Below are 144,179 nucleotides of genomic sequence, written 5' to 3' on the forward strand. Positions count from 1 at the left end.
GTATCCCAGCACTCCACTTCTCAAAGCTCTGACTAAATGTACAGCCAGCTCGAGCAAACCCAGAAAGATTTCAGAGTGCGGGTCAGAGTAGAGGTAAGGAGAAACTTTCAAGCTATCTAAAGGTAAATTCACTTTCTGTATCAAACAATCTAAAGTGTTGCACAAAATTAAAGGTCAAATAAATCTGAGACTGCCCTTCCCCAGTTAACACTTGCTAAAGTTAGACTGAAATAAGAGGAATCACATAGGCTTTTCGATTATGAAAAAGCCCTAGATTATTAAGCAATCATTTATTATCTCCAGTCTGTTACTAAAATGTCATAAAGAACATCTGTCAGGTGATCAATTTAAAAGAATCGTAACTGGTATACATTAACACAAAATCAATCTTGATTTTAGACATAATTTATAGAAAATATTATCATCAATTTATTCATCAATAATCCCAAGTACACTTTTCTTATCATTTTTAAGCATCTAATATCAAAGGAAGAGAATCAGAGAGCATGAAAGAAAGTCTCACAATATATACATTTTGGTGACAGATCGCAAGTATCTTCATTTCACATGGATTGCTTTTGAAAGAATATCACAGAGGAGCATAATTTCTTCATAAAGTTTTACAGAAGTACTTTTATTTTTTAATTACTGATACTTTAAACCTAATCTGGTAGAGATCTACATTGCTTCTAGCAAGCAAAGTAGAATTTGACAGTCATAAGGTTTTAGAATGTATACGAGCTGTGTTTTAGACAGTAGTAATTTGCAGGCATAGAGAAGGAAAATGTTTTTTTTCAAGGTATTTCCAAACAATGGGAGAGTTTACAAACGATATTTCTGCATCTCATCTTCATTTGCAAAGTAGCTGGTAGAAGATTGGGTAATCTGAGCGTTCTTGCATCTTCCTGAGAAAATCACAGCAAATGAAAACTTTTGTGAGCAAACTTATACACTAGGTGCTGATAATTTTTGATAAAACTAAATAAAGTAATGCTTTTAATAAATAACAATGTGTTATAGCCACAAATAAAGTGTTTTTAATTAGTTTCCTTCAGAATATTAATCATTTAAAAATTTGTTTATTTTTTATTATTTGAAAGCAAGGTACCAGAAAGAGAAGGAGAGACAGAGAGAGCTAGTCCTTTCATTGACTGGTTCACTTCTTAAACAACCACAACAAATAGGGCTGTACCACACTAAAGGCAGATGCCAGAAACTCCATCCACATTTCTCACAAGGTCGGCAGGGACCCAGTCACTTAGATAGACTATCAGCAGCAACTTCCCATGTGTATTAGCAGGTAGCTGGGTGCAAAGCAAAGAATCCAGGACTAAAACCAGCCCATTGATAAATGCTACCTTAACAATCTGCATCACAAGGTCAGCACCTAAGGTTCTCTCTCTCTCTCTCTCTCTCTTTTAAGGTTTATTTTAGTTGGAAAATCAGATATACAGAGAGGAGGGGAGACAGAGAGGAAGAAAGTCCATCTGCTGATTCACTACCCAACAGCCACAACAGCCACAGCTGCGCCGATCCAAAATCAGGATCCAGGAGCCTCTTCTGAGTCTCCCACATGGGTGCAGGGTCCCAAGAGTTTGGGCTGTCCTCGACTGCTTTCCCAGGCCTCAGTCAGGGAGCTGGATGGGAAGTAGGGCCACAGGGATTAGAACTGGTGCCCATATGAGATCCTGATGCCTGCAAGGTAAGGACTTCTGCCACTAGGCAGAACACCAGGCCCACACCTAAGGTTTTAATGATTGCAGGCAGACATTGTGTCTTCTACCACAGGAATTTCAGAAAACCTGAAAAGCAGTTTACATTACATCCATGATGCCAAGAACTGTTTCCTGCTTCTATAACCAAATCGTTTCCCACCTAAATTCAAATTATTTTCCTTGTCAAGACTTTATGATGCTGGAAGTACACATGGCTATTCAGTAAGATACCTGCTTTAGACTCCATTCAGGAGGACTTTGGTTAAGAGCTCTGAACACAGCTTGGGACATGGACTTCTCATATTGGATCTCCTGAATCTGGGCTTTGCTTCAGTTTCCATTCCCAATTTCTTCATTAAGGACCCTGGGTGGTAACAGGTAATGATTTAAGTATTTTGATCTGTGCCATTTGTGTAGAAGAACCAGACTGAGTTCCAAGCTCCTGCCTTTGGCCTGGCCCAGCTATGGATGTGCTAGGCTTTACAGTATCCAATCAACAAATGGAAGATGTGTGTGTATGTGTGTCTCACTAATTTTCAAATAAAATTAAAATAAGCAAACACACTGCAAGCAGTGAGACAATGATGTCGTTATCTGAATTTCTCTTTTGCCTTACACATTTCACTTCTCCAGAATAGTCTCAGACTGAAATAACCATTTTCCCTAATTTCTACTTGAGCATTCTAAACCAATCAATATTTTTTTATGGAAGTCTCCAAACTACCTTGCAAGCGTATTGATATATTGATTCTTCCAGACTACCAGGAAAGCCCTGGAAGTGCTTGAGATCCAAAACACCTGCCTCTTGCAACTGTTGAAACTGGCAGTGAGCAGCAAAAATTCTAACATTATCTGAGTGTGATGATGAGACCATGATTCGGTGCTATTGCCTTGGAATATCAAGTTCTGGAATCCAAATGCTTAAAGGAGTTACTAGCCTAAAAAAATCAGACAAAAATTTTCTCATACATTTCTTACTGATAAAATCTCTTCAGGGAGGAACATTTTTTGAATTTTGTAAAAAATTGACAAATAATATAGATACAGCAAACATGCAATCTCTCTCTCTCTATATATATATATATATACATTTGCAAATATATTTATACATTCATTTACAGACATTTATAAAGCTATACATCCACCTTGGAAATTAAGATATGTAAGATAGCCAGTGGTTCAGAAGGCTACTTGGTATCACCTTCAGCCAATAACTTCTCCACCTCCAACCCAAGGCAACCACTATTTTCACCTCTATCACCTTGTATTAGTTTTACCTTTTAATTTAACCTAAGAGTACATATCACTCAATATCTACTCTTTTTCATTGTCTATATTCAACATGATATCTGTGAGATTTATTAATGTTATTACTTATTCCTCATTATGGTGTGATAGTCTTTCTGTTTGTTATACTCTATTATTCTTATTTTATGATACAATTCCAAATAGGCCCCAGGATTTCCTTTCCCTGCTCCTGAAGTTCCATCCCACTCACTGATCCCTTCCCCCATATTATTATAGTAGTATAGCCCTTCATAAGCAGTTCTAAGCCCATCAGTACATTGTAGGTATGGACAATGGTAGAGTCCAGCATCTTATTGTGAATACATCTAACAGTTTCATTGGAAGTCCATCTTTGATTTGGTAGTAGAAATGCATACTTCATTGTATCTATGAAATCCAACACTGTTTCATGTGATTGGCTCTTAGTAATACTCCCACAGTTTATTTACCCATGTTGTCATTATTTGACAATATGTTTTTTTACCAAGTTCAATATTCTTTTTTACTTTTATTTTGCAAGTCAGAGAGTGAGAGAGAGAAAGAGAAAGAAGAGGGAAAATACTTCATTCACAGGTTTACTCCGGAAATGGCCACAATGGCCAGGCTCAAAACAGGATTCAAGAACTCCAACTGGATCTTCAACACGGAAAGTGTGGGACAAAGAACCCGAGCCATCCACCACTGCTTTGTCAGATATATTACCAGGGAGGTAGATGAGCAGCATGGCCACTGACAATCAAACCAGAACTGAGGGTCCCATTGGATTCCAGCACAGGTGGCAGTTCACTTCTCACCACAATGTTTTAGCTTTAGTTTTCTGAGGAACCTATAATCTCCATACTGTTTTACATAAACTCAATTTCTCTTTTTTCAAGGTTTATTTTTATTGGACAGTTATACAGAGGAGAGACAGGGAAATATCTTCCATGCACTGATTCACTCCCCAAGTAGCCACCATGGCCAGAGCTGAACCAATCCGAAGCCAGGAACCAGGAGCCAGGAACCTCTTCCAGGTCTCCCACGCAGGTGCAGGCTCCCAAGGCCTTGGGCCGCCCTTGACTGCTGTCCCAGGCCACAAGCAGGGAGCTGAATGGGTAGCGGGGCTCCCAGGAATAGAAGCGGCATCTATATGAGATCCCGGCAAGTGCTAGGAAAGGACTTTAAACACTGGGCTATCATGCCGGGCCTAATATTTTGCTTTTAAAATAATGAATTTTGGGGCCCGGCGCGGTGGCGCAAGTGGTTAAAGGTCCTCGCCTTGCATGCCCAGGATCCTATATGCAAGCTGGTTCTAATCCCAGCGGCACTGCTTTCCATCCAGCTCCCTGCCTGTGGCCTGGGAAAGCAGTCGAAGACGGACCAAAGCTTTGGGACCCTGCACCCGCGTGGGAGACCCGGAAGAGGCTCCTGGCTTCGGATCGGCATAGCATCGGCCATTGTGCTCACTTGGGGAGTGAATCATCGGACGGAAGATCTTCCTCTCTGTCTCTCCTCTCTGTATATCCGCCTTTCCAATAAAAAAATAATAAAAATAAATCTTTAAAAAAATAATGAATTTTGAATTTGATCACTTCTATAATTCCAATAGATTTAAAATTAACTAAGGTTTTATATGTTGCCTCTTTACAAGAGACAAAAGAAATGCATCGCTTTTACTGGAAGCAAATGTATATAAATTCAAGACATTGGCTTATATATGTCTCTCTGACACTAGCATTAGATTTTAACTACCTCAATCCTGGCACCATACAAGCTTTCTAAAAATAATTTTAAGGGACTGCTTCTGTGGTTTAGCACATTCAGCTACTATCTACAACACTGGTATCCTGCCCCAGCACAAGTTAGAGTTCTGAGTCCCAAGTGGTGCATTTCTGACCTAGCACCATGCTAGCACACCTAGGGAAGCAGTGGACAATGACCCAAATTCTCCCTGCACTCACGTGGTAGACCTAGAAGAAGCTACTGTCTACTGGTTTTGTCCCAGATGTTGCAGCCATCTCTCTGACCCCACCCCCACCCCCATCTCTCACTCTCTGAGAAACTTTGTCTTTCAAACAATAACTCTCTAAAAGCCTTAAGTCTAAAAGCCTTAAGCCTGTAATTCAACCTCTCCATTTTACCACACTAGGACTACAATTTCATACCTTATTTTGTTCGTAAGCATTTTTCCTATGGTAAGTCTCCACATGTACAATCCTCTTCTGCCTTTTCTTCATCAATTTATGTCTACAAGGCACTATCTGTCTGCTATTTGAGCAACCTTACTTCATACTTCTCACCTTTTCACTTTGTACTCATCACTTGTATTACCTTTCGTATTCTATCTATATGTACAAATTGTGTTAAAGATTTGATTCTAGGGTCCCGTACAGTAGCCTCACCTTGCAAGTGCTGGGAGCCCATATGTGCTCCGTTTCTAATCCCAGCAGCTCCACTTCCCATCTATCTCCTTGCTTGGGGCCTGGGAAAGCAGTCGAGGACGGCCCAAAGCCTTGGGACCCTGCACCTGCGTGGGAGACCCGGAAGAGGCTCCTGGCTCTTCGTTTCGGATTGACTCAGCTCCAACTGTTGCGGTCACTTGGGGAGTGAACCATTGGATGGAAGATCTTCCTTTTTGTCTCCTCTCTATATTTTTCCGATAAAAATAAATAAATCTTTAAAAGTATTTGATTCTCATTTCCCTAAGTAGATTCAAAATCCTAACTTGAGTTATCAGATGAAAAGTATTGCCTTTACATAAAACAGTATGGAGACTACAGGTTCCTCAGAAGACTAAAAATAAAATTAGCATATCATTCAGCAACCCTAATCCAGGGAATATATCCAATAGATGTGATATGATTAAGAAAGAGAGATATACACTACCATGTTTACAGCAGGTCAACTCACAATAGCAAAGATTAGGAGTCAGCTTAGATGTCCATTATCTGACTATTGGATAAAAATAATGTGTTATATATACACAAAGGACTATTACTCAGCCATATAAAGGATTAAATCGTGACAATTGAAAAACATTAGTGGATTAAATATCATTATTATAAGTGAAATAAGTCAGTTCTAGAATGACAAAGCTTATAACTTCTCTTGTATGTGGAAGTTAATATATAGAGAGTATAAAATGTTAAAATGTCATACTATTTGATACATAGTTGTAAATGTTTTTCACTGAACTATACCTTGTACATGAGACTACACCTTTCTTTCCTCCTCATGATAATCAATATCATGAAGCACTCATTTTGCAATATTAAAATCCCTATTTTCAAGAAAAATAGTATATATGTAGCACGTATATAATAACAACATATAAAGTAAATGTGGCAAAATGTTTTTTAAAAATTATTGAATCTTGGGCCTGGCGCAATGGCGCAGTGGTTACGGTCCTCACCTTGCACACCCGGGATTCCATATGGGCACCGGTTCTAATCCCAGCAGCCCCACTTCCCATCCAGCTCCCTGCCTGTGGCCTGGGAAAGCAGTCGAGGACGGCCCAAAGCTTTGGGACCCTGCACCCGCGTGGGAGACCCAGAAGAGGCTCCTGGCTTCAGATTGGCTCAGCTCCAGCCGTTGCGGCCGCCTGGGGAGTGGATCATTGGACGGAAGATCTTCCTCTCTGTCTCTCCTCTCTGTATATCTGCCTTTCCAATAAAAATAAAATAAATCTTTAAAAAAATAAATTACTGAATCTTAAAATTGAATAATAGTCATATTTGGCTTGGATAGCCTGGTAACCATCAGAGTTATGGAGAGGTTTGACAAGGCATAGTTGACCCAAGGAGTTTTCATTAAAGACATCAAGAGTCATTATGAGCTATAGCCAACTATAGGAGAATTAATACAATGAGTTGAAATTCTAGGCTAAGAAATTCAAGATGGATGTACATCAAGTTAGCGAGAGTATAAAATAGGGAGTTGAAATGGAGCAAACCTAGTTTGGAAAAAAGGAGTGAAACAGAAAGTGGGAAAGGGGAAATGAAGGAATAGAAAAAGGAAGAGGAGATGAACAAACATTTACGAGATTCATTTACTCACAAGTAAATGGATAGCTCACAAGTATATACATACACGAGTGTGTGAGAGAGAGATGTCAAGAGCTTCCTTGGTGCTCTGTAACACTGCTACGCCAGAAAATATTGGTACCATTTAAAAGGACGAGGGAATAAACGAAAATAGGAAGACCTGTTAGCACATTATTTTTGGACAAGTGACAACCAGCAGAGAATGTCCAATGGGTAGTTGAAACCGGACAGAACTAAGTGTTGCGTTCTTGACATACCTTTAACTGTTTTCCAAAACAATGAAGTGATTAAGAAATGGAGATATATTTGTGACTTGTCCAAAGTGACACAAGTAATGGGTTGAAGATCTAAAATGTGAACTCAGGTTTCCTATCATGAAGTTCAATGCCCAGTTCCTTGCATCATTCTGTCTCTCATTTATGCTTTAATAAATCACTCATGATAAGATATTAAATCATGTATTTAGACTGCAAATATAATAATGCCTTATGCAAAAATGTGTAGATTTAGGTGATAACTGAAATCTATTAAGCACAAGTTGACCTTCCCTTTCATCAAAATATTTCTTCATTTATCCCAAGACAGATTCACTTGCTGGAGTGAATGCAGAAGGCAGCATCACCTGCTTTACAAAAGAAGATGCTAAGTAGATTAAAACTCTGTGCCACAAAATAAGATGCAATAGCACAGACAAAAACTCTATCTCACTCAAGAATGTTCCTAAAGTCTCCTGCAAAGAATACATTTCAAAAGTGGACAATGCAAAAACATTGCACAATATTTAAGAAAATTAAGGAAATACTTGAAAATTTTCTGAAGACTGGAAGCTGGGATTTAAAAAAAAGGAAATGAAAAATAATACAAAAAATAATAAAAAATAAAAAATAATACAAAAAACCCAAGAATGTGAAGTAACACAAACTAAAACAAAAAGCTATACATTGAGATGTTTTTCCAAAGTACTCTGGGAAATAAAAGAGAATAAATGATGCACTTATGCTATTTAATTCATATCTTATTTCCTACAAATCTTAGCAGTCCTTGGAGGTCAAAATTCAAGGTTAAATTCAAATATAAGAAATAGCTGCTGCCTTTGAAGAAAGAGGCTGCAGATTGACACTGCAATGGATACAGACACAGATGCAAGAACAATTGCAGCCATTTTTTGTAAGTTTATCATAACTGGTCACGACTAGCTTGAGCTTCGGTCACCTCTCTTCACCTCAGCTTATTCATTTATAAAACCAAATTTAGAGACATTTGCTCCCCATGATTCCATAAACTTTTTTCATTTCTGAAAGTAAAGAACTCTTATAAGGCAATGCTTTCCAGAACAGCTTTTAAGGAAAAATTTTAGGAATTTCAAAGGAAAAAAAAAAATCTATGAACAAATTGGCACTATGTAGTTGCTTGACTAAGTATAAAGCCACTTATTGAAAAAGCAAGTATGCATGGAATGTAGGAATAAGAGGGTATAATAAAATACATTAAGTGACTGAAAGTTAAAATGATTTAAAACTGCCAATTTCACCATACAGCATCACTAATATTAGTCACAGGAACAGAACACTGTATTCTAGGAACTAATCTGCCAATATTCTATTCTAATGACCCAGCTTGGCACTGGATCATAACCAATATTCCACGTTATCAATTTGTTTTCATCAATAATTCAGGTAGTAAAAGTGTCCAATACTAGAATTACTTGGATTGACTCTTAGCATAGTTTAAATTAAGTGGTTAATTGCTTCTTCTCTTATTTCTCCTAGAATGTAAAGATTTAACTGGTTTTGTGAAATGCAAGCTTTAGCCAAACAGATAGTAAGTAAAGGAAATCAGTCACTCAGCAACAGTGTTTCCTCTTTTAGCAGAGAGAAAGTGAGCATACTTTTAGTAAAGAAAAAAATAATAAACTTAGCTTCCGTGTTCTCAGATCACTGGAGGAAAAGTAGTTGAAAGAAAATGTGCAATTGCTCAGAAATGAAATCAACCTATCTGAAAGCTAAATAAATAAATAAAATAAAATAAATTCCATTGGTTTCATTTGCAAATATCTGTATATTTTTCCTTTCTATAGGACATACGCTTAAAATTTCAAAGTACTCGAATCTGGATATTACTTCGATTAGATCTTGTGTCAAGCAAGCTAAAGAAGTTAACTCTAACAACCCCCATCAAGAAAAAAAAAAACACTTGCCTGAATTTAGCACGAATTGAAACAAGATGCTCTACAGTCAGGCCAAAAAGAGGAAATGCTCAGATCTAAATGGAGCCATCACTGTAAGAAAACCATTTCCTTGATATCTGCATGTTCATCAACTTAGCTTGCAGCCCCCAGACAGCTGTCTCTTAGAGATCAGGAAATAAGACACCCTAGAGAAGATCTGAGAAACCAAAGCCCTTGCAGTCTATGCACTGCAGACCAAGGCCGAGCACAGCTATATCTGGGAAGGCTGGTAATTAGAGTGGTCAGTGTGTACATGTGGGTAGGAGTTAGAGAAGCTGATAAACAGATGTAAAGAAGTAACCTACTTAATTAAGACCTTGGCAACCATTGACTTGTTTACTTCCACATATGAATAGCAATCCATACACAAAACTTAGTCTTTTCAAAACAGAATCTCAGGCTGGGAGTATGGTTTTGGGAATTAAGCTGCTGTTTGGAATGTCCAAACTACATATGGGAGTGGTTAGGATCAAGTTCTATAACTCATGTGGGAGATGCAGAGAAAGTGGCTTCTACAACATTGATTCCCTAAGTAACTGATTCTTCTAATTAAAAAGCATGAAAGCCCTTTCTAGGGTCAACACAGTGGGAGCCAGGAGTCACAGAAGAAAACAAACACACGTCATATGGGATGCTGATATTATAGACAGCAGCTTAACCTCCTACGTCACAATACAGAACCATATAGAATTAATTTTATATAAAATCATTGAATGCCTTCCCAGCATTCTTTAGCATGTTGCCTTTACTTAAATTTTCCCATGAGCAGACCATGCATAATAGTCCTCATGATTACTTGGCACCATAAGAAACACCAGTAAGTCAGGGTGTACCAGGGAGCAGCGAGAGAAGCTTAGCTGAACTTGGCTTAAATAATCAACCCTGTTGTGTGAGCTACCTTCTAAAGGCCAATACCCAGTGACCTCAGGAACCCCAGGGCCCACCTCCTATATGGCATCATGAGACCAACAGTCTACCCTTAATTCATTAAATATGAACATTGTTCCATTAATCATGAACATAAGACTTTGGGGTTTAAACATCTGCAAGATTTGGGGTAGACAAATCATGTTCCATTCCAGACTTAGCAAGTCAAGGTGTGTCTGTTCCAATAAAGAGTCAGAGAAGGCAGCCACAGAACCAGAATTATCAGTAGAGACATCAAGAACCAGTGCAAACAGGAGAATCCACAGAAATAGCTGGTGGCAATAAAAAGTGGCCGGTGCTAAAAAACATGTGCTTGGACTGTGCGTTCAGCCTCTTCGGTTATGACCTGTGGAAACTCAAACACGGTCCAACCTCAGTGAACATTTTTCCTTTGTGCTCCAAGTACATAGCCAAGAAAGCAAAGGTTGCCCAAGCCAAGTAGGAGACCAGCTTCTATCTGAATTGTGGAGTGAGAACAGTGCTTCCTTGGTGCTGCTGGAGATCCTGCCTGGACCAATGGCTCCTGGGAACTTGGCCAGCATCCCACTGAGTATGAGCTGAACACCCAAAAGGCAGCATGGCCAGGAGGGCATGAACAGGCTCACTTGGCTACAGTCTCTGACCAGGAGGCTCCAAGTGAGGGCCTCTTGCCAAGAGCTTTGAATGCCTCCTCCCCTCAGAGAAACAGAGGGCCCTTGGATGGACAGAGATTCCTGAGGGATGTGAGATCATTGCCACCCCCAGCCATTCCCTTTTTGTTCTACCTTCTGCTGGAGAGACTGTGACTACACAGGCAGACATTGTGTTGTGTTTCTTAGGCCACACGTTTGAAATGAGGACACAGAAACAAATTTCACAGCCTTCCCGTTTCCTCCCCTGCAGTACCTGTATGCATCTGGCTGAGATGCCTATTCAGGCTGATATTGTTATGGCTCTGGGGTGTGTATATTTTCTTCCGTGATTTCTGGCTCCCACTATGCCGGCCCTAGAAAGGGCTTTCATGTTTTCTAATTAGAAGAATCAGTTACTTAGGGAATCAATGTTGTATTTACCATTCATAGCTAAAGAGCAGCAGCTTCTTTTTCATTAGGTGAAAGTTTCCAGGTGTAACAGTTAATAACATAGGACTGGGCTGACAACCACCTTACAAATTCACTTATAGAAAAGAGAGAATAGCTCTATTTTTATTAAGATTTATTTTTTGTTATTTGAAAGTCAGATGTACAGAGAGGAGGAGAAACAGATAAGTTCTTCCTTCTGTTGATTTACTCCCCAAATGGCTGAATTGGCCACAGCTGAGCCAATCCGAAGTCAGGAACCTGGAGCCTCTTCCCAATGTCCCACGCAGGTGCAGGGTCCCAAGGCTTTAAAGGACAAGCAGTGAGCTTGATGGGAAGTGGGTCTGCCAGAATTAGAACTGTTGCCCTACGGGATCCTGGGGAGAGGAACGGACAAGGAGAACAATGGAATAGCAGAGAAGGGGTACAAAAGCAACAAGACCTACGGGGAGAAAAGCAGCAGAAAGGGCTAGGAAAGCAGCAGAAAGCTAAGACCTACAGGGAAAAAAGCAGCGGAGAAAGTATAAAAGCAGCTTTTTGGCAATAAGGGGTCCGGTTGAGGTTCCTGTCTTCCCAGACCCTCAAGAATGTGCCTCGTAGGTAGTGTCACTGCGGGTCGGTGACACTGGAGCATGCAAGGCAAGGACTTTTGCTGCTAGGCTGCTGTGATGGGCCGGAGAATATCTCTTGCTACAAATGTTTTAGCTTCAGGGGAGGGGACCCATTAAACAAGTTCTAAGTTTCCTCTTGTGTCCCATCTGTTCACTTTGCTTCATCTGCAGATCTCAGTCCCCAATCCTAGACCCTGGTTATTGTCTGTTTGTTTTGGTTTTGATTTGAGGGTTCGATAGGCAGAGTATGTAATATATCCCCAACTGAACAAAAACCTTGAGATTGAAAAGTTGAATTAGGAAGCACCATATATAAATAGCAGAGTTTACTGAGGCAATTTGCCTCTGCTTTACAGATCAAGATGGCAGGTGCTGTGAGCATATCTACAACAAGACATATTCCTCACAAAACCCGTGAGAAGGCAAGGTTATGGTCTTATGTTGTGGAGTAGCAAGTTAAGTTGCCCTTTGCACCAACAGCATCTCATATTAGAGTGCCTATTTGAGTCCCAGCTGCTTCACCTTTAATCCAGCTCCCTGCTAATGCACCTGGGAAACAGGCATTATTTGGATCTCTACCTCCTATGTGAGGGACTAAGGAAGTTACTGGCTTTTGCCTGGCCCCACCTTGGCTGTTGCAGTGATTTGGTGAGTGAATTAGCAGGTGAAATATATGTCTGTGTCTCTCCATCTTGTTCCCAACATTGAAATCAATACATGAATCTTACAAGAGAAAGCAAGGATTTAAAAGCATTTCTTAAGTTAATAGAAAGCAGGAGTTGGAGCTTTGTATTTTAGCATCTCTTCACTATTCTCTAGCTCTAGCCTTTTGGGTCAGAAAACCTGTTGAGAAAGGTTTGTGTCAACACTTAAGCTGCATGCCAGGAAATCAGCAGCAGCTAGGTGGAGGACGAACAATGACGACAGGAAAGACTCAGTATGACAGTACTATGGTTTCCTGTCTCACACTCCTCTTATAGCCTGCTCTGTCAGTATCTACTTCAGCATTTACAGCCATGCTTGAGGAAACAGTGACAATGAGTAATAACTTTGCTATTGGTGTTCAGAACCTGCTGGCCCTATAGGCTAAGATAAACACAGTGGTAGATGTGAGAGCCACCACAGGGCATGGTGAGTGCAGTCTTGAGACAGGGGCTAATCTTATTACGTTTTTCATAGGATCCCTGTAAGTGAAATGGAAACATAAAAGAGAGAAAATCTAAAAGGATTTGGTGTGCTTATAAAATTGGAAATATTTGATGAGTGAATTATCTCATTCATATTAAAGATGGAAAAAATCTATAGAGCCATAGGGGGCAAATGTTCCTCAAATGACTTAGCGCTGCTGGAGGTATTGCAAATAGGTGAGCAAAGCACCTCTGGGACCTCAGAGAATGAACATAAGCTAATAGGAAGCATGAAAACTCAGATACCACAATAAAGCATAGAATACACAAACAACAGCTAGCCATTCAAGTTATTAACTCACAAGGAGTAGTAAGCATGTGGTTATAATTATTTGCATTTTGCTTGTGCCATTTGTTTAGATTCCATTTCTCTGTCAACTTAATTTTCCAAGTATATGTATTGTTGGACTAGAGAAACCACTTTGCAAAATATCTTTGTCATGTTATGATCTTGATAGGTGTACTCTATTTGGGAATTTGGAAGCTTTTTTCTTATCTAAATCCCAAAGTGTGCCGAAAGTATATGTGTCTAAAAGTGGTTTTATGGGTACCATTGAATCAATGGTAATACTGGAAAGATAATTAAAAGAGACTAAATTGTAACTTTGCTATAGATTTAAGAAGGAAATTCAATTAGGTATTTCTATACAAATTGACTTTGGAAACACATTTAAGTCTGTATATTTTTCCTAAAGGGGAAAAAAACTACAAAAAGGGTATGAAATAATTAAGACGGACAATAAGGGAATATATTTTTGCCTACTGGTTAAGCAGTTAACTCACATCCCATATCAGAGTCCCTGGGTTCAAGGCCAGCTCTGGCTTCTGATTCAAATTTCCCACTAAACTAAATTATGGTAGGCAGCAGAGATGACTGCGTTAATTGGGTTGCTGCAAGCCATATAGGAAAAATGAATTCCGGCTCCTTGTTTTGAATTCAACTTCCCTGGCTGATGTGAGCAACTGAGAAGAGAACCAGATTTTGAGAACATACTCATGTGTGAGCGTGTGCTGTATCTCCCTCTGATTTTCAATTAAAGACGAAATGTAATGACAAATCGTTGATAAACCAATAGTGTATTATACTGAATATTTCATGCTGGCGTTCCCCCTTAATATTCAGAGCTAGCAATGTTGGGTAAAAAATGGAGTTTTAAAAAGTTGTTGCAGCTATTAATGATGATCATTAATAATTCTATTTGAGGACAATAAAAAGAGCCTAGCAAACCTGCACATTACTTTTCTTATTCAGGGACAGAAGGAAAAAAGAAAGAAAAGAAAGCAGAGAAAGAGCATGTGTAGGAAGAGAAAAAGGAAGAGGAGTGGGGAGGGGATCAAGCCAGAGAAAAGGAGAGCATTTACTCCTAGACACAGCGGGGCCCCTGGCAACACAAGCAAAATACAAAAAACACAACACGGCGACACAGTGGCACTCCAGGCCGCAGAACCACCCAGGCCTCAGCCTACACCACCCTGAGCTGACAGGCTGTGGTTCCTTGAAGTCAGTTTCAAATTTCCTGTGTTTGGGGCTATTTCAGGCTTCCTCACCACAGATTTTAATCATTATCTACTAGGAATGCTGTATCTGTAACAGCATTCGAATGTGAAGGAAGCAGCTCTCCCACCTCGCTTTGAAAGGCCACAATCCCAGAGAACACTTGCATAACTCTGCATCGGGCTCACTGTGCACACCAATGTCCTCCTCTTGCTGAGATAAATATGCCCACACTCACAATGAAGTCGGAGCTTCTTCTCTCTCTTAAACTACATGCTGTTAGCCTGGGATCAGACCTGAGAGCTTCCTCGAATCTGTGTTTGGTTCTCACTGTGCAAATATGCATTTTTCTTGGTAGGAGATACATTATCTCCTTCAAAACCTGTCTATAATACATTCAATGTAAATGCTTTTGAGGCAAACCAGAGACCTTCAGTGTGGAGCACAAGATGCTTCATGAACTATTTCCAGATGACATCTGCCACCTAGTGTCTCCATCTGCCCCAAACATTTTGTGTCCAACCACACTTGTTTTGGTTTTAGGAATGCACTGGTCTCGAATGTCCTCCAAGCTTTTGCATGGTTCTTCTCCTTCTAAAGACCTTTGGGCACTATTAACATTATTCATTATCTCATTGCATCTCCTCTTTCAATACTCAATTTGGAGGTCAGCTTTTCTACAAAAACTTTTTTTAAATCCCTTCTACATTAGTATGCAGTTCATACCTTACCTCTAGTTTGCCATGGTACCTGGGCATGCATCTATCACATTAAGACAAATGCTATGGTAGTTGGACCTGGCGTGGTAGCCTAGTTGTTGAAGTCCTCACCTGGCACACGCCAGGGTCCCATATGGGCACTGGTTCTAATCCTGGCAGTCTCACTTCCCATCCAGCTCCCTGCTTGTGGCCTGGGAAAGCAGTTGAGGACGGCCCAAAGCCTCCTATGTGGGAGGTTCTGGGGTTCTAGCTTCAGACTGCAAAGCTCTGGTTCTTATGGCCACTTGGGGAATGAATCAACGGATGAAAGCTCTTTGTCTCTCCTTCTCTCTGTGTATCTGACTCTCCAATAAAACATTAAAAAAAAAACCCACTATGGTAGTTATATATGCATACAACAATTCTACACTAAAGAATGAATTCTGGAATATGTAATTTCTGCTTTCTGTTGGCAATTCCAAAGCCCAGAAGCATCAAACATGAGCGGTTTTCACAACCAAAGTTTAACAAGTGAAAGAACAGGCTCAGCTGATCAAGAGGACAGACAGCGTTAATGGAAACAAGAGAACTTCACGGCCAAGTTCAACAAGGGGCAATCATCCCCAGGGCAATCATAATCAACAGTAGTCAATTGGTAGAGCAGATGGCTGGACAAGTATCCCTTTATAAACAGGAATGATGGAAATAGAAAAAATGCTTTAATATTCTCTGAGTGAGATGAGCATTTGGCTTAACTCCATTGAGGATGTCACTGTTCCATATCAGAGAACTTGAATCTCAAACAAGATCAGGCCCCAGTACCTGACTGTGTCTTCCTGCCAATACAAGGCCTGGGAGGGTGCAGTGGTGAACCAAGTGACTGGATTCTTGCCTCCCATTTAGGAGCTCTGGACTGAGTTCCAAGCTCTCAATTTTGGCTTCCCACCACAGTCCAGGATATTACTTTCTGAATTTGAGGAATGAACCAGCAGATAGAAGATCTCTCTGTCTCTGACTTTCAAATGAAGGAAAAAATAGATTCTCTGATCAGCTTCTAAACAGAAGCTGAGAACTGTCTTCTTTTTAGAGCAAACGAAACTCGAAATAAGGAATTGATGTCCAAAACAAAATAGAATTATTGAATAATAGTAATAAACCAAAGGTCTTAGTTCAGCATGCATGGAATGTTAGGAGCCATATATACATGCCATAAATAAATGAACAGCTCAAATATGAGTAAGTAAAACGAAGTATTGGTGAGCTGTTCTTCAGTGAATAGAGCAAAATTCATGGAATTCCTTTAACACATTTGTGAATTCACTTAGTAATGACATGGAGAGGTAAATTCCCCTTATAGCCTTCATCCCAAAAATGAGTCACAGAAAAGCCAGAAGAATATGTTCACATTCTCTATGCCAAGTGAGGGACATGTAAATACCGGATAGACTCAAAATTAGTGTCAGACTCTTCTGATGGCTACTGTGTTGCACATGTCCTCACCCTATCATCCATGAGCAACTCATCTGAGCCTCCTCCTGCTGCAATTTCTCTGCCTGCAAGACTGAAGATCTCAGTTCCAATCCTGAAGTGCTGTTCACAGAAAACTCCATGACTCCCAGGAAGAACGGACCAGAAAGATCCGAGCTCTTTAACCTTATCCTTTATTTTCACAAATAAACAATCACTTGTACAAAGCCAGCCAGCATATTTAGCTTCAGAGTCACAGGGCAACCCCATTTCTTCTGATTATCAGCTCAATACTCTACTCCATGAGAGCATGTTTGTCAGGAGAACAGAAGAAGCCACGGATCCAGGGATCCTGGAAGAAATGCCAGAGAGATGGTAGAGAACAAGAAAAGAGATCCTGGACCTCAAAGACACAGCTCCCTGTTAATTCTGTTAAAACCCCCTCAAATTGGTTCAGGCCAGAAACTTATAAAACATTCTGACTACAGCAGACACTGTTGTAAGGATCTTTAAAATAATGTTTTAGATGAATTGAATTGACAACAAAATATGTTTCCATGTAGATCAGATGTAATAAATCCACTGGAATCCAAGTTCAACAGCTTGCAACTCGAAAGAATAAATAATGCTGAATTACTTTGGTGTCATAATTTGCCTTCAGGAACTCTTGAAGTGGATCCATTTTATTCAGTCTTGTAGTTCAGCATCTAGGATATGGAGTGCAGCATTTGTCAATGTTTTCATTTACTATTTTAGTGTACATGAGTGACCCTTTAACGTCACTGAACATGAGAACTCACTTGGGTGCACAATCCCAAGCAAATTTACTCCACAAGCCTATGGGGGCATTTTAAAGTTTATTTGTTTATTTATTGTTTTATCGGAAAAGAAGACATACGAAGAGGAGATATACGGAGAGACAGAGAAGATGTTCTGTCCTCTGATTCAATTCCCAAGTTGCTGCTGAGCTAATCTGTAGCCAGGAGCCAGGAGCTTTTTCTGCACCTCCCACAAGGGTACAGGGTCCCAAGGCTTTGGGCCGTCCATGACTGCTATCCCAGGCCACAAGCAGGGAGCTGGATGGGAAGTGGGGCTGCAGGGACATGAACCAGCACCATGTAAGATCCCAATGTGTGTAAGATGAGGACTTTTTACTGCGTGGAGCCAATATGGAGCATTTGAAATAATCTCCATATTCTGTGGGAGGCCATCCTACATAATGTTCAAAGCAGAAATGTAAATAGTAAGCCCATATCAGTTTGTCATATTTCCCCTTAACATTTATTAATTCATTTGAAAGGCAGAGTGGGAAGGAGAGACACAGAGAGAACGGGAAAGATTGTCCATCTGCTGACTTACTCTCCAAATGGTCACAATAGCCAGACATGGCAAGGACAAGTCAAGACCCAGGATCCCCAGCTTGGTCTCCCACATGACTGGCAGAGCACAGAGCATTTGGGCCATCCTAGGCTGCCTTCCCAGACTCATTACCAGGGGCTGGATTGCAAGTGGAACAGTCGGGACTCAAACTGTCTTGATATGAACTATCACCCTACAGGTGAGAGCATACTCTATTGAATCACAATGCCACCCTTCCCTATTAATTTAGTCTAAACTGTCCTTTACCGCCACAGATCCCACCGAGATAATTTACACATACTCTCTAACTCATATGCCACAAGGATCATCATTTTCCCCTCTAGGCAGAATTGTAATAACAGCTAGGAGCATTATTCTCATGATGCCAGACTGAATTCCTTTAAAAAAATTTTTTTATTGGAAAGGCAGATATACACAGAGGAGGAGAGACAGAGAGGAGATCTTCAGTCCAATGATTCACTCCCCAACTGCCAGAGCTGAGCTGATCTGAAACCAGAAACCCAGAACCTCTTCCAGGTCGCCCACAAGGTTGCAGGGTGTCAAGGCCTTGGGCCATCCTCTGCTGTTTTCCTGGATCACAAGCAGGGAGCTGGATGGGAAGTGGAGCTGCCGGGATTAGAATCGGCGCCCATATGGGATCGTGGCATGTGCCAGGCGAGGACTTTAGCCACTAGACTACTGCGCTGGATCCACCAGACTGAATCCTGTGATCCTGTTGAGTACTGTTTATTATTGTTTAGGAATTGATTGGCAAGGATGATTTAGGGAAGCATTGAAGGGCTCATTTGGGCATTTTCAGCACCATGCAAGATTTCCAGTCCCCTGGATGATAGAGTTGATTAATATAATATAATCTATCCTTCTGCTGGTTCCCAGGTATTGTAAATTGATATCATGATTAAAGTTGGGTTAATAGCAATCACATAACAATTATTAGCTTTGAATGAAGGCCTCCACCCAAATAATCAGTCTTCTGCAGTTAATATGAGACCTTCTGAAAAGAAAGGACACAGCACATCCCTACAAACAGATTCAGGTCTTCATAGTCAGAGGTCTGCGACGTGCCAGCCTTTACTCTCAAGGTTTCTCGGCTGACACAACAAAAACATGATCACAGCTGGGACTGAAGAAGTCACAGGCTTACACAAAAAAATGCTATCCTTTGCAATTTTCCTCCTTTGGAATCCTTTCGTAATGAAAATGTTTTAATGGTTTCATTATATTCAATAAATAATTGAGAGACTGGATACATAGGAAATACTGTACCAAGAACTAGACAATATAAACTGATCAGTAGAAAAGTGGTATTTCAGATCATGCTATAGACAAAATAACACAGACCACTCTCAGGAATGGAAATAAGTGCCTAAAATGTACAGAACGATAGAATCAAAGCTCTTTAGGTGGATGGGAAAGTGGGGTAATTGAGTATTTACTACTTTCTTTCCACGCTCTAGGTTTTCTATAACATATCTGGCATGATTAGGTCACCTACTGTGTGTGTATTCAGAGAGAATGTCCTTGTGGCTATTTCAAGGAGACGTGTTAAGTCCTGAGAAACGGGAAGAAATAGGAAAAAAAAAAATGAATCTAAGCACAAAGTAATCTAAATTTAACTAAAGATCAAAGGAGCGTGGTACTCACTGGGATGTAAATAAAGCCAATAGTGAACAGATAATTACAGCTACCATCTCATGCTAATGACAAATAAAAGAAAAAACAAAAACTAGGGACTCCCATTCCTTGGGAATTGACAAGCTATGGGTGACGATGAATAAGATAAGTGCATGTGACTTTAAAAAATGTATATCAAACAGACACATAGCAGTATGAAGCTACAAGAATAATTAAAAACTGGATTGAACAGTCATTGCACAGAAATAGGTGGCCCAATTTAATGAAAAAGTATTGAGGAGCTATTTCACAGGATGCCCGTGGAAAATCATGAAGTATGAAACTAAGCAAAACAGAATGGTAAACATCTTTGCATAGTTACATCTACCTCTGGAAGGAAAGAGAGATCACCATAGGACAAGATCAGTGCCATGAGGTACAGGATGGACAAGGAAAGAGGCAGAATCTTTTTACTCAAATTATCTAAGAGTATTTTTACACAGTGACATCATTAAAAGAATGCACATAATTCCTTGTATTCTTACAGGGAAGAAGAAAAAGAAAAAAAAATGAGTTTAGGTCACCTGACTTTTTATAATCAATTAATTGAAAGCATCCAGGGAGGACAAATTTACATTGAAAACCTAAAAAGAAAAAAAAAAAAAAAAAACAGGTCACAATCCTTCATCTGACGCCCAGGAGGTTAGGCAGGAAAAGTGAAAACATCTTGGCCTAAGACCATGTTGCCTGAATAAAACAACAACAACAACAACAACATGAAACTCTTCTTCCATGGAAACCAATAGTGCGTTCCATTTCTGCCAAGGTCACTCTGCGTATACAGATGGCTCAGCATACTTAACTCCTTTGGCAGAAGAACACATGTTTCCCTCACATCCTTCCCTGCTCACTGATATCTGGCCCCCAGCCTTGCCTGATTCTGACACTTCCGAAAAACAAAAATCACTCTTTGTTAATCGGGTGTTCAGATTTGTTGTCTTCCCTAACAACTGTCAATGGCAACAGACAGATGAAGACAACTCAGCATTGTTTGGAAAGGATGAAGCTCTTCTTTTTCTCAGTTATCAGAATTATATGGTTAGGGAAATTCTGTTAGCACAGCTCCTCTTGGCTAGGATTCATTCCAGTGTTTGTAATTTCTCTGAAGACCCATTGAGCAACCTGGCCTGAGTTTGAATTTTTGCAAAAAAAAAAACCACCTTCTAACCAGGTGAGTTGCACATTGTTTCCAGCTCATTAGAGATGTTCTGGACAACTTCTCTAATGAGGTTTGACGTTTGACTATCACTGCACATGTGTCTTCCTCTACCACGGCAGCCCCCCTTCCTGCCCTCTGCTTCCTTTGCTCTTACACAATTTTGTGAGTGAATTATCTGATGCTGTGCCTTATACGATTCTGCTCTTGTTTGATTAATCTCTCTCATCAACCTTCTTTCCTGAATCTTCTGATTAAATCTGGTCTTCTCCCTGCCTGCTTTGTAATACATGAGACCTTTTAGCAGTTATTAATTATTAAAAGAACGTTACTTTCTGTCATATCCGACTTCATCGCTTCAGCTTTCTGTTGACCATGTGTTTTCAACTATTAAAAATCATTGAACATAATTAAGAAAGGCTTGCAAACACAAATCTAAAATCTATATATTTTTTCTGTAACATTGATGAAATTGCCACAATTGGGCAGGAAATAGACGCAATAGGTCTTACCAAAGAAACACATCTTCATCTTATCTTAAATAGCATATGGTACTGACCAACAGATTGAGGAAATGTGATTTAAATCAAATTATCAGCAGGTGACGTAAAAACTTCTAAGGGTCATTCCCAAGGAGTTTTACTAATGCTTGTTTCTGATCTAAGTAGCCAAAATTCTGACAGAATCCTTCATTTGTTAGCCCTTTATCGCATCCTAATTTTTAAATTTTTTTATTTAATAGTCCAGTTAAAAGATTGTTAAAAACTGATATAAAAATTAACCAGTTGTTTAATTCACAAAGATTCAAACTAATCAGACCGATTTTTTTTAACCAGTTTTACTGACTCCACTGGAAGTCAGGTCATCATATAGATGGTTGAATCTGTGTTAAATACTGCTCTCTAATTAATTTTCTCATAGTGATGAATTAGCTGAAACAAGCTGAAATAAGACATGACCTTTACGAGCTGAAAAAGCCTGTGGGTCCAAATAGCATTAAGTAATAATATAATGCCAGGTGCTGCTCACATCAGATAGGTAAGGAAAAATAAAATATCCGGAGAAAGCTATACTCACTTGCCAAAGCCAGACATGAATCTGAGGTCAGAGCTGACCCTACTTTATAACCATGCTTCTTTTTGCTATTGTGCCAGGTTTAATGTGTATTAATAGAAGAAAAGCATACTGGGAACATGAAGCCATTTCCATTAACAATTGCCAAGCAGGATAATACTCAGTTGGTAAGCAAGAGGGTACATACAAGCAAAATGGCTCAGTCCAGCCGACTGGTGCACCTGTTGGGCATTTAAATTTAGCCATGCATTCATGAGCAAAGTTGGAATAAGGGGATATGATGTTGATGTTGATTGAAGGGAAGGATGATCATTGTGAAGCTGACTGAAGATCTGGACTCTAGTCCTGCCCTTACCCCTAATCAGAAGCAACTTCTCTTGGTCCTCTAGTACGACGCAGAAGGACTAAGCAGTATTCACTATTCCATCTCTAAAACTTTCTAAAGAAACTTGTCTCTGGATTTCTCAAAATCAATAGTTTCATATCTAAATTACAATAATGTGTATGGCATCTGTATAAGAGTGTGCCTTAAAATGCCTTGTTCCTGGGTAATTATTAACATTTTACATTACTGCTGTGTGTGTGTGTGTGTGTGTGTGTGTGTGTGTGTGTGTGCTGCATGCCTTCCTGTACCTGTAAAAGCACAAATGAATAAAATTAAAATGTGTCCTTCTCACTAAGCAAATCAAATATGTCTCAGAGACACTGATGTGAAGACACAACTTTACTGTTTTAGTTTAAAATGTTATTTGTATCATGTTAGTGAGATGTGTGTGTGTGTTTGGAAGTAGGTAAAGTTGGGTATGCTAATGGAAACGAGAAAAAGAAAATGCCTAGAGTTAAATTTACAGGAAAACAAACAATCCTCCCTTTGTTTTTGATTCTTTGCAGGGTCATTCTGCATACTCTATTGATGATCCCACACAATTAGAAGGGAGAACATGGAGTACCGATGAAAACACAGATTAGATATGGTCAGAAACTTTGCCACAAATTTTACATCATATGTTATTGTTAGAGTAGGCTAATTTAAACTGTGTAGATTTTTTTTTTAAGGAGAGGAAAAATGCCTATGCAAGATGCTCCTTTCCTTGGTACAGCTCATGTACAAAGTAGCAGTGGTAAGTCTCCTGAGCCTTTCAAAATCCCGATTCAAAGATCTCTTGATTATCTTCCAGGTAATGTCTCCAAGACATGCAGATTAAAGCAGATACGCCAGACTAATTGCTTTTTTATAAGCATATACTTTAGTATATGAATCAATGAGTGAAGTCAGTATGGAGAAAAATTAGTGGATCTCAGGACAGGGCATCTCATTCCTGGATCCTAGACGACAGCCACCATGTGCATGTGGTGACCTGTTACCCGGCCTGCCTGGGCTCTAGGGGCTGCTCCCTTCTGGGTGAGTACACCGAGGGGGGAGGTCTCTGTGACTGGGCAGGTCCAGGACCCATCTGCTGCCTTAATTGGGTGGTGAATGGGATTGGGGAGGGGCGCAACCTTGGGCCTGGGAGTTTAAACTTCCAGCAGCCTCCTGGCTGCTGGTGGGTCTCAGGAAGGGGTGTCTCATGCATGGATCCCAGATGACAGCCACCATGTGCACATGATGACCTGTTCCTGGGCAGCCAGTGCGCCATTTGGTGCCAGGCTCTGCCTACTGGCCGCCTGGCCAGGGAGCTCTGGGGTTTTGGTTCTTTGAGTCACTGCTTAGTTAGCTCCAGGCTGTACCCATTGTGCTTCTAGGACGTGAAGCATTTGTAAAGATTCCCATTGTCAGTAACTCTTCCTTTGTAAAACATGTAATCACTGAACAATGCTGACCACCAAATACCAGTCCATGCAAAAGCTTGGGGCTTGTCCTGCAAAATTATATCATGTTACCTGACATGATGATGGATCAGGAGAAGGGTCACATTAAGCAAGCCAGTACATTAACAAGCACTCAAGAACCATAACTGGGGGTAAATTCTGTGAGGGATGTGTGGGCCACATCCTGTGAAAATTCTAGCCCCACTGGTTATCTCAAGAGTTGGGGTGGTGATGGACTAAGCTAGGTGTGACCAAGGAGCCTGCCATCAATCACAGGTAAAGGAACACCCAGTAGTCTGGACTGGTCAGGCAGCAGCACCCGATTGTGCATCCTGATTATGGTGTGGGGTGGGCCGGGCTGCAATGTTCACCAGCTCATACAAGGCCAAATAGAAGGCCAGACTGCACCAGGCTCTGGCCTAAACCCAATGGCATGTATGAGAACTGGGTCAGGGAGTGGATTAAGTGGAGGAACTTGGGAAACTCCCCTGGTGAGTCATAGCTCCTGCTGGTGAACATGTGGTTCAGACCTGGGGGTCGGACAAGCTGGGAAAAGTAGCTCCAACAGCTGGCAAATGTGCCAATTGGTAATGGAACAGGGTAGATCAGGCAGGACTGAGCAAACCTTAGCCCACAAGCAAAACTAAAGACCAGGAGGGAGCACAGGTCATGCCGAGCTAGGCTCTTGGACCTACTGGTATGCATGAGCCAGGAACGCTAAGCCACACTGTCTAAGGCAGAGGTCAGGACAAGTGTGGGGCTGTGCCAAGCTGAGTCAGAGCAACCACTGGCATGCATGTGATTTATGGCTGGAAACAGGCCCGGTTGGAGAGCTAAGGGCCAACCCTAGCTGGGTTGAGGTTCCCAACAAGGGGCGTGTGACCTGGAATGGGGGCTGTGTTCTGATCTGGAAACAGTTGTAGTCTCCCTTGGCACAAGTGTGGACTGGGATTGGATGCACCGAACTGGGTCAGACCCCAACACCCTCTGGTGTCCTAAAGGACCGGGATAGATGTACGATGGACTAGGCAAGGTCTCAACTCCTACTGAGCCATGTGTGAACCATATGTGGGTACGGACAAACCATGGCTGGGCTGAATTATCCAACAGCAAGGACCAGTTTGGGTTGAAGGCCAGTCAGGAAAAGCCACTGTTCCTGCTATGACAGGAGGTAGACTGAGTAGGGCTGGCTCATGGACCCACTGGTAAGTGTGAAACCTGGCATTGGGAGAGGTTCTGATGGAGGAGCCTGGGCAACTCCTCTGGCAGGACACAGACCTGGCAGGTAAGCGCAAGAAACATGATAGGAAACAGCCCAGAACAAGCCATGGAAAGTTATTCACTGGCATACAATTGGCATGGGTTGGGGGAAGACCAGGTTGAATCTGTCCACGTCATCCACTGGCAAATCCAAGCACCAGAACAGTGTGGGTCGAGCCAGGTTCGGTCACAACAAAGACTAGTGAACAATATGGAATGCCAAGGTGAGATAACCTGTACCGGAAGGGACTGCAGCGGCCAACCAGCATGAGGACAAGGAAGGGAGGGGGCAGAGCTGGCATGGGAATAGGGAGGGTTCCTTTGCTGGACAGCTACTTCTCGCTGGAGAGCGTGGGCTGGGATGGGGGCAGACCAGCCTAGGCAGGGCTATGACACCTGTATGCCTCCTGTGGACTAGGTCAGGGAAAAGCCAGGCTGCGCTGATTATTCCTACTGGTGCAAACAAAAATAGAGTTGGTGAGGGTTGTTTGGGCTTAGCCACAGCATCAGCTGGCAGAAGCTGGCACTAGGGCTAGTTCTGTCAAGTCAAACCACATCTGGAGAGTGCATAATCTGGGAGTGGAAGAGGCATGGGAGGGAAATAGTGGGCTCCTCCCTTTTGGGTTACCACTTCCACGGGAGTGCATAAAACCAGGACAGCGGCTGGGGTGGAATGGGGTGTGAGACAGACTGGACTACTGCTACACATACTGGCAAACCAGGATAGGGGGCGGGCCTGGTGGGGGTTATTGCAGGTTGCTCCAACCTAGGCTGCAGCTCCCACTGGTTTATGCAAGGGCCGAGTATGTGCTGGGCAGAACCAGGCTGGACTGCAACACCCATTGGTTCCAGTAGAAGTTGGGAGTGAAAACAGAACCAACCCAGCAATTGCAACTAACAGCTGAACTGGGCGATGGACTATGCCGGGCCCTGAACTTGCTAGCACATACAAGAATCTGGTTTGAGAACACCTCAGACAAGGTTTCTTTGGAGATCTCCCCAATCAAACTGTTGGACTCAGAATTCTAACCAAGAAAAGAGAGAAGACAGAACAGGTCAACCAACCATCTCAGCTATATCTTGGCAGCGAAATATGGGGCAAACAGAGACTCTATGATGGACTATGTCAATCAGTGGATTCTTCAAGGACTTCATAGTGCTTGGAGTGGCAAGATTGGCAGCGATTCATAACTGTTGAAATATCAAATCCACTTGAGCAAGAACCTCAGAGCATACCTTACATCTGGGACCTGGGGAGGGTGGGAAATTGGGTGGGCCTTCTCCCTTAATACCCCCCTTTAAACATAAAGAAAACAATATGGAAAAAAATAAAAGTCTTATCCACAAAAAAAAGAAAGAAAAATTATACAGCATAAATTTGGCAAGCACACTGACATATAACGTATACACAAATACAAAAATGTGTATCTTGATGTAATGAGGAAAACCAAATAGAAAGAAACAACATCATCTCAGGTTAGTGAAAATGCAAATTTCCTTGAGATTTTTTTTTTTCTTTTAAGATTAGAAGAGGTGACAGCAGGTTTGGCTAAGATATTTTCCGCTTAAGTACAAAGAAGAACTGAACATGGGGAATTTACTTAACAAGAAAAGTCACATTATTGAGATTAGGCATCTCTTTCTCAAGGTGCTTCTGGGTGATAATGGCTCACACACCTATAATTCAGTGTAGGCACTGGCTTTGTGTGGTAACATAAAAATGAATCCAGAGACAGTTAACACCTTCATCTCTATATAGCCCATAATTATTTTAAGAACAACTATAAAATTTATCTTTTACATTACTCTCATTTCTATACTTTTCTTTCAGCTAGTAACTCAATATGCTAATACCTCCCAATATAGTCAATTATAATATAATTGAAAGATATAAAGTATTAAATATGCTATATATTCCATGAATGAATAACTTACAATACCACTCTAACTGATAAGTACAATCAAGGCAGGGAAATATGAACACATATTGTGAATTGGGCAGGAGAGTTACAAAATGCTTTTTCACTTTTATAGTTAAGAAATCTGTGTTCTGTTAAAATGAATTTTAAAATAAGGTAGCAAATGATTTTAGCATTTATTTTGATCACACTTTATGTATCTATTCATCCAAGGGAGAATGAGAGGAACAGACATAGAACATATTCACATAATCTTTAAATAAACCATGACTTCATCAGCAAAATTAGCATTTCCACTCAAAAGTAACTTATTGTAGTTTCTTCTTTGACTTAGGATTTTAAAGATTTATGTTATTTTTATGAGAAAGGCAGATATATAGAGAGGACAAGAGACAGAGAGGAAGATCTTTCGTCCACAGATTCACTCCCAACAAGGCACGAGGACACAAACTGGTGCCCATATGGGATCCCAGCAGATGCAAGGCAAGGACTTCAGCCACTAGGCTATCACGTCGGGCTCTGTTTTAGGATTTTAATCAGATTTAAATTTCCACATCTGATCTCTCCATGGGCAGGGACCTGTTATAAACATTTTGCCACTGACTCCAGTATGTGGCGCCTCACACTTAATCCAGTACGGCACCTGTTCAACGTGCCAGAGCACAGCCTATGTGTCCAAGTTGACACATTGAGCAGGTATGTTCAAAGTCTACCCCTTCAGAAAAACTCAATTCTCATTCCATTTACTTCAAAAATTCGACAGATTTCCCTGGCTCAGAAGGTGTTGCTGCTGAGTTCTTCAGATTCCCTGAATTTAAAAATTACTTGCTTTTGAAATCTATCAAATTATACCATACACTGTTCAGTGCGTTTACATCTCAATTTTATAATTATCATTCTGATTCTAACAATTACCATAGATCTCTTCTTAGTGTTTCATTATGGTTATTAGGCTAATTCTACATTGGAGTGAGACACAAGAGTTAAACTTCTTGCCTGTGACTACACAAACACCGTACATTAGATCAGAATTGAATTATATGTGTATAGAACGCAGAGATGACTGATGATATTCTTATATATCCTCTTGACTACTTGTACATTATTTTGCAAAAGTAGATTATATTTTTCTCACTGATTTTGAGCACAAGCTTAAAACTGTCCAGATTATCAGAAATACTGTTTCCTGTCATGAGCCAAAACTGATATTTAATGTTTGTTTAAAAAGACAGTGAATATGTTGGGTGCTAGGCCAGTTCAATCAGCGATGATCAGATATAATACATGTGGATGAAAACAAATCCTTGAATGAGTGATTGATCATGTACATATACTTTAGACATACGCAGTGCACTAGACCAAGACAACCTTTGTTGAAAATGAGGTAGTGTGCGTACAAATAACTGCTAAGGACATTGAGAGAATATGATGACAAAATTTTCAAATGTTCAAGGGTAAAATTTGTGCACATTTTTAAAAGTATTTAATAAATATGGTTATGTAAAGAGGACAATAGTGAAAATGCACAGCAATTGGAAGAGCAATTGGAAGAGCATGGGCTTATCTCCATCAGAACAAACAGAATAAGCATTCAGAGTGAACACCCAGCATGCATAACTTATCTGGCCCTCCTAGTGCACACTGGCTTGGAATTTGTCCTGGCTACCAATTACATATTGGCTAAGACCTTAATAATACCTCTAATCTCTCAGCCTGCTTCGACAGCACTCCACTACCATCACCTTCTCCTTGGAACTATTGGATTCTGCAGCTTCACCATCTCGTGCATCAAGATTCATTCACCTATTGCTTATCAATGGTCTACTCTGTTAGTTGCACTGTATAATTCAATAGACAAAGACAGATGAAACACCAGTATTGCCACGGTTTGCACAATTTTACTGACTCTTCACCAAGGTTATCTCTAGTCTGTTGCAGTTCTGAGAAATATTTCACCATGAGAAGATAAAGACAGCATGCCTAAGATCTCTGCACTTGAACTCAGTTCTCTCCAAGAACAGAACCTGGAATAAGGATTAAATGTATAGTTATCTGTGCTTGACCAATAAGTGTTATAGACTACTTACATCCCTCCCCCCCCAAAAAAAATCCTCTGTTAAAGTCTAACTCAATATTATAGTAATGAAAGTGGGTACTTTGTAGTGAAAGTAAGTCTTAATCCGTTTGACTCAAGCCACAGATACAAGGAAAAGTGAGCAGCCTGCGATATGCAGTGCACAAACTGGCCTTCATAGGAATCTAGCTGTGCTGATATCCTAGCTTTAGACTTCCCACCTCCAGAACTGTGAAGAAAACATCGTTAGAGTTTAAGTCACCAAATCTCTGGTGTTTTGTTATAACATTCTGAACCAAGGTAGTAGGCATCTCTGGTGGCCAGCCAGAGAACCAACAGCAATAATCTAAAAATAAATGTCCTTTTTTTTTTAGATATATGAGGAAAACAAACTTCTTAATTACTTGAAAATACAAAGAATGACTAAATCATGGCAGTTGTCTTGTGTGCCTCAGGCATGTTGTCTTGTTGTGAACACCTTCAACCATTAAAAGGTGTAACTTGGTAAAGGTAGACAGCCAACACTGCCTGCGTTGTTTCATCAGTTACCACACGGGGTTGTTGGCCACGTGTATCAGCCGCTAGTTAAGGCTCAATCATTCCAAAACATGCTATTGTTACTATTTATTATTTTCTACTAAAATTAAAATTAATAAGGTGTAAGAAGAAACAGATGACACTAAATTTTTCTATTGTAGCCTTTCATTCTTGTAAAAATAAGACTCCATGTAATTGCTGCCATAAATGCAACTATCATCAAATAACAAATATTGGAGAGCTGTTATTAACAAGACAGTTGGCTAGTAACTGAAAAAGAAGGAATACACAAAGAATATACTTGTCTACATTTATATTCTACATTATTTAACATCAGCCCCCAATATAATATATATTCTGCCCTGAGAGTCCACAGTCTAATCTGATGTGACAAATCACATGCAAGTTGGTATTCCATGAGTACATATGATAATTTATTAGGCAACTAGCAATTTTTGCTTTTAAGCAACATAATTTGATTTGATTTAGAGTGATAAAAAAGCATTTGTCACTTGTTTTGTTTTTAACTCTGGCTCCACAAAAAAATCACCAAAATAAATTAATGATGAAGCCAATTTCTGTTTTTAAGATCTACTACAACAAAGAAAGTAAAAACTTGACAGCATATCATTAGTGTTTCTGAAGCAGTCATCTCATGGGGGATAAATACAAGGTTTTGGGGGGGTTTCAATACAGTCAGTTTTAAAGCAGCACATCAGCAAGACAGGAGACAATTTTGGCATAATTTAGGATAGCAAGGCTTTAGATGTATGGGTTGTTTGAGGCAAGGGTTTGAAAGGAGTTATGCTATACAAGCTATTTGTCTTGATTTTAATTACTTCACAGTGCTTTCTCCCAAGAACAAGTTTCCCTTGGAGCAAATCATGGAGCAATATTTGTTTGTTCCCAGTAGTGCCAAACACAGGCACAGGGAATTGCATTGGCTTGAGTTTCCACTGCATAGTGTAGATGAAGAACGAGTAACGTAGGGAATTAACGGCATTCGCACACAAAGAGCAATGTAATGGCTTCCTCCCTTTGGAGACCATCTTTCATCTCTTGAGTTTCATAGCGTAGGGATCAGAGTCTCCGCAAGGCATCAATAATTGGTTGAGCGTTCAATATATGGCAACACCATGGTCAAGAAAAGCAGAGTCTTGATTTTTACATTCCACAAAAGTCATACGGAAAAATAAAAATAATAATAGTAATAATTTCCCCGTGAAAGAGAAATCAAGCAAACAGCAACAAGATGAATTACAATAAGCAAACTCCCCTCAGATTTTGTTTTCCTCATGAGTATCGAATATCGGTTGCAGCAATTTATTGTTTAATTGAAAATTTTAAATGCATATTTAAGTGCATTCTTATTTTTTCTATCCTCTTATTACCACTGAAGTAAAATCTTGCCAATTTTGTATACATATGACTTTCTACCCAACCTTCCTTTCTAAATTGACAATACCTACCTGAATCTGCTCCTGCAATGGATTTTTCCCAAAATTCCACAAAATCAGAAATCCCTACATGATTTTTTTCTTCCATAGAGCCTTTTGTGTACTTCCAGAGAAATAATATTCTTGAAGCATAGTTGTGAATCTTTTTTTTCCCAGTGTTTCATGAGTCATTCTGTTTCCTATTACAGAAGTGTCACATGATTTGGTCTCAGGCTAAAGGCCAGTTACAACTGCTACCCGTTGTAACCATATTATGGTTGTAGCACATACAACAATTACCAGTTGTAATTCTTCCTGGCATTTTCTTTAACCAAGCATGTGGTAACATTCCAATGATACTCTTCATGATTTCCTAACTCCAAATTCCTTGGAAATATAATGTATGTCCAATTCAACTTGATAGCCCAAATAACAGAGTTCCTTAGGTTGTAATCAATTAAAAATCACTACAATTAAAAATGGCTGTCTTAAGTGTTACCTTGGAAAAGATCATGAATTAAGTTCAGAATGACAGGAAATCAATTATATGATGGATTAACAATCTCTCTCATAGGCAACTTGCAGAGCACAATGTCAGTATTTGTCCATGGAATTTCCCACCAATTAGTCGATGTTCAGTAAATACATTTTGAATGAAATTTCCCAAGACTTTAGAATGGGAAAATCCCATTAGTGGCCTCTCAGTCTCCTTTGGTTTCAATAATGAGAACACCCCTGTTCACAAAACCTAAGAATGGCTTGTGCAAAATGAAACCAATTCCATTAATGTGATTTAAATTTCTGTTACAAGAAATGCTTGTTACAAGAAGGTAAGGTAATGAATCAATAACTGAACTTGTTGTCTGGTTGGAAAACATTCTTACAAAGATATCAAAACAAATACTTTTCTTTCCTGTCAGTACAAAAGATGGCTCACCTGAGCAAACAACTCATTTCTCAAACTTGAGTTTTTTAAAGTTCACTTCAAGACCCTCTAATGTTTAGTCTGTGGATGGAAAAGTATTATGTCATTAGTACTTTCATGATTGGACTTAGTCACATCTCCACCTTAAGTCACGTGACCCAAGATCCACTTAAGCCCAGAAACCAAGTCATTTGAACACTTTCATGACACTTTTTATGAAAGGAGGTAAGTTTGGGGACCTGGTGCAGTATCTTAGCAGCTAACGTCCTCGATTTGAATGCATGCGGATCCCATATGGACATTGGTTCATATTGCAGCAGTTCCACTTCCCACCCAGCTCCCTGATTGTGGCCTGGAAAAAACAGTTGAAGAAGGCCCAAGGTCTTGGATCCTGCACTTGCATGGGACACCTGGAAGTGGCTGTTGAATCCTTCAGCCATTGGGGAATGAAGCAGAGGACAGAAGATCTTCCTCTTTATCTCTCCTCCTCTCTCTATATCTGACTTTCCAATAAAAACAAAATAAATCTTAAAAAAAAAAAAAGCAAAAAGAAAGGAGGTAATTCTGGCTTTTCTCTAGCAGATAAACTGGTTTTTTTGAAAACATATTCTGTTTTCTGGTTTTTCTTTTTCTCATTTCTTTCTTCTATTTTGTATATTTGACACTTGATAGATCAAGAATTACCACAAGGCAAAATAGAAACAAATGCATGAAATTGAGGAAGTTTCTGCAAAAGATAAGATCTTCACAATTTTAATTATTTCTTTCCTTCTACAAATTTTGATTTAGTTTGGTACTTTAGTTATAGGTCTTGAAATTTATTGTTAGATCATTTATTTTATGCTTTTCCAATTTCTTCATGTAGTACTATTTGCTTAAAAAAAAAAAAGTCATACTTAGCACATTAGCACAGCTTTTTCCATATCCCAAAGGACTCGATACATTGTGTTGCCACCTCCATCCATTTCCTGGAATTACTTTCCCTTTTGATTATTTGTTGACCTGCTGCTCATTCAGGACTATATTGTTCAATCTCCTTTTGTTTGCACATTTCATAGAGATTCTCCAGCCTCATTCCATTCTGTTCAGAAAAGATACACAGTATAATTTTAATTTCTCTGGATTTTTTGAGGCTTGTTGTATGGCTCAGTATATAATCTATCCTCAAGAAATTTCCATACACTAATGTAAAGAATGTGTATTCTGCAACTATGGGTTGGAAAACTCTATAGATGTCAATTAAGTTCATTTAATCCACAGTGCAGATTAACTATATCATTTTTCTGTTGATTTTGCTTGGTCTAGATTGTCCATTGAAGAAAAAGGGCTATTGAAGTTTCTCTTATTTTTTTCATTTTTTTGTTTTTATTTTGATAATCTTACATAGTTGATTAGGACACAAAGAATCAAGGATTACAGGAAAGTGCGTAAGACCATTGTTTCCACACTAATATATATATTTTCCTATATCTAGGGTCAGGAGAAAAACAAAGAGAGCAGCCCCACCCAACCTCCCACCCATCCCAGATCCCTGATACGAGGCATGCTCCGAGAGTCCTGCTCAAGCAGTTTTGATAGTTCAGCAGTTCTGAATTGCTGCCAAACTTGCTGCTCCAAGCACAATGAAGTCTATTCAGAATCCACTGGCTGACAATCTCTTCATGGTTGGGGTTCTGAGATCAGCAGTTCAGTTGGAGGGATCCCCAAAGAAACTTCATCCAAGGTGACCCCAGATCTGATTCTTGTGTGTACTTGCCAGTACAGAGTCTGGCACCGTTCGTCGCCCCATCAGCTTATGCACATGCTGGTCGTTGCAATTGCTGGGTCAGTTCGGTTTCCAGCCACTATTTTCCTACTAGACCACTCCCACTCCTTGATCATACACTCTCTAGGTGGTTCTAGAGTTTGACTTGACAGATTTAACTCCTGGTGCCAACCTCTGCCAGCTGATGCTGCAGCAAAGCCCATCCAACATTCACCAATTCTAATTTTTACTTGCACCAGTAGTAACAGTCAGCCCAGCCTGGCTTTTCCCTCATTTAGCTCACATGAGGTCCACAGGTGTTGTAGCCCTGCCTGGTCTGAAGTTTCCTTTATTATTATAGTGGATTCAATGTCTCCCTAAGACCCATTCACATTTGTTTTAAATAGTCAAGTGTCTGGGACTAGTGTATGTATGTTTACATAGGATATGAAGGATCTCTGCTTGAAAATGACAAGATTTTAAAGAAAGAAATAGAAGACACAAAAATGGGGAAGCCTTCATTAATTTGAAAATTAATATTATCAAAATTTCCATGCTACCCAATGCAATGTACAAATTTAATGCAACCCCAATCAAAATGCCAAAGACATTCTTAGATGAAGAAAACACAATGTCAAAATCATATGGAAACCCAAAGGATTCTGAATAGCTAAAAGCAAACTTACAGACAAAAAAGGTAAAAGAATTGTAACACCAGATTTAAAAATATATTACCGAAAAATAGTAAAGGTAGATTGTAGGCCAATGTAACAGAAACCACAAAAAATACTTCATGTAAATAGAGCCAATCAATTTTTGACAAATGAGCTCAAATCAGTCCCTAGAGAAAGGATAGTTTCTTCAGTACACGGTTTGGAAACAATTGCATCTTCATATACAGAAGTATGAAACACACCACATACTTTATTCCTTATTCAAAAATCAACTCAGAATGGATCAAGGCTTACAGCCTTTGTCTATACTGTTGACAAACAATGGCTTTCTTATTTACTACTTATAGGATTCTTTATTTGGGGGAGGGTTAAGCTAATGATTATGAACTGAAAAATGTCACTGTAGAAATTAAAAGAAAAAGTAAGGAAGCAAGACTGAAGGTCAGAGCATGGGTGTGAGGGAGAAAGGGGTGGAAACTATCATTAGGCTCCTAAAACCTTGTCAATGAAATACATGCAATTTGTTCACCTTATACAAATTTAAAAATAATTTAAAAAACAAAATATATGATTTCTACCAATACTGACTTATTGGTAGCATACAAAACATAAATTTCAACATTGCGTGACATTCATGAAGATCTGTGAGGAAAATGTAATACATGTGCAAAGTATTAATTGGATCTCTGTTAACTAATTTATCGTATGGTTGCAGTTAAAAATAACTTATCCTTTACCATAAGAAGCTTTGCATTTTCATAATAAATTAAGATAAATTAATCCTCTCTCCATCCATCTTCCAGTTAGGCACACACTAAAGTGGAGAGTAAAGATAGGGAATAAAGTGAGAGGGGATTGTAGGTGACATAAAATAAACACTTCCTGTTTGAGAATTTGTCTAAGGCCAACACTCTGGGCCCTGTTTGAACTCGGTTCTTAAAAGCAGCTGTTTCAGAAAAACTATTAGAAATAGTGAAAAAGTTCCAGGAACATTGTCATCTATGACATATACTTTTTTTTTTTTTTGCAAAAGCCAATGCCTTATGAAAGTTGCCCCAAGAAATCTCCCCAAAAAAGTAAAAAAAAAAAAGACAAGAAAATATTTATACATCAGATAGTACCTTTCTTCTAAAGCAGCAAAATTTTAAACTCTCTTGGTTGAGATTTTTATTGTGAAGCTTAATGATCGCAGACTTTTCTAAAAGCATACCCTGTTTTATTTATTCAGCAGGAATTGTACCCATCAACATGCAGAACAACCTTTTTTTGCACCATCGTTGGATTTGGTGATTGGTGTGGAAAAAAAAAAAAACTTTCTACCATTCACAATATATAAACTAGATAAGTTGTTAATGCCTTAAAACTCTCTAGGCTATGTGAATAATGGAGATTTCTGTATTATCCCTGATAAAGTTAAGTATACAGAAAGCAGTTCTAATCCTCTTTGTATACTCTGCCTCTGCCTGTTGAAAAAGTGCAGTCAGTTGCTATACAGCAGGGAACAGAGCATCAGGCTTCCTTTTGAAAGCTAGGAGAGACTACATAGTCACATATTTTTAATCTATTTAAAATGTAAAAATAACTTAGGGTGGGTATATGGAACAGTACTTAAGATAACTTGTTTGGAAGTTTGCATTCTGCATTACAGTGCTGGGTGCCTGCCCCACCTCTACTCCCTGTTCCAGTTCTCTGCTAATGCATAGCCCAAGAAGCAACATATCATGGTTCAAACAGTTGGGTTCCCAATATTTAAAAAAAAAAAAAAAACAGGATTTAGTTATCAGCTCCCAGTCCGAGCCCTAACTCTATCTCAGCTATTGCATGCATGTGGAGAATGAATCTACCATTCTCTCTCTCATAAATAAACACTGTACAAGAACTGGTTTTGTTTGCTTTTTTTTTTTTTTAGGATTTATTTTCTTTTATTGGAAAGGTGAATATACAGAGAGGAGGAGAGACAGAGAAGAAGATCTTCTGTCCAATGATTCACTCCCCAAGTGACCGCAACAGCTGGAGCTGAGCCAATCTGAAGCCAGGAGCCAGGAGCTCTTCCGGGTCTCCCATGCGAGCTCAGGGTCCTAAGGCTTTGGGCTGTCCTCAACTGCTTTCCCAGGCCACAAGCAGGGAGCTGGATGAGAAGTGCAGCTGCTGGGATTAGAACTGGCGCCCATATGGGGTCCCGGCACGTGCAAAGGGAGGACTTTAACCACTACAGTACCGCTCCGGGCCCAGAAGAACTGGTTTTTAAAATAATGATAATAAAATAGCTAAACTGACCTAGATAAACTAATCGCACTAAACAATTAATAATTTGTTTTAAAGATAAACTCAGGCCAAACACAATTTCCATTTAGTTGCAATGTTGCTGTCCAAAGTGTCACCATTTAGTAAAATCTTGATCATTTCTTACACAAGAAAGGACCGTGACAAATATAGTCCAAGCCAATTTTTAATTGTACCTTAAGTGTTCTGTCATCCATAGCTAATGTATTTGCTTCAGTTCTCTGACTTGAATTAAATTATCCAGATGCATTTTTTTATAATTACAATCAGAATGTACATACATATGAAGTGGAAAATGTGAGCAATTATTTAGAGTGTTCCTAACTAGAAGCAAATTTAAAAACATACAAGAAACTAAAGCTGAAAGATGTATTTTTAGGTGAGATCTCTGTATCATCCCATTTCTCCACTTCACTTTTGTGAACAGTCTCTTTTCACCTTCAATTTCTTTTATATCTGATCCACTCCCCAAATGGTCACAACAGGCCAATCTAATGCCAGAAGCCAAGAACCTTCCCCCGCCCCCAACCAGGGCCTCCCATTTGAGCATAGGACCCCACACGTTTGCTCCATCTTCTACTGCAGGGAGCTGGATAGGAAGCAGAGCAGCCAGGAATACAAACAGTGCTCATATGGAACACAGTGTCCATATGGAATACAGGTGCCACAGGTAGCAGCCTAGCTTTCCATGTCAATGTGCTGGCCCTCCCATCAATTTCTTGAAGTTTTGGATTTGTAGAGCTGGTGGCAGATAATCTTGAGGTCATTAAGATGGCACTGTTGTTTACAAATATAACAAGATTATCTGTGTCTTTAGAGACCTAATCTCAGAGGTGTTTAGGTTTATGTGAAAACATAGCAAATGTTCCTTAAGTTACTTGTTGCAAGCATTCACAGAAAAAAAAAAATATTGTAAGGAGCTACTTTCTCTTCCCTATGCAGATGAATGGCACTCAAACTAAATCTTTTTGTCCCACCCATTAAATAACCTGCGTCTTATCCTTACAGATGCCTGGGTTAATTCCTCTGCCATTTGCTTGATTCCTAATTTCTCGACATTTTTGTTTCAATCCAATGTTTATAATACATTTCACCTAGGACTTATTAGGAATAAAGTTTTGGGTGATGTCTAAAACCTACTGAATTAATAATACCTTCCACGTTTTTTTGTGAAGATGTTAAACATTTGAGAACATCCAAGTCAGATCTCAGTTAGCCATATAATCTGTCTGCCCTCTGATTCAAAGGCAGTCAGATAAATTGGAATTCAGCAATGATATACTTCTATAATTTTAGAAGAGACCTCACCTTATCATTCCTCATCCTCAGTTATGTCTTATGAGTGTAGGAGCACCTCCCATGCCTTTGGCCAACACAAGCAATTTCTAACCTGAAATGCATAGCTGTCCCACAATGACAAGACTTTTAAGACTGTTAAACACAAGAGAGGGTAAGAACAGAGATGGCTTGTTAATTATACTTAAATTACACCACAGAGGCAATAACAAGGCTAGCTTTGTGTGAATAATGTCTCATTTATGTGTGCATCCCTTATAGGGGAAATAAACTAATCATAGCAAATTCAATTCTTTCTTGTGATTGAGGAATTCTCACTGTGCCTTTCATGGGCTCTGTGAGGGTGTCAGTGAAAAGCGATTTGGGATTCTCCATGTGTGATGGTTCTGAAATTCTCCCTAGCATCATCTTTTGGAATCTTTAATATAATTTTGATGCTCAGAAGACTCTTGGATTTTTTATTTTATGAACATGGCAGATGATTAATCATTGATTAAAATGATTTTACCAAAAAAATAATTTTACCAAGAGCAATTGACTGTCCAAATTCAATGATTATAGGAAACCAAACAATTCTTACTTTTTTAAAACCTACTTTCTGGCAATATTTTCTTCTTATTTTGTTAAAGGGAAAGTCATTCCATTTAAAAACCAGTTAAGCAGAGTCTATTGAGATCATATTGCGGGCAGTGTAGTGACCACTACAGAGGTTTTGCTGTGACAGTAAACAAAGTAGTATTAATGCCAAACACAAAACAGTAATGTTTACGGTCAACAAGTAGGGTAAAAGGAAGTGAATGGAAAATGACTAAGAAAGAACATAAGACTAAGAGGGAAGTTTTGTCTAGATCAACTTAAGCAAAATTTTTGCTGTTGGTACGTCAGGACCATTGGCTATTACCTAAGAGATAGTGGAAGCTTGATCAAACACAATGGTGACCACCTATCTAGGAAATTTAAACTAATTTCAAATCTCACTAAAATTAGTCTGACTCTGGCTGCAATCCTTCTTTAGTTGTCACACATTCTAAATAATTTTCTGAGCTTTTAAAAGTATCTATGTATATATTAACTTGAAAAGTAGAAAGTATGGTTACAGAGAAAGTAAGAATGAGAGAGGGAGAGGGAGAGAGAGAGAGAGTGTGTGTGTGTGTGTGTGTGCGCGCGTGTGTATGAGAGAGAGAGAGAGCACTCTTGTATTCATTAGTTCACTCTCCTGATATCCACAATGGCTGGCACGAGGCCAAACTGAAGCCAAGAGTTTCATCCAGTTCTCTCAGGCGTGTGGCATGAACCCAAACATTTGGCCTATCTTTGCTGCTTTTCCCATGCCATTATTAGGGAGCTGACTCAGAAACGGAGCAGCCAGGACACAAACTGGTACCAATAAACCTACTATGCCATAGTGCTGCGCCCTTAAAACATACATCTGCAGATAACAGATCCTGCTCATAAGCTTTTTGTGACTCCCACATTGCCTGCTGAGTGACACACAGATTCCTAAATGAGCCATGGAAGAGTTGTTTGGTTCAGAATCCTGCCCTCCTGCTCAGTTTCATGCTCCCTTTTGTATTCTCTCAGCATGAATTTCTGAAACAATTGACTTTGTAAAAATCTCTCACACCCATTTTCTTCATCTGGAATACCCTAAACCGTTTCAACTTCAAGTACTACTCATTGATTAAGTCTCAATTCAAGTATTGAATCCATGAATACATTGTTAGCATGTTAGAAAAATTATCTTTTTATACTTCTATTGTACTTCATCATTCTATAATAACATATGTTAGGTAATTACCAACACACAAGACTATAATCCCCCTGGAGGAAAATCTATTTCTGTTTTTCAATTTCAACTTTTTGGCACATAAAATAATGTAGGAATTCTATGTCTTTTACTAATAAACTTAGTGATTTTAAGCATTGAAGAATTTATAAAGCTTTCATACAGAATTTTGCAGATTGAAGAATGGAGACTGAACTATTAAACATCCCTGTGCCCCTCTGCGTTCAACAAGCATATACCTACGTCTAGTGGGAACTAGAGTCTATACAGCAAACGACATGGAAAATCCTCCGATGGGATCTGTGAATGTAGATCCTCATGAACTATGTCTCAAGTGGGCTTCATATTCCTGTTTTTTCTCAGAAGCATTAAACTGCTACCTGTCTATGAAACTAATTTTATTAGTAATAATCTGAGGTTCAAGGACAAGTCTAACCCTTCCTGGGAATGCATATCTGTTATTTCCAAGCCACGAGAACTCTCAATGAGTTCTTCCGATCTACAGATCACCGTGGAGTAAAGATGCAGCAAAGCAAAACCTGTGCAGTGTTATGCTAGAGTGTTCTGGTTCAACGCTTTCAGGGTTCTTGGGATCTACCCACTTCCAAACATGTGTAATGAAGTGAAAAGATGTTTGATAATATTGGAAGAAAGTGACAGTAGGAATTCTTCAGAAATCAAAGAGGGTTTTGATATGCCTAAATGCTGGAGAAACAACGATCGCTGGATAGTTAACAAGTTTAGTTTGATTGAACATGCTCTTTCCTGGCCTCTGTAGGACAATGCCTTATAAATGTGTATGATTGAATCAATAATCATTATTTTATAAGATGATTAAGAAATGTCAAGATTTAAATATATATATATAAGAAATACTATAATCTATTAGTTATGAAAGAAGGTTTAAGCATTTTTTTTGAAGTGCTCTTGTTAAGCATTCAGTTATTCTATTTTATGTGGGATTTAAAACTTCCAGAAAAGCACACATCTCATAAACTTCCTTTTAATTGAGTGGGATGGCTGGCATTTCGGCAGTATGATTTTTATGTTCTATGTTAGTTGTCTGACACAGTCTAGATGAAGTTTAACATTAAATAATGTTAAGCATGAGAATTTGGGAGATAATTTGCATTTATATATCATATGGTTTGTTACTCAATTAGAACTGAAGGGCTGAAATTTTCTTTTTTTCATATTTGATTGTTATTCATTCCAAAAGCATTTGTTCCATTCCATTGCGACAAGCAGCTTACCTTCTACCTTTGCAAAATTACTGTTAATCATTCTCTAATGCCTGCATGATCCTATTTAAATGTTTCCCCTGTGGTTTTACAATTCCTTCTGTTCTCTGATCCAGGAGGAGGAATGCTGTGTAAACAAGCAAATGTAGAGAAACAAATGGGTCTTTTCCTGGGAATAAGCATTATAAACCTCTTCAGCAGCAGGAGAATCAAGTAAATCCATAGGTGAGAAATCCAGGCAACTGGTCTTGAAATTCTCTGAAGTGATGCTACAAGCTCAGTGTAAGATAGGAAATGCTTTCCTATCTGTGATTCATTCCCATGTTCTGCACCCAGCCTTGATTTTTACTAAAAGACCAACATTCTTAAAATTTCACTGTGGTGAAAGAGTCAGTGGAAACGTGGAAGACTCATAATTAGAGGAGGAGATATGCACTATTCACTTAGATCCTCTCAGTGACCTGTCTGATCTCAGACAACGTCACATGAGCAAATGCATCAAGAAGTATTGTCCCCCCAAATTTGCAGGAAATATAGAAATGCTTTATTATTTAGTTGGATATATCTTAAATATCTGAATATTCCATGCTATGTAAGTGGAATATATAGTTATTTAATTAGAGTTTATCATTATCTCATGTGGCTATTTCATGCTTTATACATAATATGCATACTTCATACCAGATTGAGTATTTTAGATAAGTGTGACTGTGTCTCATTCATGTTTGTGAATTAATGTCACAACTTTTCTGTTTAATAAGCTAAATCGTGATCAAATACACAGTGACCCAGTATGGATTCCAAACCAGTATTAGCCAAATTACATTGGGAAAGAAGCATAACAAGATTACTAGTTAGAGGTGAATTTCATTTGATCCTTTTCTTCCTACCACTTTCTTAGGTATTAAACAGAAAGGTGAAAAGCTAATAAAAATAAGAAGTGGAGTGGACACCAAAGTACTATTACTAAATCTTAAAATATAACAAGTCTCTATCAGTTAATATATAAGAATCTTTTCCATCTCAATGAAGATTACCCTATGCTAGAACCCTAATTTCTCCTTTTCAGCTCTATCTTCCTACAAGTCTTAATGATGTCACTCTAAGATTAAGTTTACATGTGGGTGCATAGGAAGAGAGATTATCACCCCACCACCTTTTCATTGTCTTCTGGGAGGGATGTTGTCACAGAAGGAAGTTAAATATCATCAAATATAACACGCTGTGTCTCTGTCAGCTTATCAGACTATCATCACAGGATAAATTAATCCAAACATAAAATACACACAAGTGTTAATTTTTGCCTTTCCCATGTGTTAAATACAGAAATACAGGAATTAGCATAGACTCAAAATCCCTTCATTTCTAATCTCTTCCTTAATTTGGATGATATTTCTTAACCTGCAGCACCACTTATATAAGCTTATGTTCTTATCTCAACTCTTCTATGATTTACACTTCATTATAAAAATCTAATGTCTTGGCTGTCAAAAAGAAACTGAGTGTAACAAGCTGGGAAGGAGTACTCTGACATCCCAGACGGCATCTCAGCCTGCGGGTGGAACACCCCAAGCAGATAATTAGAATTATAAATGCCACCTACTTTCATTCATAAATAGCAGAAATAATGATGGCCCAGCATGATGACTTGCAAATCATAGTAAAAAAAGTTGCCAAAATAGAACTTAATTTAACAAGTTGATTTATGTTTGAAAATATCAAAATTCACCAGGAGTCTTTTCCCTCCTGTACTGTAAATTAATACCACATTTATCATCTTGGAAAAAAAGAAAGGAGTATTAATGACTTTAAGATAAAATGAAGTCATTCAATTCTCCCCAGAAGGAGGTTCCACTGATTTTCTTAAAATTCTATTCATAATAATGATAAGTTATTTTTGCTATTTGAATTTCAACCTGCTTTTTTGGGCCAGTGTGAAAAGATGTATGGCATAAACACCCAGTTTTTAAGCAAATTATAAATTAAAGTCCCTTAAATCATTTACACACATCTGTATTGTGTGAAAAGAACTAAAAATTAGATTTAAGATCTTCATAAACCATTTTTGCTGCATTAACTATTCATTAGTGAATCCATATTTTCTTCAGAGAATCATTAGATTCTTTTACTCAGTGCCCTTCAATTCCCCTCCCTTCACCCACAACATCTAACACACTGCCTTCATATACTGAGTATATGTCATACCTTTGTGTGTGTGTCTGAGTGTGAGAAGCTGTGAGGTTTCCATCCCCAGAGATCTTCAATAGTGAATAAAATCCCTGGTTTTTTTTCTCTCAGATGTCGTCTTCACCTCAGGAGCTTGTATCACATGACCTCTTAAAGCATCATTTGATCTTTAACTCGGCGATCAGTGAGCCAGCTTGAGGTCAGCGTGTAATCTTCAGTATGTAGCACCGTTGCCCAAGAATACTAAATGGTGCCCTTAGGCCCTGAAAAATTAGTGTACAACCTTCAGAGTTCAAATAATCACCAAGGAGTGATTTACATGTGAGAAATAAATTCCATTCACATTTAGTTAATCCACATAGAATAAATAATAAAATGGATTTTTTAATTCTGTCTTCTACAGACAGAAAGAATAACTGTTAGGCATGCTACTTGTGGAAGATCTTTAATACATTTGAAAATAGTGATAGGACTTCTCTCATTGCTAAACTAGATAAACTCTACTCCTTAATTTGCATATATAAAAGATGCTTTCTTCCTTTAGTCAGTTTCAGTGTTCTGTCTCCATAGTTTATTCATTCTTTTTGAATTTGGTGATTAGTGATATTAATCTAATGAAGGACTAAAATAGAGTTAAGAAATGCCTCTTGCAACTACATCTTTAGATGGTGGCTTAATTTCATGAAAAGATTGGCACCAACTTCATTATTGGCAAATCCAGTTTTTACAATGACTCACTGTAATCATGAATAAACATTTTAGATATTTAAAACAACACCTAAAATTTCTCTGATATATAAACAGATTTTATCAACAAAAATCTATTTAAGGATAAGGTGTTAACAAAGTGTTTCACTTAACCACAAGAAAGTAGAGAGTTTCAAGGGCCAACACTGAGTGACTTACTAGGTCACAAGATAGAAAATTTTCATGCAGGTCTGCCCAGTTCAGAGACCAACTGCTGGTAGCCAATCCTATTGTGAAATGTCAATCCAGTAACTGAATTATACACAGAAGAATGCTTAATATAATACAGAACATGAAATAAAATAAACTTCAAGCTATATTTTATTTGTTCTTTGCATGGTTGTAACCATTTGGTTGTTTTCACTATCACATTTTATTACATGTAACCAATGGAGATTCCTGGAAAGTTACTAATACATTTACAAGTAATCAAAACCAGTGCTCTAAATAGAACAAAAAGCTCCGCAATACACTTTTATATTCAGTTGCCTGACGTTTATTTTGTTGCAAAAGAATATTTTGAAATCCATACATTGATTATTTTTCTAAATACAAACTTTCAATAGCCTTTTGGAGATCTATTGCAACAAAATCTCAAAACCTGTGTTTCTTTTTATTTTTCCATTTGTGCAAATATGACCTCACTGAACTTCAAAGTTGGCAAAAACAGAAGAAAGGGATTCAGTCAATCAACACAACCACAGATGACCCTGTTCCTCTCCACCTTTCACGTTTCTCTGCACCTGCAACAGTACCATCACTAAAATAAACACATTATTGCTGATGTTGAATACATCTACACTTTGATGTACCATCAACTGATGAAAGAGGTAAGCCTGACATTTGCCCTATCCATTAAGCCACTGGTTAAAATGCCTGATTTATGTATCATTGTCAGGAAACTGTGTATGACTTAAGCTCTCTCCCTCTCTCATTACTTTCGAGATTAATCAGAGCTTTACAGAGGGGGTAATAGTATAATCCAACTACATACTATCTAATAAAATCTATTCAAAAACATAGGCATGTTGAAATAATACATATTGTGAAGATCAAACTTTTTACTTTAATTTCATTTTTAGTATTTTTTTCAAAAAGCACAGAGGGAATTCTTTATACCTAGTTGCAACTAGAAAACCATTCAGATGAACACATAAACTACAATCACTGGCAAGAGACTGCCTGGAAGAGAAGCCTACGCCAACAAAACTCAAAAAGGTAGCTGTTTTGCATGTATAAGACAGCTTTCATTCTTTACAGAAATAGCCATAATTTTTGGAAAGATGGTTTTTATCTTCAGGTCTATGGTTGGCTTATGGTTCTACTCTTTTCAACATCTGTCAGCCTTTATCAATAAATACCTGCCTAAGGATTTAGGCGATTAGCATTTGAAAAGCTATAAAATTGTCCACACTGTGAAATTTACCTTCCAAGTTACAATATAACAGCTAGGTTGATAAGTGAAAGCCAAATAAAATTAGCCCTCAGTGAGATGCTGTTCCATTATGGAAATAAAATCCCTAGGACAAGTGACTGCCCCTTGGAGAATTTAAAGCCCTACCTAGAGGGCCACATTGGATACCATATAGTGCAGAGTGCCCAAAGGCCCCAAGCAAAACAGAGTATTTATTATCTCTGTCTTCTCCCTTCCGCCAATGAACCATGATAGAAAATGAAGGATTCTTTCTTTTTTCCTTTTCTTTTTTTTGCAAATATTTACTTATTTGAAAGGCAGATTTTCAGTACACTCCCCAAATGGTGGCAACAGCTGAAGCTGATGCAATCTGAAGCCAGGAGCCAGGAGGCTCCTCTGGGACTCCCATGCAGGTGTGGGGTACCAAGAACTTGAGTCATCCTCCACCGTTGTCTCAGGCCATAAGCAGAGAGCTGCAAGGCATGTGGATCGGGATACAAACCAGCATTCATCTGGGATGCTGGAACCTCACGATGGAGGATTATCCCATTGAGCCACAGTGCTGGCTTACATTAGAATAGAAATAAGATACGACATATAAGCTTTCCATAGCTTTTCTTACTAGAAATACGGGCTTAGAGTTTAATTTCCATGCAACCAGCTTTTTTTTTTCTTTCTTTTCTTTTCCTTTTTTTTTTTTTTTTTTTTGGCTTTCACATTCTTTTCTGTCTTCCAGATTCATCATCTTTACGAAAGACCAAAAGAAATGCAAGCAAAAAATGATTTCCACTTGTCACTTCTCTAGCACCTCGCACTCACTAATGTAAGACATCAGTGATCTCTTGGGGTAGCCAGCACACAGCAGTCACTTGCTCTGCAGAAGCCAACAACACAAAGAGGATTTTTCTCAAGGTCACTCCATGCACAAAGCAAACACCAGCACCTCAAGTCTTTAGTCGAGGCATCTCTCACATTGTAGTTACCTGTCGCCAAAGATAATGCACTACTAGTGATTTCCATCGACTTCTCTATGAAAACATGATCGAATGAGCCTCTTCCCGGGGTTATTTCCACAGCTATAGTATTTATTATATTAATGTTCATCACTTGGATGTCATTTAATGAATGTCAGCAGGGAGGGTAAGGAAGAGAGTGAATGTTCACTGAAGGAAGCTGTGCCATTAATTCAACGGGCAGAGAAGACAAGCATGCGCATTTCCATGGCCGTATGGGGGCTCTTTCAGGGCACTGAGGCACTTCATTTTGTGTTAAAGAAATAAACTTCGATAAAAATGCATCTTTTTTTACTTTGTTAGGAACTGAAATCATAAAGCATGCAAGGCTTCAGAACAAAATGCTCTATTATTCTCCACTCCCCACCGTATCTGAGGGGTATAATGCCCTTAAAATGGCCCACTTTGTGAACTCTTTGCGATTTCAAATATTTCCTCTCTCTTTTAATACCTCATTGCTTTTGCATCAATTACAGCCCGACCTAAAACTGCACTGGAAATGGAAGTGATATATAGTAGGATCCATTTAAATGAATTTCTGATGAAAGAATAAAACTGTTAAAAGAATAAATTTACTGCACACAAATTTATACAAATCCTGTATGTAGTGTGAAATCCCCTGGAATGAAAAACTGATGAAAGATTAAAATGTTAAATGAATTAAAATCCACCATACCAATGAAATATAATGATGATTTGACCTACTAAATGAATGGCCTAAATTAAGATATAAATTTGAAGTGCTCCAGTGTGTGTCAGTTTTAAATGTGAGGTGAGCCAGTGTAACACAAGAAGGTGGCTCTACCTATTAAATGAACACATTCTTTGTGGAACCTCCAATTCACAGAAACATCTGTGTTGATTCTTTGTGTAATGAAAAAGGCAAAAGGCTTATCTCCCACACAAGGTAGCATATATATTAACTTCTCCCTTTTCTCTAATCCTTTCTCTCAATCTCTGAAGATCACATGGCTGAATCTGTTTGCATCTGGAACCTAAGTCAATGCAAAGAACTGGGCCCATCACATGGCAATAGAGCAGGAGCCCTTATCAAAAAACATCTGCATCTTGTTCTTGTAGAATATACACAAGCTAATATTAAGATATAAATTTTCAATAAGACATAAATTTTCAATAAGACATGAAAAGTTAGCCAAGCTAGTCTTACTAAGAATTACGACTCTATCAATTTAATTCTCAATCTAGCATTAGAAAAAACTAAAACTAAATTATAAAGTTCCTAAAAGTTGAAAAACATTTGCGAGCTAAGATCTTGCCAAGAAGAATTATAAATTCCAGCTCAATTTACAGCCCAGGTGAAATATACCTGGCTGGCAACAGCTTAAACCTTGGCTACTTAAATATCATACTCTCTAATTAGGCACAGAAAAACTGCCAGGAAAAACAAAAATGCAACTGCCTCATATCAAGCTTCATTCTGCAGTTCTCTAACCTGTGTTCAGCTTATGGTATTATTATCATTTGCGTCTGCAAGTTGTGATCAGAAAAGGCCATCACCCCCCACTGATACCTTTGGCAGTGCCCAAACGTCTGGGCACATGGCCAAATGCATGTGACCATTAATTCAAATGGATGTACTCACCATCAAATGATATATATCTTGTTGTAAGGGACAAGGGAGGAGTGGCTTCTATGCCTACTAGATTTGCCCAATCCTGAACATATTTCTTGGGAGGAAGAACAAGTTTTTTTCTGAGTGACTCCTCGAATGTTATTAATCCTAGGTATGCATGGGTAGGGAACTAGGCCAAGTTCCAGGAGGAATTCCTGAAGGTAGACCTAATGCTCAGTAGTAACTGACACAATGTAGTCGGTGGTGGCAGCTCGCATACAGTTTAAGGAAAGTTCTTGAAGCCTTGCCTTTTGTTGAATAACGTTGTAATTCTCAGGGGCAGCAGTTATAACGTCAATCCCTGCATAAAGACCTCAAACCAGGGGTTCTTTGTTATCTTGACAATACTTTGTCAACCCATAGCATTCAATATGTGATGAACTAACTGAAATAGGATTGTGAAATGCTACCCTTGCTGAAGTTAGAAGTAGACAAGACTTGGAGATTCAGCAGCCCCTGGGGTTGTCCTATGTCATCTAACCTTAAATTTATTTATTGCTTCTGGAATATTTATTAAACACCTCATGGAGGTGTTGGGTACTAGGAATGGAGTCCCTATCCTTAGGAGCCATACCATCCAGGAAAGATGCTGTTATTGAATCATTATTTATCATGGAACAATTATCACCAGGGCCTGGAAGAGGCACAGAGGAAGAGTAGTAAGCCATATGCAGTTTTAGCCTACACTCAGGTTAAGGGCAAAGAGGCAGTTACAACTGAATCTGAGAAGTGTTCTCAGAAAGGCAAACAGAAAATGAGAAGGAAAAGCGTATCATCTATGTTGAAATTTGAAGCATGAGTAAAAGTTTAAGAGGGCACAAATACCAGTTAGTTGGCACCTTCAAACATTTTATGGAGCCATACATGCTAATGTGGGTTTAAACATAAAGATTATTATTCACAGAAAGCAATACAAATATGTGAAATACTTAGCTTTGTCTTGGATTGCATGGTCAATAATTATCCATTGTGCTTACTCTTACGATTTTTCTCGGTTTATAACTACGAAATGGATCAGATGTAACCATGTTAAATGAAATCCTTATTGGCATTACTATTATGCCTAGTTTCATCTTAGGACTTAAAGACTTCCAACACAGAGAAAGAAAAAATGGTGATTTAACATCACCAAGCTACTATGGGTCAAACTGCTGAGAATAGAAAATACATATTTCTAACTTTTAAATTGAAACTGGAACTAATCATGAACCACATTTTGGTGAATTTAATTGAAAATGAGGTTTTATTTTCATTCAATTTCTATCTACAGCCTTAATAATAATTAGAATTAGAGAGCATGGTTGAAATAAAAATAACGAAATTGTATCTGCGAAGTAGACATGAAAATCAAAAAAGTTCAAAAAGAACTTTTGAATATTTAAAGACTTCCTTTTCTGCAAATTGCTCTTTTTCAATGTATTTTACAATGTTTATTTATTGCTATTTTATTTGAAAATAAAACAAAAAACAGACACAGTAGGATGATGTTTCAGTTAGTTGCATCTCTGCCACCTATATTATAGACCTGGATTGAGTTTATCCTGGCCTTCTCTATCTATGTGTGTCTACCATTCAAACCAAATGGAAGTAAATAAGACTTGGAACTTTTTTGATTTTAATATCTATTTCACATAATTTCATTGTTATTTTAACCATGCTCTCTATAATTATTCAGACTGCAGATGAAAACTGAATGAAAATAAAACCTCATTTTCAATTAACTTCACCAAAAAGTGGTGCATCATTAGTTTGTTTAAAAGTTAGAAATACTTATTTTCTATTGTTTAAAAGTTAGAAATACTTATTTTCTATTCTCAGCCACCTCAGTGGCTCAGACGGAGCAGTGGACAGCATACCCAAATGTACATGAAAAATATGGTCGCACATTGGAGCCTGCATAGGACACATGGTACCACAACAGAGGACAGAACAAATTGATCAACTAGCCCAACCATGTGTTGGCAGTGAAAATCTGGGCCAGTGAAGACTCTAAAGTGGACTGTGTCAGCCAGTGGATTCTGAAGACATTTCATTGTGCTTTGAATGGTGAGATCGGTGGCAATTCAGAACAGTTGAACTATTGAAATCACTTGAGCAGAGCCCTCAGAGCATGCCCCACACTGGGGACTCTGGGATGGTTGGAAAGGTGGATGTGGTTTCTTCCTTTGTCGCTTCCCTTCCCCCAAATACAGGAAGGAAAAAAGGGGGGTGGGAGAAAAGTAGTAGTAGCAGTAGTAGTAAGATTCGCCTGATCAGAAATCTGTCTTAAGTTACTGAGCATGCCAGAGCAGCATAGAAAACAATGAATTTCAATCACCTCTACTTTAAGATCCTGATTGTCTCAAAGGTGTGCAGGTTGTCTGGATCACAACAGATCAGCATCGTCCAGGACTTTTGATCTGATTATTTACAGGTGCAGAAAGAGTGTTCATAAAACCCTTCTGAGATTTCTTTTGAGACTCTAGAAATATACAGTATTAAACACTCAATGAGATTTCAACCTTAATTTCTTTTTTTAAATTTTTAAAAGATTTATTTTTATTGGAAAGGCAGATACACAGAGAGGAGGAAAGACAGAGAGGAAGATCTTTTCTGTCCAGTGGCTGACTCTCCAAGCAGCCGCAATGGCTGAATCTGAGCTAATCCAAAGCCAGGAGTCAGGAGCTTCTTCTTGGTCTCCCTTGTGGGTGTAGGATCCCAAAGCTTTGGGCCTTCCTCACCTGCATTCCCAGGCCACAGGCAGGGGGCTGGATGGGAAGCAGGGCCACCAGGATTAGAACCAGAATGCATATGGGATCCCAGCGTGTTCAAGGCAAGGACTTTAGCCACTACTCTATCCTACCAGGCCCAAGATTTTAACCTTAATTTCTAAAAGTTTCCAGAAAAAAAGAATCTTTAATTGATCTCTTGAAAACAATTCATACTTGCTTTCTAAGTCCAGAATATTAAGCTCCCTAAAAATATCTACCTTATATTTTCATCTGCAAGATATTATTTTAATTAACTTATTTATTTTTATTTGAAGCTAAGAGCCAGACACAATGAGATCTTTTACCCATTAATTCACTCCTCAGATGTTCTAACAGTTGCAAGAAGGCTGTATCAAATCCCAGAAACTGGACATCAATCCGGGTTTTCTACATGGGCGGTAGTTCTCAACTACTTTGAACCATCTACAGTTGCCTCCCATGATGTTCATTAGTAAGAAGTTAGAAAAAGAAGCAGAACTAGCCCAAAATCAGTCACTCCCAACGGGATATGGACCTCCCCAGCAGCATCTAAATAGCTACCCCAAAGGCACATACCGGTATCTTATTAATTTGAGTGAATTATTATAATTGAGTGTATTATTTTCAAAAATGACATTTCAGAAAAGACCTTGGTTGAATAATTGATATATTCAATATCCATTTCATTTTTGATGACTGATATATTTATTTCACTTCATTCAAAGGTAGTCTCCTTTTTATCTGAAGTTTCATTTTCCATGGTTCTAGTTATCTATCATCAGCTGCAGTCTGAAAACGTTAAATAGAAAATTCCAGAAAGAATATATAAAATTTAAATTTGTCCCATTCTGAGTAGTGTAATGAAATGTCCCGCCATTCTCGACAGTCCTTTGTAAGATGTGACTAATCCATCTGGCCGACTTATAAGTCCACATTGCTTGGACCACCTGCTCATTAGTCCCTAGTTCTCCTGGTTAACAGAGTGGAATCACATTCACATCCTTCTATTAATGCATATAATTATAACTACTCTGCGTTGTTATCATACTGTTCTTAATTTGTAAAACAGGGTTTATCATAGGCATGCATATATATGGAAAACCATGCAAAGTCTGATAATAATGTGAGGATTCAGACAAGTTTGCCCAAGGATAAGAAAACAGTGCTATAAATTGAGAACACGTATTCAAACTTCCTTTGTTACCATACAACCATTAAAATGAAAGGTACTTACTAAAGCTTTTAAGTGCCAGAGTAATGAGAGCAAACTATTTCAAAATATTTAATTTCAATTTATGAGAGCAGAGTTTGCTAAATATTTGTGCGTTATGCTAGCTTAAGAAAAGATAGAATTTTGTTATTTTCAGGAGGCAGAAAAATAAAACAGCCTACACAAATTACTGTAATAAAATTTCATCAGTTCATGTAGATCAATTAATACTTATTCTGCTCATCCTTGTGTCACCAGCTTTATGAAGCCAAATATTTTTCAATTAAAAATATTTGTGGAAACCCAAATCCATTCACTGGGGCAGACTGGGAGGAAACAGTTTCTATAAAATCCCACATCATAAATATTCTGGGACTTATGAAACAGATCCTTTCTGTCACAACTATTCAGCTCAGCCATTGCAACAAACAAACAGAAAGCAGCCAGAGGCAATATACAAATAAATGGTCAAGATTCTGTTTCAATAAAACATTATTTACAAAAACAAGCAGTGGTTATTTTGGGAAAGCAGGTCATAGTTTGATGACCCTTGCTGTAAGTAATGTAAGATCAGCTTTGATATGTCAACAGTTTGGAGTGTAGTTATTTTCCTTGAGGCTTGGAAATTCCTCCTTATCACAGACACAAAGTTTTTACAGTGTCTTACAGTGCAGCCTGATTGCAAGCACTGGAGCAAAACAAACTTTGTCTAAGGAGGGACGGGAAGTCATCTCTGCAGTTAATTTATTAGTAGCAACTTCAGTTATGAACATTTAGCAATATTTCTGATATGAACTCACAAGGTCATAAATTATTTCCTTGACATGAGAAACAAAAATCAAAAAATACCCCCCAGAAAAAGTCCCTAAGAGTAATGCTCAAGCCTATTTTTAGAAAACTCATAGATGTTAACTTCATATGTAATATGGATGAAGCTAGTTTTACAGAAAAAAAGATCTTAAAATATAACACCTAGTGATTATTGGTATATTTAAAACACAACAAATGCCAAGTTCAGTAAGTCACGATTCTAGTACAAACTTTTTAAAAATGTCTGGGCCTGGTGTATTGGCTCGATGGCTAAATTCTCACCTTGGAAGAGCCAGGACTCCATACGGGGCACTGGAGTCCAGCTGCTCCACTTCCCATCTAGCTCACTGTGGCCTGGAAAACAACAGAGGATGGACCAAAGTCTTGGGATCCTGCACCCGAATAGGAGATCTGGAACAAGACCCTGGCTCCTGGCTTTGGATCCTCTCATCTCCTGCCATTGTGATCATTTGGGGGATGAACCAGTGGACAGAAGATCTTTCTGTCTCTCCTACTCTCAGTAAAAATGATCTGTCTTCCTCTCAAAAATAAATAAATTTAGAAAAAAAAAAGTTGTGGTTAAGTCTAATGTGTATTTTCAGTACAAAATAATTTTTAGAAGGAATTAGCTTATTATAAGTGTGATGTTTTATTTGTCTACTTCTAAGTCACTAAAACCAAGTCTTAACTGTTTTATGTACCCTGGCAGCAAGCAGGGGACTGTCAGATCACAGATACAGGACTTGATCACTCCCATGACAGCAGGCAGTTACGTAATTACAGTACGTCACAATGTAAAGTAAACTGAGTTCAGGGAAAATTTTCACTTTTCTTACCAACAAGAAAACCTAACATGCCATCAGAAGGAAACTATTTCATTCTTTTTAAGAAAAGACTTATTTTTTTTTAATCAGAAAGTCAGATTTACAGAGAGGAGAGACAGATAGAAGGACTTCCATCTGCTGGTTCACTCCTGAAGTGGCCAAACCACAAGTAGGGAGCTGGAAAGAAAGTGGAGCAGCCAGGATATAAACTGGTACCCATATAGGATCCCAGCGAATGCTAGACAAGGACTTATGCCACTAAGTTTAAAAATAGGGCCCTATTTCATCCTTAAAAGTAACTTGCTAGTGTTTCTGGTGTGATGGTTCGGTGTGTAAATCCTCACCTTGCACACACGAGGATCCCATTTGGGCACTTGTTCATGTCCCAGCTTCACCACTTCCTATCCAGCTTCCTTCTTGTGACCTGGGAAAGCAGTACAGGAAGATCTTTCTCTCTGCATCTCCTTCACATTAACATTAATAGAAAGCATAATTGCAAAAATTAATGGACTGGCACATGGCTCAACAACAGCTCTCTGGTGCACATATATTTTAGCAGATAAACAAAGCTTATGGACATACGCAATACATCTCTCTCTCACACACAAATATATGTCATATTTCCTATTCCTTAAGCATATTTGAAATGGAGAGAGAGATCTTCCATCCATTGGTTCACTCCAAAAATGCCTGAGATGTTAAGGGCTGGGTCAGTATGAAACCAGGATCCAGAACTACAACCAAGCTCCCATTTGGTGGCAGGGAATCAAGTCATCTTGAACCATAGACTGCATGCACTAGCAGGAAGCTGGACTGGAATCTGAGTAACTGGAACTCAGACAGGCATATAGATATATGACATGAGTATCTCTAGTGACAGATTAAACTTTTGTGCCAGAGCCACCACGTACACTATTAACTGGAGAAATACGGGCACAAACATTAATAGAGTCAAAGAGAGAGAACATACAGATGTGAGAATATATAGAAGCCAGCATGGTTGCTCAACAGTTAATTCTCTGCCTGTATCTGCTCAGTGCTGGCTATTGTGACCATTTGGCGAATTTAATCAACGGATAGAATGTCTCACTTTCTTCTTTCCTTCTCTGTCAACCTGCCTTTCAGATAAAAATAAACTTAAAGAAGTTTATTATATATGTGTGTATATATGTATATATATATATATCAGCTTAAAGTTATGACTGTTACTTCCTTATTCTGTATTACTGAAAAATGTTGTAGTATTCAATGAGTATCTATGCAAATTAACCTAATTCTATTAATTTAATTCAATCCAAGACCCTGGAAATTTTCTTCAAGCTGACATGTTATAAAAGGTTGCTGTTAAAATTAAAATGGTATATTAAGTAACTCAGGTTCATAAATTCATTTTTATGACCTTAAATGTTAGGTCTAGTAATATTAGCTTTATTTGATCAATAAAGCTTATAAGTATCTTAAAATAACTAAATAGAACAAATTGCATGCTTATATTTTACTTAACATTGATAGAGAAAGGCATAATTATTTTAAATTATCAACCTAGTATTACCTACCAAACATTAACTTTACCACATAAACTTGAATTCTTAAATCACTTCCAAGTTGACTTGAATAAAAATTATTTAAGCTACATGCATTCAAACTATCAAAGTTTGGTTTTATCTTTTTTCTGGGACTTTTTAAAAATAATTTTTTCTGAGTATTTATTAGTGTATCAAATTAGAAATCCTTTGATTTTACACACTTTGCAATTTGATAACTTGATGTATTGAATAGAGTCTAAACATAGGATGATATTTTATGCTCACAAAGAAATAAAATCTTAAACTCCTGAAGAGCTTCTAGCTTCAGATTTAAGATGTTTAGCCATGGGTCAACTGTAAACGAAAAAACACAAACATTTCATCATTCTGCAGAACAAAAGCTAGATACAAAAGTCCTAAACAATTTGATTATACACAAAACAACACACAAGAAAAATGACAAACCAGACTTCGCCTGGTCTGCACTCACGCAGACTGTATCTCTAGCTCCTATTCAGAGAGATCACTAATATACCATAAATTCAAATTATCAGTGTGCCAACCACAAACCATGAATAAAAACAAAACACAGCATCTTTCCAAATGGAAAAGAATAACAGAAACAGAGACTAGATACATTTCTAGCTCTTTTGCCACTTACCATTTACTTCCACTGGGCAAAAGAGTTGCCTGGGCTAAGGTTAAGGTCCTCTCTTGGGTCTTCCAAAACTGTTCAATGGTTAATTTTAACAACTGAATATAATCATAACTCATTCAAATATAAGATGAATAAAGAGAAAAGTTCTAACTTAAACCATCAGTGAATGATGGAACTTGTACTATGTGAAAGTAAATGCTTTACAGATTAATGAAAGAATCACAAAGGAAAAAAAAGGATGACACCAACACACGAATGCAAAACTGGCTTATGCTTTGAAAGGGAAGATATGGAGAGGCATATGGATCAATTGTGTTTCCACAGGGCAGAATTTTTTTGGGGGGGATGCCTAGAGATCTGAATCATTTGCATTATTTACTGCCTACAGCAGAAAGTGTTGTAAAATCTTTCCAAGACTATACAAGGTGTGGAGAATTCACGAAATCAGAAGAAAATAAGTCTGGTGTGTTTAGACACAATCTTTTTGGTTCATTTAAAAATATTTATTGATTTTTTATGTAAAGTTTACAAAAGTATCACTCATTTCTAGCTTTATATTTTTAAAAAAGTTAGGAACTTTAAATAAAAACATATTTTCAAAGGAGTAGTCTGAATTAAAATAGAACTATTAGTTTTCTGAAAAAGAGGCCTGCCTGAGTCTTGAATTCTTTTTTCAGAAAACTAATAGTTCTATTTTAATTCATACTTCCTTTTCATCAAAAATATGAAAAGCCTGTTTAAATAAAATTTATCTTGTATTCCTGTTAAAATGCATGCACTTACCATATGTTTTGATCACAAGAAGACACTATTAAATTGTACTGACAAAAGTAACCTAAGAACTAATATATAAAATAAACAAAAATAGGAGTTGGGACGAAGTTTTTCTGGCTGCTAACTGCTATAACAATCCCCACCCCCAAGCTCAATATTAGCAAAATAATATTTTTCTTTATTCAAAGAAAGTTGTCGAGCATTGAGCAGTTTCTTGAACGGCTCTTCTTCAAACAATGGCAAGGGGATCTGAATATATTTCATGACATAACTTGGCCCATCTACAGTCTTTTACTCCAGTAAACAAACGCAGGATTCACGGTAGGTTGCAGGCACTAACCCTGGAGTTTTCTTTCAGTACTTGTATTCATACTGGGTTTGTTTCCACTCAGAACATGTCAGTAAACTCAGCTACAAGAACTGCAAGAAATATATCAATCCCATGTGACTCCAAAATGGCAACACGCTGCTGAGCAGCTTGCCTGTCATTTCCCCTTGATCATCTGGATATAATTAGTTGGCAGTTAAAAATGGTTTCTTACATACCATGATAATTGAATTGACTTTCTCTTCAAAATCATTTATCTCTATTCATTCATATCCCTTGGAAATTGCCCAATTCCAAAGATCCAATGTGAAATATTATAAATAGGGCAGTTTTATCAAATTCAGAAAAGGACAAACAAATCCAAATAAATAAGATGAGCTGATGGGCTAACACCATGTCTTTCAATGATCCATACATCATCCACTGTTCATTTTAATATTTTGTATGTCTTCAGCACTTTATCTGACAGCTCCATTTGTTCCCTTTTCCTAGTTCTTTGGGTAAACAACACACATAAAAGTTTTATTTTAGAGCAGCGCATTAATCTTCCCTTGGTACAGGTTGACATGTCCTCGTGCTTATCATTGCACCTCTCTTGTGCCATGACATCATCCCCTCATTTGCTAAGATAAATGTCACACACACACAATCACACAGGCCTCTGAATTTCTATCTCTGTCTACTTAATTCACAACACAGTTTGTAAATATAAGCAGGAAGAGCTCACTGGTCATTACTGAAATTTGCTCACTTTTATATTTTTTGCCAAGATTTACAGTTAATATTGAGGGGGTTGAAGAGGGAGCTTTCCCAGTAGGTTAAATCAAGTGGTGTCAGAGAAGCCTGGCATCTGGGCATCTACCACACAATGAAGCTTCCTTTGCTCCTTGGAAGGCATGAAGGGTGGTCTTCTCAAGCAATAAGCAATATTCTGCAAGTTTTCCTTAAAGAAAATAGAACATGAATATGTTAAATCACTTACAAATAACACATAATCTAGGTCCTATCTAGAAGGTGATGATGAAACACTGCACAGAACAATGTGTGCTTGGAAGCATCGTCCAACCACAGGCAAGGCACTTCTGCTGAGTTCCTCTTCAAACTCCACCTGCACCCCCCATTCCCTTGCAGCAATCCTGAAAATTTCGTCTCTGCTCTAATTCTTAACCTTCCTGTTTTTTTTTTTTTATCTTAGCTTGAAACCCCAGTTTGGAAGCTATAGGGGAAAGTAGTTGAATGTATTATGATACAGGTTCAGTGTAAAGAGGCAATGGAACCTGAAAAGAGAAAAAAAGAGTTAAATAAATGAGTGAACAGAGCTTTGTTCAAAAAGGTATTGTAATGCTGGATTGTGAATCTGGATAAAAGCCATATGATATATTTACAATATTTCACTCACAGGAGATTATAGGTATAAAGACTTTAAGAGTCAAAAATTAGAAAGGGGACTACATGTTAACAATCAGTAGAATGAATAACTCATACTATAGTGAGACAGTGAAATACTACGCAGCAGAGAAGTGTAGCTATCTCCATCACTGTGGAGAACTGCTGTGAAAATAAATATTGAGAAAATAAATAGTCGAACAAGCAATTAATAATTTAGCATATTAACACTTAGATAAACTTCCAAAACACACAGTGCAGTAGTGTGTCGTCATGCCTAGGTATACATTCAGACTGATGCAGTGGAAGCACATGCCAAGAGATAGAAACACCACTGGCTCCCTCTAGAGGCAGGGAGGAAGTGAAACATGATCTGACATGAGCATACGAAGGAGTTGCAAAGCAAACTGATGTGTTTGGCTGGGTGGTAGTCACTTTATGGCTTATATTTCCATATGAATATAAGTATTTTGAAAATAAAACAACAAATTGATGGCAGTGGTGATTCCTGCTTTTAATAACTGAAACACTTAACCATGGAATACAAAAGGAAGATAATAATTACAGCTGTACAAATTCCAAGCCCTTGTCATCTTAAAAGTGTATCTACAAAACACATGAAATCTGTTCCCTTAATATTAATGAGTCTTACTGAAAATATTTCTGGAGTCTTTAGGAACATCTTTTTGTAAAAGAAAGAATGTGTTATTATAAAACAGGCAGACAGGAGCCGAACAGAGACTCAGATTGTGGTATGTGATCTATGTCCATGAAATCATCATGAATACCTTCCTGTTAGAACATGATCTCCATAAAAGTAGAATGATCTGCTATACTCAATGCTGAGTCCCCAATCCCAGGCACGTCATAAGTAATCACCATTTTGAATGACTGGAGAGAAGGAAGAGTGGCGTTCCGGGCAAGGGATAGAGAGAATACACGGACATTCTGAGAAAGTAACATCATTTGCCCATTGATTCTTAACTATAAATAACTGTTTGCCCCAGAAGAAATAGACAACTCTAAGATGCTCGTGGAAGGTGAAATTACCAAGATTTTCATTTTGACACCCAGCATTTTAAAATTATGTAGTTGTCCTATGATACATATTTTTAAGGAACTATCTAAAAAACTTATGCATGGATTTCAAGAAACTTTGCACCAAAATTATTTTATTTTTAAAAGACTTTTATTTATTTATGTGCAAGAGCAATAAAGAAAGAGAGTAAGAAATAGAGATCATTCATTCACTAGATTATTCCACACATGGCCACAACAGCTGGGGCCAAAAAAGGCAGAAATTTATCATTTATATAAAAATAAAAAATGAACATGAATAACAATGGATTTATAGTAGTGCAATCATTAATGTTACAAATACTTGAGTCAATAAACCTCAAATAAGATATATTTTACTGTAGCTTTCACTCCTAAAGCAGAATATAAACAAAACAAAATATATTCTAAATGGCTCTCTGCATTCTAAAGAAAAAAAAGACCACAGAGGCACTGGCTAGCTTCACCTTGCAGAGACAAAGGAAAGCTAGGGGAGCTCAAGAAATTACAAGACTTTTAGGCCAACCCCTGCAAATTCAATGAAAAACCAATTTAGTGGTGGCAGCTCTCTGTTGAGGGACTCTTTTCCATCCTTTCCAAGCTATCACTCTGATACAAAAAGCTCATAGAAAACACCTGCCACTGGATGTGCTTCAGAATTAAAAGACATTAGATGGGGAAGGCATTGGGCCTAACCATCAAAATGCCACTTGGGCTTCCTGTGTCCCACATCAGTGTCAGGGTTGAGTCTTGGTTCCCCTCCTGATTCCAGTTTCTTATTAATGCATGCACCGAAAGGGAGCAGATAATGGCTCAAATGGCAGGTATCCCTGCCTCCAACTTAGGAGACCTGGACTGAGTTGTTATGTTCATCATTTTAGCCTGGTCCCGTCCCAGAAAATGGTACCATTTGGGGAGCTAAAGAGTGGATGGAATATCTGACTCTAGCTAGCTCTTATGTCTGCCTTTTCAATAAAATAAAAATGAGTAAATGAAATTTTTTTAAGAAATTTGATTTAGATAGCATTTAGAACACTGTCCACTGTGTACGAAGATGATGATAAATAGGATCGTATGCTGAAAGCAAGTCTATTAATAACAGAAATACTAGTTATTCAATTTCAAAACTGTCTTTGATTGTACTCATTAAAGCTAGCCACTTCATTACCATCTACCCTTTCACCCAGAATCTCAGTGAGCGGCTTTTGCTTCAGAATGCAATAAGAACAAATAATCCAAAATATGCATGATGGTAATTTCTGTCATGAAGATAAACAGGGCTTATGCATTTTGATTGACACCTAGTTCCTCAGTGTGTACTCTTTGGCCTCAGTTTGTACTACCCTCTCTGGCTCCATTCTATTTATATAATTTTCATCAAATGATAGGCCCGGCTGGAGGCAGAGGGTGAAGGAAAAAAAATGGAATATATGAAACTTACAACTCTGGATTGTAACCTCACATTACCAGTAAGGTGGGTTTTTTTTCCCCAAGATTATACAAAGTAATAAATAGTCTCACATTAATCAGAACATCAAAGGACATGTGTCACTGTCTAGATGACCTTGTGAGTAGTTTCTTAACTTGAATGACTACAATAATAATATGCTTAAATTAAAAAATCTTCGAGACTCCTTACAGTCCTAAGTTTTATGACTAAAGACGGACGATGCACTTTTCAAAATACCAAAAAACTGCTTATAAACAGGACAGGGCAGATATTTCTCCCTTCTCAACACAGTTTATTTTCCAATGTATGCGTTCACTCTCTAATTTCTTAAAGGGGATCCCTCTAGCAAACCTAATGATTCCTCCATTACTTACCATATAGAAAGAGTCATTTTTATTTCATGACCTCAAAGAGTATCTGAATAAATATGTAATATAGTGACATGAGTCCTGAGCCTAGAAGACCTTGGCACAAGCTCTACTTACCATGTTAATCAGGCAGTGGAACTGTAGAAACGACATAGATGTTTTAGCATAAGATGCAGGCTTTGGTTTCATTCGCTGCAGGAGGAAACACACATACAGGTTAGACTGAGGAGATTCTGCAAAAGACATCATGGAGATCTAGTCTAGATTTTGTACCCAACAGCTTTTTAAAAAGATTTGTTATTTTAAAATAAAGAATCTGCCACCCTCTGGTTCATTCCCCCAGTGATTCCAACATGAGAGCTGTGCCAGGTGGAAGCCAGAGCCAAGAGTTTCTTCTAGGTCACCCTCCTACATGGGTAACAGGGAACCAAACACTTGAACCATCTTCCATTACATTGCCTGGGCCATTAAGAAGGTGGATCAAAAGTGGAGCATCTGGAAATGGTAATAACAAATAGTAATAATGAAATACGCTAATGAAATTTGGAGTGCAACTTTAATATACAATCAGATCAAAATGATGCCACTGTGTTTGAAGAAAATAGAAAGCCTTAAAAACTTCCTATGGTGTCTGCCAATCCCATCCAAGCCGCCAAGAGAGTACTAACACTGAGTCTAGAAGTCCTCCACAACCCTTCCTCAAGGTGGACACCAGCATCACCTGGGAGTATGGTGACAACACACAATTTTCAGTCCCCTCCTAGGCTGCTCACCAAGAATCTCACCTGGGAGAATAAGCCTCCCGGGTGGTGAATGCGCAATGTAAACAGAAAGAAAGCTGGTCTACAATACAATTTAAAAACCAACATGCTACCCTAAACTGTTTCTCCTAATTAAAATATGTGGCCTAACTTTTTCAATGCCTACTCCACAATGTTGTTGAAGCCACAAATGTCAATGCATTTTGTAAAGCATACATTTTATAAACAAAAGTACACGTATTAGTTTCAAGTTCCTGAAAGTTTCAGTTATGTTGATATTTGTGTTCTAGCTCAAAAAAAAAACCTGAATTTGCATTAAAAGGAATTCTGTATGCTAAAGCTATTTTCACATCCTCCATACTCCATAGAAAAAGCTATTTTTGATTATAGAATATTGAATAAATAACTTCACGTGAGTTATTTCTCTGATCTCTCCTTATCGAAGTTATTTACTCTGATAGAAGTAGCTGACTGGATACTGTTTTCATTCTCTAATAGATGAGCTGTATTTGATGTGTAAACCAGTGGTCCGTCCAGTAATCCTATTTAAATACCCATACAAATTAACACAGCTCACATCAAGCATCTCCAGCGATGAAACAAATCCATTTTTAAAGTTTATACACAGTGAATAAAATCACCCACAGAATAGTCAAAATGACAAATGCCGCAGTGGTCATTTAGTCTCCTAGGTAATATGTCTGCATCCAGCGCTGGGCTCCTGTCACGCACAGGAGAGACCTGCATTGTGATCCAGCTCCTGGCTTTGTTACTTACCCAGCCCCGAACCCCAACTTTTGCAGGCATTGAGGGAGTGGTGTCATATAAACAGATACAGCTCTCTCTGTGTCTCCTATGTGTGCCAAAGAAGCTGGATTTTAAAATATAATTAACTTACAATAAATATAAAAATCTGAGAAACATCAACATTTAAAGAGTAAATCATGTGAAGGAAGCCCATTTAGGAGGCAAGAAGCACGCCAACAGTGGATAGACAAGACAGGTTGGCAGGTAAACAAACAGAATAGAGCCTCTGATGAATGCCCATTAAATATTCAAAATAACTGTGACGTATATACATGACTAGGAAACTGGGAAGGTCACTGTAGTAACTGAGCAGGAGATGAATTTCTGAAACAACTTGGAATATTTTTGAGTTCAGCTTCACCATTTAATGTACCATTCTCTCAGGGGAGGCATGTAGGGAGGCCGACGTGTCCAAAATAAACAATGTGTTGTATCATAAAACAAAGTAAAAATTTTTAAGCGTAAACAATTTTAAAACCAGTATGCAGAGATCTGAGCATTCCGTCCCATGTAAGTTTGGTTCAACCCTTGATTCCTTCAATGATACATCTGACTTGGAAGACAGTGGGATTTCAAGGGAATAACTGGTCATCGGGAAAGGAGAATGTATGATCATCACAAGCAGAAAACAAACTATGAGATTAACTATAAGGCTGATTTTTTTCTTTGCTCTTTTTAAAAAAGCATTTTTTTATTGCAAAGTCAGATATATGAGAGAAGGAGAGATAGAAAGGAGAGATCTTCCATCCAATGATTCACTCCCCAAGTGGCTGCAATGGCCAGAACTGCGCCAATCCAAAGCGAGCTGCCCATAGCCTCTTACAAGCCTCCCACGCAAGTGCTGGGCCCTTGGACAGTCCTTGACTAACTTCCCAGGCTACAAGCAGAGAGCTGGATAGGAAGTGGGGCCATCAGGATTAGAACTGTTGCCCATATGGAATCCCAGTGAGTGAAAGGTGAGGACATTAGCTGCGAGGCTGCTACACTGGGCCCAATTTTTTGTTGTTTTTTAAGTTACATTACTTTTTAACAGATACATTGTGATTTATAGACATACTTCTAACATCATGAAGTTTAACAAGAAACAAAAAGGTCTCAGCTTAATTGCAAAATCTGTCAACAGCCATAAGGAATAACTGAATGGAAAAATGATCCGTGTATGTGTAAGATTGACTTTTGACACATGTCCTGCAAGTTTCTTGAGCATACAATTCCTTGGATAACTCAGGGTAATGATGAGGCAAGTTGCAGATAACTTACTGGGCTTAATCATCCTTGGTGTGATATCTTTAGCTTATATATTGTACATGAATTATCCTGCATACCTTATCTTTTTCCAAACTTGATTTTGAAAAATTAACAATTTTCCTCTGTAAAATAAACCGAATCATGGAAAGCACTTACAGATTGGTTTTCGTCCAACCATGACTCTATTTGTTGGTATCCTCTTGGAATTAGCAGGGAAAGTACTTACCTCTTCCGTTTTATTATAGAACCCACCTTTCCATTTAATTAAATATGATGCATGCAGCAAGTGTACTCACATTGAAGGGCATACATCAACAAAGACAACACAACATACAACCCTGAGAGGAATAAATAAAAATATAACTGAATAACTCTTGAAATAATCTGAGAAGACTGGAAAGATCATGTCTGGAGGACAAAATGATGGGAAGATAAACAGAAAATGATGAGATCACAAGGTATGACAATGATGAAGACTGCACTTGAAGTCAGCAGACCAAGGGTCATGTTCTATGACTTACCTTATAGTCTAATACAAACAATGTGTCTGGACTGAAATTTCCTGGCTTCTAATTGATCGGGCAGCAGCCATATTAAGCTTCCTAAAATATCAATCACATCACATCAACAACCTGACTACAATCCTTAATATAGTTCTTTTACACAACTGAAAAAAATATATAGCCCCTCCTTCATGGCCTTCAACCTTCTACTTGAACATATCTTCACACTTTCTTCTAGTTCCCTGTTCCTGGTTTGCTCTACATTCCTTAAACTTGTGTCTTGTGTGCAACTTAAATTAGTTGTTTGCCTGGAATACTCCATGCTAGTTCCTCCTGGGTTTCTTCTTTCCAATTATTTAGGTGTCAATCTTGCTTCACCCCTGCCCCTTAAGACAGCTGCAGAGGGAGATGGAGAGAGAACTTCCACTTTTGTTTCTCTGCCCCAACAGCAAGAGTCAAGAGGTAGGCTGATCTGAAGCCAAGAGCCAGGAGTGTCTTCCAGGTCTCCCACATGGGTGCAGGAGCCCAGGTTGTAGGGCCATCTTCTGCTGTTTATCCAGGAGCATTGGCAGTAGAACATCAGGGACTTGAACCAGTGTCCATACAGGGTTTTGGCACTGTAGGCAGCAGTTTCACCGACTACTCCACAGTGCTGGCCCAGGAATGCTTTACTTGTCTTCTTTATAAAAAAAAATCCACCCCCCCATCCAATAATATTTATATAAGCTCAGTTTCATTATAAATAGCTTAGTTTCATAATGAGTACAACATAAAAAGCATTTCATGTAATATGTCGCTATATTTTGCATGTTCCTCTTACAAATATCTCTTATCTTGATCATCATTGAAATCTAAAACTGTCTCTAATGTATGCATCATAGGTATCTGAGAGGGAAGGAAAGAAAGAGCATGTAAAGAAATTGAATTAATAAATGTTTTGGTAAAATTTTAAGAGTGGTAAATCATACTAGCAAAAAATCCAGCCATTATTTAAATACCACATCATCTTTAAACATATTTAAATGCCACATAACTGCTATGATTTAAGGGAACTCCAGTGGTTACTGCTTTCATTCTCCTTATGTATCAGTGAAACCTGAACAAAGCAAGGATTGTTGTGCTTAAGTAGAGGAGAAAGTGTGGATGCCTGTTTTGATTTTCAGGCTTTGTTTTGGGTACAAATGAGGAACGAAGAAACTTAACAAATGCCAGCATTCACAGTCTCATGTGCTACTCCTCCAAATTACACCCCATCCAGCTGGCTTCATTGATTTTCAAGTGGGTAAGGGTAACAGTGCCAGATCACACCCAAACGGTATGAAACTGTGTAAGAACACAATAAAACTGTGATAAACAATACATTTCTTCAGCGGCATATGGCTGATTCAGTCAGGTTAACCTCAAACACAACCTTTGGATTCTTTAAAAATCAGTGAGTAAATAGTAGTATTAGCATGCGAGGCACTGGCTGCAAGCAGAAAGCAATTATTCCACAAAGAAAAGGAGGGTCAGATAAAGGAACAAGAAGAAATACATGGTCATTGAAGAAGATGGATAAAAATGGTTTAATGAGTGAATATACATGACAATCTACCAAGGACAACAGAAAATGCATGAAAACATTCAACAGCGAGAGATGGCAGCAAGTACATGGATTTCAAGGAAAAGACATGGTAAATGTCAGGATAAAGAGGGACAAGGAAGAAAGAGAAAAAAGTAAGTGAAAGTAACGGACATTGTAGCATGGCGGGTAAAGCTGCCACCTTCGACACTACTACCCCATATGGGTTTCAGTTCAAATTTTGTTGCTCCACTTTCAGTTCAGGTCCCTGCTAATGTCCAGGGGAAAGCAGCAGAAGATGGCCAAAGTCTTGGATTTCCTGACATTCTTGTGAGAAAATTGGAGGAAGCTTCTGTCTTCTGGCTTAGGCCTGGCTCAGTCTTGGTGATTGTGGAATCTGGGGAGCAAACCAACTGGTGAAAGATTCTCTCTCTCTTGCTCTCTGTTTCTTTCTCTCAGCCTCTCCCTCTCTGCAACGCTCTCAAGCAAAAACAACAAAAAAATCTTAAGAGAAATGCAAATGAATAAATGAAATAAATCTTCCCCCCTTTCTTGACTACCTGGATATAAAATAACTTTTTTTTTTAAATTAGGATCAAGACAAAAAAAATGATGTTGCATCTTCAAAAGTGATTGGAAGTAAGCTGCTGAAACCACTGCCTCCATTATCAGTAGATAAAAGTCCCCAATTTAGAATGTATCTTCCATACTCACTCATTCCTCACCATTTTCTTCAGGGATAGGGCTACTTAAGAACAATAATCACTGTCCAAATTACCAGCTATAAATCTTTCAAATGAAAAATCCAGGGGCCAGCCTATATTTTAACCTCTTAGTACCACACTTACATGCGTATCTCAGTGTAAATATGATTTCCCATGTATCAGTTGAAATAAAAAATATACTGCAACTACAATAAAGTATTTTCCCAGAATTAGCAAATTCTTGACTCTTCAGTTCCAATGTCTACTACCCACATGATTTCATATGAACATATTGTTAATGGATAGGTAGTGGGACAGCTAATTACCTACATATTGAAATATGTGAAAGCAGCAAGATAGGTGAATGGGAAGTTCCAGCAATCATTCCATGAAAGAAATATCCTTTTAACAATGTATGCAGCCTGAGCACCTGCATGAGACTTCCAGATTCCTACTAACATGTCGCAGTACCTAATGAGCTGAGAGAACAGTTACATTGAAACAGGTAAGAAAAGTAATTGTACTATTCCTGCATCAACCCCTACTTCAAGTACGCATAACTCAGTGCCAAGAGAGACAGACTCAGTCTGTTTCTTCTACATCTGTGACAAAGTGAAGAGTGGAGTTTACCTTCAGTATTCCAGGATTATGGAGAAATAGATTTTGACTTGCCTAAATTGAAACATTGAGGAAACTATAATTTGAATGCTTGGGAGTCACTGGAAGCAGGATGAAGGTATTTAATGACACAATCAAGAGAAAGTGCTGGAGACAGGACATGATTTCATTCTTTTTACAACTAGTAGCATTCCATAGAGTGTGGATGCAAATAGAAACCATTATAGTTAGCAAAATAAGCCATTAAAAAAAAAAGGACAAATACATGTTTCCTTGCTCCATAGTAACTAATGCACAGAATACAAAAGATGTAATCTATTAATGAGATTGAGCCTTTTAAATTTGATTATTTTGTATATTCTTGAGGAAGAATGGGTTTTTTTTCCTACTTCCTATTGGTTGAATTCTTTACCTAGCAGAGTCTTGATCCCTCCTCCTTTTTTGTAATAATGATGTCCCCTCTTCTCTTTTATAGTACAAATAAATTTCTATGCTTTATTTGTGCCTGACATTTGAATGTTTTCTCTATGCGAAATATTTGGAGGTTGGATATACCAGTCATGTTGAGAAACTTCATGTTACAACACAGGAAGTTAGTATTCATCAATTAAAAGTATTGTAGTACAAAATGGAGACAAGGAATAAAGCTTAATTTTACAGCTGATTGGAACTGTGAGAACTTTTCCTATCAAAGATGGAAGTAAAAGACATAGTAATAAGCATGCAACAAGGTGATTCTAGCAAAGCTGTATTGAAATAATAAAGCAACTGTAGCTCCTACACCTGATAGATGAGGTGGAAATCTTGAAAGAGATTGAGGGAGCAGCTTTTATGGACGATAGTTTGGGTCCCTCATTTCTACCCACCTCGCTTTTCTAGGAAACTGCGAGTGGGGATTTCTGGATGTGCAACTCCTCTAAGCAAACCCTTCTCCACAACACTGGTCATCATGATTCCTGTCTATTGGAGCAGCAAATTACTCCTTCATTCCAAGGATTAGACTATTGCACAGTCAGCTGCATCATACCCTCAAATCATTAAATACCTTTTGAGAAGCAACAGACAAGAACACCTTAGACAAAGAGAGAATTAGAGGCTTAGTCCTGCTACCGGGGGTCAATTCTTCATTCCATTAAATGCACAGGGACCCAGCATCATGGCATAGTAGTCTAATTCTTCACCTGCAGCACCAGCATCTCATCTGGATGTCAGTGTGTATTCCAGCTGCTCTGCTTTCAATCCAGTTCCCTGTTTATGAACTGGAAAAGCAGCAAATGCTGGCTCAAGTGTCTGAGTCATAGCATCTAAGAGGGAGACCCAGAAAAGGCTGCTGGTCCCTGAGTACAAATTAGCTCAGTTCCAGCCATTGGCTTACCTCTGCTTGCAATGCTGGCATCTCACATGGGCATCAGTTGGAGTCCTGGATGCTCTACTTCCCATCTTGTTCCCTGAAAATGTGCCTAGGAAGGCACCCACGTAGGAGACTGCAAAGAGGGTCTAGACTCTTGGCTTCAGCCTGGCTCAGCCCTTGCTGCTACTGCCATTGGCAGAGTGAGCAAGTGGATGGAAGATCTTTGTCTCTCTTTCTTTATGTAACTCTGTCTTTCAAACAAAACTGAAAATCATTAACAAAAGAAATCTCATTTTCTTTTACATGCAAAGGCCATAATATCTACCTATCCTTCCTAACACTGTGAGTTCTCTCTGGGCAGTAGGGTACAGACATGGATGACAGGTTGAGTGCTGTGGCTCTTCAGGACATGTGATCAGGAATTACTTGGTGTCTTATCTAAATTGGAGGATTCCTGGACGTGGTATAGTTTGGATGCCTTTGGGCACAAAGAACAAATGTAGCCATCCAGCGTGGTTCAGAAGTGTCAGGAGTGGGTGCACAAGTGACTTCCAGGAAGAAGCTCATCTGGATCCTCTCCCCAAGCTTTCTCGACATTTAGCTCCACCAGCCTTCCGCAATCAGCCATCTCGGATCTCCACAATCAATATTATAGTCAAGATAGAAGAGACTGTCATCAAAATATTTTATCTAAGACATTAAGTTACTGAAAGGAAACATCTAAGGAAGACACTCGACACTCAACAGAACTGGACAATTCAAACAATGCATTTTAAAAAATGAAACGTAAAGAAAAACTGCAATGATGGAAAAGGCATTCAAAATGATAAAAAAATATTTAAATATGTATAATTTTTAAATATAAATCCTTCAGTAACAATAATTACTTTATCACAATTACATTAACATCTCTAATAGAGTAGCTGAAAGGAATTTAATAAAAATACTTAATGTGTGTTGTATAGAGTAGACTCACTTTAGATTTAAAAATACACATGAATTAAGCATTAAATAAAAGGTCCCAGCATGATGGCTCAATTGGCTAAAACCTTGCAAGCCCTGGGATCCCATGTGGGCACTGTTTTGCATCTTAGCTGTTCCACTTCCCATCCTCCTCCCTGCTTATGGCCTGGCAAATCAGCAGAGGATGGTCCAAAGCCTTGGGACCTGGACCCATGTGACAGACCCAGAGGAGGCTCCTGGCTTCCAGCTTCAAATCAGCTTGGCTAGGGCTGTTGTGGCCATTTGGGTAGTGAACCAACAGATGGAAGATCTTCTCTCCATTTTTCCTACTCTGTAAATCTGCCTTTGCAATAAAAAAAATGAGCATGTATCTATATAAAAATTTATTTACTTACTTATTTCAAACCCAGAGTACCAGAAAGAAAATGGAGCGATTTTCCATCTAAGGATTCACTCTAGAAATGGCCATCTGGGCACAAGAATATACTGTCCAAAGGACTTACACCATCTTTTACTGCTTTCCCCAGGCCATTGTCAGGGATATGGAACACAATGGAGCAATCAGGATTCAGACTGGTGCACATAAGAACACCAGAGCTACCAGCAGTGGCTTAACCCACTCTGCCCTAGCACTAGCCCCCACATTATCTCTCAAGAGGTTAAGAATAAACAACACTTAACAAATTTAAGAAAGTCAAAATTGCATCAAGTATGTATTCCAGTAATGATAGAATGAAACCAGAATTTAACAGCTTACTGTAATTCAGTATGTAGAATATTGCTAAATTTACAGTTTAAAAATATACAATCTAAAAGATTCAATGAATTATCAGGCCCGGCGGCATGGCTTTAAGGCTAAAGTCCTCGCCTTGAATGTGCCAGGATACCATATCGGCGCTGGTTCTAATCCCGGCAGCTCCACTTCCCATTCAGTTCCCTGCTTGTGGCCTGGGAAAGCAGTCAAGGATGGCCCAATGCCTTGGGATCCTACACCCATGCGGGAGACCTGGAGCAGGTTCCTGGCTCCTGGTTCCAGATCGGCACAGCACCAACCATTGCACTCACTTGGGTAGTGAATCGTCAAACGGGAGATCTTCCACTCTATCCCTCCTCCTCTGTATGTCTGACTTTGTAACACAAATAAATAAATCTTTAAAAAAAAACAATAGATTAAAAAAAATTTTTTAAATAAATTTAAAATACTTTGAGGAATATGACAATGAAATTTTATAGAAACAATAAAAATAAGTCCTATGAGTGACATTTACACTGATAAATGTCTCCATTAGAAAATAATAAAGAGAACCCGGCACAGTAGCCTGGTGGCTCAAGTCCTCATCTTGCTTGTGCCAGGATCCAATGTGGACACCAGTTGATACCCCAGCTGCTCCACTTCCCATCCAGCTCCCTGCTTGTGGCCTGGGAAAACAGAAGAGGATGGCCCCGAGCCTTGGGACCCTGCACATGCACAGGAAATATGAGGGACGTTCCCGGCTCTTGGCTTCAGATTGATTCAGCTCCGGCTGATGAGGACATTTAAGGAATGAAACGGAGGAAAGATCTTTCTGTCTCTCCTTCTCTCTGCAAATCTGCCTTTGCAATAAAAATAAATAAGCTATAAAAATAATAATAACAAAGATATGAGACAGCCTAGCTTTGAACCTCAAGCACATAACACAAGAGCAAACTAAGCTCACACACAGTGGTAATGAGGCTACAGTTAAGATTTGAGCAGAAATAAAATTCTGAAAAGAAAACACAAAATCTCAATGACACAATTTTGCCACACTGGAAAACATCCTTAAAATTAGGAAGCATTTGGCAGACCAATAAAACAAAAAAGCGAAGCCTCAGATTTAAAACCAGAAATGAAACCGGGTATCTGATAACTGAAGCCATGCGATGTAAAAATATTATTTAAAAATCTTTGAAAAATTGTATGCTAAGAAACTGAATAACTGAGAAGAAATTTCTAGTTGTTAGAAACATAAAGTCTATAATTTGAATGGGGAACAAATAAAAACTTCAACAGTTTAGAAACTGGTCATTAGGCAAAATAAGAGCCAAAACTTGCCAAAAAATAAAAGCCCAGAAGTAGTTATGTTTATACTTTCATTAATGAATTCTGCCCAAACTGAAGTAAGAATACCAATCCTTTTTAAATTCTTACCCCCAAACGTTAAGAGGACAGAATACTTTCAGTCATGACATTAGTTTTAGCATAATTCCAAAGCCAATGACACACACACACACAAAGCAAAACCTTGGCTCAACATTTTGGTGCACTGAATTAAGCTACCATTTGTAAACACAGAATCCCATATCAAAACATTGGATCAAGTGTGCTTCCTAATAGCTTCACACCAATGTGCCTAGACGAGTAGTAAAAGATTTACCAAACACTTGGACCACTGACATACAGGGGGAAGATGTTTATGGACTCCCAAGCTGTACAGGTTTTAGGCCTGGCCCAACTCTGGCTATTGCCAGCATTTGGGGAAAGAACCAGCAGATTGAAGACCTCTCACTGTCTCTCTCTCTCTCTTTCATTACTTTTCACTAAACAATCTTTTTTAAAAAATTTATGGACCTGGCGCAGTGGCCTAGCGGCTAAAGTCCTCATCTCACATGCATCAGGATCCCATATGGGCACCAGTTCTAATCTCAGCAGCCCCACTTCCCATCCAGCTCCCTGCTTGTGGCCTAAGAAAGCAGTCAAGGGTGGCCCAAAGCCTTGGGACCCTGCAGCAGCATGGTAGACCTAGAAGAAGCTCCTGGCTCCTGGTTTCATATTGGCTCGGCTTCAGCCATTGCAATCACTTAGGGAGTGAATCACCGGATGGAAGATCTTCCTCTCTGTCTTTCCTTCCTTCACTATATAAATAATTTTGCAATAAAAATAAACAAAAATTTAAAAAAAAGAAATTAGAAAAGTAAACTATAGACTGATGTTACTAATCAACACAGACACTGGACATTTTATGAACACGTTAACAAACTAAAATCAGTGGCACATTAAAAGACTCATACACCATGAACAAGTTATATTTATCTGTGACTTGCAAGGATGGCTTAACACACACACACACACACACACACACACACACACACACACACACACACACACACACACAAAATCAATCAATCAATTAACGAAATGATACATTAACAGAATAAAGGATAAAAACTACATGATTATTTCAATAGATACAGAAAAGATATCTGGAAAAATGTAACACTCTTTCATCATAAAATCATTTAGCAAACAGGAGGAAACTCTATTAACATATTAATGTACACAACATTGTAAAACTGAAAGTTTTTCCAAGAACAGAACAAAGCAAGGAGCCGCACAGTCATTGATTCTAACTGCCCTATTACTAGAAGTATAAGTGAGAGCAATTAGGCAAGAAAAGAAATAGAAATAAAAGTCATCCAAATCAGAACATCTTCATGTAAAAAGGATTACTGTTTGTAGATAATGTGCTCTTACATGTAGAAAACACTGAATATTGTACACCAGAAAATCACAAATCAATTGGGCATAGCTATAGCACATCAAATCAACATTCAAAGATAATCCAGTACCTAAAGTACAAATGGAAAGACACTCCAGTTCATTTACTAGCAGAAAAAATCATGAGAATTCCCACAATATGTAACATGTCCTGCACATTCAGTTCAATCCCATTCAAAATCCCAGTGGTACTCTTTCATTGGAACAGGAAGTAAAATCATAGAAAACATATGGGACCACAGGATTTTATTGCTATATAGGTAAAAGAATCTTAAGAAAAACAAATCTAAAAATCTCATGTATTACAATTTCAAAACTTAAAACATCAGTAATCAAAATAATATGATTCTGGCATAAAGGCAACCAAGTAAGCACACAGAAAAATTGAATTAAAATTATGTACATGGATCAATAGTCTCAAATTATCTTTGACACTATGCCAGTAATTTGTTGGTCATATATATTTCTTCTTTTGAGAATTGTCTATTTGGTCTTCACCCATATTTTTTATTTCATTTTTTTAAAAATTATTTGCTTGTTTGGAAAGTCAGATCTACAGAGAAGAGGAGAGACGGAGAGGAAGATCTTCCATCCAAAGATTTACTCCCCATTGGATACAATGGCTGAAACTAAGCAAATCCAAAGCCAGGAGCCAGGAGATTTTCCTGCACTTCCCACATAGGTGCAGGGTCCTAAGGTTTTGGGGCATCCTTGACTACTTTCCCAGGCCACAAGCAGGAAGCTGCATGGGAAGTGGAGCCACCAGGATATGACCCTGCATCCATATGGTATCCCAGCACATTCAAGGAGAGGACTTTAGCTTAGGGATGAATCATCGGATGGAAGATCTTCCTCTCTGTCTCTTCTTCTCTCTGTATATCTGACTTTGCAATAAAAATAAATAAATATTTTTAAAATATATTTGCTCATCTCAGTTTCATGCCCTTTAATAAAGATAGAAAATTGTAAATGAATACTCTTAATCTGAATGTGAAACATGAAATTTCAAAGTCATTCTATGCTAACGAGATAAAGGGCAATATGTGCTTAGAGCTAATATTCATGCTTTGTATCCCTGGAGGAACAGTGTCTGCCCTTTATGACAGAGCCATCACAGTGTAAATCATAATATAATGATAATCAGAGATATTCTCATAGATAATGTTGTCCATTGCATTACCCTGCACTGCTGTAGCCTAAAGGAGTGCAGTTGAGAAATATACATATTTATGGATAGATAGATAGATAGACAGATAGATGGATAGATAGATAGATAGATAGATCCATAGTCGATCACTATACTTAAACTGTCAGGTTGATGAAAACTGCAAGTTACAGTTACATAAGTGGAAGAAGTTCTGGTGTTCTATTGCCCACCAAGGTGACTCTAGCAGAAGCTCATACACAGTTCAAGGGACCCTCCAAAATCTAACAGGTTCCATAATAATATTAATAATAGTATTTTCTAAACTAAATACTGGTATAAACAATCAGAATATCACTTATCCCCAGTAAAATTCTTCTAATTAAAAAATTAATGGATAATGTATATTACGCAAAAAGTGCACATGAATTTAAAAACTGTTTTGCACAAAAACAAATATCATTGAATTTTACTTTCATGAAGTGCATGAAGCACTTTCATATTATTCTTTTTAAAAACCCTAAGAGAAATGATATTGAATATTTCCATCATAAAGAAATGCTAAGTGTTTTAAGAGATAGTTATGCTCACCCTGATTCTCAAATTTGGAGAAATAGCCGTGTGCTGTAGTTTGCCATGGTTCTTAATAAAATTAATAAAAGGAATAGGCTGGGAACATCTTTAAAAATTCATGGTTAACATAATGGAAATGTGTATTCATTTTTCTCCAGCGAAACAGGAGAAACATGCCATTCTGAACTTCAGAATTTCTTTAGTGAAGAAATATGCAGCATTTCTTGCTAAAGGATAATTAAGAAAAATGTACATGCTATGACCACATACTAAAATGCTAGCCAAAGAGGTTTTTTTTTTTTTTGTTAATATAGAAGTTTCCATGATGCTGGATATTCCAATTGCTGCCTACTTTTAAGACCTTTATCTAATTATCCACATAAAATTAATTCACACATTTTCTTTTTAAAAGATATTAAGGCTTGGTAGTAAAACACATAATCAAGAATAGTTACTTGATTAGACAATTTTGCCCAAATGACAAGGTTTTCAATAGATTAAAAATGTTATGGCTGCAAGTATGATGCTAACATAGAACCTTGCAGTTCACAGAAAAATAGTGTCTAACACTGCACAACAAGCAAAAGAGGTACTAAGCTTTATTCTGGGGCTACTCTGAACCTTAGTCCTAACATTATCAAATATTCAATAATCACAGCAATTTTCTGTCTATAAATATTCCTTTAGACAATCTCAATAGACGGCCTTCAATATATTATCAGTATTATATGATATTCACATTAAAATAAATAATATTATTTATTATGCATTACAAAATTTGCATTCTTCTTAAATCAGTTATGCTCATCACCTCATTTGCAACAGATTGTCAAGCCTCCTCCCTTACAGAGAAAGTAGCAGCCACTGCTCACCAATTCCAGCTCCTACATCATCTGTTACCCAGCATTCACTACTTCTCCTCTGTTCAAGATATGTCCTTGCACATTTTTATCTGCACTCTTGATTTCATCTCCTCCCCTTTCTTCCTCTCTTTCTATGTTTCTTTAGTCAATCTTTTTAGTCTCAAGATAGTCTAAGACACCAGGTTTTAAAAAGAAGAACAATACCTTTGTCCTCATTGTCTTTCTATTTTATCATGTATTCTAGAAAGTTTAGCCTACCTTCACCACTTTTTCCTTCCAACACATCCTTTCTCAGCGTCTCCTTTCTTGCAGCTTACAAACCTGTTTAACTATCCTCATATGTAAAATGCCTCTATTTGTTCATTCTGTAGTTTCTGCTCTGATACCTGTAATCTCTAGAATCAAACTGGCTTGTATCTACTTTCTCTATTCTTTTCAGTCCCCAGTGAACAAATTGCCTTTTAGCCTTTGAACTTCCCTGAAACACTGTTATGCTCAGGCTTTCAAACAGTCTTCTTTGTTGAATTCTCAAAAATTCTAGGTCAAAATATAGGATGTTCTCTTGACTCTACTTTTTTTTGACTACTGTTGATTTTTTACCTGTATCTAAACACGTGAACAACTCAAAAGTTCCTTGTTGTCTTCGTTTCTTATTCTACACATTCTTCTAGAATCATCCCATCCACATTTACAGTTTCAACTACTACTTTGGGATAATGACATCAAAACTATGCAGATTCAGAACCTCCTGAACTCCTTACCCATATGTTCAAGTATCCTAAAGACAATTTCAGCTAAATTCCCACAAACACATGTTAGAACAATAGTGCATAACATAAACATGAAGTATAAAGAAAATTATCACCAATTGTTGCAATAGAAAACCTTCCAAATCTTAGTAGCTTGATAGTACAGAAGGATTTTTCTGGTTTATACAAGATTCATTTGGAAATACTTGGAGGTAGTATGGTGTAGGAGTTCAGATAGTTCTTGGGACAAATGCATGGTGATTCTGCTTTTTTATTATGTGGCATTCAGTGTCCTCCTGGAGGATGATCCACAGCTCTGATGGGAAGCTTTTCATGCACCTGTTCCAAAAGTGGAATATTTTCATTCAATTCCCAATGATCAGATCTTAGTCACTTTGCTCCACTATATGCAAAGTGATTCAGAATCCATTGCTGAGTAACCATTCCACAACAATTTGTACAGCATGGAAAGGTAATGTGAAGCTTTTGTGCACAGCTCAGTTTATTAGCATAGCTAACAGGAAGCCTTTTCACAGAACTTTGTTTCCAGGCAGCTGATCAAGGATTAAGAATTAAGAAAGTGAAGACTAACCGGTTTCTTCACTTTCTGAAATCACAATGATAACATACAGGTATATATTTAATGTTCATAGAAACAAAATCAACTGTTGTAGAAAAGATAATGCTTAAAAGCAGCTTTATTTATTTTAATTGTCTCATTCAAACATCTTACAAGTATCAAGGTGTTCTATATTTCTCTTTCATTTCTTAAAAAAAATTTACCACAAAGGAACACTCAATAACTTCATACCTTGAGTTAGGACATTCAATAATTTCCTACCAATGATCCAAAGATGTGGTATTGACATATATTGTGCTCTACATGTCTACATGAAAGGATTCCATCTAACGTGACCCATCCTTGATGGAGCTCTGTTTTCTGTCATTAACTCAGTACCACCCTAAAGTCCTACCTCTGTTGCCAAGAGCAGCACAAAGAGGATACTGGGAACACCCTTCCAATGTAGTTATGGATTAGATTCTACACTGAGAAAAAGCACACGATGTATGGAAAATCGTCCTTTTCAAAGTGTGGTTCCAAAATTAAAGAGGACATTATTCCTGAGATAGTTTGAGCAGGTGCTTCGCTGGTCATGAGATTCAAAATGCTTTCTGAGCAAGCTCCTGAGAATCAACTCACAGATGTTCTGTACTCTTGTAGCTTTAACCTTCCAATGAACAGAAGCTTTTAATTCTCCAAAGTAACATTTCAAACTAGCAATATAAAAGGTGACAGATTTTCTTGAAGAAATTTTGACACATGTACCCCCCATTGTTCTATGATGCTCATCCACACTTGATTGCTCACACAATTTTTCTCTCTCTCTCTGTCACACACACACATGCACACACACATACACAATTCTAGCCATCATCAAAATCTAAACCATTGCTTTGTTGCATGCTGCTTTGCCTCTGTGCCATGCCCTTTCCCTGACATTTCTACATGAAAAAAAAAAAACATGTCCTGCTCATCTTTAAGATTCAAATACCACCTTCTATTCAAAGCTCCTCTGATTCCGAGGATTATTGACACATGCTCCTTTGGGAGCCCACAGCAATTTGCTCCTACCTCTCACAGGATGTTCATAACAGCATTTATATGCCCTCTCCTTGCAGATAGAAATCAGGATTAATTAAACTCTGGCTTCCATTACTTCTGCATTGTAAACATTTGACAATTTGGGTTAGACACACGATCCATTTAAAAACAAAATGCCATTATTGTAAATGAACCCTTTCTTTGAAGTATACTGTGAAAATTAGGAAAGTAACCTTGTAGGTTAGGAGTTCATCCCATGAGCGCCTTTTTCCAGAAGGACATAAGCATGAAGGGACAGATAAATAAGGAAAGGAAAGGCACAGGGGTAATGCTATCTCTCCTGTCTTGCTTCTCTCATTCTCCTGTCACTGACACATTAAATTATTCCATATACTAGCATCCTGGGTATGACTTTCATCCAAGTCCTACATTCTGATATCCTCCTACGTTTTTCTTTCTACAGATCAGACACAGAAAAAAGGGTTCCTCCATGTTGTCACATTAATGGCACAGGAAGACTGACCTTCCTACAGGAGATGCCCCAGTTGCCCTGACTAGTGGCACCACCTGCTGTTGCTGCAGCAGCCCTGGGCACAAGGATATGCTCCTGCCACATTTGCGAGCCAGCAGCAGCAAAGCCAGGAGAGGAGCCCCAGCTGTGATGTCAGTTCTCCCTCATTAACATGGGGTCAAAATGACTCTGCTATTTTAAACAGCTCCTCTTTAATTAAATCGATGTCAGCTTCAGAGCCTCATCCTATCTCCGGGACTTCCAGTCCATTATTTAAGACAAAGATAGAGGCAAAAATAAAAATGTAATTAGTCTTCCTGTTTGAGTTTTAACTTCGATGAGTAGATCCATTTAGTTTAAATACTATTAAAGAAAAATCACTGTTAGGAGCCAGCATCCTGCTGTGGTGAGCTAAGCTATTGCCTGTGATGCAGGAGTCCCATGTAAGCACCATGTCTCAAGTTTATCTTCTCTGTTTCCAATCCAGCTCTCTGCTAATGTGCCTAGTAAAGCAATGGAGTTCACCCAACTACCCTAGTAGCTGGGTACCTGCTGCCCACAATGGAGTCCTTGGCTCATGGTTTCAGCCAGGTCCAGCCAAAGCTCTACGGCCAGTTGAAGACTGAATCAGTGCATTCTCTCTTTCTTGCTGCCTCACTCTCATTCTTTCCTTCTCCTGCTCCACTTTTAAATATTTTTAAAAGCCACTCATAAATCACATATTCAATTGATTCCTCAACAGATTGAGCAGTGACATGGCTGTTTTCCTGGAGGCTACAGCAGGCTGGTAGAGAAAATAAATACGGGTACATGTAATGCCAAATATAAGTTAAGAAATAAGGGGTAGGAGAAAATGATGTAGCAAAGTTAAAAGCTTGTAAAAGTCAAAAGGGGTTATATGTGAGACATAATTTGAACTTTTTAAAAAATATTTATTCCCCTAAAAGACAATTATAGCAAAGACAGGAAAGAATGATGCCCCCAAATGGTTCATAACCAAATGGCTGCAATGGGTGGGGCTAGGCCATTGACAAACCAATAGCCAGGAAACTCACCCAGGTCTCCGTCATGATTGTAAGGGCACAAGCACTTTAGCCATCTTCTGTTGCTTCCACAGGTGCATTAGTAGGAAGCTAGATCAGAGAAGGAGCAATCAAGACTTAAACCAGCACCAATATGGGGTGCCAATGCTAGAGATGGTAGTTTAACCCTCTGAGTCAACACCATCAAACATCTATGCCAAGATGAGCAATCATCAGTGTCAAGATTTGAATAAAGGAAAGACTAAGCTTAATTAAGGAAACATCTATTGCAAGAACATACCAGGATCAATGACTAAATCCTCTTCTTGCAAGAGCCATGAACACACATGGATGTCAGATTGTGTCCCAACTACTCCACTTCCCATTCAGCCCCATGTCTGTTGCCTAAGAAAGCAGTAGAGTATGGCTCAAAGCCTTGGAACCCCAAACTTGTAGGACAGACCCAGAAGAAGCATCTGGCTCCTGGCTGTGGATCAGCTCAGTTCGGCTCTGGCCATTTGGGGAGTGAACCAACAGGAAGTATATCTTTCCCTGTGTCTTTCCTTCTCTTCATAGATCTGCCTTTTCAATAAAAAATAAGTAAATCTTTTATTAAAGAAAAAAAAAAGGAACACCATTCTTGGCAAAGGGAATAGGGAGTTCTTAGAGTGACCAGACAACAGCAAGAGTGGACACTGTGAGTTAGACTGAGAAGTAAGAGATGAGCCAATAAGGGCCCGGCGAGGTGGCGCAGTGGTTAAGGTCCTCGCCTTGCACCAGGATCCCATGTGGGGCCGGTTCTATCCTGGCAGCCCCGCTTCCCTTCCAGCTCCCTGCCTGTGGCCCAGGAAAGCAGTTGAGGACGGCCCAAAGCTTTGGGACCCTGCACCCGTGTGGGAGACCCGGAAGAGGCTCCTGGCTTCAGATCGGCATAGCATCGGCAGTTGCACTCACTTGGGGAGTGAATCATCAGACGGAAGATCTTCCTCTCTGTCTCTCCTCTCTGTATATCCGCCTTTCCAATGAAAAAATAATAAAAAATAAATCTTTAAAAAAAAAAAGAGAGATGAGCTGATAGAGCATGGGAGCAGATCTGTTATACTCTGGAAAAGAAAGTTAAGCCATCCAGGCAGGTCTGAGCTACTACGTTGTCTTGATAAGGCATTAGTTACTCCTCCTGAGGAATTAAAATGGGCAATCTAGAATAAGTAAATTTATTATGCTACTTCTTGGCTAAAAGAAACTCCCTTGTTAAAACATCTCATTTATTTCCATCCAAAGGACTTTACATAAACTAAAGTTAAATAGGTGTGAGGGTTTCCCAAACTGGTGAAAATTACTTCTTAGCCCAAAAGTACTGGATAGCATTTTACTAATCTCCTTGCAAAATCCTTTTAAATGTCTAAAAACTCATTTATGTGATCGATACTTTTGACTAAACCTAATACATGGTTCATTTTTTTTCACAAATGTTATTTTTTTCTTATTCAAAAAATATCAGAAACCCAACAAGATTTTGACAGCGGCTCAGAGTGGGTTACAGACCAGATGAATTTATACTTACAATCCATTCACAATCCCTCCCACTATTCTGTGCCTCAGTTTCCCCAAGCTAGTTGTTATTAGAATTACTGTATACACTTTGTGTACTGCCTGGCCGTCACATGTCCTTTAAACTGGTGTTTCTACCAACTTGGCACCAGTTATTCTATTTCATAAGCTGGCGAACAGAACAGTGCTGTGCTTCTTCATTGCAGACTATTGTTCAAGTTCACAACATACTGTCCGCTCCTTTCCCATTTGCTTTTTTTTCTTCATGACCCTTAGAAAATTGTTTTTAAGGGTTTTTTAACTATTATTATTTAAAAGGCAGATCAAAATTTACAGAGAGAAAGAGAAGCAGAAAAACCTTCCCTCTGTTGGTTTACTCCCCAAGTGGCCACAATGGCCAGAACCAAACTGAGCAAAAGTCAGGAAACAGGAGCTTCTTCCAGGTCTCCCACAAAAGATCTGGGTCCCAAGTCTTTGGGCCACCTCCACTGCTTTCCCAGGTCACAAGCATGGGGGTGGATGGGAAACAGAGCGGCCGGCACATGAACTGGCATTCATATGGGATTCCGGCACTTGCAATGTGAAGATTTAGCCAGTGAGCCATCATGCCAGGCCCAGAAATTTAAGTTATAAGAATTCCACTGTAAGAAGTGCCCTCCTTTCTTCTTAACTATAACAACTTTCAAATTTTCCATGAGCCTTATAATTATCTAGAAACTACGTCACATAGCATATATGTCAGAAACAGATCAACCCTAAATGTACGAGGCAGGACTTTAAATATCTGCCCTGTATCTCTATTTCATTTCATGAGTCCACGTGCTGATACACTTAAATTTGAAAGACATTTCCACACATGGAAACCCAAACCCATTCATGAGTCAATCACTTGCTCTCAGAGTATAGTGCATGAATGCTGCTTCCACAATCCATGACAAAACTTTTAAGTAGAATAAAGAAACTATGCAACAATATTCAGCATGTTTCTCCTTTATCTTATGAAACAAGATCCTTTGTAACATGTGGCATTGTTTCAAGCTGCTAAGAGCCACAGTAGCATCGTTTGTGTATACACATCTATGCATGTGTGCATGCAGAGAGTAATACAAGAGCACCCAGAGACACTAATGAAGAATCCACAAAAAATTTAGGATCAGAGGCAAATCCAGGGCTTACAGACTGGTAATTTCACCCATTTGCTTCAAAGTCATTGTCACCACTAGAGAAAAATGACCCATCTTACATAGAACACAGGTCTGTCTGCCAGTCTTCCTGAACTGTCCCCTGCTAACCAAGCCTGACACCAAACTGGTCTGCATATGAACTCCCAGTATTGTCCCTGGATCTATTGTTACAAACTAATGTTATGGATTTATTATCTTTCACTTCATGAAAACTCAAAATATGTTTTTAACATTTTATGTAGTAAAAAATGCATATAGGTTTTAGAAATTGTTATAAAGATCTCAACATGCAAATCCCATTTTCCCTCAGCCCTGGATTCCGGTGACCATTCCTTCTGAACAAGCATGTCGGGTGTCAAGGTGTGGGTGGGACCTCCTTGAGACTCAGATTTCCTGGATTTCAAGAGACTCTGAGCAGACTCTTGAGGGTCTATGTTGACTAAAACAGATTCAAGAATTAAAAAGGCACTACTATGCCATTGGAAAAAAGGCATCCTAACCTTTTTTTTCCAATGAAAATGTCATTTTCCTCTATGTGTTTGATCAGTTTTTCCCTTTCCCCACTGAGACATCCACTGGTTCTTACACTCCTCTTTCTTTAAAACACATGCCTAGTGTACTTTGCATGTAGCCTTGCCACATTCTTCACTCCAGCTAATTGGACAGAGAATATATTCTAAATATTTCCATTACAGTCCCCACCTTGGCTAAAATTGAATATATGAACCATTTCATCATTTACCTTCTTTATATTTAGTGATCATACCATTGATAGGAGTATTGTTATGTGAAAGAAATAATTGTTATCTGCAAGAATCAATATCCTAATTTGTGGTACAATTTCCCTCCTTCACTGTGAAATATTTTCTGGCAATTCCTCTACCATAAAAAGGAGACAGCACACGTTTTAGAATAGAAATAATCCTTTCTAATGTGATAGACAATTACACCACTGGCAAAAGCAGTCTATGGTACTTCATGGGGAACAATTTAACAAACATCTCCTTAGAATATCTATCTCACAGGATGAATAATGATATTTAAATCATTTTTTAAAGTCCTGTGAAGTACTTACCTTTCTTTGACTGATCTATATGTAACTCTCATTTTATAAAATTTAGATAAATCAAGGAATAAAGGATTAGAGACCAATTACAGTACGGCATAACACAAAAAAAGAAATGTCCATTAATTACTGGACTGTTTTCTTGCCACATCTCCATTATTTACACAGTTCAATATGATAAATTTAAAATGAGAGAGAGGAAAGATGGCAGAATACGGTGAGTACACATTAAAATAATTAGCAGAGAGGCAGAGAAAGCACAATCCTGGATAATGGAAATGGGGGCACTGCTGCAGCTACCAGATACCTCAGTGGCGATCAGGGCCCCATGGGCAGACAGGTGGGAAGACTGGCAGGATGAATCAAAACATAGAACCGCAGATTCCACTCTTGCTATTTTTTTTTTAATTTTTTAATCCAATCGCATGCCAAAACCGAGCAATGAAACGCTTGCAAATGGGGGTGGAAGCAGGGTGAAGTTTGCAAGCCATTAGGCATCACTTTTTTAGTATGGTAGCAATGTCCTTGCGGGATAAATGCAGGCTGCATGTGTATTAAGCTCGGGTGAACCCAAATCTGGCTCTGAAGGGTCTCCTGCTACTAAAGTACTATAGTACTGTAATAATGTGGAGAAAAAGGGAGTGGGGAAATGGGAAGGAGGAAGGAGAGATAGAGGGGAGAATCCTTATAGCTACAAAACTGCATTATGGAAATAATCACAATAAAAATAAAATTATGAAATAACTGCAGCAACGCGTTTTCTGTAGGCTTTCCCAAGAAAGTGAAGAAGCAAATTGTGCCTCTTCTGTAAGTTGATAAAATAGCCTAAAATAGTGATTTCCAAATTGTGAATCCTCAATCGATTAACAATCTCAACGAGCCCTTGTAAATAATACAAATATTGAGGCTCCATTTTATGGGTACTGAACAAGAAAATCAAGAAATCAGCCCAGTAATGGGCTGTAACAAGCTCTCCATGTAATTCTGATGCACCCTAAACCATGCATAGTAAATAAAATAAGCCAGTACCAAAAGGCCAAATACTATGTTTTCTCCAACCTAACAATGTGGTACCTAATGCAGAATGCAAAGCAATATTTAGGGATGAAATGGATATCCTTACGTCTGTTCATACTGGAGATCGTTATAGATGCCAAATTCAAGGCCAACATCAAAATCAAAGACTTGTTAACACAATATCCATTAGAAGACTGCAACAAGAGTCCATATATTGTATACCCAATTGCTCCTATTTTTAAGTACTGTAACAACCTAACATTTTACTCATTTGTTTTGCATTTCATATACTTAAAATTTTCTGCAACATCAGTTTGTAGCAGAATGTACCAACAGGCAATATCATAAATTAATGTGGCCTAGCTATAGACTTAAGCCTGATTTCCAGGGGTAACTCAGGACAGAACAGTAGAAGAGAAAATAAACATTTTGTCTGAAATAATAAAAGTTCAGACAGGTGCATCAATTAAAATCAAAATGTCATCATTTTAATGCTATTGCTTGATCCAAAGTAAAATAAAACAATTATTTAAATATGTTAGGGAGGTGTCAGCCAAGGATGTGTTTAATAAGCAAATTCTGGACCCTATAATCTCTGCTCCCAGGTACTCCCAAGAGTATATTAGATTAGATGGCAAAGGGACTTTGATGATCTAATTAAGGTTACTAATAAGCTGACTTTTAAATAGGGAGATTATCCAGGTGAAACTAATCTAATTATGTAAGCCCTTAAAATTGAAGCTCTTCCTCTGGCTAGTAGGAGAAGTTGGACATACAAGGCATTGGAAAAATTTGATTGCTTATTGTTGGCTTGAATATTCAATGGCCTTGTGTCAAGGAAATGTGGATTTCAATCCCATAACTGTATGAATCTGAATCCATAAAACAATCATTGAGGTTGGTAGCAGATTTTTCTCTAGAACCTCCAAGTAAGAGGTTATTTAGCTGAGAGATATTCTAATTACCCCAATTTCAACATTACACAATATATATGTGAAAAATGTGCAGTATTCCATGAATCAGTATAATTATGTGTTAACAAGAAGTAAACAAAATTGTAAAAGACAGCAGGTAGCTTAGATGATACACTGATTTTTGACCTTTGATAAAACTGTTAAACTGAAAGGGGCCAATTGACACTTTATGCAAGAATTCTGATAAATTGGTTATTAAATGACTAAAAAATAACAAATGGGTTTTATTTTAAGTAGCTAAATTTGTGAGAATTTGCTACAGCACCAAAAGTGAATGCTTGAGTGAAAACTTAAAACACAGTCATTCTCAGTTCACTTTGCAATGAACCTGCTGCTCCTGACAGCAAAAGCACCAATTGACAATTTAGCATTCAGAACATGAGGTGTTCACCACAACTTTCAGAATATCTAGACATTTTCTTTGGGTTTCTAAAAGAAAGTACTCCTTCAGTATATTTTTCTTGAGGGCACACTCACTTCCTTGTTGGCTAGACAGCAGCATCTAATATTCATATATCAATCTTTGGAAACCAGGAAAAAAGCCCTTGTCTCTTTTCTTTGTTCTTTTGGTTCACAGAATCTATGTAAAAGAAACATAGTTCACACAGTTCACACAAGAGCCATGAGACAGCTCCATTACTGTATCTTGACAGACTTAAATGTTTGACATATTTTCAGACCTCAGCACTTACAGGAAAATGGAGTCTTTCAAGTGTGGGTTCATTTCAGTAATTTGACTTTATAGAGATGATATTTAATTCCTTCTACATAAGGGAATCTGAGAAGGCTCCTCAAAAGTTCATGATCACTATCCACATCAGAGTCCCCAAGCCCCAGGAGAACTTAATCCAAACAGGGACACGGAAGTCAAGGTGGCAGGTGGTGTAGTTGGCTAGAGAAGCTGTAACATACCAGAGACTGGATGGCCAAAACGGAAATCTGTTTCGCAGAGTTCTAAACCATAGAAGTCCCAGATTAAATTGTCAGCAGCATGGGTTTCGTCTGGAAGTCTTTTTGCCTTTGCTTGCTTTTCTCTGGGCTCAACTCAGTCCCAATATCTTTTATGAGGACACTGATCATACTGGAATAGCAGACATTCCCAAGAAGCTCATTTAACCTTAATTTACTCTTTAAAGATTTTATTTCGACATATGGTTACATTCTAAATTACAGAGGCTAAGACGTCATAACAAATTCAAGGAGAAAATTCTCACATTCCTGCAGGATTCAGTTACTTTGGGCATGTCCTCTCACCTATTCATGACTGCGAGCAGCCCTCCCAGACAAGACACCAGAAACTTTTTCACTGTTATCAAGGAGCCCTTAAAATAATCACTGATATTTGTTCATTAATGTTTTTAAAAGACAGAGAGAATGAGAGACAGAGGGATAGACACGCCAGAAAGCTCCCACCCACTGGTTCACTTCTCAAATGCCTCCAGAACCAGGGATGGGCCAAGCCAAAGGTGAAAGTAGAGACTCAATTTAAGCATTCCACAAGGATGGACAAGAAACCCAACTACCTCAGTCAAAACTTGCTGCCTCCTAGGGTGCACATCAGCAAGAAGCTAGAAGCAGAAGCAGAGCCAGAACTCAAACTGAAGATTCTGATATGAGATGTAGATAACCCAACTGGTGTCTTAACTACTGGACCAAATGCCCCACCCCCAATCCTTGAAATGTATTAAGTTAAAATGTACTGTGTTTTACATACATCCCAAACAAACACATCCTGTACTGTGTGTTTTATACACATCACAAGGAACAAAGAGTAATCCTTTAAACTAAATATCATGATTACCCCCAAGGTTAGAAAAAAAGAAACAAAAGCTTAAAGTGATTCAGTATTTTGTCAAAAGTCACAATTGGTATTTAGTAAAACCAGCTCTACCACCATGCATACCAACTACCTCTGTCATGGTGACTGTCATCAGAATATCACAGGCAAAGCTTTAGGGAATGAAGACAAGCATTAGCATCATACATGCCTCCCATATACAATAAAAATATATACTGACAGGGATCAGCAGGGATAGCAAGCTAAGCCTCTGCCTGCAATGCTGGGATTTCATATGAGCACCAGTTCAAGTTCCACCCATGAAACTCCCTGCTTTAGTGTCTTGGAAGGCAACTGAGCATGGCTCAAGTGTGTGGACCCCTGCACCTAAGTGGAAATCCAGAAGAAATCCCAGCCCAGACATGGTTATTATTGCCATTTATGGAGTGAACCAGCAGATGAAAAAATTTGTACCATTCCTCTTCCCTTTGCAACTTTCCCTTTCATATAAGTAAAAAGTAAATCTAAAAAATAGTAAAATGTGATTTAAATCTGCGAGAAAAAGGAAAATATATATTAGCATGAAGTAACTCACTATACTTTCTTTATTGCTATGGTACATAAACTGTGGCCATCAAATCACTATTATGAAATTTGGGTGCTTTTGTGAATGAAGCACTTTCTGTGCTTTTAACAGTGTGAAGCTTCTGTATATTTCATACTAAATGATAAGACTCTGTAAATAAAGCATCAAATTTTCATACAGAATGAAATTAGTAATAGAATACAACTTTCAAACAAATCACAAAATACTAGGAAACCCAAGTCAAAATCACTATGTCTACAAGTAGGCTATGACCACCTACTACCGAGATATTGCTACAAAGTCAGGTGTGTTATCAGAGAAAAACACATGAGAGAATTTTTAAAAGTTCATGGAAAAGGAATAAAACTTTTTTGGTGCAATTTTGAAATCTTTTAACATGCATTTTATGAACCTTTAGTAGATCCTTCATATGCACAGATACCAAATTTTTGGCATCGAAATTGTTTTAATTTTCAATTCTGCTGTCCACAAATGTTTTCAAGTTCCATTATATGAGCATCAGGAACTGCCTTGGAGAGAGAAAAATATATTTTCCCTTATCCTGAAAGCACACACTTTGACCAATTCTGTCTGGGAACCAAAAAAAAAAAGCTACAATACTTCTCACTGGGAAAAAAAGTCAGTATTTAAACAACACTGCAAATCCCTGATGACCTATTTCAAGTAAACTATTATCAGATCCTAGTAGCATTTTTATTCACTCAACAGGCAGTGGAGAGCAGCTGTTCTTTTCTCTTCTGAGTCTTGAGTTAAAATAACCCACTAGGCAAATTCAGGACCAAGAACAAAACTCTAAGAACCCCAAAGTCTCAAGGAAGTGTCTGCTTTTACCCTCACCCCAGAGTGGTACGGCACACTCTGCTGGTTAAAACACTGGGGCCACATAATAAAAGACTACTCTTCAAAAGTAAGAAAAAGATTTCAGATAATGATGTGCTGCAAAAACTTAGCATCAACAGGTTTGCATTAAAAAATAATAATAGTAGGGCCTGACATGGTGGCACAGTGGCTAAGTCCTTGCCTTGCAAGCGCTGGGATCCCACATGGGCACCAGTTTGTGACCTGGCTGTTCCATTCCCTTCCAGCTGGGAAAGCAGTAGAGGAAGAATGAAAACTTTGGCACTCTGCACCCATGGAAAAGACCCAGAAGAAGCTCTTGGCTCCTGGTTCCTGGCTTTGGATCAGTTCAGCTCCAGCCACTACAGCCACCTGGTGATTGAATTGGAGGATGGAGAAGCTTTGTTTTTGTCTCTCCATTTGTAAATCAAAATTTCCAATAAAAATAATAAATCTTTAATAAAAATAATAAGCCAAAGGAATTTCTGGATGCAGATCCAGATCTGCACAAAGAAATTAAGAGAACAAAATAAGATAAACAGGCAATTTTTTAAAAAGTTTTTGTTCCTTTTTAAATTTCTTAGATGGTAGCTAGTTCTTAGCTTTTGCCCATGTCACAGAGACAGAATGGAAAGACATGCCAGCTACTTCCTAAATACCTCATGGTAAATGTCCAAGCAAGCAAATTCACCCACGTTGAGCACCTGGATGCCAGAGCCGCTTCTAACTCTAGCAAAGAGACTGTTGTTATAAATTATTGTTTCATTGGATAAACTATGTCATGTACTTGTTCCAATATGATTACACACACAAAAACTTTAATGGCGCGGCCTGACAATGAAAATCTTAACAATAAAAAGAGAATCTATTTTCCAGAAATAAGATGCTAACATAAAATGGGAGGATGCTGATGCTGACCGCACTATAGAGTACAATTAAGGTACATTCCAAGGACAGAGAGCAACCATCCATAACACTTCAACTGCAGGCATATTTTTCTGATGCTCCCAACCTCATTCTAACACCTTCATAGTTGTCAGCAACACTTTCTGCCCCCCAGCTACTCTGTCGTTCTGAGAGGTCAGCCTGGATAACTCAGACATCATGGAGAAAGCAGAATCCACATAATCACTGACTCCAGGAGATTGTGAAGAACTTGCCTGGGAAACTGACCTGGAAGAGCAAAGCTGCTCAGAATATACTCCTGCAGATGTTGGTTCTGCTAAGCTTGAGAGCAAGATCAACCCAGAATTGAATAGGGAATTCTCTGACAAATGGCCTCCTGTGTGCCCACTCCTGGTACATCTGCAGAAAGTTTCCAAATATGCTAACATCAGTGAGGTGTAAGCAAGTATCAAATGGCCCCTAACTATATCCTGTGCTAAACAAAGAACCAATTTGTCTCCTGTGACTTTAACAGGGATGCCTACTACTATTCTACCTTTGATATGTAGCTTAATTTGTCAAGCTCATCTCTTGCTATGATGATGAATTTGATGATAATAGCAGTAATCTGATCTAGCTTATGGCCTACATACTACTATGATTCAAGAAGGAACGTTAAAAATAGCTACTTTAGAAAGTCCTCAATAAATGACTAGTCTTGAAAACATGATAAAAATGTATGAACATTTTTCATAACAATAGCTATAAATATTTTTGAAAATGGATACAATATTCCCATTTAGTGTTTTAATGAACACACAGGCTTTTTTAAAGTCTCAAATGTCTGTAAAGGATATTTACTATCCACTGCATAATGAATATTTTCCTATTAATCACATGAACATTTCATTACACTGAAACTTCTAGTCAGTCTACTAAGTACCATTGTAATTATTCTTATCTAACACTTGACAGAAATAACACTAAGACACTGTGCACCTTGTTAAACAATAAGTGGCACACTTGGAAATTGTCATGAGCATCTGAGCCCTAAATCACTTAATCCTGTCACCTCTGAGAAGTCTGCTGGGGTCCGTGTGGTGGGTGTGGAAGACAGGAAGGTGTAAAGAGTATTGTTCCATTGCAGGCAGGGCTGCAAGGAATTTCCCACTGCACAGCATGGCCCAGTGGATGTCTCTACAACCACCTGAATGCAGCTCTACCTCCCTTTGCATGGACACCAGACAACTCCACTGAGAATTCTGTAATCTATTTAAGCATTGTCTGCTACTGTGGAGTTGGTGTTTACTATCAATGTGAGCTTGGAAGTTGATGCCATTTTAGCAAAGGGGTCTTTTATTATTGCTGTCTCAGCTGCCCCCATTGACCATATGCTAATCGAGGGTGTTAAGTCCCCCATTGATCATCTGTTAATCAAGAGTACAGCAGGGACCTATGCTTGCGTTTCTCCAGCCCTCATTGACCATATGCTAATCAAGGATGTTAAGTCCCCAGGTGCAGTGGGTACCTATTCTTCCCTCTCTTCTTGATCTTTAGCTCCCTCCTTCTGTGATGCATTCCCTTCCTCAACTGATTCAAGACCAAGTTGTAGAATGAGGATTGTAGCAGAAATGTGTTACTGACTGATATGTGCCATCTATTGAGAACTTCCTGATCACAGGATTAGGACAGTGGATATCCTGCCTGAAGTAAACATGTTGGCAAAATATCCTTGGGAATGCCTACTTGGCCAGGTGTGAAAAGTCTATGTCAGCCTTTGTGATGGCTTCTGTATAAATAAAGCAAATAGCTTTCTTGCAGCGTCCATTATGATCCTGGAATTGTAGTGGTCTGTTTCATTCCTCTTTGCACCTCATCCACGCACCCTTCTTGAGTTCCGAACTCAGCTGGAGCTGGACTCCGGCAAAAGTCAAAGCTTTTGATTGATTTTTATCTTTTTTCTAAAATTGTTCATATGCTGTGTTTACTCCCGTTCTATACTTCATTCTTTTATGTAGCTCCACATTCAGGCAAGAGATGTTGAAACAAATTATATATGCTGAGTGTCATGTTGGGCCCTAGAAAAATGCCATGCTCGTTATTCTCCAAAACACTCCACACTTTCTAGGCTTCCAAAGTTCATTTTCATTTCATGTCTTTTTCCTGAAATGTTGACCCTCATCCACCACGTTCTCAAGGCCCTTCTACATGACCTATTTCCAAAGATGCTTCCGCTGGAGACAAAATTCTCCCTGGAATGCAGGCAGACCTAATTGTACCTACTATCAATTTGCAATTCAACATAAGCCAACTTTCTTTATCATTTTTGTTTTTATAAGATTACATAGTGAACCCCTGAGAGCAAGCTGTCCTAAAGACCAACTTCAGAATCCAAGAGTTTATACTAATGACAAAAAACATAGCTTAGTTTATTCAAGTGGCTCTTTTTGCTATCAGCTAAAAAAATCAGCTGAATATCTTTAAAGCATTAAAAGAAAGAATAAGAATGTTAAAAAATTATTGGGCTAAAATCAAAGTCAAAACATGGTCCCAAAGAGGCAACCAGGATAAGGATACTCATTTGGCTTTGAACTCAATTAATTCTGATGATCTCATAGGATAAAGAAGTACAAGGCTGAGCTTAATTAAGGTAATTGGTCAAAAAAGCACTCAAACATCAGTCAAGGATATTGAGAAACTGTACCTCCAGATAAAGTGGAATAAAAGCAAAAGCTTTCATACCCAGGAAATAACAAATAAAGCCATTCAGTGACAGAGGAGGTTCTCAGATATGGCAAATCTGAAGCCAGAAACCAACCCAACTATTGGATACTTACTGTTCAAAAACACATGACATGGTGACACTCAAACCCAAACAAGCAGAACTAAAAGTGAGAAATTAGTTTCAAGCTTTCTAAGTTAGTATAAACAAATACAAATATTCTCTGGCAAATATAGCTTCAGCTTGATATGTGAACTCTTCATTAACAGAATTTCAAAGGAAATGAATAAAACAAATTAATTATACACACACCATTGGGAACATAAATCTATAGGGAAAAAAGCAGCAATGAACCTGCAACAATATTTATATAAATGTAATAAGCATTTGTGTTTAAATGACTATGTTAAAAAATAAAAAACAAGTTTTCAAATATCTTTAGAAGTCATGCATCTGGTCTAATGTTCTAGATGCTACCTGAAATACCCTGATCACACACTGGAGTACCTGAGTTCGAGTTTCAGCTCTGACTCCCAAATCCAGTTTCCTATAAGCATGTAGCAATTCAGGAAGCTACAATCCTGTCAGTCATGTGGGAGGCCTAGATTAAGTTCTCAGCTAACGGCACCAGGCTGGCCCAGGCCCAGCAACTGCAGGCAATTTTTGGAATGAGCCAACTGATGAAAGTTCTGCCTTTTGAAGTCACTTGCTCACTCTCAAGTAACAATAATACTAATTACAGGCTCTAGTGAATGAAATTTGTGAGAAACATAAGACTGATTAAAGGTATATAAAATTCACAATAGAGGTTGGGCAATGCTTCACAGAACACAGGAAAAATCTTGTTGATTTTATATGCTCTAACACTTGGATGTTCATTCATTCTATTGTTTCTAAATGCTTTCAAGTTTTTAAAAACGTATTAACCTGGAAAGATCTAAAGTTTTCATTTTTATGTAAAAAATGGGGGTGGGGTAATGATGAAGAAGAAATTCACACAAAATACATGTCAGCATTTTTCCATCCCACATAAGGCCATGATGACCTTAGTGACATTAAAAAAAGAAAAAACACTAAAGATGAAAATATGTAGCTGGCAACATGAGGAAGACAGATGGAGGGCCTAGCCTATCTCCCTTCCGGGAAAACAGTGATGTCATCCATCCCAGAGTCCAACTAAGAGTTTATAGAACTTCAGTGAAGAAAAAAATAAAACTAAGTAGAAATTCAAAGAGGAAAAAAACACTCTCACTTCGCCCACATAACCTTTCCTCTTAAGTAAACTAATTCCTGTTGCCTACAACTTCTCCCATGGAGGAAAGTTCAAGCAAATTAAGTCCCCAGGGTGTCCACACTTAGGAATGCTAACCACCAAGAGCACTGGGGGAACTGGAGCAATCAGGTCACCCAAAGCCAGGTGGAAACAGGAAGATTGGATACCAAGTCACAGAAGCTGGAAACTTGATTTAAATAATCTGGACAGGTCATTCTAACAAACTTCAGGACTCCACAAAGAATATTGCACATGTGCCCCACTGGACAATGAAACTGTCAGCTCCCTCCAATCCATGCCTTCAGCACATTCTGCCCCCGAGGCTAATGTTTTACATCCCCACAAATGGTGCCCTGAATGTCCTTCATTGCAACACTCTGGACTCCAGATGACCACAATGGGTGTGAATATTAATAGTCAGCTCAAAAGGTGAGTTAGAAAAAGATGCATGCCTTGGGCTATTTTCTTCTGCTTTCCCAGACCACAAGCAGGAGTATGGATGGGAAGTGGAGCAACTGGGATTTCGGGGATTAGAACCAGCACCTATATGGGATCCCAGTGCACATAAGGTGAGGACTTTAGCCACTAGATTATCGCCCCAGGCCAATAAGGACAGATTTCTAAAACTTAAAGGTAGAAATGAGCATCTAGCCCCATGAAGCCAAAGTACTCTATTTTTTAATGTATTTTTGCCTAATGCAATCTCTTCTGAGACACATTATTTTCAAATTGCCAAAACAGAGAGAGAGAGAGAATATCAAGAGCAACAAGAATAAAACAACTGTCACATAAAATGGAACAAAGATTATTATAAAAAATTATTGGTAAGTTTCCCAGCAGAATTCACATAAGCCAGGATATAGTCAGAGGATACCAAGTCCATATGATAACCAGAAACACTGCACTTGACAGAAAAGCCTTTGGTGGTCAATGATTATTTGAATTATAAATGCTCTAAATTTGCTAACAAGAAGATGGTGTCTTACGAAATTTTAGAAAACAAATACCAACTATACACCATTTACAAGAGATTAAGAATACACATGGGCTTTTTAAAAACAAAGGTCAAATGAGTCAAACAAAAATCAAATGAGAAAAAAATATTTTGATAAGTTAAAATAAAAGATACAGCAACAAATCCTACAGAATATGGAAAAATTATTTCTGAGAGTTTATTTTGACAAATATCTACAATAGGAAAAAAGAAAAATAGTCTACACCTGAAAAAACTAATAAAAGAAGGAACTGAACCCAAACTTAACAAAGAGAAGAAAATGCTAAATGCTAGAACACAAATAAGTGACATAGAGAATAAAAAAAAAAAGTAATTCACAAAACTGCTGTGGCTTGAATATCCCCTACAAAACTCATGTTGAAATGTAATCATTCTTGTAATAATACTAAGCTAAGACCTTTAAAGGGTTATCGGGTTGTGAGGGCACTGATTTTATGATTAGATCAGGTCTTTATCACAGGAGGGGATTAGCTACACAAAAGTGCTTGTCCCCCTTTCCCTCTCTCTCTTTCAGGCTTTTTTTTTTCCCTGTGTCCTACATCTACCATGCAACGATAAGCCAGAAGGCCCTAACCAGATATACTTCATTGACTTTCCAATCTTAATCCAAATCTACTAGGATTGTTTCTAATTTTTTATCCAAGACATTCTTTCAGAGCCACAGAAACTAGATGAAGATAAAGCTGGTGCTCATGAAAGCCAGGGTGGATGTAGGAAGGGCTAGACTAGGTTTTAGCACCTGCTGAACCACATGAGATCTGTGTCTGACGGTAAACCAGGCATGGCTGTGCTTTAGCACCCAACAGTAAGAGTCAGACTGAATGTGGGCAAGTTGAGCAAAGTTGCTCTTTCTGCCAGGATAGGAGATGGCCCAAGTTAGGTTGGGTCAAGGACTCAACAGTGAGTACAAGATCTGTCACTGGGAAATGAACTGATAGAGAAGCTTGGGGAACTCCTCTGTTGGATGCAGTCCTTGCAGGTAAGTGCAGAAGCAGTCCAGACAAGGTCAGGTCTGGGGTTGGGGGAGACAGGGCCAGTTCATAATACCCACTGGCAGATGTGACAATCAGGACAAGATGCAGGACATGCTAGGTTGGGCTACAATATCAGCCAGTTCAAATTACTGGCTGGGATTGGGGGCTGGCTGAGCTGGGCTAACCTCAAGACCACTCCAGCATAAGCTGGAACTGAAGGCAAGCCACGCCAGGCCAGGCTACAGCATGTGCCAGCAAATGCCAGGTCATGCCAGAATAGGCCAACAACACCCATCAGCGCATGTAAGACTCTGGGGCAGGAGGGCGGTTCTTGTAGTAGGGCAGTGAGGATTCCTCTGCTGGCTTACTGCTCCTGCAGGTGAGTGTGAGAACTAGACCGGTGGCAGACAAGGCTTTAGTAACCATTGGCCTACATATTAACATGGTTGGGGGAGAAACATGGCCAATATCATATTGCATAGGGGAAAGGTGAAAGTATTTCCACTAAGATCCAGAATCAGATAGGATGCTTATTTTCACCACTGGCATTTAATGTAGTTCTGGGAACTTTAGCAAGAGCCAGTAGAGAAAAAAAAAAAAAAATCAAAGGGATACAAATTGAAAGAAACAAGCAAATAAATTATCTCTGTTTGCAGATGACAAGATTCCCATTAAGGGGAGCCAAAATGGTCTAAGATACTACTTATAAAATAATTTGATAAAGTGCCAGATTATAAAATTGTCACACAAAGATCAATAACATTTACATACTCAGACAATTGTATGGCTCAAAAAGAATTAGTAAGATGAGTATCATTCACATTTAAAAATTTTTAAATCTTGGAACAAATTTAATTAAGGGTGTGAGAAAATATGAGTAAATGAAAAATTTTGCAGGATTCTCTTGTTTGTAGCTTGATAGGGTTAATATCATCAAAATGTTGCTACTATTTTAGAGACTTAGAGCATTTCCAGTGAAAATACCTATGACATTCTTCTTGCACCTACGAAAAAATGTTGCTAATATTCATATGGGAGTACAAGAAACTCTAAACAACTAAAGCAATCTTAAACAAGCAGATGACAGAAAAATAAGCTATAGGCACCATGATATCAGATGTTGATGCATTATAGGAAAGTTGTAATCAAAATATCTGGTATTGGCACCAAAAAAAAAAAAAAGACAAACATCAATGGAACAGTAAAGAAATTCCAGAAATTAACTGACACTTCTACAAGCAACTAATTTATTTATTTAAAAAATGTAAATGAACTAATCCAGGGAGAACGGACAGTCCCTCCAACAAATCAACAAACAGTGCAAGGAAAAAGTGAATCTATGTGTATAGAAGTAATGAAACAAAGCTTTATTTACATCTTATTAAAAAAGCATTATGGAGGACATAATAGGACAGATATTCCTGAGATCTGAAAATAGATCACCACCACCCGACTCCTGGGATCTTACCTAATCCAACTGGAATCAGTTTGAGAGAGTTATTGGTATACCCAAGGTTGTTGCAACTGAATTCTCAATAGCCAAGAATGAAATCAACATAGATGCTCATCAACAAATGACTAAATAAAGAAAATATGGTATGTGCACACTATGGAATACTACTCAGCCATAAAAAGAAGAAAACCATGTCATTTGTAAGATTAATGCACTTGGAAAACAATTAGGCTTAATCAAATAAACTAGTCCCCAAAAGAAATCCATCATGTTTTCACTAATCTTTGGTAACTAATACACAGAGTACAAAAAAAAAGGAAATGTATATGAATGAAACCAACATTTTGATATGTGATCACTGATTATAGCCTTTCCCTTTTCCTACTTTCTAGTTGTTGAATTCCTTACCTGATGGAGTGTTAGGCCTGTGATTGTGAAGAAACTGAAAGTATGTCATTGTAAATCTTTTTTAAATAAAGAGGGAAGGAAGAGGGTAGCTGGGGAATGAAGCAGAAAGGAGGACAGTATGGAAGCATCACTATGTTCCTAAATTTGTGCTGTTAAGTGCATGAAATGTATTCACCTTATATAAAAATTTTGTTTAAAAAAATCTGTCAGGGGGTAGGAGTCTGGGGAAGAATCTGTCTGTACAAAATTGTACCACATAATTCAAAAATTCAAAATTATATATACATATAAAGAAAGATCAAAGAAAGTTCCTTAGCAATATTATGACCTAATACACAAATATGGCAGGAGAAATAAAGGTTGATGAATCTGATCAAAATAAGAGCAAACAAAATATATTGATCTCTTTCATAATCACATTTAGAAGGGTAGGCTAGGGCCTGGCACAGTAGCATAGTGGCTGAAGTCCTCGCCTTGCACACGCCAGTTCTAATCCTGGCAGCCCTGCTTCCCATCCAGCTCCCTTTTTGTGGCCTCGGAAAGCAATCAACGACAGCCCAAAACCTTGGACCCTACATCTGCATGGGAGACCTGGAAGAGCATCCGGGCTCCTGGCTTCAGACTGGCGCAACTCTGACCGTTGCAATTACTTGGGGAGTGAATCATCAGACGGAAGATCTTCCTTTCTGTCTCCTCTTCTCTCTGCATATCTGACTTTGCAATAAAAAATTTGCAAATCTTTTTAAAAAATGTAGGGTAGGCTATTATCTAAAGCAGAAGTTTGGAAACTTTTTATTTATACAATGATAGTAAATATATTTGGCTTCCTTGGCTATAAAGACTTTTTTTGTTAATCAAATTTTCAGCTATGCCCTTGTAGCACAAAAGCTGCCATAAACTATACATAAATGACTAAGCACAGGCAATTTTGGTCCAAGGACTTTAGTTTTATGAGATCTGAACTATCTATGGAAATGTTATCAATATATTTAAAAGAATGAGTTAGGAAATTGAACCAATAAGTTTCTAACATTACATATATAATGGTAAATATTAAAGATATATTTTTATTAAGATGTATATTATAGAGCTCAGGAAGGTACTAAAAGTTAATTATTAGTGTGACAATTGTAAGCTTAAAGTTCAAATGGAGTTGTGAGAAAATTTAATCAGAGAAAAATTGAAGGAAAAATACAGGTGCAATAAATTGAAAATAATTAGATTTTAATCAAACCATATAAACTGCTACACTAATGGTAAGCTGCCTAAATACACGAATTAAAATACAGAAGACTACAAAACAATAATCAAATCCATAAATATTCTATGTATAGAAAATCCACTTTCCTATAACAACATCCAAAAATTAAATCATACTAGTAGTGGAAACACGTACAAAATCAAAGGAAACGAGTGAGCAACATGGTGCAATGGTTTAAGACATTTTGAGCAGATCTGCATTGCTGAACTGCAGCACCAGTTAGATTTAGCAACGGTACTATGAATTCAGAGTCCTGTTAAAACACTCTGAGAAGTCAGGAGGTGGTATTTCAAAGGCTTATTCTCTCACTCGTATGGTAGAACAAGATGAGGATTCACTTTCCTAGCTCTGGCCTTGTCCTGTCCCAGCTTTGGGGGGCATTTAGAGTGAACCAAAAGACAGAAGATTTTCTCATATTCTCTCTTTTCCCCCCACTCCTTTCTCTCTCTCTCTCTGTCTCTCTCTGTCTCTCTCTCTCTCTCTGTGTTAAAATCAGCAAATTACTGGGAAAACAAGTAGTAAGTAAATCTCTAATGATCCACAGCCATTGTACTTGAAACACTTTTAAAATAAATCATTTGTGTGGGCATGGTAATACAATGGCTATTCTCTTTCTTAGAATTCCTTTTTTTCTATATTGCAGTAGGGTACAAGTCCTCCACTTTTAACCCTGTTTCCTGCCTTCAAAAAAAGGTACCTTTAGAGGCAGCAAATGATGGCTCAAGTATTGGGGTCCCTGTTCCCAACACAATCTGAACTGAGTTCTGTGTTTCTCACTGCAGCCTGACCCATCGCTGATGGTTAAAGGCATTTGGATAATTAACCAGCAGATAGTAGTACTCTGTCTCTTTCTACCTCTATTTATTTTTCTGTCATTCTGTAAAAAAAAAAAAATGCACAAAAATAATAAAATCTATTAACTTAAAAAATTATCAAATCCTAAAACCAAATTAATTTGTTTTTATTCCTTTGGGATTTAAATCTGTGTTGATAAATTCACAAATTATATCCACTTGGCCTCAGTCCTAGGTCCTTCCTAGACTGGCTCTGTGGATCTTTTCAGTTGTTTTTTTTTTTTGTTTTCTCATAGCTGCTAACACTTTCTCTAATTATTGGCACCGGTATCAAAGATATTTGGCAGGAACATATTTGAAATTCCCAGTTCTACAGGTCCCCATCTCCCCAAATGTATAGCAAAGTCACTACACCAAGCCGGCCACTGACTAGTGGTTCCCCCCCCCCCCTTTTAGATGGCATAGTCGCCTGGGATTCTCAATGAAATGTGAGTGCCTGTGTGACAATGTGCGAAAATGTCAAAGAATGGCTTTCATATGTATCCTAACCACCAAAAGACATTGACAAATAGCACAGGTTTCTATTTCCTGATGACTCAACTACAAATACTGAGAGAATCAGAATGTTGTGGAGCAAACAGTTTAAACCGTCTCAAAGTAGATTCTGAAGTATCTATTGCCAAATTTCCAAACTGTATACACATACACACAGCCCACTGGAACACTGATGAGGATCAATTGCCTATTTTGTGCCTCCCTCCCACCCCCTGCCTATAAACAGGCATCAAAAAGGCATTTCTCTTTGGAAAGCAAAACAGTAGAGAAAAAGTAGGCGATTCAAATGATGATGATCTTGCACTGTGGTTATTGTTGTCAGGTTTCAGACTGAAGGGACTTTGTTGGTTTCCAGAGCCACTAAATGCAATACTTGGGAAAGTCTAAACCCAGAAAACAATGATCCCCAGAAAGAACTCCGTGTGTTCAACCATGCCCCAGCCTTGTCTCTTCACTTTTTTTGATCATTTGCTTACCCAAGATTACACATTACTTAACTATGTTCAAATTTGTTAGAGAACTTCCAATTTTAGTCTGAGTCTCTGGAGGACCCAATAATAACCCCATGGATTTACATCAGGATGTGCTCTCACTGGGAATGAATCTGGCTGATATCTCAGTTTTAATAATTGATTTGACACTCACTCACCAAATAACCATAATGGCCAAAACCAATCCAGGTTAAGTCCAGAGCCATCTCCTACTTTGGCAAGAAGCTGGAAATAGGAGTTGGAGCTGGATATCGAACCTGGGCCCTCTGATTTGGGACACAGGCATCTCACCTGCTAAGTTAAATATGTGTGCCTCATTCATTCTCATTATATTTCTAAAAAGAATAAGGATGTTCTTCATACACTGTTTGAAACACTAATTTCTGGCATGCAATAATCATGCTGCTTCTTATTTCAGCATCTACGATTTCTGAAAAGAAAACTGGGGCATACCAGGGGAGACGCCTAAACCCCTGACATCTGCTGCTTGGTTTTTGATTGGTAATCTTTGTGCCAACTTGTAATCTAAAAGACTAAGAGGATTTAAAAGAATCTTAAAATAGTGAGCAAATGTTCACTAGACTTAACATTAATTTGGAAGGTCAAAGAAAAGGTGGCAACAGCAATCACCTTGCCTGAAAACACTCAAGTGCAATAATCAGTGTCCATGAAAGTATTCTCAACAATGGAAGGGAGGTCCATGTGGGTTGTTAGTGAAGATTCTAAGTTACTGAGTTTGTGAAAATCCAGACAGCAACTGAGTTGAAATATAAATTTGTGCCCTGAATGAAAATGTACAATATAAGACTATTTTAAAATCAACATAATTGAAATGAAAAAGAACTATTCTAAGCATTTTGAATAAGGATACTAGGAACAAATTTGTAACGACAGAGTTAAATAGTACAGGATAGAGTATAACAGAATGGAATCAGGAAGAGAAGATCATAGTGAGTGTTATTTAATAAGTCTGTACTCATTAAATTTTAATTGGGGATGATGAAAAATTCTGGAGATACTTGCACAACAATCGTGGCAATACTTACTCAACAATGTGAATATTAAAGTTACTGAATTAACTATCTAAAATGATTAGTAATGTATAACACAAGGTTCTAAATGCAGATAATTCATATTAGTTCGGCTATTGTGTTCCATGTGCATTCTTAAAAGTATTCTCTAATTATGAATCTTTCTGTACCATTTCTTCTTTTTAAAAGATTTTATGAGATTTATTCCATACATACAATTTGAAGAAGACAATCCCACTTCTCTCACTTCCATGGCGCTTCCCCCTCACCCCTACTCCCTGTGTATCCCTTCTTCCCTTCTCTCTTCAGCCATATTTGCACTGATATAATTTTAATCCACTCTCTATTCGCAGGCTTAATCCTCCATTAACCATTATACTCAGGAAGTAAATGCAGGAAGAGCACATTTCCACAGGAATATAAACAGAAGCTAAAAGTGACAATCATATCCCAAAGTGACCATTTAACTTCATTGCTACACTCTGTGTGTGTCCTCTGTTAGCTGCCACAAATCAGAGCAAACGAATGATAGTCCACCATTTAAAAAAGTGAAATCCGGGGAGCGAAGATGGCCGACGTAGGAGGAAGGCTGTGAGGGAGCGTCTAGTGAGAGAGGGATAGAACGCTACAGAAGCAGCAAAGAGGAACAGCAGGGAACCACAGGGAGAGGTCCGTGAAGCTCCCTGGGACAGTGTGGAGCCAAAAAGATCCACACAACTCGGAAGAACAACGAGAACGGAGCAGGGCAAAGGCAGAGAAACCGACATCCCACTCCAGACCTGCTGAGTCACTTTTGAAAACGGCCTGACGGGAGACGCGGCCAGCTCGGAGGCGGGGAGATCAGGGGGATCGCCCCCCGGCGGGAGGCCCTCAACAGCGGCGGAGGCAGACTGCAGCGGCCGGACGTTTGGTGAGCTGGGGGTTGACGTGGCAGCCTCCGCATTTCTTGCCCCCTGCTGAGGCTCCAGCCTCAGAACGCGGAGCAGACGGCCGAAACTGTTGGGTCTGTGTGGAACTACGCACAGTGGTGTTGTGTTGGTGGCTGAGGGGGCCCCGGGAAGGCGCATCGGATGTTCCTGCGCTGAGGGGACCAGTGCGGCTCGGTGCGCAGAGGTAGCTGGCGAGGGTCTGGAGTCCCCCACATCCTGCCTGGTGAGTGCTTGAAACCACCAGGACTCTGAACGCCGCACCGAGCAGGCTGGGCGCCCCGCCTGCAGCAGCAGCACCTCCGTAGCGCAGGTTTCAGGTGTCAGGAGAACTCCTGCACCAAACTGACACGGTGCGAACCTGCCGCCGTGAAGTCATTATAACAGGGCGCCTGGGCCACTCCTCCGCTAAGGGCCTGTGTGGGGGAGCCACACGGGAGCAGGGGCTCTGAACACCCACACACCACGAGTGGTGGATTCACTGCACAAGAGCCACGCCTGGAAAGTGCCTCACCCACAGTCCCGTGTGTGGGAGACGCACCAGGTGGGCTCTGAAAAACCCTGCAGTCCTGACACGGAGAACGCAGGGAGAAAGCACATAAAACTTTCTACGCCCTGCGGATTCCTGTGAAGGGAGCACACCCAGAGAGCGCCTCCATCCCGCCACGCCCTGGGGTGTCACACCTGTAGAAGAGGTGCCCAGAGTGTGCCTGGAATCCACTGGGCCCCCAAGGTGGTGCTCTACAGCCCCGGGCCCTGAGAACGCACCAACGGTGCCTTGAAAATTACCACGCCCGGCAACACCACGCCTACAGGCTCCAATCTCTACAGGAAAGCACCTGACAGCCCCTCAACACACGGGTCCATTTGCCTCACCAGAATACACCAACGCAATGGGAAAAACCACCAGAAAGAGTTGTGCTCCAGATGAAAGAGCCAGCACCCCACCAAACAAGGGCCAAAAGCCATTATCAATATCGACGATACGAGATGAAGACATGGAAGTGTTACCAACAAAGGAATTGATGAAAATAATGCTAAAATCTCTCAGAGACGTGGACACAAAGCTGGAAGACCTCCAGAACCGCATAATCACCAAAATACAACAAATCAAAACCAAACTGGATGCCCAAGATAATAAGATTGAAAGCCTCATCAACAGAATAAATGCGGCAGAGGAAAGGATCTCTGAAACAGAAGACACACAAAATGAAAGTGCCCAGCGAATTAAACAGCTGGAGACAAACCTCAGCAAAACTAATAAAATGATGCAAGAGATGAAGGATTACCTTAGAAAATTGAATATTCGGATCATCGGCCTCCCCGAGGGAGTAGAAAGAAAATCTGGGATGCAAGCAGTGCTCGATGAAATTATACAGGAAAACTTCCAAAACACTTGGAACACGAATCCACCCCGCATACAGGATGGACAGAGAACTCCCAACAGACATGATCCAAAGAGATCTTCACCCAGACACACGGTGCTCAAGTTCTACTCCAATGAAGACAAAGAAGGAATCCTGAGACAAGTACGAAGTAGAGAAAAGATCACATACAGGGGAAAACCCATCAGAATCACTGCTGACTTCTCCGAAGAGACCCTACAAGCAAGGAGAGAATGGACAAAGATCTTCCAAGTCCTGAAACAAAACAACTGTCAACCAAAAATAATCTACCCAGCAAAGATCTCATTTGTATATGAGAACGAAATCAGATACTTCAATAGCAAAGAAAAACTAGAAGAATATGTCTACACAAAACCAGCTCTGCAAAGTCTCCTTAGAAATGCGCTAGTCCCGGACAAAAAGGAGGCAAATCACAAACAAAGTTGGCAAATAAGAAGGTCTCCAAACTAAAGGCCGCACCAACAAGACAATTACATAGGCAACAACACACACACAACACAATCACATGGCAGGGCAAAATTGCAACCTCTCAATTTTAACTCTCAACACAAATGGTCTAAATTCACCAATCAAAAGACAGAGATTAATAGAATGGATCATCAAACAAGACCCAACCATCTGTTGCCTACAAGAAACGCATCTAACCAGAAAGGATGCAAAGAAACTGAAAGTGAAGGGATGGAAAAAGATATTTCACGCCAATAGACGAGAAAAAAAAGCTGGGGTAGCTATCCTAATTTCAGACGAGATAGATTTCATTCTAACTAACATCAAAAGAGACAGGGAAGGCCATTTTATACTGGTGAAAGGAATGATCCATCAAGAAGCAATCACCATCATTAATGTTTATGCACCGAATCTTAATGCACCTAGTTACGTAAAGCAATTACTTACAGACTTAAGGGAAGACATAGGCACCCGCACAATTCTTGTAGGCGATCTCAACACACCTCTAACAACAATGGACCGGTCTACGAAACAAAAACTCAACAAAGAAACAACAGAGCTCACACAAACAATAGAACAACTGGACTTAGTAGACATATATAGAACTTTTTATCCTAAGGCCACAGACTATACCTTCTTCTCAGCGGTGCATGGCACCTTCTCCAGAATCGACCACATGATAGGACATAAAGCGAATCTAAACAACTTCCAAAACATTAGTATCATACCATGTACCCTCTCAGACCACCATGGGATGAAACTGGAAATCAACAACTCAAAACTCCCCAGGAAGTATAGGCACTCTTGGAAATTGAACAATATGCTATTAAACGAACAATGGGTCAGAGAAGAAATTAAAGATGAGATCAAAAAATTTATGGAAACCAATGAAAACTCTGATACAACATTCCAAAACTTGTGGGACACCGCCAAAGCAGTGCTACGAGGTAGATTCATCACAATCGGAGCCCATGTCAAGGCCCAAGAAAGACGCCAAATACAGGAACTAACCTCACACCTCCAGGATCTGGAAAAACAGCAGCAGAAGAGTCCCACACACAATAGGAAACAAGAAATCATCAAAACAAGGGAGGAGATAAACCAAATAGAAATCAAAAAAACTATACATAAAATCAACAAATCAAAAAGTTGGTTTTTTGAGAAAATAAACAAAATAGACACTCCACTGGCCCGATTGACCAAAAAAAAATAAGAGAAAGTGAGAATCAATAGCATTAAAGATGAAAAAGGCAACATAACAACAGACACTGCAATCATTAAGAAAATAATTAGAAATTACTACAAAGAACTGTACTCCCACAAATTTGAGGACCACCAAGAAATAGTAAAGTTCTTGGACTCCCACCACTTACCAAAACTCAGTCCGGAGGCAACTGCAGAATTAAATAAACCCATAACCGAGGTAGAGATTGAAACAGTCATCAAAGATCTCCCAACGAAAAAAAGCCCAGGCCCAGACGGCTTCACTACAGAATTCTACAAAACATTCCGAACAGAACTAACCCCAATCCTCTACAAGCTCTTCAAAACAATAGAGGAGGAAGCAACCCTCCCAAACTCATTCTATGAAGCTAACATCACCTTAATCCCAAAACCGGACAGAGAACCATCAGAGAAGGAAAACTACAGACCTATTTCTCTGATGAACATTGATGCTAAAATTCTCAACAAAATCCTAGCCAATAGAATTCAAAAAATCATCAGACAGATCATTCATCCGGATCAAGTAGGATTCATCCCTGGAATGCAGGGATGGTTCAACATTCGGAAATCCATAAATGTTATAAACCACATCCAAAAACTGCAAAACAAGAACCACATAATAGTTTCAATAGATGCAGAAAAAGCTTTCGACAAAATCCAACACCTCTTCATGCTAAAAACTCTAGCCAAAGTAGGCATAGATGGGAAAATCCACAACATAATCAAAGCAATTTATGAAAAACCCAATGCCAGTATCATACTGAATGGAGAAAAGCTAGAACCCTTCCCACTGCGATCTGGAACAAGACAAGGGTGCCCGCTATCACCACTGCTATTCAACATAGTCCTAGAGGTACTTGCAGAGGCCATAAGACAAGAAAAAGAAATCAAAGGCATACGTATAGGAAACGAAGAAGTCAAGCTTTCACTATATGCAGATGACATAATCCTGTACATAGAAAAACCAGGAGACTCAATACAGAAACTGCTAGAACTTATACGAGAGTTTGGCAGAGTGGCGGGGTACAAAATTAACGAACGAAAATCAACAGCCATAGTGTACGCAAATAACACCAAGATGGAAGAAGATCTAACCAACAGGATACCATTCAAAATAGCAGAGAGAAGTATGAAGTATTTGGGAATAAATTTAACCAAAAGCGTAGGAGACCTATTCGAAGAAAACTACAAACTATTTAAAAAGGAAATTGAACAAAACCTCAAAAGATGGAATAACATCCCGTGCTCCTGGATAGGCAAAATCAATATCATTAAAATGTCTATACTACCACAAGCAATATACATTTTCAACGCAATTCCAATCAAATTGCCCAAAACATTCTTCACGGAACTGGATACAATGATTCAAGAGTTCATCTGGAAACACAAAAAACCACGAATAGCTAGAACCATCCTGAAAAATAAGAAGTTAGCAGGGGGAATCACAATCCCGGACCTCTGGACATACTATAGAGCAGTGGTTATCAAAACAGCCTGGTACTGGCACAAAGACAGAAAGGAAGATCAATGGAATAGAATAGAAGCACCAAAAGGGAACCCACACAAATACAGCCAATTAATCTTTGACAAAAAGACCAATGACAACTCAAGCAAGTGGGAAGGCCTCTTTAGTAAATGTTGTTGGGACAACTGGCTGATAGCCTGTAGAAACAAAAAGATAGACCCACATCTATCACCATACACTAAGATCCAATCTACATGGATAAAAGACCTAAACCTACATCCAGAAACCTTCAAACTCTTGCAGGAAAATGTAGGAAATACCCTGCAAGACCTAGGAGTAGGTTCCGACTTTCTAAGAAGGACACCAAAAGCAATAGCAGTTGAGAACAGAATAAACAAATGGGACCTCATCAAACTAAGAAGCTTCTGTACAGCAAGGGAAACAATCAACAAAGTAAAAAAGCAACCCACAGAGTGGGAGAAGATCTTTGCACACGATATAGGCGATAGGGGGCTAATTTCCAGGATATACAAAGAACTTCAAAACAACCAAAAAACCAAAACAAACAAACCACTCAAGAAATGGGCACGGGAAATGGGCAAACATTTCACAAAGGAACAAGTCCAAATGGCAAACAAACATATGAAAAAATGTTCCAGCTCCCTAGCAATAAGGGAAATCCAAATTAAAACATCGATGAGGTACCACCTAACACCAGTAAGATTGGCCCACATAAACAAGAACACCAACGACGCTTGCTGGCGAGGATGCGGGGAAAAGGGAACCCTACTCCACTGCTGGTGGAGCTGCAAATTGGTACAGCCTTTATGGAAATCAGTCTGGAGAACACTCAAACAACTCAAAATCTGCATACCATATGACCCAGCAATAGCACTCCTAGGAATATATCCAAAACACCTGTTTTACGACAAACCAACATGCATCCCTATGTTCATTGCAGCACAATCAGTAATTGCAAAAACATGGAAGCAACCGAAATGCCCATCAGCAGAAGATTGGATAAGAAAGCTTTGGTTCATCTACTCCATGGAATACTACTCAGCTATTAAAAAAAACAAAATGCAGTTCTTTGTGGCTAAATGGGCACAACTGGAAACTATAATGCTAAGGGAAATGAGTGAATCCCAAAAGATTAGATACCACATGTTTGCCTTGATTTAACCTGTAATTTTTTGTTTGGTTGTTGGTTATTTTTTGAACCTGTCATTGATACTGTCTCAACCCAGATGTTTCGAAGAATGGAACTTGCATTATTTTTAACATATTGTCTACCCATTACTATGTCAATTAATTCCATAATGTTGTATATTGATACTGAGGCCTTGTTGGGGCTTTTAACTGACCGGATCTTTACTCTGTTAGACCTATCTTCAGACCGTAGAAGGTCTCCCCAAGAGGCCACTGAACTTATCTGGACAATAAGACGCTGAACTTTATGCTAGGCATGTGTTTGCAAGCAATGAATCTCAACTGAACTTGAACTATGGTTATGCAACAAGGTGGAGGAATCCACCATGGGGGGAGGGGTATGGGAGGGGCGGGGGGAATCCCCAGCGCCTATAAAACTGTACTACATAATACAATGTAAGCAACAATAAAAAAAAAATAAATAAATAAAAAAAAAAAAGTGAAATCCTAGTTTTTGCAACAAAATGCAAACTGGAAGATATGCTTAGCAAAATTAGCCAGTTCTAAAGAGATGAATACCTTGTTTCCTATAATGCTCTTCTACCTACAACAAAAATTCATTGCCGGCTACCCTGAAATAAGCAGTATACGTAGTATTTGACAAATTTGACTGTGTAATAGGACTGCCAAGATTGAATTTTTGCTTCACCAGTTCTCAGCTATTGGACAAATTTTCCAGTTCCTCCGCATCTCTTTTTCTTATTAAATGATACTGAAAATAGTAATTACTTCTTGAGATCTCGGTGAGACTGAAATGTGTTGTGCATATCTGTGCGTGCATGCAAACGTATGTAAACAAATGCGAGCAGAATAATTCCTGGCATGTAGCAAACATTCAGGAAATGTCTTCTGCATGTTTTAAAACAGTAGAGCAAAAATGTAAGCTTTACTAATATGCAAAACATTCATTTATATACTGCTAAAGTAGGAATGATTCTTTTGAATAATGTATAAAAATGTTATCAAGAGAAATGGTAAATAAGTTTCAAAATATTTAACTATTACCTTTGTATATATTTAAAATGTTTTTTCATTGCACACAAATTCAACTCGGCACTAACATCTATAAAAGCACGTCCTCTAAATTGTAGGCCATGTAGGATACCAGTCTTTGCTACTTTTCATTAGAAGGGTAAAGGGCAACAATTCTAATTGGTATTTATTTATGTTTAAAATTTAATGAAGATATGATTAATTTTCTCTTAGCTATATATAGAAATGGAATATTAAATTTTAAATGCATCAAGCCATCTCATTTTCTAGCAGCACTCATATATCAAATGGAATTTATCACAGGAAATATTTATTTAAAAATGTGAATGGATGTGAATAATGAATATCTGGAGTATCTATTACCTAGTAAAACCATCATTAATCACAAAGAAGGAAACGCTATCATACCACCGAGTCACTAGAGTCCTTGCCTGATGAAGGTGTACAGTACAATTTCAAACTGTACAGTAGAAATTGGACTTGGAATGAAAATTCTGATGTTTTCCTAGGCTAACGACAAGCAGTGTAAAACACCCCAGCGATGCTAGGCAGCATCCACAAGTTGAGACAGTCAGATCAGCCACCACAAAGGTAAATGCCACATACCCTGCCTTAAGCATCCTGCACAAGCTAGGAAGGTCACTAGGCAAGGGGATTAGAAGTATTTTCAACTCATGGTATGTTCAATTACAAGGGTTTTCAGACTTACTCCTATCATTCAGTCAAGAACCACCTGCCTTCCTTTTTCCATAAATACTGAAGAGATTAGCTTTCCTGGTAATTGACACTAACTATTTACTATCTATACCAAAATTTTCTCCAACTGTTGACAAACCAATCACAAGGGTACACAGCAGGAGATGGAACCATTTCTTCTAGTAATTTTTTTAGGCAATTTCTCCTACATATCTTGGCAGGAAGCCTGTAACAGTTTGAACAGAATTGTGCACAATATGTGCAACATAGCCAAAACTCATTAAGTGTCTTTGTCTCATGCATCTTGTGAAACATAATATTGCACCCCTGATGAGCACTGCTTCCAAATGTTATGTTAACATCAAGATCACCAGAAACCATTCATTTACTAGTCAAATTACATCTCTCAGCAGCATTTAGACAATATCCTTGGGAACGATCTGCCTATCACCAAGTATAAATGAAATTTTAATGAATGTTTTCCAGGTACTCCTGACAGAGGTTAAGAAAAAAATTCTAGGATATCCTTAATGGTTGATTCGTTATAGGATGACACTCAAATTGAAACCTAATATTTTCTATATATTTTTCCAGGTATAAATATGGCTCTGAAAGCCCTCTGTCCTCATTAAAAGACCAATTTCTTTCAGAAAATTAACGTGCATGACTCTTCTGCTTTTATCTCTACCTTCTTCTTGTCTACTTACACATGTTTATAGCTAGGCCCAGATTTTATTTGGCTTACAGTGCTAACATTCTATAGGGTATTTTTGTATGTTGCAGGCTAATCTTAGTAAGCTGTATCTGAGATAAGAAAGGTATTCTAACAGTCATCTTCTCTTCACTGATCTTGAAAATGTAGCCCATCACTGAATTAGCTTTTGTTGGTCACAGTGTAAGGTGACTACCTCCTAAAACTCCTCATTAAACATTCTTACACAGTCTGACATATCACAAATACAGTAACCACTACCCTTTTACACAAATACATTATTTTTAAAACTTTAAGAATCATTGTTGCTTTTCTATCTAGGAATGAAAACCATAAGCTTTAACAGTCTCTGATTTGGCACAGAATCCAGGTCACCACCAATACCAAGATCTATCTAAAATTAGTATGGACATAGTTATCTACAAAATGTAATGAATAGCCTACCTGATAAAATGCAATACAAAAAGAGGTGTACTCCTCAGTTCAACAGTTTCTTTAATTATCTAATGTACCTATTTCTGTGTTTACCTGAAACACATCCTTGACTGGCAAGTGAGAAAGCCCTTATCGTTCAGTGACAAAAATCAAATAAACTACATGACAACCTGAGCAATAAGGCAAAAATTGATTTCTGAAGTGACAAAAAAATCAACTGAAAATAGATCAATTTAGTCATTAGTGGAGGACATCACTTGTAGGTCAAAATTGAACTGCATTTGATCTAATAGTCAAAGAGTCATTATTTTTCTTTGCCATGTGCTAAATTTTAGATTTACCTTGGCATCCTTTACTAATTTTTAAATTTTAAGACAATGACAGTAATAATATCATATTTATTGTCTCTGACGACAAGTCTCATTTAAAAAATAGCGATAGCCTATAAAATGTTATAGGTATTGGTTACAACAGACATATTTACAAGTGTAAATGTCCTTTTATTTTGAGTAATGTCACAAAATGAACTAATACTCCTTGATTTCCTGATTATCAGTGTTAAAGGATAAAGCAAAAATGATTCATTCAAGCAAATGATCTCATAATTCAACAGAAGTATGATAGGCCATGTTTTATAATTTGTTTGAGATCTGAACCTGGATCAACCTTATCAGATTCTGTGACTTTTTACTCAAAGGTCAGAAACAAATATTGACTTAGAACAATTTCTCAAAAATAAGGTGCTCATGGAAATTTTGTAGTGATTGCAATTTTCATTATTTAAAATAAAAGGAGAATTTTTTTTTAAAGGTGATGCAAGTGCTTGCTTTAAAAACTGATCATGTTAGGTAAAACAACCAAGAGAAAGATCTAGAGAAAGCACATCCCTTTAAGAAGACTATGACAATTAAAGATTGATTATTATGCCAAATTCTGGTTCTAGTGCCTTCTAACTGGGTGATTAGTGAAAGTTTCTTACTTTCTCTTGCCTCTTTCTTCAATTGGTAGAGATTTTAATAATATTTCCTTAAGACATATAAGAAAGACAAGTAATAGTGGTGCTGTTAAGCTTTCATGTGATTAGCATTGCTCCTAAAGGCCTCATAAAATTAACCTCTGTTCTTTCATTTGAACTTTCTGTGTCTTACAAGAATAAATTTTCCCCCACGCCATAACTATAATAGAATGAGAGGTGTTCCAGTGAAGCTTTCCTCTAAAAAGGAGCAACCGAAAGTTCTCATATAAGTCATCCAAACTGAACAATGATCTTCAGCTGAAAGTCAAAGTTATAAAAAGAAATTTCAAAATATTAAAGAGTATCTTACTACTCTGAAGCATAATTGCAAAAGATAAGGATGGCAATCATGGCCTGAAATGAGTACCAATTAAAGGTCACAAAAGGCTATGGATGCTCCATTATAATTACTAATTCAAGTAAATAGGAATGTCAGAGATTTGTATGCAAATGGTTCAAAGAGAACATATTGCAAATATATTTCTATAGCTCTGTTACCCACTCTAATGCTGTATGTCTAACAAACAAAAGACTCCAACTCTTTATTATTAAACTACAGGACTACCATTTGCTTTGCAAAAGAATTGCTAATAAAGGAAAGGGGAGATCTCAGCAGTTATCTTTCCTGGTCAGCTCATTGACTTCCAGCACATAATTATACACAAAGAATCTCAACCACCTGTACCACAGTGCTTTAAGCAGTCCAGACGTGGGATGTAACATGATCAAAAAAGAATGTCTTGGCAAACAAATACAGTTTGAGCAAGAAACTATTTCAAAGTCATTTCTGCTGTGTCTTAATGGCTCAAGCACTTTGCCCAAATATCCCTGCAATGTACCTTCTCACTGGAATGAACTGGCCAACAGTTTTTGAAAAGGTTCTATCATTTACTGAACTCATTCCTGTCATTTTCTAAGAGAAAAGTTTGTTTTTCTTTAAAGATCTTTAAAAATAGATAAAAACAAGGTAGTTTTTACTATAATTGGCTACTAATTATATAGCATAACACTAGGTATCAGAAAACATGGTTGTGACACATAAAACTTCTACTAATCATAATTTTCAAATTTTAGTTCTTTTCTGAGAGTTTGTTGCAATCAGGACATTTAAGTTAGCAATATACTTCCCTCCGGCACAGCTTATCCTATAGCTTTTTGGGAAAAATCAAGTGCTACAAGTCTCATCAGATTGGAAACATTTTCACTAAGAAGGATGAGTTTTGAGTCTAGCTGGGTGGCCTGGAGGCTAAAGTCTTCCCATTGAAGGAGCCAAGATCCCATATGGGCTCTGGTTCTAATCCCAGTGGCCCTGCTTCCCATTCAGCTCCCTGCTTGTGGCCTGGGGAAGCAGTCAAGGACAGCCCGAGACCTTGGGACCCTGCACCTGTGTGGAAGACCTGGAAGAGCTCCAGGCTCCTGGCCTTACATCAGCGCAGCTCTAGCCGTGGTGGTCACTTGGGGAGTGAATCATTGGACGGAGGATCTTTCTCTCTGTCTCTCCTCCTCTCTCTGACTTTAAGAAAAATAAATAAATCTTTAAAAAAGTAAGAAAGATAAATTCTGTGTTTGATGAATTTTTCTTAGTCCTCAGAACAACTTCTCTGATTATTTCTAACGCTATTAATTGTTTTGAAATTTTTTTCTGATAATACATGTTGAAAACATCACAAAAACAAGAAAAATAATGTCTATTCCCATAACACATTATTTAATAGCATTTTCTTCTAAGGGAAGCCCTTTTTTTTTTCTGGAACATCGATCTTTGAAAACACATTTTATATGTACAAAGATATGTTACAAATGAATTGTTATAGGATTTCTGCAACAATACTAATGTTGCTATATGATGAGCACTGTTTCAGATTTTTACTGAAATGTAATCCTAGCCTAAAGAAAATCTGTATAGAAGACATACAATCAGGATCACTATAACCAAATGGAAAATGAATCGATTATCTGCTACTGACCACATTTGAAAGAAACTATTTTTAGTCGATTTTGTGAATAACTTACAGGGAACTAATGTCGGGAGCTTAGTTCAACTATAAAACCTTCCCTTCCCTCCTCTATTTAACTATATATATACAGACTTGACCCTGAATAAACATGGCAGAAACATGTAAACAAATTACAGATGTTCCTCAAGTAAGAGCACAGCGACATTCTCAACAAATCCATCATGAAGCAGAAAATCAGGTTGTAACAGGAGAATGCAATAAGCACCTGCAGCTTTCCAAAGCCCATAACAGTACTCTGAGGAATGGATCGCTTTCCCTCCTGATGGCAGAGTGGAAGCTATGGGTCACTGCTGCTGCCCAACAGCACGAGTGTGGGGCCCTGCAGCTGTATGGCCCAGAAGCACATCAATACTGAAAACTGGGTTCAGTTTCTACTGAATGCTTATCACTTTTATGCCATCATAAATTTAGAAAACAAAATAAAAGTTGGCCCACTGTACACTGGGAACTCTAATGTATCAACATGTGGTGTTTCCAATTTTAATGAATTCCTCAGTGAGTAGGGTTTACTTCACTTTCCCTGCTGATAAGAAAAATAACTGCATGTGAAAGAGTAATAACATAACTTTAAAATCACATATATGACAGATTAAGTTTATGCTATACAAGTTCAGATTTTATTGCCTTTTTAATGGTTTGTAAATCACATTGTCACTTTTAAGAAAAATGCCCATATTATTTAAGTCCAAATTTTACTGCTATATTATTTCTATTATGTATTTTGGAAATGGAAATCTTTTGACCTTAAGATAACTAAGTAATAAAATAAAGGAGTAAAAGAATGGAAAACCTATGCATACGAGTCTTTATTTCAAACTATTAAAATGAAACTCTGTGCAGCAGGCATTGTGACACAGGAGGTTAAGCTGGGATGTTGGCACCCCATAAGAGATGTTTCACTTCCAATACAGCTCTCTGGTAATGTGACTGGGAAGGCAACAGAAGACGGCCCAAATGCTTGGGCTGCTGCCACCCACTTGGGAGGCCAGAAGCAAGCTCTTGGCTCCTAGCATCAGCTTGGCCAAGCCCTGGCAGTCATGGACATTTGAGAAATGAGCCAGTAGATGGAAGATCTCTCGATTTCTCTCTTGTGCTTGTTCTCTCACTCTTTGTTCTTTCCCTATACCTACATTTAAAAGAAAAAATGATGACTTCTATTCACAACTAAAGAGAAAAAATGTGGATCATTCTTTGTACTGAATGTATAAAGAGAGAGAGCATCAAACAATATGGATAAGCTGTCAATATAACAGGACACTTAGTGCTGTACTGATTTGTTCATAATTCATTTTTAGAGTGACATAAATATCTATGCCCAACAGTGTGATAATCTATACCTAATAATGAAATCAGAATAATTAGAATTGTAGAAGGTTAACCCAAATGGTATATGATTGTCTTCGTTATGAGAGAAATTACTTGGCTACTCAATTTCCCAAAATAGTTCTTACTCTTCTAGGAACATATGGTTAAAACATTATACATAAAGGAAAACAAAAAAGATAATTGCTCACCTTTGAAATTCCAATAACATTTCAATGTTAACTAATATTTTTCCTATATCCCTACTAACATAAACATAGAAACATTGTTAAAAACCACGTAAAGAAACAATGCAAAAAAAATTCTACAAAAAAAAATGGTAGAAGTAAAAACTGTGAAAATCTTTTTTACAATAAATTCTTCAGCATCTTACTAGATGTTTTTGTGGCATTCCTACACGATTTCAACAGTTTACCCATTATCTAATAATCATTATTTACTAAAGTTATTAAGGACAGAAATCATGCTCATTCCTTTGAAAATAATTCAGTTTAAAAGCAGAAAAACATAAAATATTTTTTCTCAAATATTACTGATTAAATATCAAATCAAATGAAATTTCTGAGAAGTATGCACTTCTGAAATGTTATATATTCAAAACATAAAATTGCCACAAACTTATGTTCTTGCCAAGTCAGCTCCCAAACAAGTCCAATCTATGTCTGCCTATAAATTCACCCCACTGCAACAACTAAGCCATCAGAGGCAGGCCACTTCCTTGGGGCATTGTCACGCCTTTCACTGCAATGACTAAGTCCTCAGAGGCAGGCCACTTCCTTGGGGTATTGCCACGCCTTTCACTGCAATGACTAAGCCAACAGAGGCAGGCCACTTCTTTGGGGCACTGCCACCCCTTTCACTGCAATGACTAAGCCCTCAGAAGCAGGCCACTTCCTTGGGGCACTGCCACGCCTTTCACTGCAATGACTAAGCCATCAGAGGAGGACACTTCCTTGGGGTATTGCCACGCCTTTGCGTTCTACTGGGTAATGTCAATTTCTTTTTAGATCACAGCCCAGATTCCACCAAGTTAATTTCCATTATTATATCTTACATGCTAGTCTTTTGAAGTGTGTTTACAGGAAAAGAATGAAGTATGAAGGAAAAGAATCAAACTCCTAACAGCAATATATTTTTATCTTCTATAAATTCATGGTCAAAGAATGATCTTGAATAAAAGATCTAATTAGCCAAAGCTCAAAATATATTCCTTTCATGCTTTAGATTTGGTTGCCAAGATTCTCACTTCAGGAACAACTTCTCCCTATCTACAAATCCTTTTTTTTTTACCCTCTAACAAGATCCTTACTAAAGTAAAGATAATTTGCATCATTTTTTAAACATACTAAAATAACTAGTGAGTTCAACCAATCAGCATAAGGGTTAAGTCAAGCAACTGATACAGCTTTTATTAGTCACATTCAATGCAGTTACCTAAATGTAGCTTTAGAATCCTATGTATTAACAATTTTAGTGTGCTGCTGTGACTTTTAGAGAACTGTGAATTTCTGAACTAAAAGGCCCTAAGAATACTTTAACAGCGTTGATACTGCCAGCAAATACTTATCCAGCTGACTTCAGTATGAGAAGCCAAGTACACCTTGCTTCATCTCATAAGTAAGACCATGGTTCAACTGAAAGTTTCATACTTTGATCAAGCACAATTTGATAAGAAAGCATAATTTATCCATTATTTTACTTTACAAACTGATGAACTGAAGTTCTTTTTCATACATGGGCAGGATAGGAAAGGAAGTACTGAATTAATTTTCAGAATGTTAGGCCCCAAAATCTATTTTGGTAGAAGAGTTCTTTGAGATGCCTTTTGGTAAGGGGTTCCGATTGTTAAGCCATAATGCAACAGTCTATGGGAAAGAAAGTCTATGTGCAAATGCAACAAAACAAAACCCTTGGGGTTACAGGAATGTTTTAATGCTAAGATAAAAATAAACGAGTATCTGTCACATATTATTAAAATATAAGTTTAGGAACAGCTATTTCTGGTTTTGATTTTGTAATTTTAAATTTTAATCAAAAGCTATTGCTCAGTCATCTCTTTCCTTCTATTGCACAGATAATTCTCATGTGATGTAACAAGATGGAAGCTGTTACGGCAGCTGCTCAAAATAACAGGTCTCTAAAGAGCAATTGCTTCAGCTGTATCAAGTCTCCCCGTGCAGCCATGCTCAGACACATGAGCCAAATGCGTCATGAGTCTTCCTCCTCTCACACAAATGGAAAAGGAAAAACACTAGAGGCAAAAGACAGTAAAAGCAAAACCAAACCTTCAAGACCACTTAAATATTTCAACATACACTGTGGGATAACACAAAATTAGTATTCTTAGAAAATGATCATCTCTGACAATAGATATGATTAAACTTCTGGCTTATTTCCAATTTCCAAACTATGTTTAATGTCTTAAATTTAGAAAAAACAAATGAGATTCTCAACAAAATGAAAGGCATCAACAATTCAATCTATTTGCTGTTCCAGTAAGAAATGATTCTACTATGAAGTGATCCAGGAAGTCAACAAGAACTTACAGATGAACTTCATTTTCACGCAACAGAATTAAAAATTAAACTTAACTTTCCCAAGATAAGATGAAACAAGTATTTTGTTTCCTTCGCTAGAATTCTATAAAGATGACACATGTAGAATCAAACCAAAAGTACTATAATCAAGAATTTCAAATACATGTCAGATAGTCAGATATATACAAGGAATGTCAGGCCAAATGAAGATTATATGCAGGTGTATTTATTGAGTTTTTAAATTTTGGTTCAAGATTCTGGTATTTCACTCACCAAGTTGTTTAAAGCTTCCAAATTGCTTAATCTACCCTTGATATAATTTGTACAAATGACAGTAAATGCATGAAAAAAAAAAAAAACGAAAAACTAAAAGCATTCACACTCTTCAACCCAATGACTAAGTTCCTGAGAATTTGCCCTATGAAAGACATAAAAGTGTCAAAGTACACATATGCATAGAAACGATCAATATGCTACTGTTTTAAGAAAAAAATATTTCTCCATATTTTCTAAATTATGCGATCTCCACTAAAGTGAGGAAAATTACACATATTTTGCAATATAAAGTAAGTAAAAATGGAAACAGAAACTTCAAACATTAGCTTAGGAGTGGAATATTGGAGTTCTCTCCCACTTTTTCTATTAACTCTACACTCTCCGCTTACCAAGAATTCTAACACTTTCATACATGTCACTGTTAGCTGGTTATTTTGGTTGGTTTCAACAAGACACAAAACCAACTGAGCCTTCTTTCTTATCTTCTCCTGTTCCTTTACTTCTTCCCTGCGCTTCCTTATGCTTCTTTCCACCAAAATAAATAATAAATCACATATAGTTGCTCATTTGCTCATCTTCCTGCATTCTTTAGTCAGAAATTTGCAATTCCTTCTCCAAAATTACCTCCTAAACCTCTCTATTTCCTGCACTACCTTGTAGTTCATCTCACTGCTTCTAGCTCCTCCCCAGCCTGATCAACGTGCCACTGATTCATCATGTACTATTTCATAAATACCCACAAATCTGGTAATGTCAGCGTCTATTTAAAACCATCCACTCCTTCAAAGTTGAGAGCAGCTCAGATTATTTGTTTAGTGTGCTCAAAGCTATTTTCTAAACAACTTCAGTTCTCATGTTGATTTGCATGATGCTGTGCTCCCACAGTTGCTGAACTCCTTGCACCCCACCTCCATCCTGGACCTGCCTGGAGCCCTGTCTGTATTGCCTTCCCCTCCCCTGAATCTTCCACATCCTCTTCAGAGTCTGCTTACCGCTTACTTCAATTTACACGTCCATCTTTCTGTATATTATGACCTCTTCTAGTCAACCAACGTGCTACGTTCATTTTCACAATCTCAACTGTCGCAGCATCTGACTCAGTAGTCACCTGTAACTATTTCTTGAATTAATGTAATAAATAACTGCATAAAGAATCTGCAACAGTGTAAAATATGCATACACATGGGCAACGTCTGTTAGGATGTGTAAGAAAATAGAAACAATTTATTAAAAGGGTTAAAAACTTTTTCTATTTTACTTAATTTTTGACTAAAACTTGCATTTAGAAAGATCCTTAAAATGTATGGAAAATGCCTGTTATTACAAATCCCATTCTTACGACCCAGCACAGTGGCCTAGTGGCTAGAGTCCTCTGCTTGCACGCACCGAGATCCCATATGGACCAAGTTCTAATGCCAGCAGCCCTGTTTCCTATCCAGCTCCCTGCCTATGGCCTGGGATAGCAGTCAAAAACTGCCCGAGGCCATGGGACCCTGCACTCACGTGGGAGACCTGGAAGACTCCTGGTTCCTGGTTTTGGATTGGCTCAGCTCCGGCCCTTGTGGCCAGAACTCCTGAGTTTTCACACATCTGTTTCAGTAATGGCAGTAAGCAAGCAGGATGTTATGAGATGGGGGAGGCTGCGTGAGTAGTGAGTAACTACAAGCTAAACTATTGCATAAAACCACTCTTAAAATCGTGGGCACTCTAATTTTAAGAGTTTACAAAAAGAGCCATGCAAATTATGCAATGTGATTTCCACAGCAAAAAATTTAATAGTTGATGGATAAAAAAACTACCACAAATTAAAGAAATTCTACCCCCAATTTGCATTTAATAAAAGTAATTACAACATTAATCACATGTTCCACCCCACAGCTACTTTAAGTAGCACACTTCACTGCAAAGCACCGGGAAGGTAAAAGGCGCAGGATGGAAGGGCAGGAAAAGTGAGTGAGGAGGGGACTGTCACTGCGTTTGTCTTGGGCTTGCTTCGACAAATCATATTGAATCTGTTAAATACTAATTTAAAATTATGAGTGTAATCGACCACAAACTAAAAATAAAACAAACTGCTCTCTTACAGAATAGGCTAGGGGAAAAAAAATAAATAAATAAAGATGATGATCCGGGCAGCCTGCTCTGGTCTGCGGTCCCGGGCATGGCGAGTCCCTGTGGTCGTGCCTCAAGGCTCCAAGTTCTCTGAACATTGTCCACACACCTCTCTCTTTCCCTTTTGTCTCCCCTCCCGCTTCTGCTAAGGGCTGGGTTCAGAACCTGCGTGCTCCCACCGGGTACCCTGGTTGGGGTGTCTGTGACTGGACTGTAACTCCCTACCTGGGCATGTTACTGGGTCCTGGGGCGTCTTTCCTTTTGGCAGTCTGGTCTCGGTCGCCGCATGGCCTGTCCCTGCATCTCCTTCACTCCCGCGATAGCCTCCTCCTTGGCACTGGCGTAATCTCCTCTCCAGTTTCCGAGTGTGGGCTGCGGGGGTCGTGGCGCGCTCCTGCAGCCTCCCCATGACCCAGGCCAGCGGTCCTGGGGCGCACAGCCCTCCTGGCTGGAGTTGTCCACACCCTCCGAGCCCCTGGGCGGGCGGTAGTGGCTCACATGATCCACTCGGATTGTTCTTCCTTTGATCTTGATCCCATTAAAGTTGTCAACGGCCAGCACTGTGCTCCTCTGGTCTTCATAGCAGAGGAAACCGAAGCCCTTGGACTTCCCCGTCCTCTTGTCTCGCACCAGATGGATGTTAACGATCTCCCCGTACTGGGAGAACACACAGACGATGTCGCCCTCCGTCAGTGCATACGGAAGCCCGCCCAGGAAGACCCAGGCGCTGCCCTGGTACATGGAGTGCCACGACGTGGTACCAGCTTCGCGTTCACTCAGCTCTCTAACCAGCTTGACCTTCGTTAGGGAATTCATCTCGGCCGGGTGACACACTTGGCAGTGGCGCCTCTGTGGTTGCTGCGTCACATCCTGTAGAGGAGCACGCGGCTTCCGCTTCCGGTGGTGGCCCTCAGGGCAAGTTCTGATCCTCGCCAAGTCGTCTGTGTTGGGCGTTTTCTCTCAGTAAGTATCTACCGCTTGGTGGTGGTGCATTCACCGTTCCCAGTTCCACCACTGCCCAATAGAATGAAAGCTCTATAACGCAGTTTCAAAATAAAACGGTCTGGTTGAAACCACAGATTTCTGAAGTACTTGATCTCAAAAGTTATAAATACTATTTCAGCATTTCTTCCTGTAATAACAACCTTTTGATGTTCTACAATATGCTAGTTTCCCTTTGCCCCAATAATAAAGAGTAAATCCTTGATATGTTACAAATCAGGATATAAGACTCTGCTTTAAAGAATTAAAGGGTGTAGAAATAGAAATTTATCATGAGGCATTGCCTCACCAACTATGGGAAGCTAACCAATACCCAAGCTGGGCAATCAGAAACCAGGAAACAAAGCACAGTTAACATGTACTTCTACTGTGGGTCCACAGGAGAGTCAATGACATAAATTAAATTTTGTATTCAAGAAAATTAAAAGGCTACAGGCCCAGTTAGAACCAATGCTGTAACTGAAGTCTAAAGTTGGAACAGAGCAGTTTTCCAGTTCAACGTGGTCAGACAGAAAGGGTTTCCTGTTAAACATTGGAAGAACAACTTTTTTTGTGTCCTGGTCAGGCCTTCAGCTGACTGGATAAAGATGGTAATTGCATGGCTTCTAAAAGGCTCTCTAGAATTTTCTGAAGTCCCTGAGTTATCCTGAGATCCTTTCATTAACATATGGTGCTTTAATGAAGCTATTTAAAACTATTTTCTTCTAATTTTTCAGAATTTGATTTACTTTCACTTCATCTCCAAGATAGAAGTAGGGAGCAATCTGTCTGCTGTCTTGCTCCCCAAATGCCTGAAATAGCCAGGACGGTGCCAGCTGAAGCCAGGAGCCTGGAGCTCCTTCCCAGGGAAGCCACGAGGTAACAGAGACCAAGGTACCTCGCTGCCACCTGCTGCTTCCCTGGTGCTTGTCAGCAGGAAGCAGATGAGCCAGGATGCAAAGAGAGCATGTATAGGATGCAAGCATGGAAGCAGTGCCTTAACTTGTACCAAACTCCCACCCCTCTGTTAATGTTAATGTTAAATGTTACAGGGTGTGAGCAGGATCACACCAGACATGTGTAAGGTTTATTAAGGAGTCTTTATTAACCAAGATTGATGATAATAGAGCATACTAGAAATATCAAATCACAAGTCCATATTGCAATCCAACCAATCATAATCCAACCAAACATAACCCCAAGAGGAACAAATGGTCATTACCCTTAAGTCTACCCGTTAAGCTGAAGACCTATGTCCCAGCTTCCCCAACAATATAAGCTATCCTAAGAGACATGCAACAAATAACCTGGACACACTTACAAAGCTGCAGACATTCACCTTTCCCTGGCTTCTCTGCCCACATTCCATTACTGCTAGGCCTCCCCTCTCCTGGAACTTCTGACAGCACACAAAACAGAAACAACGTCATTATATCCATTGTCCCATCTAAGCAGTACACAGGGACCATGCTCAGGGGATTACCTGTCCTGGATCAGCCAAGAGTCGAGATGCCAGAGTAACGGAAGCAGCTGACCAGAAAGAGAGAGCAAGCTACTGCTTCACCAACCTTTTAACGGGGCTTGTGAGGGGAGTGGTTATACAACAATGCAGTACTCTCTCCTCTCAGTTGATAGGTGAATCACAGGTGGGCAGGAGTGAATACCTAAGTGTTGTGAGTTAAGGAGTTAATTGGCGTTCATTGGGATGGGCAGGAACAGGAACTGGGCTTGTAGCTAAAAAGACTAATTGGACTCATCTGCGTCTGCCATCCCAGCTGAATTAGGACGTGGGGGGAAGAGTATCCAAGGAGAGGTGGAGGAGCAATCACTGGCTGCGCTTCATAACATTCCCCACTTCTCTTCTGACATCTGAGTCGAATCATTGACTCAGTCACGTGTAAGCATTAAATGCTTATCACTACACAGTTAAATATCATGTTGGAAAATTACATGTATATATATATATACATACATAAATACTATCTTGGCAAAAATTCCAACACTTGATATGGCAAAAGATAAGCTTTTAAAATATGTATTAATAATGATCCCTACCTACTAGTACTAGAAGGCTTTAGGATTTAAACATATTAATTGGAACCTGATTTGATAGCTTAGTGGATAAATCCTCGCCTTGCGTGTCCTGGCTGCTCTACATTCAATCCAACTGCCTGCTTGTAGCCTGAGAAAGCAGTAGAGGATGGTCCAAAGGCTTGGGACCCAGTACCCCATGGGAGACCCAGAAGAATCTTCTGGCTCCTGGCCTCAAATCAGCTCAGCTCCAGCCATTGCAGTCACTTGGGGAGTGAACCAGCAGGTAAATGATCTTTCTTTCTGTGTCTCCTTTTCTCTATATATATGCCATTCAAACATAACTAAATACATCTTTTAAAAATACGAGTTGGGAACTATTGAGCACACCACAAATTAAAAAAAAAAACAAGTGCATCAATGCATACTAAATTTTTAGCATGCCCACGTAGTATTGTCATTGATTTATAAAAGTTTATAAATTTATTCCATTGTTACTGACTTGCAACTTGTAAACGTTATTTTGTATGCTTCCTACTGCTTTTCTTTAACGTGGCTACCATAAGCTGATTTTCACACAGATTATTTGACATCTGAAACCCACAAAAAAGAATACAATATTTTATAATGGCAAATAACATGGATTCTTCAATTAGACTGACTGATTCTTAAGTTTGTTTATCATGGCTATAGTTAAATTTTTCTATTTCTCTGTTCCTACAACTATAAAATAGAAATAAATGTAGAACTGGTTAGGGGTTGGGGTTGCAGTATGGTGACTCAAACCAAAACATGCAATACCTGCATCCTATATAAACTGGCATCCCATGTGAGATTGGGTTCCAAGTTCTTCCTGCTACACTTACAGCCGCACTCTTTACTAATGCACCTGGGAATGCAGTGGAAAATACCCTGAGTGCTTTCACCTTTGTCACTCCCCGGGGATGTCCTCAATGGAGTTCCAGGCTCATTTTGGACCTTGGCTAGCTTGGGTCCAATTTGGAGAGTGTATCAAACAATGGAAAGTTCTCTTTCTACTCTTCTCAGTGTGTCTGCAATTCTTCCTTCGAAATAAATAACAAATTTTTAAAAACGAAAGCTACAGTGTGATAAGAAAAAAAAAGAATAAGAAAGAAGTGTAATAAGAGGAAATGACTTGATATACATGAAGTGCTTTGTTCAGAACAAGTACTTTTTTCTTAATTTTTTTAATTTTTAAATTTATTTAGCTATTGTTATTATCATTTTATGATACAATCCCATAGGCCTTGAGATTTCTTCTACCTCCACCCCAGATCCCCTCCCCCTAAGTTCCCCTATATTATTACTATATTATAGTTTTTCATAAACAATCATATGTCCATTATTGTGGGCATGGACAATGGTAGAGAGTCCAGCATTCCATTGTCAAGGCATAGTTAAGTGTTTCATTGGTGGTCCATCTTTAATCTGGAAGTAGAGATGCCCTCTTCATTGTATCCTCACATCTGGACATGAGAGCCTCCATTACACAGTTACCATACATCCCCTTAAATGAAAAGCCATGATACTAAATTAACAACAGGAAGAAAACAGAAATTTACAACGTCATAAAGTTCTCAAGAGGTTTTTGATAGTTCAACAGTCCTGAATTATTGTCGATCCCACCACTCCAATCGCAATGAAATCTCTCCAGAATCCACTGGCTTGCAATCTACCTGAGAGTCTCTGCCCAGATAGTCACTGCCACCACTTGGTTGGAGTAGTTGATCAATTTGTTCTGTCCTCCATCCTCTGCCATGGTACCAGGTGTCCTCTGGAGGCTCCAATGCACTGCCATATCCTCCATGTGCATTTGGATATGCTGTCCGCTGCTGTCCGATCCACTGAGGAGGCCCAGCTCTGATAGGGCTCACTATTATTAGAGAGTTTGGGCCATATACAGAAGCCACTTAGCACAAAGTTTGGCTTTCTGGATGATTTCAAGGCAAACTGCGATTGCCTTCTTTTCGGGGGTGTTTGGAGCAAACTTTTGAGACCGATTACCTGGGTGCTGATCTGCCTCTTGAAGTTCCCAGCAGAAGAGAGTACCTAACTTCCGTTTCCTCAACTATGAAATGGAGATAATAATGATACCCACGCTAAGGCATATATTGTCATAATTAAATGAGTTAATCTATGTAAAGCATTCAGCACATACTGAGTTTACATTTAATGTTACTATCATTATTACTGTTAGATACATTAACCTGGTGGCCCTCCTTGACACTGACCAGAGAACTCAGTGACATACCACTGTGTCTGATGAAGTTCATGGCCAGACCACTGCTGTGCCCTGGTTCTTCAATTTTCAGGTAATAGAATATATTCAGGAAAGAAGACCCTGGCTATGTGAGTGGCTTTGTGGATGCATTAATTTTGCTTTTTAGTTTGTTTCAAGTATATTTTTTATGTTATACAATTCATGCTTGAAAAACATTGGATCTTTGTCATTTAAAGTATAAGTTTTAAAAAGCATACAGCCTCCTTTAAAGTCATTCATACCACATGCCATGCAATTAAACATTTCTAGACAACTCTTTTAGCTTATCTCTATGGCTAGTAAAATAATATACCAAAGAAATTCTATTAATAGGTAAACCATATATAATACATTTAATTTCTTGGCCCCCTATTGGGGGATGGGATCTCATTTTCTTACAATTTCTCCCTCATTTAGAAAAATCAATTGAATTCATGGATATTTGGTAACAATTTCATGACCACGTAATTCAACATTTCTGTATATATTGTGTAAAGAAAGCACGACAGCTCAATTGCTAAATCTTTGCATTGCAAGTACTGGTATCTCATATGGACTTGGGTTCATGTCCTGGATGCTCCAGTTTCCACCCAGATCCCTGACTGTAGCCTGAGAAAGCCATAGAGGGTAGCCCAAAGTCATGGTACCTGCATTCATGTGGGAGATGTAGAAGAAGCTCATGGCTTTTTGGCTTTGGATCAGCTAAGCTCTAGCTGTTGCAAGCACTTAAGGAGTAACCCAATAGAAAAAGATCTTTGTCTCACCTTCTCTCTGCAAATGTTTTTTTTTTTAAATAAAAATCAATAAATCTTGGGCCCAGTGTGGTAGCCTAATGGCTTAAGTTCTCACCTTGCATGTGCCAGGATCCGATATTGATGCCAGTTCATATCCCAGCTGCTCCACCTCCCTTCTAGCTCCCTGCTTGTGGCCTGAGAAAGCAGTTGAGAATGGCTCAAAATCTTGGGATCCTGTACCCACATAGGAGGCCTGGAAGAAGCTCCTGGCTCCTGGCTCCAGATCAGCTCAGCTCTGGCCATTGTGGCCACATGGGGAGTGAACCAGCAAATGGAAAATCTTTCTCTTGGTCTCTCCTTCTCTGTAAAATCTGCCTTTCCAATAAAATAAATCTTAAAAAAAACAAATAAATAAACCTTTTAAAATAAACAATTGCTTATAAAATATGCAAAACATGCTATCACCTTATTTGCATTTCAAGCTAAGCAAACTGCATTGCCTATATTACAAATGAAACAAAAAAAAATTAGCCACACCTCTGATTTTGTTCAAAAAAAAAATAAAATCATTTTAGAATCTACAGGTGTATCATCAGGGAAGTCCCACACATAGAGGAAGCAGCATTTTCCATAGTCATGCTAATTACTGCACAGAATCCATAACCTTTAGAGCACAAAGCTTAATTCAAACAGAAATAGCAGATGGTGTTTCAGGAAAACAAGCATTTATATTGATTTTTTTTTCCTTTCATGTGATACTAGAGAAAAGTACATGGGAAGTTCACTGACATGTAATTATATGTTGTCTTCTATTTTAAATTCTGGATATGCCATTCCAATAAACAGTATAAATAATTAAAATTATCTTAGAAAAGAGACATATTACACTAGTTAAATATCATGTTGGAAAATTACATATATATATATATATATATACTCACCTACGTATATATTAGCAAAATTTCCACCATTTGGTAAGGCAACAGATAAGTTTTTCAAATATGTATTGTATTTCAGAACATGTGTTTTTATATGTTAAGGGGTTTTTTTATAGCTTATCACATTTGGAGTATTAGAACTAAAAAAAAATGAAATATTAGATAGCATTAGGTAAGTGGTATTATCCTATGTCAGTTTGGGTCTGTACTTTTTGTTTCAGAGAAGGAGGAGGAGAAAAGAGGCCAAAAAATGTAAAGTTCAGTAAATCTACAAGATGGAGAGACTCTGAGGCAGAATCACAGAGAGAATCTCTCAAGGGAGGGATTCCATGACTCATAACAATCGTTTTGTACGTAAAGCTGAATTCTTACTCAATATGACAACTCTGTCTGCTGAGTTTTGAAAAGCCTGCTGACTCGGGCTTGTGGCCTTCAGTTCCTTCCCCCACATGATTAAGTAGACAATTTTCAATAGAAAACCACCTATGTAGGTGTTGTTACCTGGAAAGATAAGATGCAGTCCCACTCTGGACATAAATCTCAGCTCAATTGCAATCACCACAATGCAGACTTTGTCTCTGCCTTTATACCTGTTTGTTTCCTTGTTTGTCTCTCTACTTCTGTGACTATATTAATACTCCATTAAATGAACAGAACACATTCCAACACTTCCAGTGATTACCAAAAATCATGAAAAGTGCTGAGTGCCATACATTGAAAAGTTTTCAAAAACTTTATGAAAAGTAAACATTACATAAAATTATGAACATTTCAAATTTTATGCAAAAATAACCTTATCCTTTCATTCCATTTTCCCAAAATGTTGAGGTTCATTTAATAGTATATTTTATTCTATATCTGCATATCCATGACAGTTTAGATAGGCAAAGTAAGTGATTGAAACAATAATACAAAGTAGAACACGTATGTCAACCTGCTATAATACAAGTTCTGTGAATGGTGCCTCTGTCAAAACATCTTGTATTATTATACTCACTTTTCTTCTAATCGTAACTATACTACAACACCGATGTGACTGGATGAAGTTAATCATATGATATGATTGCAATGTAACATTAGATTACTTTCAATGTTATTTGAATTCCAACACTTAACTACCATGACATCCGCAGATAGCATAGGTGTCTGGACAAAGGAATGAGTCATGTCTCAAGCAAGATGGAGCAGAATGGCATGAGTTGTTGTGACACGACTCAGAATGGTGTGCAATTACATACTCACAAAGTATTTCTGAAATTGTTGATTTGGTATGTTTGGACATGGGTAACCATAAATAACTAAGGCTATGGAAAGTGAAAGAATGAGTAAGAGAAGACTTCTCTATCCACTTAATGGAACCAATAGAATTGGACATCAACTCATTAGTGACTGAATTAAATAAGCCAACTCCTGAATACTTGGAGAAAAATCACATTGTAGAGTATGCCAAACTATAGACAGATAGATAGATAACAGACCTATAAGTATAAAATGTCCTAACTATGCATTGTGATTAGTAGCTACTGCTCATTTTAATGTGCATATGAGCCTGCATCATTCCAATTTAAATTGATTTTTTTAAAAGATTTATTTTCATTTGAAAGGCAGATTTACAGAGAGATTTTGCACCTGCTGAGTCACTACCCAAGTGGCTACAGTGCCCAAAGCTGAGCTAATTCAAAGCCAGGAACCAGAAGCCACAAGCTTCTTATGGGTCTCCCACATGAGTGCAGAGGCCCAAAGACTTGAGTCATTCTCTCCTGCTTTGCAAGTACAAAGCTGGGAGCTGAATTGGAAATTGAGCAGCTGGGACTAGAACTTGTACTCATATGAGATTCTGGCACTGCAGGTGGAGGACTAACATGCTGAGCCACTGCACTTTTAAAAATAGTTGATTTTAACCATCAACACATTTAGACATAAACTATCTGAAGGACTCTCATTGATTTTGATTTGCATAAATGTTAGAGAATGCTTAACTTAATTTCCTGCATTATAATTTCAAATTAAATTGATCAATGATAGGTGTTCCTTAAGCCTCAATCCTTAAACCTAGCGATTTACTATCTTCATTCACATTTTGTCTGGATTTTTCCCTTGGCCAGATTCTCCCCCATTTTGCACTTAATGAGTTCTTGCTGAAAATACCTGGCAATCTCTTATCTTCTGTCTGTCAAGATTGTTCCATAAGAGAGTTGATAACATTTTTTGGTTACTAGATAGAGTCCAAAACCCTCTTGAATTAAATGATCTTTATGCCATTCGCTGTAATGATATCTGGATATTTCAGTATGTAGCTTAAGGCCTAACAGGTGTCCTAAGATCTCTCCTTTACTTTGACTACATTCTCATGATACTACAGTTAGATCACAATTAGGGTTCTGCATTTTGGGGTTTAAACCACTGTCTGCAATGCCAGAATCCCATATTGGAATGTCAGCTCAAGTCCCAGCTGCTCTACTTCCAATTTAGCTCCCTGCTAATGTACCTGAAAAGGCAACAGAAGATGACTCAGGTGACTGGGCCCCTGCCACCCATGTGAGATACCTGGATAGAGTTCTGGGCCCCCTGCCATCAACCTGAAACAACCTGAGACAGTTGTAGTCATTTGGGGAATAAACCAACAGATGGAAGGTGTCTGTGTCTCTGTCTCCCTATCTCTTTGTATTCTTCAAATACATGAACAAATATGTCTTTAAAAATCCTACAGATAAGTAATGAATACTTCACTCTTCATCTCAGAATATATAGAACCAGAATTTGGCTCTTATGATTAGACTGAAGATGAAATTGTCATTAAATCATGAGCTATACTTGGCAATGAAAATAATATTTTTACAAATTGAACCACATCTTGAAAGCCATTGGTTCACTTGTTCCACATCCTTTCTGATTTATGTTTTCAATCTGGCCTCCCCTTAAATTATTGGAGCGCTTTAATTTCTTTTCGTTATTAGAGTCTCATTTTCTTTTCCTACTTTCAATGCTTTGCATATATTACACACCTGTATTTGTCTTTGATAATGGAAAAAAAGACTCATCACTTTCTTTGTTGTCTCAAATATCTTCATTATCTTGGGAATATCTTCACCAAAATATATTAAAATGTCACTAGAGAAAGATAAATGCATACAGATGTATGAATATTGCTGGGCTAGTTCTCAAGCTCTACTTCTATCCCATTAGTCAGCACGCACCTTCTGGCTGAATACCTGTATGTCATGTCCAGCCAAACAAAAACCAATAAAATAAAATAAAACTTCAACAAATGCACTTTTAAAAAATGGATGATAATAAAGCATTATTTTTCTGATTGTGTAAGCATTTCACCAGATATTTATTAATGTTTGTCTTTTCCTTAATCAATTTTTGCAGGAGAGTCAAACAAATGCAATTTATTCCTTCACTTCACCAGTATTTGCTGTGTGCTTCTTACAGGCCAGGAGTTTTAAAGGCATCAGGATAGCAGAGTGGACAGAATCACTAAATCCCTTGTTTTCATAAACTTTGCATTCTAGCAGAAAGCTAGAGATGCAGAAATATACAGTATGTCAAATTAATGGTAGGGCCTACAGAGAGGAAAAAAGGCAAAGTGAGAGCTTAATGAGTAAAACTGTTTTATTTTTGGGATATGTGAATGGAAATTCAAGAGAAAACCAAGAAGTCATTTGCATGAAGACAGGAAAAAGGGTATCCTGTTTAGAAGTATACATATTTAATTAAATATTCATGAACTGGTATTAACCAATCAGGACTAGCCTTGGAGAAGACTATAATCAAATAATAAGTCAGAATTATAAGTTGTGTAAAACACTGTACACAATTTCATTTTAGAGATTTTGCAAAAGTTCTCTAGATTTCTTCCCAACTTGTATGAAAGCTCTACTTGACTATAAATCAAAGTTCAGTGCTTTAGGTTGGTTTTATATTTTTTTTAATGCTGGATAAATCAGTGCAGTTATATTTTACCTGGTACTTACTTGGTTACTTGCAAAGAAAATTTTCTGCAAGTTTTCAGATGGTGGGAATATGAGGAACAGAAGGAGCATGGCCATATGTCCTCCTTATTTAAGAGCTTAGATTTCAAGTGACACTTGTATACTTTAAGTAGAGGCTGCAGCTTTTCCTAGCAGTGTGAATGTTTTCTATAACAAGATTCTGTGATCTTTGAAAGTGAATGCAGGGCCCGGCGCGGTGGCGCAAGTGGTTAAGGTCCTCGCCTAGCACGCCCGGGATCCCATATGGGCGCCGGTTCTAATCCCGGCAGCCCCGCTTCCCTTCCAGCTCCCTGCCTGTGGCCTGGGAAAGCAGTCGAGGACGGCCCAAAGCTTTGGGAACCTGCACCCGCGTGGGAGACCCGGAAGAGGCTCCTGGCTTCGGATCGGCATAGTATCGGCCCGTTGCACTCACTTGGGGAGTGAATCATCGGACGGAAGATCTTCCTCTCTGTCTCTCCTCTCTGTATATCCGCCTTTCCAATGAAAAAAATAATAAAAATAAAAAAAAAAAAAAAAGAAAGTGAATGCAAATCCCAATCCTCACAGGCAGTCTCTAAAGGCAATCTGATAAATGCATTTAGATGTTTGAACATAAACAGCAAATGCCAGAGGAAAGGAGTACTTATCAAATGGAGCAGAATACAAATGGAGTGCAGGCTGTTTTGTTCTCAGAGAACAATATGCCTCCATTACCCTATTTTTTTTAAGTTTGAACCTCTTAAATGATTCAATTTATGCTTGGCATTTGTACAATAAACATTATGCCCTTTCCTCTTCGACTATAGAAACAGCAGGAATCTGAAGGGGAGGAAAAAGCAAAGATTTCCAGACATTCACAGATACTCAAATTACAGGCTACCAAAATTCAAACAAACTGAGAGAATGAATGAGAGAGAGTACCATCATTGCCTGGTTTTGTATTTTAACCTGAAATAGAGTTCAGTTTCAATATTGCTTGTTCTCTAAAAAGGACTTATTTGTATAAACAGTTCCCTATATTTTTTCCTAAGTCTAAGAAATATTCATTATGAGAAACAGGAAAGTGCCATTTAAAATAATGTGAACAGTTTGACATTTCATTTTTGTATTTTGCCTTTATTCTCAGCACCTTACGTAGTCACTCTGTCACTTGGTCACTTATTTTGTCAATATTTGCAAGTATAAAGCAGTCAAAAGTAAAAGATCACTTTTATGGCTGCAACAAAGTTCAGAAAAAATTTCCAAAAGCCAAATGGATTATTAAAGTAATTGAGCAGAAAGCATGCAAAATAAGTACACATACAGTTATTTGAGGGGAAAAAAAGCCTATTTTGTTGGATTTGATGCCCATGTATTTTAGAAAATCACCTTCATTCCTTCTTTACTGCTCACAGAGACACACAGGCTAAGTAATTGGTGTAACATATATTACCTATATTCTGATTTTGCTACCTCATCTGTTTAATCAACGTTTATGCTTGGTTGACTTTTCTTAATTAAAAAAGGAAGATGAACTTAGCCATTAATTTATGATCTAAAAGTATAAGCTCCCACCTTGCCAAACAAACATCTAGCGCTTGCAAATGATTGCGTGATTCCACTTGACTAATTTTTAGCGACAACATGGCTTAGTGACCTTACAAGGGACAACACAGTGCTAATTGATTTTAGAGACCTATCAGTAATGGTCAGTGGGAAAAGGTAGAATACGCTATCGCATCTCTCCTGTGATTAAAATGGTGTTAAGTGGAAGGAAAGGATTGAATAGAAACAAGCAGACCACAGAAGGAGTTCGTTCATTGCTGTCATGAGAAGTTGGGTTCAACAAGACTTGGCTCAACTGAAATACATAGAAGAAACCAAACAGTGTGCCAACCTCTTTCATCTGTATCTCATTCTATCCCATGAATCCTGTAAGAAGGCTACTGTGATCCCCATTTCACATAAAGAAAAAGAAAGCCAGTCTCAATAAAAAGACTCAAGAACATACGGCTTTGTGAGGAACTGAAATGTAAGCCAAGATTCCTGATTGCTTTCATATATATCCTGCAAGCAAGTGCTGTTTAAAACTAAATAAAAATATAGGCATGGATGTTGTGTCACAGCAAGTCAAGCTGCCACTCAAGATGCACACATCCCATAGTGAAGTGCATGGTACTCAGCACCTTTTCTGGTTCTGATAAAGTTCCCAAGCAGTGTGCCAATTCTCAGCTAATTTGCTGAGAATGCAGCAGATAGTAGCCCAAGTGCATGGCTTCTTGACATGGAAGAACATGACCAGCCATTGAGAGAATTTCAGTAGTAAATCAGGAGGTAGAAGATAAATTTCTCTCTCTCTCTCTCTCTTTCTTCTCTTCTCTTCTCTTCAAATGCAATTTTCAATGCCAAACTTTTTAGTCCTAGTTCAACCACCCAACTGGATAATTGTATAATAAATGCGATGTTTACTATTCTTAGCAGTTAAGGTGGATAATGGCAGTGTTGGAGAAATACAGAATGTATGATTTTGAAGAACCACTTTTAAATCCTTTCTATCTTTCTAAAGGTAGAAATTCCCGTAAGAATTCAACTATCATGAATCCCCGCATGGGAGAATTTTACAGCAGGAAAGGATGGAAAGGAAAGATGCAGATGTGCAAAAACAATGTGGCCACACATATTCTTAACTCCCGTCTGTTCCCCTACCCATCTATTTGTCATTCCAAAGAAAACCTTGCACTCTTCCCACAGATGGCTCTTCCCTTTTCTCCTCTCCCCTTTGGAGTTCAGTATCCAAGCCCCTCATGTTAGTCATTTAGTGAGCCACATGTTCTATGTACTCCCCTATGAGAATAAATAAACTTTTGTTTTTCATTTCTGCTGCTAATGAGCCTCTTGCCAATTTAATATGCTGCAATACAAGAAGAGTTTTTCCTCTATCCATGAAGATAGCAAAGTTGGAATTCCCTATTCCTCTGAAGGCTCTAGATGAGATCTCAAGACCTCTGACAAGGCCAGCAAAGTTGAGCATCCTTCCTGGCCAGGCACTTTGCTCTCTGCTTGCTCTCCAGCTGAGTTAGGGTAGTAAAAATGTTCCCTTGCCTTTTTTTTCTTTCCAAGATTGAATTAGCACTAGAAAACACTAACAGAAAAAATCATTCCCATGACACTGCAACTCTCATTATAAATACTCCTGTTATAAAGCCCTTTCTCTAGCAGAAATCACCATTGTGTCTTATTTGTCTGGTTCTAAGTACTGGAAGTTTGACTTGATTTTGGCCATAATGTTCTATCCTGATTTTCTGCCTGACAGGGGTTGCAATTTGTAGGGTCTATGCATCTAACTTCTGTTTGGAGGGCAGAAATCTGAACCGCTTTGATGCTCCGTTTCAGCTAGCATCCTACCAGTCCTTGCAGCTTTCAGACACTTGCACTCCTTCTTTATGTTTAGCAATCTTCAGAATCATGGCATGGGAATTTCATCTTTTGCATCACTTTGGAGATGCCTCTTTAGTCCCCAAAAAGGCTAATAGGAATTAAATGACAGTTTGGAACAGGAGCAGCTCTGGAGATTTTAAATCATCCATGACCAGATGACAGACCCTTTGATTTAGAAAGCTCAGAGATACCTCACCCTAAGTAACAACTTTATTGTATTTGTGAAAGTGTTGAATTGAGAAAAACACAAAAGCATGCTGAATAGATTAAAAGTCTCTTCACAAAGAAACTTAGCAGAAGTTAATTTTACAATAAAAATTACAAACCACACCTAACATTGGTGCTCCCCAGCCATGCAACCTGCCAGATGGTTCCCTGATGACATTCCTTCTCACCAAGGTAACAAATGACCAGGCCCTCTTCCAGTTCTCATGGAAGTAAATAGAAGTTGAGCTCTCAGAAGCCTGAAATTCAGGCTGTGGCAGAAGCTATCCTGGAAGCTTTCCTTCTGAAGGGCTATTGGGATCAATAGAACTAAATGCAAGTATCCTCCAGAAGTTCATAGAAGATTCATATTGGGACTGACTGTGGGTGAGGTAAGCTGCCACTGCAAGGCCAGCACTCCATGTCAGATTGCCAGTTCAAGTACTGGCTTCCCCAGTTCCAATCCAGCTCCTGGTTCATGTCCCTGAGGAAGCAGCACAAGATGGCCCAAATATCTAGGGCCATGCTACCCTTTTGCAGAGGAGAAGGGAGGAGCAACTTGAATGAATCTCCAGTCCCCTGACATTGTCCCAGACCAGCTCTAGATCTTGCAGTAACATGGAGAATGATCCAGAGGATACAAGCTCTACTTTTCTCTTTGCATCACATTTTGCCTTTCAAACAAATAAATAAATCTTTTTAAAATGCATGCTATGTGAAAACTATGCATGGATTTTCAAGGTTTTGTCAGAAAATGAATTTGTCTTTCACTTTCATTTTCCATGAACATTCCCACATTTCATAAAGAGGAAATATATACATAAATGTAGTTGGCTGGCTGAGACCATGTGAACACGAAGGCTGCCACCCTATTTTCTGGAAGACTTAGCAAAAACATAAGACAAAAATGAAATGAAAGTCAATAACTTTCACTTCACAAACTGAGTCTCTGCAAAACCAAAACTATGACTCTAGGAGTTAACCACAGGCCACCCAACCTTTCTTCCATTCTAAATCAATACAAGTAAGTGAAACTGCATGGAAAAATAGGTCTGTGGGGGAAATACACTGTAAAGTATTTAAGGAATGTAGGTGGTATTTTTGTTCAAGCAAAAAGGAGAGTAACTGTGTCTTAAAATAGATACTTACAGGTTTGGTTTTGTTTAAATGCCCTTACAGAATGACAAAGAGGAAATGACAGAATGTGAATGGAGAATCTGTTCAAGAGTGAGAAATAGATGGGTGGATCTACAGAAACGTAGATACACTGACAGATATAGACAAAGAAGATTGAGATGAATTTATATGGTTAATATGGCTAAGGAAAATTATATTTATCATAAGGTTTTTAAATCTGCCTCAGTGTCAATCATAAACTGATGCAAAACTAAAGTTTGGTTTTCTTTATCTATAAAAGGACAGAGTAAGAGATTTTAAGAGGCTTTGCACTATCTTTTCAATGATTCATCTAGGAAACAAACATTCTATGTCTTGTAGTACAGTGGGTTGAGCCACAGTCTTCGATGCCAGCCTCTCATATTAGAGTACCAATTTGAGTTATGGAAGATCCACTTCCCAGCTCCCTCTCTGTTGGTGCACCTGGCAAGCAGCAGAAAATGACCCAAGTACTTGCATTCTTTATTACTATCAATATGGAAGACCTCGATGGAGTTTCTGGCTCCTGGCTTCACACTGACCATTTGAGCAGTGAATCAATAAACTTTCCTTCTCTCTGTCACTCCCTCTGCCTGTGTCACTCTGACTTTCAAATAAATAAAATAAATCTTTAAAAATAATAATTTCCCATACCTTATGTTGTCTTTATTACATCCCAAGTATTATATGAGAATCAAATCTTCTCAATCTTGAAAAACTAAGTTCCTTATTTTGATAATTACTTCATTCCCTAGTTATAACTTCAGTTGAATAAATAAGTGATTCCTTGCTATCTGTGATCTTATTTTGTCAACTGCTTCAAACCTTGTGACATTTTTGACAGTGTTCCCCAAATCAAACTCCAAGTGAAGTGTTTTTGGCTTAAAACAAACTTAGGAATTTCTGAATGGCACCCCCCCCAAAAAAATTGCAAAATATTTATTCTTACCTTATTGAAAGGGCAATGCTAAATTAATGAGGTTTAAGTAATGTGTTAAGTTGCATGAGAAGCACTGTCAAATCAAAACACATGCTCAACCTTTCCTAGGTAATTAATTATAAGTTATTAGTATAGCTGTGTCAGAAGTTATATAAACTTCACAAATATTGGATGACATCCTTACTGTCCAATTCAAGTCCTGGCATAAAATTATCAGTAACATTTCCAGGTATTATGTACAAATGTTCTACATTTCAGAGGCAAAGAAATATCTTCGTCAACCACATTAGAATGAATTTGCACCAGATCCTTAACCACAAGGATTTGAACTCTTCTGTTATCCACAGTTATTGTTCCACTCTGATTACTTCCTGGAAGCTCCCCAGAGTCAGTTGCATATTCCAGCAGAAGGCACTATCTCAGAAGCATGGTGAAGACTAAGGCAGGTGTTCTAAGGTTCAGGCTTCTGATGGCACTACTTAATTCATTAAGTGCTAGTCCCCTACCCTGTGCACTGGAATTCCATCTAGGTGCTGGTTCCTGCCTGGCCTCTCCACTTCCAGTCCTATTCTCTGCTTATGGACTGGGAAAACAGTGGTGACAGATGGTTCAAATCCTTGGGCTCCTGCACCCACATGGGAGTCCAGAAGAGGTTCTCGACTTCTGACTTCAGTTCAATTCTGGCCATGGCAGCCTTTGCGGAGTGAACCAGCAGATGGAAGATCTTTATACCTCCTCCTCCTCTCTTTAAGTTTTCCTATCAAACAAATAAATAAATAAATAAATCTTTTTAAAAATCTATTAAAAAGATCATAGTGCTAAACCGAGCAATGATTTTTAGCACTACTGGAGATACTGATAGGTTCATAAAACCACTAACCCAAGATCAAGTAGAACAAAAATTAATTACGTGAGGCTGAATGAACTGATGAAGAATGATTATGACGTCCTACGACTCTTGCCCAGAATAGTGCTGGTTCATTACATACTGTTTCTGGCTATAAGGAACCTCTTCTATTTTTCTCTTCAGTTATATAGATTACACCTTTTGTAAGAAAATAGCCAAGCATTTTATATTTTTTTTTCTCTACTTGGTTACTCCAAAATTTGGAAAGTCTTACTCAGCTTTCTTTCATGGCAATAGGGTCTCTCGCATACATTCAACGAGCATCTGTTAACCTTACCGCAAGATTCCTTAGTTACTTTTGTGTGTTTTATAACAATCTACCTAAAACTGAATAATTTATAAAGAGCATAGATTTATTGCCTTCCAGATCAGAAAGCTCAGATTTCCAAGAATGAACCAGTATCTGGTGAGGGCTTTTTTGTCATATTATCTCCTAGCAAAAAGCATAGTGAGAAGAGAGAACCATGTGGCAGGGATTGGAGAGGGGCTCAAACTCAGACCCACAAAATTGAAATTAATCTCATCAGGGAAATTCTCCTGTGCCCCTACTATCCCACAGCACCAACCTGAGGATCAATTTTCTAATACGTGAACTTTGAGAGACACACTCTAGCCACAGGACAAGATATCCTTAAAAACAGGGTTTTATTACCAAGGCTTTTATTTGGAATACCATATTTGAGAATGATATGCATAAAATCAGTTTAATCAGACATTTTAAAGAGCTAAAGCTGAATTTCTGGAGCCAATACTTCTAAGATTCTTTTAGAAAACTGCTTTGATATTTCATTTACAGTGTTCTTAGAAACAAAGGCCACTTCCTGGTAGACTTTGAAATCTGAGAACATTTAACTAATATTGAAATGAGAGAAATTTACCCAAATCAATGTGACTGCAAGTGAATCCTGCAAGTGAATTCCTGGCTCAGCTTCCTAGCCTCAGAAGGCTTTTAAAAGTGTATTCACGGATTCCTTATAAAAGGTGCAGCACAGGACACAATATCAAACAAACAAACAAACAAAAACTCTTGCAGCATTTATGCTAATGATCCCATCATAAGACATGTCTTATTTTGGTTTTTTTGTTTCCCTGATTATTTTGTTTTAATTGGAAAGTCAGATGTACAAAGAGGAGGAGAGACGGAGAAGAAGATCTTCTGCCCAATGATTCATTCCCCAAGTGGCCACAATGGCCAGAGCTGAGTCAGTCTGAAGCCAGAGATTGTAATCACCAGACCCAAAGAGCCATTTGTATTTCCAATAGATAAGAACCTTGAAGACCAGTGTTGTCCCCAGGGTGATTTGTGTAGGGGAATTTCAGCTCTGGGAAGAATGTAACTGTCACCTTCACATAAGCCGCAGACCAACTGGATCCCACCTTGCCACCATAAATTCCCTAAAGTACACAGCATGATTGGCCAAAGAAAGGTCAAGAACTCCACTGGCCAAACAGGGAGGTGTACACAAGCCAATCACCCACCTCAGTCCCACTGTCAATCTATAAGAAACTCCATCCCCAACTTCTCAGAAACCCAGGTATTAAGTGATAGCTTCTGAACTTTGCAACAAAGTCCTACTTTCTTCTACGACCCCATGTCACTGATTGGCTTTTGAGCATCAGGTTAGTATGTGGTTCTACGACAATGCCTCCACCCAGTTTGGAATGTTGCCCGGCAACATGTTTTTCTGTGTAGTAGAAAAAACTAAGCCTCCATAAATCCTCATTTTTGGGGAGACTCTTAGCCATGAAAAAAAATTTTTTAAGTCTCTTGAGTCTTCATTAAAAATCATTAAGAACATCCCTTTCTCCCCTTGCCTTCCCCCCCAAAAAATGTGTTTTCCTAAAAATCTTTTGTCACCCTTTCTTTCCCTTTTTAAAATGAGCTCTAACTTTTGTGATTAATCATTTTCTACTACTACATTGTAGATTATTTTTCTCTCATTGTTCTGTCTTTGTCAGATTACTTTGCGATCCCCAACCACTGGAGCTAAAGAGAGGAAGGAACATTATTCTTCCCCGATTGTGGCTAAGCATTTCGTTCTGTAAAAGAAATGAGGCCAGGAGACTTAAAGATAGCAAATATATTAAGTTACCTGCTGAGGACCAAGAGGTCAAAGAGTCAGAGGACAAATACAGGGATGGCAAAGGTCAGTCGAAACAGAAGGTTCTTTTGTTACTATTAAAGCAAGCCCATAGCCTAAAAATTACACGAATAAATATGGCATAAACCATTGAAAAGGAAGAGGTGGAATGAGAAGAAGTTTCTATAATCCAAACATTATTTGTGGAATACAGTTTTCATCCAATGTTTATTAGAAGTACAGAAGTAGAATCCAAAAAAAAAAAATGATCACTGTCCCCTCTCATATAAACTAGAGCATTTTAGTGTATGTTCAAAGAAAATCTCATATGAAAATGACCACAATCTTTGGGGGAAATTTATGATACTGGGAAGCAAAACCTTGGCCTTCATCTTTATGGTTCACACATCTCTCATCATGGATGTCTGTGCTTTATGGAAAAACACCATGCCAGTGTGAACCAACTTTCTAGTATTAGTCTGATATAATTGACAACTCAGGCTTCCAAATCTACAGAGTCTAAATCCCCAAAACAGTTGGAACAGTTGTGACCGAAGGCTACAAAACAGGACCACTGCCCATCACCCATTATGACCATTCCATCCTCACACGCACAAATCACAATCGGTTTGTCTCCCCGAGCCACCTTGTTTACAGGCCAAGAAGCAGCCCTGAAGGCAATTTTCTCCAAAAGTTATTCCTGTGTTGTTCTCTGAGCCTTACTACTAAGCCCTCTCTTTGTGACAAGCAGCTTCAAATCAATTTGATGGTGCAGAGGAAGCCATTTGGTACAGCAGTAAAGATACCTTCAGATGCCTGTATCCCATATAAGGTTCATGTCCCGGTTCCTCTTCTCATTTTAGCTGTCTTCTACCCTGGCCCTTTGGAGGTGTCAGTGATGACTCTAATTCTTGAGTTTCTGCCACCACATGGGAGACTCAGAGTTGATTTCTGAGTTCCTGATTTTGGCCTGGCCCAACCCTAACTATTGTAGGCATTTGGGACGAGAACAAGCATAGGAAAGGACTCTCATTCCTTATTCTCTCTCTCTCTCCCTCTTTCTCTCCTCTGAGCTCTTTTCTTCCATTTCTCCATCTCTGTACATCACTTCCTTTGAAAATAAATAAATACAATTATACTTTTTTTCCTGAAAAATTGATCTTTGTTTCCAAATAAATGTCCTAAAAATATTTGTTATACCCTATTATAACTACAACATAGTTAACCTTCAACATATATTTCTTAATCTTTTGGGTATATGCAGAAGTTCAAATGTTTTTCATTATTCTCTCCATTTATCCTGTCTCATTGTTTTATGAAACTTGCTCCATCAATAATCCTGCATTTCTATTATATTTTCAATCAATTGTTCTGTACTACCTTTTCCCCTGAGGCCATTAAGCATGCTTTGCACTTATTCCTGTTTTATCCTTTATACCTGCCTTATTTTGACCCCTTTGATCATAGTATTCCAGAACACATGTACTTACAGTACTCTTCTTTGTAACAGCTATCAGATAACTCAATTAAACCTGGTTTCTCTCTTATAGAAGTGAACATATGCCAACCAAGACCACCACAAAGTACTTCATTGCTAATTTTAGGAAGTTAAGATCTTCAAAATTCCTATAACTTCATTCTTTTTCTTTTTCTTTTTTGAAACACTTACCTTTATGAAACTCACTCAGCCTAATTTTACAAACTACTCCAGCTCTCTTATTTTTCCAATATTCCATTCCCAACCTGCTCTTCTAGCTCTGCTCAGGCCTGGCACCTCTTAGATGTTGATGCTCTTCATGGTTCTCTCCATAATGCCTTCTTTTCTCAGTCTGCATATTTTTCCTTGAATGATCTTCATCATTTTTCCAGATTTCACTCTACAACACTCTATTCTCCAAGCTTTTATAAAATAGTTATACCTATTTGCTGACAGGCGCTATACTAAAACTTCAAACCAATCATTTCAAAATGGGATGTTTCTCCAAACAGTCTCCTTCTTCAGAAATGTAAACCATATCTATTACAAAAAAAATAATAACTCCCCAGAGTCATGGATTTTAATTCCTGAGTGTACCTTGAGTATGTTTCAACCTCCAATCATCAGCACTTGGGCAGTCATGGTGACCCACAATTCATTTTCTTGGTTGTTAACTTCATCCTACTTCCTACCAATAATGTCTCTTTACTATCAACAAAATGAAATCTAAAATCTTTTGCCTAGAAAACCTCATACTTCTGCTCTATTGCCATGGCTATGCTATTCATAATTACTTAACATTCTTTGAAAATCAGCTGAAACAGTCACCAAAAATTTTTTTTTTAAGTTACAACATATTAGAGAGCAAAGATAAATAAAAGTTTACCAACAGGGCAGAAACTATGTGCTTGAGGTATATTTGTAGAAGTTTTCAGTCCAGTAGGAACGTGGCAAAAGGAGTGGAGATTTTTTAGGGTAAAGCCATGAATAGGAAATTATTCAGTAAGATGATTCTACGCTGCAATGTTGAGACAGTGCGTTTTAGGAAGTCCTGTGCTTATCTAAACTGAATACTTGAGGTTAGTTTTATCCTCCTTGTTTTGCATACTCCTCTATAACTACACATACTGCCATTAATTGAAATACTTCTCCGAAATAATGCAATGTAACTCAGCCAATTCACACATCACCTATCTCTTAAAATCATGCTCACCTTCTCTGAGCGTGAATCATGCTCTTGTCTCAGAGCCATGACTTGTACGCATTTTTTACTTGCTGCTCCTGTAGTTATTTCAAGGTAGACATTGAGAGATTTTTTTTGTCTTTGCATCTTCTTTTCCTGCTCAAAACAAAGCCTTTCCAGTAGCATCTGTTGGATTCTGTAACATATCAAACACTTGACACACACTGTCCCTAATTTTCACACTAAGCCATAAGTATCATTTATCGTGCCCATAAATGATAAATGAAAATTTACAGAAGACATGTTGGCCTAATTCAAACAAGCCGGTGAGTAATGATGCTGAGAGTCAAACTTAGGTGTCCATCTGCTCCAAAGCTTGTATCTCTATAAATAAGACATTAGGCTGCTTCAAAAACTACATGGACAGGGAAATTAAAGAAAAAATGTACTTGCTTCAAAAATATGTAAACACATAAACAGAAATTTAAATGCATGAATACAATTGGCTTCCAAAAATATTTGTGAAAATACAACATAGATTTCAAAGATTTTTGCACCAAAATGAACCTATGTTTAATTTCATTTTCCACAAGCTTTTTGAAGTTCTCGTGTGCCAACAATAAAGGAAGGATTGTTGAAATGAGAAATGGAAGATTTGCCAAATTAATCAGTGCTGGAATACACGATCCTCTGGAGTTGAACTGGTAAAACATTTATACAACGTCCACATTGGTAGTTTCCTTTCTTGTACGAATAAAGCCAAATCCACAAAATTTCACTAGATCTCGCTGCATGTATCCTAATCATCTGTATTGATCTGTTTGTATCTTCAATGTATCTATCCAGAAAATATTGTGGTTCTGTGAATAACAGTCCAGAGCTAGTACGGTGGTACAGCAGGCTAACCCTCTGCCCTCTGGTGCAGGCATCCTATATGGGTGCTGAGTCCTCCCCAGCTGCTCCTCTTCCAATCCAGATCCTTGCTTATGGCCTGGGAAAGCAGCAGAGTCTGGTCCAGGTCACTGGGACACCCATGTGTTACACCCGAAAAAGTTTCTGGTCGCCAGCCTCGGATAAGCCCGGTTCTGTTATGCCAATTTAGAGTGAACCAGCAGATGTCTCTCCTATTGTGTCTCTCCTTCTCTTTCAAATAAAATGACTATAAAAATCATAAATAAGTAAATGAGAGAGTCCATATTGTAAGAATTAATGTTGCAGCATATATAGTAATTGCATAATGGGCTGCAAAGCATAAAATATTATACCCAGAATAAGAAGTCTTGATCTAAATAAACTGTGATGACTCTTTTCATTAAGTAGAATTTTCAAAAATAATTTTACTTGTTTTAGATAATATACATAATATCCTAAGCTATAATTCTTTCCTATAATTTTAGAATATTCAGTCCTCACAATCATATGATTATATATTTTTTGGCTATAATCCAATGCAATTTGTGGCAATTTGTTACAATTATAATAGGAAACAAACAAAGCACTTCATCATAAAAAGTGTTACCACAATATTGCTGTTTGCCAATAGTGGCAAGGATTTTTCCTGTTACTCAAGCACTGAGCAAAGCTAACAGAGACCACCATTTGAAATATTCCTAATCACAGCAGCAAGAGAA

General features: G+C 38.4%; 1 protein-coding gene across 1 annotated transcript; it reads right to left on the reverse strand.

The window, feature by feature from the left end:
* Positions 1-120,476: 120,476 nt before the first annotated feature.
* LOC121156638 (RNA-binding motif protein, X-linked 2-like) lies at positions 120,477-121,058 on the reverse strand. The gene has a single exon (XM_040980420.1). The coding sequence runs from the start codon at positions 121,056-121,058 to the stop codon at positions 120,477-120,479; it is 582 nt and encodes a 193-aa protein (XP_040836354.1).
* Positions 121,059-144,179: the final 23,121 nt, after the last annotated feature.

Source organism: Ochotona curzoniae, unplaced genomic scaffold (genome assembly GCF_017591425.1).
Source record: "Ochotona curzoniae isolate NIBS_2020 unplaced genomic scaffold, NIBS_Ocur_1.0 contig_3498, whole genome shotgun sequence".
NCBI classification, from domain to species: Eukaryota; Metazoa; Chordata; class Mammalia; order Lagomorpha; family Ochotonidae; genus Ochotona; species Ochotona curzoniae.

Coding starts and splice junctions, on each gene's coding strand:
- LOC121156638 (XM_040980420.1), bottom strand. CDS start 121,058: ATGAATTCCCTAACGAAGGTCAAGCTGGTTAGAGAGCTGAGTGAACGC.